Genomic DNA, 144179 nt, shown 5'->3' on the forward strand with positions numbered 1-144179 from the left:
CCCTCCGCACACATCCACTCCTTACCCCTATCCCCATACCCCCACCCTCCGCACACATCCACTCCTTACCCCTATCCCCATACCCCCACCCTCCAAACTTTCGTTTGATGTGCAATCTGTCTGCACGCACAAGAACGATAATGCGTGCGAGTCATAAAGTGTAGGGAGACATTACTAGTCTACTGTTTCACTGCGGGACCTTTGTTCCCCCCTCCCCTGCTCCCCCCCCCCCCACCCCCCTTTGTCTGTGCTGCCTCCTCACGTTACATTTGTCCGGTTGCTTAGCAACATGACTTCTTCCTTGGTTACCAGACCTGGAGAAGATGATGCTGGTTCGTCTGGTTTTGCCGCCAAGACAAAGGCAACGTGACACTGAATTTAATGGAAGCCTTGGTATACATGCGCGCGTGTTAGTACTTAACCTGTCTGTGTAGTTTGTTTAGTTTGTTTTTCCATTTTGAGTCTGTTGTTGGTGTGTGTGTTGGTATTAGGTATAATGACTAAGAGATTGATTGGGTGGGGGTGATTTGGTGTGCAATAAGAGTAGAAAGAAAGGTGGGTGGGGGTGGATATAATGTGGTTGTATGTGTGAGAGAGAGAATGGGAGAGAGAAATGGAGAGAGAGAGGATGTGTGTGTGTACGCGCGTGTGTGTGTGTGTGTGTGTGTTACTGTGTGTGTGTGTGTGTGTGTGTGTGTGTAACTTGGTTGTTTTGCAGTACATGAATGGGCTTTTCTACAATACAGAGACTAATGTACAGCCGTCAACAACCATTATCATCATTTTCATTTCTTCTTCTTCTTCTTCAGGCTTGCCCCACGTCATTTACTGTCGCCTGTGTCTGTCTGTCTGTCTGTCAGCAACCAATATCAATATTATTAGTGTGTCTGCGGGCAGGTCGCTGGACGGTCGTCTACAGGTGTCGCACCGAAAGGGCTTGCCCCACGTCATTTACTGTCGCCTGTGGCGGTGGTCCGATCTTCAGAACCATCAGGAGCTCCGCGCCACTGAGCGTTGCGAGTTCCCATTCCACCTCAAGCTGGATAGAGTGTGCGTCAACCCCTACCACTACACGCGTGTCGAGGCACCAGGTGTGTACCCGCTCTCACCTTTGGTTTAAATGTCAATACAATTAACGGCCTCATCACCAATACCTGCACTCAAACGCATCTGCTTAGTTCTTTTATGACAGGTAAGTATACAGTTGAAACCCCTGCTCCCGCCCCCCCCCCCCCCCCTTTATTTTTTTAGAGATCTTAAAAGATGTGAGATAATAAGGGAGGGAGTCTTAAAATGGAGGCAAATTGACAGGCATCATGAACAGAAAGTCTGATGAAACAGGATCTTAGTGGGTAGGAGTGTTACAACGGAGACAAATGTTGTTGCACATGTCTTGTGCAATCAGAGCGCTGACGTCCCTTTGTTGCTTCGATCTTAATATAGCGCTCTGCCTGATTTAATGAAGATTCTTTCATTCCTGAATAGGTGTTCCCATGTAGCCTCCATTTCCCTTGCCTGATGTTCAGAGAGTCCAGTGTTCCTCTAGCTTTATGTTCCCGCAAGCTGGTGTTTCTTAAGTGCTGTTCACATGGCAGACTTGGAAACAACTTCTCACCAACTTTTAAGCGATTTTAGTCGTCGGCAAGTCAAATCAAAATCGCTGCCCATGTGAACAGCGCAGACAAGTTTTAAGCGGCGATTCTTGCCAGACTTAGCCTTTTGGGATTGTCCGGTCGTCCTCAATATTTTCCGGAGAAAGGAAGGCTAGAGCCACAGAGATGTATATGTCTATATATATAACTCAGTTGCTAGAGCTAACCAATCCGTAAGCGCGATAAGAAAAGTCTGGTGTGAGTCGCTGGCGATTCATGGCCGAGTCGGACAGTGCTCAACTGGGTTTTGGAGTCTGGCGCGAGTCGCTGGGGAGTCTGGCGCGAGTCGCTGGGGCTGTTCACATGGCAGACTTTTCGCCGATTCGTCCTCAATGACTCAGGAGCGATTTTCAAACGACTGAAGTTGGTCACAAGATGGTTGCAAGTCTGCCATGTGTACAGCACTTTAGTGTGACAGGGAGAGGACTGCGTCACCCTTCACAGCAGACTGCAGTAGTCTGCCGGCGAAGAGTACGAGCTATTTATAGCTCGACGTTTCTTATATGCCGACGGCTAGACATCTGTCAATTGTAGAGTTCTGTTTGGGATGGGGTCTGGCTACTGCTGCCTCTGCTTGCTCTTGGTAACCCTTGTGGACCCATAGCAGTTTTTGTAGGGCTAGGAAATTAGCTCTAAAATCTCAATCCTGTTCGAGTGGCTTTGCCTCCAAAGGTGATTGTTGTGCTGTGGGCACTCAGTTACATTAGCCTGCTTTTCTCGTATGCCTCAGTCAGTGTTTCCCTTTCATATATATCAGTTAGAGGAAGTATGCCTCAGTCAGTGTTTCCCTTTCATATATCAGTTGGAGGAAGTATGCCTCAGTCAATCCTGTTCGAGTGGCTTTGCCTCCAAAGGTGATTGTTGTGCTGTGGGCACTCAGTTACATTAGCCTGCTTATCTCGTATGCCTCAGTCAGTGTTTCCCTTTCATATATCAGTTGGAGGAAGTTATGCCTCAGTCAGTGTTTCCCTTTCATATATCAGTTGAAGGAAGTAAAATTGCCTCAGTCAGTGTTTCCCTTTCATATATCAGTTGGAGGAAGTATGCCTCAGTCAGTGTTTCCCTTTCATATATCAGTTGGAGGAAGTTATGCCTCAGTCAGTGTTTCCCTTTCATATATCAGTTGGAGGAAGTATGCCTCAGTCTGTGTTTCCCTTTCATATATCAGTTGGAGGAAGTATGCCTCAGTCAGTGTTTCCCTTTCATATATCAGTTGGAGGAAGTTATGCCTCAGTCAGTGTTTCCCTTTCATATATCAGTTGGAGGAAGTTATGCCTCAGTCAGTGTTTCCCTTTCATATATCAGTTGGAGGAAGTATGCCTCAGTCAGTGTTTCCCTTTCATATATCAGTTGGAGGAAGTATGCCTCAGTCAGTGTTTTTCTTTCATATATCAGTTGGAGGAAGTATGCCTCAGTCAGTGTTTCCCTTTCATATATCAGTTGGAGGAAGTATGCCTCAGTCAGTGTTTCCCTTTCATATATCAGTTGGAGGAAGTATGCCTCAGTCAATCCTGTTGGTGTAGCTTTGCCTCCAAAGGTGATTGTTGTGCTGTGGGCACTCAGTTACATTAGCCTGCTTATCTCGTATGCCTCAGTCAGTGTTTCCCTTTCATATATCAGTTGGAGGAAGTATGCCTCAGTCAGTGTTTCCCTTTCATATATCAGTTGGAGGAAGTTATGCCTCAGTCAGTGTTTCCCTTTCATATATCAGTTGGAGGAAATTATGCCTCAGTCAGTGTTTCCCTTTTATATATCAGTTGGAGGAAGTTATGCCTCAGTCAGTGTTTCCCTTTCATATATCAGTTGGAGGAAGTTATGCCTCAGTCAGTGTTTCCCTTTCATATATCAGTTGGAGGAAATTATGCCTCAGTCAGTGTTTCCCTTTCATATATCAGTTGGAGGAAGTTATGCCTTAGTCAGTGTTTCCCTTTCATATATCAGTTGGAGGAAGTTATGCCTCAGTCAGTGTTTCCCCTTCATATATCAGTTGGTGGAAGTATGCCTCAGTCAGTGTTTCCCTTTCATATCAGTTGGAGGAAGTTATGCCTCAGTCAGTGTTTCCCTTTCATATATCAGTTAGAGGAAGTATGCCTCAGTCAGTGTTTCCCTTTCATATATCAGTTGGAGGAAGTTATGCCTCAGTCTGTGTTTCCCTTTCATATATATCAGTTGGAGGAAATTATGCCTCAGTCAGTGTTTCCCTTTCATATATCAGTTGGAGGAAATTATGCCTCAGTCAGTGTTTCCCTTTCATATATCAGTTGGAGGAAGTTATGCCTCAGTCAGTGTTTCTCTTTCATATATCAGTTGGAGGAAGTTATGCCTCAGTCAGTGTTTCCCTTTCATATATCAGTTGGAGGAAATTATGCCTCAGTCAGTGTTTCCCTTTCATATATCAGTTGGAGGAAGTATGCCTCAGTCAGTGTTTCCCTTTCATATATCAGTTGGAGGAAGTATGCCTCAGTCAGTGTTTCCCTTTCATATATCAGTTGGAGGAAGTTATGCCTCAACCCTTACAACTCACAACACACTTGTTCTACCCCCCCCCCCCCCCCCCCCCATCTCCAGTGGTTTTTAGACCTCAGCAAATCAGACAATCTGGTCTTAAGAAGGGGAAGTCTCACAATGGGGGTAAATTGGCAGAGGTTTTGAACAGAAAATCTGGTCTTAAGAAGGGGAAGTCTCACAATTAGGGTAAATTGGCAGAGGTTTTGAACAGAAAATCTGGTCTTAAGAAGGGGAAGTCTTACAATGGGGGTAAATTTGCAGAGGTTATGAACAGAAAATCTGGTCTTTAAAAGGGGAAGTCTTACAATGGGGGTAAATTTGCAGAGGTTATGAACAGAAAATCTGAGAAAGCTAGGGTCTTAGTTGGGAGGTCTTACAAGTGAGCTAGATTCCACCTACCAGAAATGGGGAACATGTGATGTGTTAGCTCCTAGTTCTGGGTTAGCCATTAACAACAACAAACAACAATAACAGCATTTTGTTCTCCCCCCCGCGGGTTAGGGGGAAGAATTTACCGGATGCTCCCCAGCATGTCGTAAGAGGCGACTAACGGATTCTGTTTCTCCTTTTACCCTTGTTAAGTGTTTCTTGTATAGAATGTGGGTCATTCCAAAAAACTGGGATCTTCAAGGGTTGTAAAAAAGAAATCTGTTTTTTTACTAACACATACACAAATCCTAAATCTCGTCAGTATAAACCAAATCTAAATTGATTGAAGAAATAATATAGACAGTTACCAGTCATAGATTTTTTTTTGTTTTGGAAAAAAATTGGTCGAAAATATCAGAATGTAGGTCAAAATTGAGTCCCGATTTGTGACATCAGTGATCGGGTTTTCCTTATCGATTGTTTTCATGAACAAAGATTGTGAAATATGATAAGAGACATGTTTTTATTATCTGTTAATAGAATATTAATTATGTTGTAAATTTAGAAAATGTATGTGTTTTATAATTTTTATAATATTAGCTGGACTTTGAAAACCAGTCTATCGTAACGTGTGGTTTCCAAATCTGCACTCAACGAACTATTCATTCAGCTCTTGCAACCTCGCGTAGGAATACATTGTTGTGACGTTATATCGTAAAGTGGGTATTTTTCCATCACAACACATGCACTGTTTTCTTGTTGTTTTTTCGGAAAGAGAAGTTTAGCAAGCATAAACTTTGTTTACACAAATCGCTTCCGGATTTGCTAGTTACGAAAGACTTGTAATCAAAGGCAAAATCTCACTGTAGAACGAGAAAAGACGAACTATTTTGTGTGTTTCACGTACACATTTTGATGCGGAAGGATACTAGAGTGTAGTTTGTAACTGCGAATGAGGAATTAGCCGCGTGTTTCAAGTGGTGGGCTTTCGGTTCTGGTTGTGTTCCTTTGTTACGAAAGACAACGCTTTCTGTTTAGCAGAACTTAACAGGCAAATACGGTAAGTTCTTTTGTGTTATGATTTCATTGATGCTTTATTTAGGATTACAGGCTAATTTTTAATGCCTTCAATGTCTAAATCTTCGCAAATTCACCATGTGAAGTTCTCCAATTGACTTCGAAAATGTCTCTTGTCCCGAGTCTTGGAATGTTGATTCACCCTTGACACTGATTTTCCTTTGAATTTGAACATGTAAACAACTTCTCTTGAAATTGCTTGCTACGAAATTATTGTTTGATGTTGAAATAAATTCGGAAAGCCATTTTTAGGATTGATGGGTGTCGTTTGCATTTTTTTTTAGCCGAAATTCTTTGCTCCTCCGTGTATCGTAACTGGAAACAAGGTCGCCATTTTAGTTTTTGACAACACGTTTTCTTGTTACGAAAGACTCCAGATTATGACCACTTTACGATTTTCTCACATTTAAAACGCTTAAGGAAAGGTCTGGCTGTTAAATGTGCAGTTTTGATGAAATAACTTGCATGGTTTTTTTAGCCCTGTCAATTGATATTCACTTGTTTTCAATGAGCGTTTCACCGGAAGTCTCGCGTAACTGGAAGACAATGTTTTCACTTCTTCTGTGCACTACTGGTTTCTGGTTACGATCATTTGACATTTCCTCAAAGTAACGTGCTGACTGTTTTAGCTAGTTGTATGACTTCTTCTTGTATTCACTAATTAATTTAAACATGCATATTTCCATTTCTAAATTTAAAAACATAATTTTTATTGAAAATATTGAACTGACTGTCTTGCCTAACTGGAAGACAATGTTTTCACTTCTGTGCACTACTGGGTCGTGGGCCAATGGACCACGAAAACTCTCAAACCAGCCAATGGCCGCATAATCAACCAGCAAGCACCTGACGACACTGATGAGCCCCACCCTGCCCACCCTGATGAGCCCCACCCTGATGAGCCCCACCCCGATGAGCCCCACCCTGATGAGCCCCACCCCGATGAGCCCCACCCTGATGAGCCCCACCCTGCCCACATTGATGAGCCCCACACTAAAGCCCCTCCATCCGTTGGAGATTTCTGCTTGGTGGCTGTTGGGGGGAGAAACCGCACAGTGCGTTTTTATGCGAAGGTGACCGAGGTTGACGGCGAAGAGCTGAAAGTGACTTACCTGGACAAGGAAAAGGGAAATGAGAAAAACTACACTTGGGCGGACTCTGCATGGATCACTGCTAATGACATTGTGAAGACAGTTCCAGCACCAACCTTGCTCCCAGGTCGTGGAATTTCATTTCGCTTTGACTAGTTTTCCAAATAAAATTCCACGGCCTTGGAGCAAGGGTGGTGCTGGTAAAGCTATACCAGATGCTTTCGGATCTGAATGTAAATGTAAAAAAAAACCCTATTGAATAGAAAGTATGCTAGTTTAAAATTGGAGTGTAACTTATCAGAAGGTAGCTGTTAGAGAATCGATTCTTTGTTTTTGGTTTCCATGTTACGATAGACATACTTTTTTTTAAAGACATAGTATAAAAGGCTATATTTGCTTCTCCCTCTTTTTTAATTGACCTGGGTTCTTCTATTCAAAGAATCATATTATTATGCAACATGATTGTGTTCTCTTGTGATTCATTATACTGAGAGAAAAACTTAAAGAAAAAAGTTTTCTATGTCAAATAAGTAAAGATTCAAGGTCATGATAATGTACTCAGATGTATATACATGTATGTTGTATTTTCACTTATTTCAGTTTGTTTGCTGTTATTTTGTCAATGTTAAAAAGAATAAAGTAATTTTGGCAATTTGAAACAGTCATTTTGTTGTTAATTCATTGTCATTTGGTTTCCATGTTACAATAGACATTTTGCTGACGACACAAATTCAACTGCCTCCCATGTGGGCATCAAGCTGTAACTTATCTTCAAACTAGAATTTTATTGTCACTCATACACTCCTCTTCCATATGCAATGCAAGAATTTTTTATTTACAACACTTTTTTTTTTTCTCTGTTGTCCCACATTTTGTGCCAGCTTTTTGGAATGACCCCTGTGCAGAAAAGATATTTTTGCAAGGCACAACAGGAAGCAACAGTTGTGATTAGAGCGAGTGTGCTGGTGTCAATTTTTGTTTATTTGGTGTTTAACGTCGTTTTCAAGTTCAACCACGAAGGTTATATCGCGACGGGGCTGGTGTCAATGAAGCTGACTCATGTATGCTGCAGTGACGTTTGATTTGATTTAATTATTGTTGCTTTTTGGGTCCAGGGGGCCACATCGGCCAAATCAGGATCCCACAAATTTAACATTTCACATATTTAAATTAAACCAATTTCAATAAACAAAATCAGGAATGTCACCCGAAGGCAACACAAAGGCTAAATCGAAACCCTACGTGTCAAGGATTTTAAAAATTCAAATCTTAAAATAAAGGCGAGACACTCTTGAAAGAAACCTTAAAAACTCGGTGGACAGTGAAAAGTGTGCTCCCTCGGTCATCAAATGCAACCACTGTAACCGAGAAGTTGAAGGCTCTGCGATAATCCGTTGCTTGGATTGTGGACTGCCGCATATCATTGCCAGACCTGTTTACCTAATTGGAACTGTTGGTGTATTTTCCATAGAGACTTAGTGTATTTTCAAAATATTGAGTGCATTTTCTTACCAGGTAGAGGTGCTCCTTAATCATGTGACCGATGTAAAACTGTTAGCAGTGAAATTCCAATACAACGTCTGTCGCACTGATGATAAAACTAAGAATAATGTCACTAGAAATCGTCGTACTTTCTTTATTTGATGTTTAACGTCGTTTTCAACCACGAAGGTTATATCGCGACGGGGTCGTACTTTCTTATCAACCAGCGTATTTATCGTATTCTTGGAAACTTAGCGTACAAAATACGGCGAAATCGTATGAGTAAACAGGTCTGCATTGCCTACAGCATTACGACCAACAGCATATTAGTGCCTACAGCATTACGACCAACAGCATATTAGTGCCTACAGCATTACAACCAACAGCATATTAGTGCCCACAGCATTACGACCAACAGCATATTATTTTTTTTGTTTGCTTGTTTGCTTAACGCCCAGCCGACCACGAAGGGCCATATCAGGGCGGTGCTGCTTTGACATAGAACGTGCGCCACACACAAGACAGAAGTCGCAGCACAGGCTTCATGTCTCACCCAGTCACATCATTCTGACACCGGACTAACCAGTCCTAGCACTAACCCCATAAAGCCCACTAGATTGCCAATTTTAAAGTCTTAGGTATGACCCGGCCGGGGTTCGAACCCACGACCTCCCGATCACGGGGCGGACGCCTTACCACTAGGCCAACCGTGCCGGTAACAGCATATTATTGTCGGCAGCATTACGACCAACAGCACAAGCATTCTCCTTTCCACTGCCCAGAAATATGGAATGCAAGTTTCAATTTTCATGTGATAACCAAGGATAACATTCTCATGGGTGAAACCTAGGAAAATCAAATTGACTGAATTTTTTTAGGCAGGGGTCCAAGGGCCGCCCTGGCCCTGGCGGGGTACGGGGCAGGGCCCCGTTAGGAAGTCCAGGGGGGCAACGAAAACGAATTTTTGCATAATACATTGTGATTTTGTGGCCTAGCATCACACTCCCCACAATCACATGGATACCTTTTCACTCCTGAATGCATTAACATGTGTCGCTTCAAATGACCAGACTGTGTGAACCTAGCATCACACTCCCCACATGGATACCTTTTCACTCCTGAATGCGTTAACATGTGTCGCTTCAAATGACCAGACTGTAAACCTAGCATCACACTTCCCACATGAATACCTTTTCACTCCTGAATGCGTTATTTTGTGTTGCTTCAAAGTACCAGATTGTGTGAACCGAGCATCACAGTCTGTGCATGAATACCTTTTCACTCCAGTGTGAATTAACAGGTGTTTCTTCAAACTGCTATCCCGTGTGAAGCTAGCATCACACTCCCTACATAAATACCTTTTCACTCCTGAATGCGTTAATATGTGTCGCTTCAAAGTACCACAGTCTGTGAACCTAGCATCCAGCGGACCATAATAGGCCAAATCAGGACCCCGTCGCTTCAAAGAACCAGAATGTGTGAACCTAGCATTACACTACCCATATGAATACCTTTTCACTCCTGAATGCGTTAACATGTGTCGCTTCAAAGAACCAGAATGTGTGAACCTAGCATCACACTCCCCACATGAATACCTTTTCACTCCTGAATGCGTTAATATGTGTCGCTTCAAAGAACCAGAACGTGTGAACCTAGCATCATACTCCCCACATGAATACCTTTTCACTCCTGAATGCATTAACATGTCGCTTCAAATTACCAGACTGTAAACCTAGCATCACACTTCCCACATGAATACCTTTTCACTCCTGAATGCGTTATTTTGAGTTGCTTCAAATGACCAGATTGTGTGAACCTAGCATCACAGTCTGTGCATGAATACCTTTTCACTCCAGTGTGAATTAACAGGTGTTTCTTTAAACTGCTATCCCGTGTGAAGCTAGCATCACACTCCCTACATAAATACCTTTTCACTCCTGAATGCGTTAACATGCGTCGCTTCAAAGAACCAGAATGTGTGAACCTAGCATTACACTACCCATATGAATACCCTGAATGCGTTAACATGTGTCGCTTCAAAGAACCAGAATGTGTGAACCTAGCATCACACTCCCCGCATGAATACCTTTTCACTCCTGAATGCGTTAACATGTGTCGCTTCAAATTACCAGACTGTGTGAACCTAGCATCACACTCCCCACATGGATACCTTTTCACTCCTGAATGCGTTAACATGTGTCGCTTCAAATGACCAGACTGTAAACCTAGCATCACACTTCCCACATGAATACCTTTTCACTCCTGAATGCGTTATTTTGTGTTGCTTCAAAGTACCAGATTGTGTGAACCTAGCATCACAGTCTGTGCATGAATACCTTTTCACTCCACTGTGAATTAACAGGTGTTTCTTCAAACTGCTATCCCCTGTGAAGCTAGCATCACACTCCCTACATAAATACCTTTTCACTCCTGAATGCGTTAACAAGTTACGCTTCAAAGTACCACAGTGTGTGAACCTAGCATCACACTCCCCACATGAATACCTTTTCACTCTTGAATGCGTTAACATGTGTCGCTTAAAAGTTAGTTAGCTGTTGCTTTTCGGGTCCAGCGGACCATAATAGGCCAAATCAGGACCCCGTCGCTTCAAAGAACCAGAACGTGTGAACCTAGCATTACACTACCCATATGAATACCTTTTCACTCCTGAATGCGTTAACATGTGTCGCTTCAAATTACCAGACTGTGTAATCCTAGCATCACACTTCCCACATGAATACCTTTTCACTCCTGAATGCGTTATTTTGTTTGTTTGTTTGCTTAACGCCCAGCCGACCACGAAGGGCCATATCAGGGCGGAACTGTGGAGAAACTGGAATGTGTCGGCCATATTCAAAAGAGGATGGGAAAGCGCCTACGAAATTTGAAGACAAAACTGAAAGGCACAAAGCTTTCAGATGGCAAGCCAATAGGGGGTCAGAGAAGACTTACTGATGCTGTGTGCGATAAGTTGCAGACGTACTATGGGAACGCGATAAGGGGCAACAAGGGGGATCTGACAGAGATGAGGAAAGCTGTGTGGGCAGTGTTTTTTCACAAGGGATCAAGTGATACCAAGCCTAATCACCACTTCTGCAGTGTCCAGTGGTGTCCCTACCTACAGGCACAGAGGGATGACGAGCTTGCTTCCTTCACCCACAAAGGAAATCTTGCACCAGCAATCATGGAGACCATCAAACCCATCTTCAAAGACCTGGCTGACACAAATCTCCTCAAAAAGTGTCTTCAGGGGTACACGCAGAACGCGAACGAGTCATTGAACGGCACAATTTGGAAGTATTGCCCCAAAACAAAAAACCATGGTGCAAACTCTGTGAAAACTGCCCTTGCCTTAGCCACCAGTGTGTTCAATGATGGTGCTACATGTTTTGGTGCCATTCTCGAGGAGATGGACATCCGCCCCGGTCCATTCGCTACAGCCTTCTTCGCTCGACGGGATACATCGCGGATTTTAAATGCACAGAGACAGACAAAAGCAGCTTCTTTGGAGGAGAGGAGGGCTAGAAGGCAGGAGAGACTGGCCCACAATGACAACTGTGCTGCTAAGGAGGGCCAGCCATACCTTGCAGGGGGTCATTAGTGTAATCAACAATTTCACAGGTAGGATAAGCCTTCATTTTCTTACGTAAACTTTAACGAAAATCGCCACTTTTGCATACTGGGTACATGATATCTCAAGAACTAATCAAGTTACAACATTGCCACTTTGCATGATTGTTTTGAATACTATTAGCTATTTCATGTTCTAGAGAATTGTCTGTCAGACACTTAGTTTTTTTTTTAATATTTTTTTAATTTGATTTTTTTTGTGAAAAAAAATATCAAAACTTGAGTCGCGATAACTCAAAATCAGTGAAGATGACATAGTAATCCCTAGAACATGCAATAGAGACACTTGTTTTCTTTACCTTTGCAAAATATGAGCCAGCATTTGGCATAGTATTGAATAGAGAATGTACCTACTAACGCCCCGATTTCCAATTTCGCAACATATCATATTTCATAAAATATACTGTTCAAAAAAAGAAACGCATAGCCTGTAATATTTGGTTAATTTAGTTATATGGCTACAAGGATATCCACCAAACTGCAGAAAATGTTTATCTGGTCGTCGACCTTACGTCCATTGCCACAAGTGAGCTCTGCACGTGACGCATGCGTTATCAGTGGCTACAATGTCAAAATTGCTCATTTGGCATGACCACTCGTCATGCTTCAGTGTAATCTCGTGAAACTCGGGGAATATTGAGCTCTCACCATGTCTTCCAAAACCCAAAAAAGCGGATTGTTCGCCACAAAGAAATCAGACGACAATTCAGCGACGAAAGATGGCCCGATTGAGCAGAGAAGACCGCCAAATTGCATCGGGTCGTTTACAAGCAGGCCAAAGTCAAAGTGCAATCGCCAGGCACTTCCACGTGTCCCAGAGCACCATCAGTAGACTGTGGGTCAGGTTTCAAGCCACTGGCTCCGTTGCTGACTTGCCACGAGCGGGAAGACCAAGGGCGACAACTGCTGCTCACGACCGCTTCATACGGCTCCGCCACCTCCGGAATCGTTTCCTGTCGGCCTCATCTTCTGTCCAGGCTCTCCCCGGGCCACACCGATTATCGGACCAGACCGTGCCGAACCGCCTGCATGAAGCTGGTTTGAGAGCTCGCAGACCTCACAGAGGAGCTGTCCTCACCCGCCGCCATCGCCAGAACCGAGTGCAGTGGGGCAACCAGCACCTTCGCTGGACCGTCCGGAATCACTGGAGACACGTGTGGTTCAGCGACGAGTCCTACTTCCTGCTCCAGCGACATGATGGTCGGAGGAGGGTCTACCGGAGAGTAAACGAACGTTACGCGCCCAACTGTGTGGATGAGGCACACGTTCATGGTGGTGGAGGCGTCATGGTGTGGGGGGCGATCAATACCGCTGGAAGGAGCACCCTGGTGCACGTCCAAGGGCGCATAACTGCCCAGCGATACGTGGAGGAAATTCTGCGCCCACACGCCCTTCCTCTTCTGGCTGACCAGGATGCCATATTCCAGCAGGACAACGCTCGCCCGCACACAGCACGACTCACCACCCAGTTCCTCACCGACCACCATGTCCAGGTGCTTCCCTGGCCAACCATGTCGCCAGACATGAACCCGATAGAACACCTCTGGGATGAATTGGACAGACGTGTGCGCAGGCGAGAAGAAGCGCCGGAAAATCACCGCGATCTATTGCAGGCACTTCAGGAGGAGTGGGACACCATCCCACAGCAAGATATCCGGCATCTGATCCAGTCCATGCCCAGAAGGTGCCGGGCAGTTGTTGCTGCTCAAGGAAGTCACACCCCCTACTGTTTGTTTGTTTATTTGTTGCTTAACGTCCAGCCGACTACACAGAGCCATATCAGGACGAGGAAGGGGGGGGATGAAGGGGGCCACTTGTCAAGCGATTCCTGTTTACAAATGCACTAACCCATTACTTGTGTCCCAGCAGGCTTTAGTAAAACTAAATTAATACCTACTGGAAGATTACCAGTTTCCAGTATGTTAAAATAGGCTTAACCTATCTACTGCTGGACTTACATCAGAACACTAACAGATTAAACTATACATGAATCGCGAGACAAGCGGCAAGAGAAGAGATTTTTGGAAAAAATACAGGTGAATGAGCAAGAAGGCAGAAAAAAGAAAAGAATTCATGAAGAAAAAGAGAGCATGACAGGAAAGAGGAACCAAAAATCTACCTAACAGCAAACTAGAAAGCTCCTGCGGTTCCAAAAACAGGAGGGGCCTTTAATTTCATAACCGCAGTGCCCCACCGCGGGAACCCCCTACTGACTTGACAGCCTCGGCACCCAATCGTATTGATTGACTGATTGATTTGAAGATGCAAATGAACTGTGTGTGCATTCAACTGTGTCCATACCAAATTTCAAACAAATAATGTAAATATTGGATTTTCTGTAAATTTTTTTCGAAAAATAAAACAAATTTGGCAAGTAGCAACTATGCGTTTTCTTTTTTTTTAACAGTATATGTAATAAATGCATTATTTTTTTTTTACAGTATCATGTTTTTGTTGATTTTTTACAAAACTAGAACCATTTTGACATATGCATGCCAAATGGTTTGCAATTATTCCTATTACTTTGGTATTTATGGCCATTAACAAAATGATACTCCCGTCTGACCGATGATGCCACCTTAAGCTATAACAAAGTGTCTTCCTACGCAAGTCAGTAAAAGGAACCGACTGCTCAGGGAGACGAGGAACCGTCAAATCTAGATCATCCTTTGATGAGCTAAGGGTGAGGTAACCCTGACAGAAACCTCGAGTGCTGAAGACGTATGTGTTGGGCCGCACGGCGCACTCCAACAAACCACAACACTACGCATCAACTGCCATTATGACACTTGGAGACCAGACTGTGTGAACCTAGCATCACACTCCCCACATGAATACCTTTTCACTCCTGAATGCATTAACATGTGTCGCTTCAAATGACCAGACTGTGTGAACCTAGCATCACACTCCCCACATGAATACCTTTTCACTCCTGAATGCGTTAACATGTGTCGCTTCAAATGACCAGACTGTGTGAACCTAGCATCACACTCCCCACAAGGATACCTTTTCACTCATGAATGCGTTAACATGTGTCGCTTCAAATGACCAGACTGTGTGAACCTAGCATTACATTCCCCACATGGATACCTTTTCACTTCTGAATGCGTGTTCTAGTGTTGCTTCAAATGACCAGACTGTATGAACCTAGCATCACAGTCTGTGCATGAATACTTTTTCACTCTAGTGTGAATTAACAGGTGTTTCTTGCGTTATGTGTCGCTTCAAATGACCAGACTGTGTGAACCCATAGTATCACACTCCCCACATGAATACCTTTTCACTCCTGAATGCGTTAACATGTGTCGCTTCAAATGACCAGACTGTGTGAACCCATAGTATCACACTCTCCACATGAATACCTTTTCACTCCTGAATGCATTAACATGTGTCGCTTCAAATGACAAAACGGGCAAAAGTGCTTCCGTCTCCGGGCAAACTGCAACCGGTTCACTATAGCAGTTCGGAAAACGCGTGCCGCAAGTTCTAGTTTTGATTAAAAAAAAAAAAATTTTAAATTGGTTTTTGTTATTTACAAAATTGCGGATTGACGGAATTTCCGTCAGACTTATTTTCAAATTGACGGATTTCAGTCAATTGACGGGCTACTTTCACCCATGCATTCTGATTTTCGAATTGATTGGAGTTGATTGTTGTTGCTTTTTTTTGGGTCCAGCTGACCATATCGGCCAAATCAGGACCCCACAAATTTAACATTTCACATATTTAAATTAAACCAATTTCAATAAACAAAATCAGGAATGTCACCCGAAGGGAACACAAAAGCTAAATCAAAACCCTACGTGTCAAGGATTTTTTAAAATTCAAATCTTAAAATAAAGGCGAGACACTCTTAAAAAAAACTCAGTGGACAGTGAAAAGTTTGCTCCCTCTGTCATCAAATGCAACCACTGTAACGGGGAAGTTGAAGGCTCTGCGATAATCCGTTGCTTGGATTGTGGACCTGCGGCATATTATTGCCTACAGCATTGGTTAGTTGTTATTTTATAACGTCTCTTCAGCTGATATTGCTATTCGAGACCGGCGTGTTATATGGTTGGTTGGTTGTTATTTTATAACGTCTCTTCAGCTGATATTGCTATTCGAGACCGGCGTGTTATATGGTTGGTTGTTGTTATTTTATAACGTCTCTTCAGCTGATATTGCTATTCGAGACCGGCGTGTTATATGGTTGGTTGGGCACGGTAGCAAACACTGTAAGGGCAGGGAAATGTGCAGAGACTGTACTGCAGAAAAGCATGACGGTGAGTGTAGAGGTCCCAAACAGTGTCACAACTGCAAGGGAGACCACTCCTCATCGTCAAAAGACTGTCCTCAGTTCAAGGTGGAAGAATCAATCCAGAAGGTTCGCACAGCGGAAAGGTGTTCTTTTGCAGAAGCAAAACAGAAAGTCATGTCACAGATGGTGCAGCCCTCGGTATCATCATATTCCAGGGTTGCTAGTACTCCTTCTGTGGCACAGACTGTCCCTCCGTCTTTTGACGGCTTTCTTAACATAGTTAGCTGTTGTATAACACAGTAACACCCACACAACTACTTTGTACTACTGTTCACCAGGAAAAATCACAGTCCGGTCTCACTAGATCACTTCAAGCATGACACTTGTTGTAGCAGTAGCAGTGGCTGACTTTGCCGTGGCAAGCAGATTGACTGTGGTAATGGTTTCATGGCATTGGCTTGCGTCACATCTTCTTCCGCTGGAAGGCGGCTGTCTTGTTTCTGGAAATGTTGGTTCACAGGCTTGAACCGTTTCGAACGAATCAATGATTGTTTATGTACCGCCGTTTCAAAATGCTGCTTCAAGTCGTAGTGACCAGAAGCAGCAACTTTCACTTTGATGTGCGAGCCACATGGCACGCACAAACTGTACTCCTTTCCCTTGTCCGATGATCGCACGACACCAAAGTACGTTTTCTCCCACTCCGACATGTGCTGACCATGTCCGGCTTTCTTTTCTTCGCTGGCCTCTCCATCTTCCGTTGTAGCACAAAAAGTGACGCGAATCGTTGTCTGTCGCTGAAGTAAGTTGTGAAAACAAAGACCAAATCTCGCGACACGGAAGTAGCGGATTGGGCCACAGCGCCCTCTATGATACCTTCTGCGCATGCGCACAAGCTCAGTTAGTCTTTTTCTGTTAGTTGTTGTCATCTACTAAACAGAAACGAATCTGATGATCGGTTTCGAATCTTTGTTCGGGCTTTGAATTTTCCCGTACTATTCCCGTACAATTTGGTTTACCCGTACAGCTAGGCGTTGTACGCCGTACACACCAAAATTTGAGTAAATCCCGTACAAAATACGGGAAAACCGTACAGGTTGACAGGTCTGGGTGTCACCGCCTTCCTTCCAACGTTAACACGGGCACGCAAGGTTAAGTAGATCGTTTTATTCTTTTTCTACATAACCCATGGTGTCGTAAAACTGAAACACAATGATAAAACCAAGTAAGAAATAGCCGATATAAAAATCAAGAAAAAAGTCCAATTCAAAACATTACACATGTCATGCGAGTTCCAGGTTCATCTCATAAAAACTGACACACAATAATAAGAAGGACTGAGCATGAAATAGCTAAAAGAATAAGCTAGGTCTGTATCGTCAACAAATGCAACATCAAGCCCGAGTACAAATCGCTGATGTCAGTATAAGGGAAATATCCCTTCTAATTCTATATGTTACGGTAATTAAAGATCATGAGGGTGATCTCCCTTGCTAGCGAGGTCAGACGATTGCGAGGCTGGGGTCACGCGTACGTGTCATCCATGTAAACAATGCATTTGTAGTAGGAAATATAAATGAGTCTGTAGTTTCGTCGATAATCAGAATGGTATGTCTAGAGAGAAGACATTTCGCTCTTTTCAATGATATCAAACACTTACTATAGTAGGTTTTAGAGACAATGGTGGAAGCCGACAAAAATATCATGTCACCGCAAATTTGCTCCGTGGCGAAGGTCGCCATTTTGGGTCCGAGAATGATGGTTACTTTTTCCTTCTGACTTTACTTATTTAATGATATTATAATTTATTCACACGTGATCTACACGTTACAGAAATGGCGTCTCAACATGATAGTATTTAGCATTTCTTGTATTTTTTTGTAAAAAAATAGTACTGTTAGAACGAAAATACGCTATTTTTAACACTACATATCTTTTCTCAATGACCGTGGGCAGCATAGGGCAACAATCAGGGTTTAGTTCATCCATTTTTCTACCGTTTGGAAGTAACAGTTGGCATTTACTTGGCGGCCTTCATTAGTTCTTGGGGGTTTCCCACACGAGGGGGGTTGGCTGCCATTTCAGATTGACAAAAGTTACGTCCCTTTCTACGATTATCGAGTTGCTCCCCTTGAATTTTTCTACTTTCGATTTCCAAACACATTATTTGCGCGCATTCTTTTCGGTTTTACATGTAACTATAGCACATTTTTTAAACGGTTATAGGAATGTTAAGTTTTAATCAGAGGCACACATTGGAAGAAGAAAAGCTTCAAAAGAGCCAAATTAGTTCTCCGGAATAATACTGTGCACTTTCAATTTTGAGCTCATTTCTTGAAGTTTCTTGAATCTTGAAATAGGTTGAGGTCAGCCGCCACAATTGACTATGATTGACCTAGTGTGCTTGGTTAGGGTTAGTGTTAGTGTGACATAAACCAGCAACCGTTCCCCCCAACCGTCGCCTCAGAGATCAGCCCTAAAGCAGCATGTTTAGACCCCAAACACCAAAAGTAGCTGTGGAGAAGGGGTGGGGACTCAAATAAATTAAATATTTTCATGATGTTGGTGAATTGAATTGTTGGTGCATTGAATTGTTTCAGAATCTGCGAGTGCTGCCGTAATTGTGAATTCCTCTCCTGCGAGTGCGAGTGGTGTGACGGCTGTCAGTTTGTCTCAAGAGTTTGTAATGCCGTAAGTGACATTTTTTATGAGATCTAGTATTTATTTATTTTGTAGTTATTCTTATTGCACTGCATTTTCAGGGGTGGATCTGTTTGTAAGTAGCGTAATACTGTTATCTGTCTCAAAATTTGTGTCTGATATTGTAAAGAATTTCACTGAATTCTCTCTTTATTTGGTGTTTAACGTCGTTTTTAACCACGAAGGTTATATCGCGACGAGGGAAAGAGGGGAGATGAGATAGGGGAAAGGGGGGGAGATGGGATAGAGCCACTTGTTAAGTGTTTCTTGTTCACAAAAGCACTAATCAAAAAATTGCTCCAGGGGCTTGCAACGTAGTACAATATATGACCTTACTGGGAGAATGCAAGTTTCCAGTACAAAGGACTAAACATTTCTTACATACTGCTTGACTAAAATCTTTACAAACATTGACTATATTCTATACAAGAACCACTTAACAAGGGTAAAAGGAGGAACAGAATCCGTTAGTCGCCTCTTACGACATGCGGGGTGCAGAGAAATAAGGATGTGGAAAAGAAGACTTTTGGTAAGTGAAATAAAGGTGATGGATCCAGTCAGGTAGAAATAAGACAAGAAAAGAATTGGAAAACTGCAGGGAATAGTAGGGAGAGTTTTCTTGGAAGGAAATATAGGTGAAAGGACTGGTAAGGCAGAAATAAGACAAAAGAAGAGAAGAAACAGAACCGTTAGTCGCCTCTTACGACATGCTGGGTAGCATCGGGTAAATTCTTTCTAGTCCCAACCAATATGGGACTCCCCCTAACCCGCGGGGGGTGACAGAACAGTTCTTTGTGGTGTAGATGAACTTTTCCTAAAGGTGAAGGCTTTGATACGGCATTCGTTTTCTCTTCCAATGACGGCTGCTCCTGAGGGCACACCCATCCTTGTTGGCAAGCATGTTCAACACAAGTTCCAAGGAGCTGACGACGAAGATGGACCTGGTATTTGGTACAAAGGAAAAGTCATCTCGCAGGTAATTTGTGTAAAAAAATATTTCTTGTACCACTACAAGCTACAAGAAGTGTAACTCCCTCTACAGCATGCTTAGAAAAACGAATTTGCTTGTTCCCTGTGTAATCCCATGTAATTATGCCCCTTTTCCGCATGTTATTTTATTGTGTTTCTTGCTCTAAGTTACACCTGTTCCTAATGTAGATTCTTTGGTAGTGGGTACATGAACATTCATTTACAATAAAAACAATAATAATTAAACAAAATGTGTGATTAAGTAAAAGTATATACTGTTAATCTATCTTTCACTAAATAAATCAGTTTAGAAAAAATAACGAGACGATATAAGTGGCACCATTAATCACCAATATTACCAAATATTATAATGTAATGTTAGTTGGAAACAAGTAAAGTATGTAGCCTACATGGCATTGCTTTAAATTTATATTTACTGGAAAGATCCATACATTAAATTTTGCGTCTTGAGACGGCTCTCCGTAGTCAGCTAGACGTTAAGCAATGATAATGATAATTGCAACCTTTTAATGATTTAAAAATGTAAAAATAATTGCATTATAATATAGAAAATAATTCTTCCCCCCTTTGATATCTTTTAACACTAGCATGCCTTTCAGGTACCTGGATACCCATCCTACTTCAATGCTGTGTATGATGTGGAAGAGCCAGAGGAACCTGCTGTCTACACGTACAAACTGCTGGAGGACAACGAGCAGGGCAACCTGAAGCTGTTGTTTTAGGTTAGTGTGATAATCACTTTTCTAAGGCCCCCCCCCCCCCCCCCCAAAGAAAAAATATGTCTGTTTAGTGTAGCCTGACCAACCCTACGTTTTTGGCACCAACCCTAAAAAAAATTAATTTAAAAAAAAAAAAAAACATAAAACAATGTAAAACAGCACAAAAGAAAAAGAAAACACATTTGAGGAAAAAAACAACTTTTTAGTCATGTTACCCTAAACAGATTTTTTTAGGGGGGGGCCTAACACATTTATTCTATTCTAATTTTGTGACATCAATTCTGGATCTTGTCGGACAGAATTTGACAGACTTCAACATAATATTAAAGCATGATTTACTTGTTTTTATTATGGATACACAATTGATTATTTGGTATCGGTGTGTTCATCTGGAAAAGATCTTTCAAAGGGCATATCACTTTAACCCCAATTGCTCTCTGAAGCAAGTTTATAGCGGTAGTTATTTTTTCCGAAATGTAGCGAAAAGTAGCAAAATGTAGCAAAAAGTAGCGAAATGGAACATGATAAAAACGAACTTTTCGAACATTTGGAGCTCCAACAATTTTCGTAGTTATTGATTCAGACTTTATCAAATTATAATACTGAACACTTGACTTTCATGCCCAGGTAAGTGAGTAAGGCTTAAATCCAAAGTGTAAAATATGGAGTTGACACATTGAAATCACAGAGAGACACTGAGAGACTGATACTGTTTATTGTGTAGTTCAAAAGGAAGTAAGTTGATTAGTCGTATATATACGATATATATCATATGTGACTCTGCATAAGACCATATAAGTATGGCTTACAACTTGTCCCTATCACCGTTCCAATATATAGTAATAATTGATCAGAGTACACAATACATGCAGAGAGAGAGAGACAGAGAGAGAGAAAGAGAGAGAGAGAGAGAGAGAGAGAGACAGAGAGAGAGACAGAGACAGAGAGAGACAGGGAAAGACAGAGAGAGACACAGACAGAGAGAGCGAAAGAGACAGAGAGACACAGACAGAGAGATTTAAACTCAGATTTAGAAGCACATTTTTTATTGACAAATCCAAAAATCACAAAAGGTAAGGATCATGATCCAAGAAATTACTGTGTGCTTGTGGTTTTGGCACATTGTTTCCCGGCGTTTAACTTGACCTGGCTTCTTGCCTTTATGTGTTGGTGCATGGGATGTTCTGCATCCGTCTGTGCTCCTGACTACTTGTTCGTCTGTCAGTACCAATGCAGACATGAACTTTTTGAAACGCTTGCTTCTTTTGCCCTGATCTTCAAACAACCAAATGTCCCGCGAGACCGTGAACAAATCTGTCAAACTGTGGAGTCAAAGAAAACTCCCTAACATTTATGAACGACCTTTTTACTTCGCGGTATTGTTGGCGAACAACCGCATGCAGGTTATTCACCAACTCAACAAGTTTGAGAGACTTCCAGCTAACAGCCTGTTTGAGCACATGGTTGATGCTCTCGCAGTTGTTTGTCCAGCGAACGTTTGCCAAGAGTAGGTTTTTCATTCCTGTGTTATGCAGCAACATTCTGCAAAAGCAGTGGTGTCATTTTGTCCACATACTTCTGAACACCCGAGTCTGAGGGAGAAACCATGCATAAACTGTCTTCAGGTTCGACCTGGTCATCAGCCGACGCCAGGATTCCATTGCGCCCGAAAATCAAATTTTCGAAGTGCTGCCTTTGTGACTTCGGCAACCCACTTTGTCTTTCAATGACGCAGAGAAGTTTTTCTGCAGGTGAAGCAGAGATCCGGGGAACGCCATCCCCATTGCTTTTCTCATCGCAGTTTCCTCATCACTGCCAAGAACAGGTAACTTTTTACAATCTGCTAAAAGGCCTGCCAGATGCTGGAAAAAGACACTGAATGTGGCAGTGTCACTATTCCCGTGTAAAAATAAAGGCCCGCAAAATAGAGGATGGTCTCCCGTCTTGCGGTTCATTAATGCCAGGTTTTTTGTACACAAGAACAGTGACGTGGACGCTCCCGAGATTAAAAGTTTTGTCCACACCCAAAACTGTCGCTTGTGCAGAGCAGGGTGGACAACAGAAGCGTCGTAGATCACTGATTTGTTCTTCTGTGTACAAAACTATGCACGGCACTTTGCCACGTTGGCGAACAACCAGTTTAATGAAAGGTAAGACATGTTGTAGTTCTTCGACACCAGCTACTTGGTCAGAGAAATTGTCGTTGTGTGCATGGGGTTGATTTTCTTTTCTCATCCTAGCCTTCGCGTTATATATCGCAGCGTTTATTTCTCGGTCCTTTAAAGACCTCCGTGTCACTTTTAGAATTGCCTGCATACACTTCAGATGGTCGTTTGCTCAAAAGACCAGTCTTTATTTTATGCATCTGTTTGGGGTGAATTCTAACGTAAGGGCCTTTGTACTCATGGACAGCTATTGTTGGTACATTACCTGACAGCCATGATACCCGCTTCTTGTATGTCTTGTGTTTTACGTGACGTAGTATCTGTGTAGTGTGACTACTGTTTCTTGTGCTGGTTGGGGTACAAGGGGGATATACTCTCTCTTCTTCTGCACTGTCTTTTCACTACAATACATGCCATTTTTGAAGCTCACGTGCTTTAAAGTACCATCAGTTTGCACACAAACACTTTTGCTGGTTGGGCCACTACCCCAAGCACCTCTGTCATCGACAAATTGAGAAGGTTTGTTTTGGGCCCTCCTGGTCACATTCTCTGCATTATCAACAATGAAGAAGACATTTTCTTTCGGACCAGGGGGGGACGTTTTCAACTCTGTCTGACATTGATGTGTTCTGGAGTACATGAATCAACTTTGCAATTTTAAGAAATTTGCCATTTGGCAAAACATTCATGTGATTGGGCATTACCGTGTTTTCATGGAAAACATCATCATCATCATCATCATCATCATCCTTTAGCACAACATTCATGGAATTGGGCATTACATTGTTTTCATGGAAATCATCATCATCATCATCATCATCATCATCATCATCCTCCTTTGGCACAACATTCATGGATTACAACTTGATAATCTGAATCGATAACTACGAAAATTGTTGGAGCTCCAAATGTTCCAAAAGTTCGTTTTTATCATGTTTCATTTCGCTACATTTCGCTACATTTCGCTACTTTTTGCTACATTTCGCTACATTTCGCAACATTTCGGAAAAAATCACTACCCGTTTATAGGACATTTCACATTATCAAACGAAAATTTGGAAACGCGTTTTCCGGGCCCCAACGATGCTTAAATAGGTGTTTGACACAATAAAGATACCCTCTTTTAATTGGTACCATTGTTTTTGTCTTTGAAAGACCTTTCCAATGATATATAATACAATATTAGCGTCTCCCAAAGGCAGGAGTTACATCCCCTGATATCCGATAGAGTTACCCCCTTGCCGGCCCTTGGCAAGCCTGTTTTCGTGGGGTGTTTTTGTGCTGTATAATACCCCCTTTTTCATTGGCTGATGATTCTGATATTGACCAATGAGGTTAGACGAAACATCAATGCTTTGGAGTCCACCGATTTTCGTCTGCTACGAGACCAATTTCGTGTGAAAAACATTGTCAGAAAAGTTCAGTTTCGCAAAAAAATAGGAAAGAAAGAGGACTCTCACTATTCTTGTGTTTTTCATCAATGGCAGATGCTTCATCTAAAGTTTGATAATGAAAAACACATCCAAAATACAGCAGAAGGGACCTGGCTTCCCTCGTTTTCCAACGAATTAAAATTATTTTCTGCGATTTGGGTATTTGGATATGTTGTCTCCCCTTTCCCGTTTTCGCGCCGATCGTCAGACAAAGGATTTATTTGGGTGATTTTGTTTTCCACATTCAACAGAAGAACAGAGCTGATAGTGATATCTAATGGATGCTGATGAGGTAATTATAATGTTGTCCAAACATCATTATCTTTCTTTTGCGATTCAGTAAACTTAAAGTGCCAAAAGCCGACAATAACGTAACTGATAAAATTTCTGATTTTCTCTGTGAAAATCTGATTTCTGATTTTCTCTGAATCTGATCACAACCAACTAACTACGCAGTTAAAATTGGCAAGCCTCAAGGTTTCATTGTTCGAGATAATTCGAAGTATTCACGTTTTTCCACGTGGTTTGGTCGCAAATTTAAGGCAAGTGGTCCATTTACATTGCTTCTCAAGTTAAATTTTGTGTGTGTTTGTTTTTTCCAGAGTGAATACTGGCAAGACTCACAAGTGCTGGTCTCTAGTGAATCTCAGCAATCTGACTCTTCAGTGCACCATGATGACCATCCTCATGATGTAGATGTAGATTCGGATGAGGTAAATTTGTATACAATATGTATTTGAGTATGACTTAAATGATGTGTAGACACAATTTTATTTGGTCAACTCAGTATTTTTACTATTTAAGAGCTAACGTGTACCTGAAGTTGGCAGAAGTCAGAAGACCCCTTGATACAATTTAATCCTTAAAAAAATCTTCTTCAGTTGTCAGTGTTGCGGTCAAGAATTCTTGAAATTAGTTTATTTAATGTAATGGTTTGTATTGTTTTTGGTTTTTTTTATTCTTCAGACTCAACCACCACCAGAAACGCAGAGAGAGGTGACAGCGGAGACTGACAGCTTACAGACACCTGCCTTTTTGAGGGAGGAAGGAGAGGAACGACCGCCTAGGTCTAAGAGGAGTCGGAGGGAGCCAGAGGCATGTGACAACTTAATAGTACTTGGATTTGGTAATCAAGAATCAACTGGACAAGATATCTATATTTGCCACTTTGGTTCTGTGACATCTTTGGGTTTATAATATCAATTATTTGTTATTTTTTATTTTAAGGAGTCACAAGCGTCACCAGCTCTTCCAGGAGCCCGCCACTCACCTCCATACAGCGAATACTCACCCTTTACACTGAGGGCTGAGGTATGTACCTTTTTCTTCTGAGTTCAGGTTATTGTTACTGTCTCTAGAGTATTGTTGCTAATACCTTTTTTGTTTTTGTTTTGTTTTTGTTTAGTTTTACTTGTTGCTTTTATAAGTGTAGATGTGAACATGTATACTTATTTCATAATTGTGTTCTTTATTTTGTCTTGATAATGGTCACAGAGATAGACTGGTCTCACGAACTTGATTTAAAATGACTTACAATGATGTAAGTTTCAACCTTCCTGAAGTTTCGTTTTTTGACAAATTCTACCCAAAATTGTTATTTCTATCACAGGGTGAAGCAGCCTGGGAGGAATACTTCCGGTCCAAGGGGAAAAAGTGTGCGCAAGTTGGGACGAGCATTCCGTCACATCCACGGTCGTATGAGGTGGGTTTCCTTTTATTTTTGTGCTTTGTTGTCTCTGTGATTATCGTTCTTTTTTTAAATAGTGGTTTTGCCACTGTTTCTTAAGATGCATAACTATGAATGCAACTTGTTGTTTTCCATCCAGGGATTTCTGTTCAGTTTTTCTTTGTTCTTGTTTACCTTCTTTACGTACAAGATGTTTTTATATATTTCAATTATTTTGTACAGGACGATGAAGCCTGGGACGATTATTACCACCGTCGTGGCCTTACCTCCAGATCAGTAAGTTTCAAAATTGCTTTTTAAACTAGTAACATTTAAAGTATTTTGATTGGTTAGAATGTAAGCCTGGTAGCACTTGACTGGTCTGCTTTATTTGATCAACACGTTGTCTTGTTTTTAATAGGTGCAAACTATCTGTGAGTGTGAGGTAAGTACCATTGTACAAGTTCCACAGTGCCAGGCTGAAAGCCAAACTGTGTTGACCCTAACTAACTCAGTTCTCTTGCCTGATATTGTGCCATAAGGAAGTTAGTAAGAGAGACAACATGGAGGCTGCCAGAGAAAAACTTTCTAGAGTTCTCAAGTTCAACTTCAACGAGCCAGTCACCAACGGCAAAATACTAGATATGGTAGATCTCATAAAGAAACACCAGGAATGCTCCATCAGTGACTTAGCACTTTCTCTGAATAGGCCCCTGAATCTTCTAACCAGACGCCTTTATTCTCTCAAAACGTCTTTAAAACCTCTTTCAAAGGAGAAGCGGCAAGACTGTTTGAAGACAATTTTTAACACAACGTTGCCAACAGCTACTGCCACTTCTAGTTCTACTTCCACCGTGTCCCAGTCGTTTTCTGAAATTGTTCAAGATGATTTGCATGTCTGATTCAACCAACATACTATCTGTGGAGGATCCATTGAGAGTATGAATTGCGTTTTATTTTATTTTTTGGTTCAGATCTGATTATATGGTTTTTTTTGTGTGTGTGTGTGTTTTTTTATTATTTACCCAATTTTTTTTTCGTTTTAAGAAATATAACGTGAGGAAAATACTCACCAAAACGTTGCTTCAGTTGAACAAAATGTTTACTTGATTTTACATATCATTTGGCATAGAATAATCTGGTATCAATTACATTTTTGCAAAAGTTCTAGAAGATTTAGAACTAAACAAAAATGTTAACCAGTCACAGCTATTATAGTTTTGATTTTGCAATTATTAATTATTTTGCAAGTCCGAAAAAGCATTAATCTTTATAAAAGCGACGTAGAGAGTTGATCTTGATTATTCTATGCTGAATAACAGTCACATATTTTTTTAACTTTTATAATTTTTTATTTATTTATAATTTTTTATCAATATCTGAATGCGATTCTTGTGAATTTTCATGATGTATTCTAAATACCTGTGTTTTTATTATAATTATCAATATAGAAGTAGTGCAAGCAGTTGTATTATGTGTAACATTTCAAATTCAATCTTCATCAGTTTGTATTATGAAAAAGCAATTTTTTTTTGAGGGGTTCCACTTAGGTACATGTGCTAACAGTGATATGTAGGGCCTAGTTATTACCTACCATTATTTGAAAGACAAGATGTTGTAACAATTAATGATTAAGCTACTTCTTATTCAAATACATGTAAAAAAAAAAATAATTAAAAATAAAAACCAACACACAAAATGTTTATCATTTTTTGTGTGAGGGAAGTGATGGTAGGGGCTCAAGGGACATAACTGCTTGCTGATGGTCTTTTTACCCAAATCAGATTATCCCCCTTCTTGAATCCTGGTAATTTACTTTGTTTTTTTGTTTCTTTGCAGATTCTGGAGAGCAGAGTGGTGCAAGTGAAACAGTGGAACCCCCCCAGAAGATTGCTAGAAGAAAATAAGGTAGAAATTATTTCTGGAGGAAGAGCTCAGTGAAACAGTGCAAAACGGATGAAGGACCACTCTGCCACCAAACATAAATTGCTGTTTATTTTAATTGTATCATTTGTAATGATGTTTATAGTAAAACCTTGAAAAGAAAACACTTAACTCAACATTGTTGTTTGGTTTTGAATTTGCTTGTCATGTCAGTGTGGTGGTGCCAGCGGAGGGACGCCCAAAATGGGAAAATTTCCAAAAATAGAATTTCTCACTTTTAGAAAAAATGCCCCTGCTGCTTTTCTCTTCAACAGAAATTGTTCAATGTTGTATATTATGATTTCTAACAGTGCACTGGATTTTTTGGTCAATTAAAATAATTTTTTTTTTAACATCTACAAAATCCTTGGGTGATGCTAACAATATTTGTTGTTTGTAAAGAAAAAATCGTCCGTTCTACTTACTATCCGTAATTTTCGTTACTCATACTTACACTAAAAAACAGACCAAACTAACTATGCCTCTGAGTTATGTGTCAGATAGGGTCCAGCCAAAAAAGACCTGGCACATCAGTGTCACGTGAAGCCCATGCCATGAACGAGCACGCAAAAATATTACGAAAATATCCTGTAAGTTCGCGTGTCCTGCAGGCATTACAACCACATTTGAGAGAGCGGTGAAAATATTCTACAACTTACAAGACTACATACTTCGTTGGCTTTAAAGGTTATCTCAGGAAAGTAGCGAAACATTCTACAAAGATCACATACCTCGTTGGCCTTTTTAGTTATCTGCGGAATTGGAAAGCAGCGAGGGTCAGTCTGTCTTGTTTGACGGCACCCAACACGCGCTAAAAGTTAGCTTGCATTCGGAAGTGCGCGTATCAATACATGTATCACAAGTAAGCTTAAAAAAGATGTTTCTGCATCAACATGGTAAATGCAACAAGGTTAAGACATGATCAAGTCATCGAATTAAAAAACACACTTCCAAGCCTTGCAAGTCTTTATGTAAAATCAATAAAAGCTGACGAACTATATTTGTATGCGGCGGACTACCAAAACGTCACGTTGAGATTTTAGTGACGCGGCACAGGCGCCCGATTTACGAACTGCGGCAGCAACACTGGGGTTAGGGGGAAGAATTTACCCGATGCTCCCCAGCATGTCGTAAGAGACGACTAACGGATTCTGTTTCTCCTTTTACCCTTGTTAAGTGTTTCTTGTATACAATATAGTCAATTTTTGTAAAGATTTTAGTCAAGCAGTATGTAAGAAATGTTAAAGGCACAGTAAGCCTCCCGTAAACCATCACAGAGCTCCCCGAGCGTCTACATATAGTACAAGCATACTTCCATTTGAACGCTCACCGAACGGAAACATCCTGGCTGCTTTCTGTCGCGCGTGAGACATTTTCAAAGAATTTATTTTCGTGGACTTGGTCCTGACAACAATGGCGCCTCGTTTTGGTGCTGGACGGCTGTTAATTATGACTATACCGGAATTCACGCCCGGACAGTAAGCCTCCCGTAAACCATCACAGATACTGTCAGGCTTTTACACACAGTACAAACACCCTTCCATTTGAACGCTCACCAAACGGGAACATCCTAGGTGCCTTACGTAAAGAGCGAGCAATTTTTAAAGAATTAATTTTGCAGATTGTCTCGAACACTTTTTGGACCCATCCTGAACTCAGGTCAAACATGAGTTACTTCCCTTCGGGTCTCATTCTATCGATGTAAACTGGCGATAGCCGTGAATCGATGATTATCAAAATGTTTTTGGACCGTGGTGCGTTTTTGCGCTAGACCAAACTTTTAAAATCTACATAATAAATTGACAGCTTGTTACACAAACATTCTTTAATCATAAAAGAATTCTTTTTTCATCAAGACAAGATCAGTACAATTCGAAGTTGTGAAAGTTTGAAAAAAGAAAAGCCCGGAAGCAGGGTCACGCAAGGGTCGTAGCAGACGACGGTTTATCAGTGCATATCGCCGTTCCTCTCAACAGTCAAAAGCCATCGCTAGAGTTCTTGTGAACCACAGCCGTTTGTTTCGTGCATAAAAACGTGCTGTTGTAAATAAGCTCACATCGAGTCGCATTCAAATGACTAACTGACGACTACATTGTGAAAAAGGGAAACTGGATCACACGGGTTCACGATGGCTCAGGGGTAAGATAAACCACGCAAAAATAAATTCTTTGAAAATTGTTCGCTCTTTACGGAGGGCACCTAGGATGTTCTCAATCGGTGAGTGTTTAAATGAAAGGGTGTTTGTACTGTGTGTAAAACCCTGACCGTATCTGTGATGGTTTACGGGAGGCTTACTGTGCCTTTAAGTCCTTTGTACTTGAAACTTGCATTCTCCTAGTAAGTAGAGGTTACATGCCGAGTCTCAGTGATTATTAAAAATAATGGTCGAAGTTAGCGGATCATGAAAAATGCGAGCTTTACTAGCTTTTTCATGACCGCGAACTGAGACCATTATTTTTTATAATCACTAAAACGAGGTGTGTAACCTCTTTATTCCTCCTTTCTTCAGTTATTCAAAGAAAAGAGGAGTTTTTTTGCGAAAGTTTGATCGAATCCTATTCACTCAACCAGTCAACCTGCGCAGGCGATCGATTAATGCGCGGTTGTATAGTTCTGTGCAAATCATTCCATTCTGTTAACACTTCTTGTCAGTTTTCCTATTTTGGACTAAAATCAAGTACACAGATATGCTGTTATTCTGCTGTGGCGGCAAAGGCAGATATTGTGTGTTCTGTATATGTTTTGGTATCGCTTAGGATAATGTTCTTTCGTCAAATGGGACTAGCAGACGAACTTTTGCACCCGTGTTCCAACGTTAAAAACTGTATGAAGTTCAGTTTTCTGGGGAAAATAGTGTATGAAACCGCTTTATGTTGTTTAAATTGATGAGATGTGTGCATTTGGTTGCGTGTGATCTGTTTATTAAATGAAATATTGTTGAAAACTGACCGTCGGATTGCAGTCTGTTGTCGAAGAAACTGAGTGAAAAGAAATTTGAAAGGGGAACTACTCTTGTCGCTAGACAAAGTATGAGAGTTACTTGCCTTGGGAATTTGCTTGTGATGAACGTTTGTGCACAGGAGACCTAGATTCAGAAAACAACCAAACTCATGGATTTTATATGGAGATTCATGTGTTCAAGCCTGTATTTGTTAATTTAAATGCGGTATGTTTGTATTGTTTGCTCCAGAGATGTATACTTCGTACATTAGAGCGTTCGGAACTTTTCAGTCGCAAAAGTAGTACCGACGCAGAACAGCTTCTCAACCCATTGCGCTATCGAGGATTCAGGCTGTTGCTGGGTCGTTATTTGTTTGGTTGCTGGGTGTTTATCGAAAAATAACTAGCTCTACAAGTTTACAGAGGTAAAGAAGCAGAGGGGGGAATAAGGTCATATATTGTACTAGGCTACGTTGCAAGCCGCTGGAGCAATTTTTTTGCAGATTAGTGCTTTTGTGAACAAGAAACAATTAACAAGTGGCTCAATCCCATCTCCCCCCTTTCCCCGTCGCGATATAACCTTCGTGGTTGAAAACGTTACGACGTTAAACACCAAATAAAGAAAGAAAGTCTTATCCCATGTAAAATTCTGGCCAGAACTAAGATAATGAGTCAGATCGTGACGGGCGCAGTGGCGTGGTGGTGACTTGGGACGTCGGCCTCCTAATCGGGAGGTCGTGAGTTCTTCTTCTTCTGCGTTCGTGGGAACTCCCACGTACAAACTGCATTATCTGTATGTGACTGAGTGTGTGTTTGTGTGTATGTGTTTGTGTGTGAGTGTGTACACACTTGCGTGTGTATGCGCTGGCCCCTTTGTGAAATGTTTCAGGTCACAGTGTTTTCATATTTGAAGAAAAATCAAGAAGAATATCAAATCCTTGGAATGTACCTGAACCCTAAGTTATGGTCACACACACACACCGGCACACACACACACACACACACACACACACACACACACACACACACACACACACTGACACACAGTTACGCGTTACCACACTCATACTCACGCTGGCGTGTATGAATATCAGTTTAGACAAACACATTCAAACAAATTTAAGCGGAAATCTTGATACAATTTTAATCAAGTTAACTGTAAACATCAAAATCCCAATTCGCATGATAACATCAAGCATTCTGTTCTCCGGAGAGAACATGGACAGAACAAAACCGTGCACAACAGTATTCAACTTCTTTAGACTTCATGTCACTTCTCCCAACCATTTACAGAAGATGACCGCTCCTGCGGCCATCAACAAGGTAAAGCTGATGTCACGTGGAGGCCCGAATAATTCGTTTGAAAGTATGGCCAGTTGGGTGTCGGCTCAGTGGGGAAGGATTGGTCTAGAACATGACCTAGTTAGATTGTCGGCTCAGTGGGGAAGGATTGGTCTAGAACATGACCTAGTTAGATTGTTGGCTCAATGGGGAAGGATTGGTCTAGAACATGACCTAGTTAGATTGTTGGCTCAATGGGGAAGGATTGGTCTAGAACATGACCTAGTTAGATTGTTGGCTCAATGGGGAAGGATTGGTCTAGAACATGACCTAGTTAGATTGTTGGCTCAGTGGGGAAGGATTGGTCTAGAACATGACCTAGTTAGATTGTTGGCTCAATGGGGAAGGATTGGTCTAGAACATGACCTAGTTAGATTGTTGGCTCAGTGGGGAAGGATTGGTCTAGAACATGACCTAGTTAGATTGTTGGCTCAGTGGGGAAGGATTGGTCTAGAACATGACCTAGTTAGAGTGTTGGCTCAATGGGGAAGGATTGGTCTAGAACATGACCTAGTTAGATTGTTGGCTCAGTGGGGAAGGATTGGTCTAGAACATGACCTAGTTAGATTGTTGGCTCAATGGGGAAGGATTGGTCTAGAACATGACCTAGTTAGATTGTCGGCTCAGTGGGGAAGGATTGGTCTAGAACATGACCTAGTTAGATTGTCGGCTCAGTGGGGAAGGATTGTTCTAGAACATGACCTAGTTAGATTGTCGGCTCAGTGGGGAAGGATTGGTCTAGAACATGACCTAGTTAGATTGTCGGCTCAGTGGGGAAGGATTGGTCTAGAACATGACCTAGTTAGATTGTCGGCTCAGTGGGGAAGGATTGGTCTAGAACATGACCTAGTTAGATTGTCGGCTCAGTGGGGAAGGATTGGTCTAGAACATGACCTAGTTAGATTGTTGGTGTGTGTTTCCGTTTCTGAGACTGATTCTAAATAATTATGGAACAGCCTACATATTGTTATGATTAACAACAACAGACAACTACAAGACAAACACACACATACATGTGTCTCTCTGACTAAAAAAGTTTGTATTGTTAATACTCCTATTGTCTGCAGCTTTTACAATATGCAACATTGTTGCTGGTCAGCCTGCATCCTGTAAAGAAAAGACAAAAAAATAAATGTAAGTACAGGATTTTGTAACACCAATAGGAGGGCTTTTTAATTAAAATCATAGAGTGAGGAATTTGACATTTTTTCCCTATAGATTTCAGATCATGATTCTGAGAACACAATTGTTAAAGGCATAGTCGGCTTCATATAAACCATCAGTTTCTGGTCCCAGACACTGTCATGCTTTTACACACAGTACAAACACCCTTTCGTTTAAGCACTCGATCACCGCTGGAGAACATCCTCAGTGCCCTCCGTAAAGAGCGAGTATTTTTCAAAGAATTTATTATTGCTTGGCCAGCCGGATTGTCTAGAATCACAATCAGACGCCTCTTTTTGGCGCTAGAACTTTTAAAATCTAAATAATAAATTGACAGCTTGTAACACAAATATTCTTAAAATCATAAAAGATTTATTTTTTCATCAAGACAAGAAGTTTTGAAAGTTTTAAAAAAGGAAGCCCGGAAAAGCTGGTCACTCAAGGTCGTGTTTCCCAGACGAATTTTCTGCCTATGGCTTGCTTCTTTGAGGCAAACCTCCGCCGATAAGTTTGTGTGACTCGCAGTCGTTTGTTGCATTTTAGATTCAGAGGCGGAAGGTGGTGGGTTCAAATCCCGGCCGCCCCTGGTGGGTGAAGGTGAAGATTTTTCTGATCTCCCAGGTCAACTTATGTGCAGACCTGCTAGTGCCTTATCCCCCGCAAGCACAAGACCAAGTGCGCACGGAACAGATCCTGTAATCCATTTTCATGTTTCTATAACCCACCAAACTCTGACAAGAATTACAGGATCTTTTCCGTGCGCACTTGGTCTTGTTAGGCACGAGCAGGTCTGCGCATAAGCTGACGTTGGAGATCGGAGAAATCATCTCCACCCTTAACCCACCAGGCGGCTGCAGCTAGGATTTGAACTCATGGCCTTCCGATTAGGAGGTCGATGTCTTATTCACCAGGCCACTGCGCCCGTCGAATCCATAAAAATAAAACTGAGGTGCACATTAATTTGTGAAGTGCCTGATGCGTGCGTGTACGTGGACAATATCTTTTGCCATCACTGAGTATGGTGACCACAGCCATACAGACACACTTTCATCAATTCTTACATGAGATTAGATTAGCCTAAGGACTGCCAATGAAAAGTACAGTGTAAAGTTTGTGTACCAAGGGGAAATTTACTGCTGTCAAGTGATTTGTACTTCGCCACAGTGTAGAGGGCCCCAAAGGGTTTAAAATCGTGATCGTGATTGGCGTTTGTTGACCTTTCTGTGACCGTGATTGCCGAAATTTCAATTTCTGTGATCGTGATGGGACTTTGCCCGTGATCCGTGATGACAAAAAAATCAAGTCTCGTGATCGTGATCGTCATTTGTTTTCGTGATCGTGATGGGCATTATTTCAAAGCAATTTATTTTCAACGTACATTTTTCACAGCTGTATCACTCTATGATCCTTTATTCGTCAAGGTGTTTGTGATCGTGAAAACAAAAATTAAGGTAACTGTGATCGTGAAAGCTAAAATTTCCCTTCCCGTGATCGTGATGATACCCCCCCTTTGGGGCCCTCAGTGTACTTACCACAATCCCTGCACTTTTTTGACACAGTCTGAAAAACAAGTCAGAAAAAATACTTAGTGCCATGACAAGATGTATTTCCCTCATGAGTGTACAGAGATAAGTTCATGCTTTTAGTTTAACCTTCGCGTCCGTATCGACTACACACGGAATTCATTGCGTGGGGCCGTGAGGACCCATGCTTCTCATTTTCTTCTTTGAGAAACATGGGTCCGCACGGCCCCACGATGTTTGTAGTCTAAATATGACCTTTTTCTTTTTACATTTAGTCAAGTTTTGACTAAATGTTTTAACATAGAGGGGGAATCGAGACGAGGGTCGTGGTGTGTGTGTGTGTGTGTGTGTGTGTGTGTGTGTGTGTGTGTGTGTGTGTGTCTGTGCGTGTGCGTGTGTAGAGCGATTCAGAGTAAACTACTAGACCGATCTTTTTGAAATTTTACATGAGAGTTCCTGGGTATGATATCCCCAGACGTTTTTTTCATTTTTTCGATAAATGTCTTTTATGACGTCATATCCGGCTTTTGTAAAAGTTGAGGCGTCACTGTCACACCCTCAATTTTAAATCAAATTGATTGAAATTTTGGCCAAGCAATCTTCGACGAAGGCCGGACTTCGGTATTGCATTTCAGCATGGAGACTTACAAATTAATTGATGACTTTGGTCATTAAAAATCTGAAAATTGTAATTAAAATTATTTTTTTATAAAACGATCCAAAATTATTTTTATTTTATTCTTCATCATGTTCTGATTCCAAAAACATAAACATATGTTATGTTCGGATTAAAAACAAGCTCTGAAAATTAAAAATATAAAAATTATGATTAAAATTACATTTCCGAAATCGTTTTAAAAACTATTTCATCTTATTCCTTGTCGGTTCCTGATTCCAAAAACATATAGATATGATATGTTTGGATTAAAAACACGCTCAGAAAGTTAAAACGAAGAGAGGTACAGTAAAGCGTGCTATGAAGCACAGCGCAACCGCTACCGCGCCAAACAGGCTCGTCACTTTCACTGCCTTTTGCACTAGCGGCGGACTACGTTCAGTTTCATTCTGTGAGTTCCACAGCTTGACTAAATGTAGTAATTTCGCCTTACGCGACTTGTTAATTACTTCTCACTGACATTTTAGGACACAAGAGCTTTGTAATGGAGAGAACATGGAAAGAACATGGACAGAACAAAACCGTGAACAACAGTATTCAACTTCTCTAGACTCCATGTCACCTTTCCCAACCATTTACAGAAGATGACCGCTCCTGCGGCCATCAACAAGGTAAAGCTGATTTGGTCAATCTGTCAAACTCACCAAATGAAATTGAAAGCACGGCACTTTTTCACTTAGGCTACACCCAACAGCATAATTGTCAATTACATACCCCGCGGCCTCGCCAACTCTTTCACTCACAGAAAGTGACAAGCCACTGTAGCGCAGTAGCGTATAGGCTTTTCTCTACTATGTTTTTGTAAGCCAACCATATCTACATGTATAAGGAATAAGATAAAATTAATTTTGCATTGATTACTGTGTAACAATGTTTCGACTTTTAATGACCAAACTCATTAATTTATTGTAAGCTTCCAAGCTGAAATGCAATTCAATAGTTCGGGCTTCGTTGACAATTTCTTGACTGAAATTTCAATCAATTTGATAGAAAAATGAGGAAGTGACAGTGCTGCCTCAATTTTCACAAAAAGACGGATATATGATGTCATCAAAGACATTTATTTAAACAAACTAGCGTGAGAGACCCGGCTTCGCCCGGGCTCTTCTGTCTGTCTATGGCTGTCTGTGTGCGTCTCTCAAACACACACACACACACACACACACGCACACACACACACACACACAAGTTCATTTCGCACATATATTGAAACACCTGGCTTTCACTCGTTTATATACTCTCTCAAAAGAATATTCGGGACGCAACTTCAAAGTAAGAAAGAGAGCTACCGGGAAAACCTCTACGTCACAAATGGAACGAATGGAAAATCTCAGAAGGCGTTCGAATGTAAACATCCTGTTTGTGTCTTTGGGCATGTTCACGTAATATTCCAGAGTATTCTTCCGATATCGCTACAATCTATTAAAATAGTCACAAATGGAACGAATGGAAAATCTTCGAAGGCGTTCGAATGTAAACATCCTGTTTGTGCCATTCGGCATGTTGACCTGAGTATTCTTCCGATATCGCTACAATAACTATAGTTATCTCGACTGTTCTTCGCTGTACAAATAAGTACATTTTAAAACGACTACTTTTATTCTAAAAATTTTTTTAAAAAAGAACAAAGCACGGTGCCGCCACATTTGCACACCAAGAGAATATTCTCGTGCATTCGTCGTTCAGATAAACACAGAATGAGTACGCACTTTGATTCTCATCACTGTTAGTGTCAGATGTGAACAAAAAACACGAATTCCCTCGGTTATACTGACAGAAGACAAGAATAAATGCACATGGATTTCCTCTCCCACTCAAAATATCTATCTATCTATACATATGATAAGAGAGAGAGAGAGAGAGAGAGAGAGAGAGAGAGAGAGAGAGAGAGAGAGAGAGAGAGAGAGAGAGAGAGAGAGAGAGAGAGAGAGAGAGAGAGAGAGAGAGAGAGAGAGAGAGAGAGAGAGAGAGAGAGAGAGAGAGAGAGAGAGAGAGAGAGAGAGAGAGAGAGAGAGAGAGAGAGAGAGAGAGAGAGAGAGAGAGAGAGACCCTTCAAAATTCCGGATAGCCGGTCAGAACCGTATAGAAACTCTTTTTTTGTCAGGACGCCGGCTGAATGGAACCGCCTACAAGACTCTGTGGTACGTTCAGCAACTGCCAACACATTTACATCAGGTGTTGGCAGGGCCCCACCACCATCGGCGCACCGCCAGGTGTTTTTATCCTGCTTTTAAACACTGCCCAAACTCGAGCAGTTGACACCTCCAACCTGGAAGGGCATGCATACATGTATAGAAAGTTTTTAAACTCCGTCACGCTGCGCTCTCTCGCCCATTGCGACGACAGCCATTATTGGCTACTGCAATGTACTACATCCAGATCCAGATCCAGATCCAGAGAGGGAGAGAGAGAGTGTGTGTAGGTGGTTGGGTTGGTGTTGATGATGTAGGGCTAGTGGGAGTGGTAGTTGTGGAGTCGGCGGTGGTGGTGGGAATGGGGGTGGTGGGGTGGTCGGATCTGGGGATTGAAAGGGGGGGGGGGGGGGGCAAGTTTACTTTTTTTTTAGAAGAGCCAAGCCACAACTAAAAGTTTCTCTCTTCGGGGGGGGGGGGGGGTGCACATCTTCACAGTCACAGGAGTGCACATGCACGACATCGTCTTCCTGCCCCCTCCCTTCTCGGAGCTTTGGCGACCACAGACAGACAGACACACACACACACACACACAGACAGACACTCTCTTTTATTTATATGTATAGATTGAGAGAAAAATAGTATTTCTTATAAATCTAAAGTTTCATAAAGATCGGTCCAGTAGTTTTCTCTGAATTGCACACACACACAGACAGACATACACCAATCTCGATTCCCTGGCTCTGTTAAAACATTTAGTCAAAACTTGACTAAAATAATGTAAAAATTGCAACTTTACCTTGTTTGGTGGTGGTGGTGAGTCTGTCATGTGGACACATTCATCCAGCAGCTCCTTAAGCTGGTCCACGTGGGCTTGGTTCAGTGCTAAATAGCCAACCTTTCTCTTTGAGCAGATCACGCCAGCCACCCCCTGGTTTTGCAGACTGGTCAGGCGTGATTTCAGCTGGGCAAAGATACCGAGCATGGCATCATCAGGAGCAGATGCAAGCTTCCCTATCAACGAAACATGACCTGCTAACCCTGTCGTGTAGCTCTCAAGGTTTGCCTTCGAAGTTCCTCTCTCTACAAGGAAGGCAGTCTTTCTTTGGGAGAGGTCAGCGTTGATTTTGTCACGTTTTACATCTAAAGCTTTCTGCAAATCATCAAAGACAGCCCGAACCTCGTCTTCCATGGCGCTGAACTTTTCTGTTGCAACTTTCACCTCCTCATCCAGTTCTCTGATCTGAAAACAAACACATGTAAACAAAAACCTAAAAACAATAAATAAATAACATAGACAGGTTGAATGAAAATAGTAAGCACAAACATGTACCGAGCACCTTCAATCCTTTTAAAAAGTTCAGAGCAAAAAAATCAGAAACAGAAACTAACCTTTCTTATTTTTTCAGTAGGAACTAGCTTATAATCATTCCTCAAACATTTATAATAATTAAGAGTTTAAAAACAAAACAAAGTATAAAAGAAAAGATAGCAGATAACTAATCCTCCCCCTTGCATCATTTGTACAACCTTTGCCACGGCCTGGTTCTTTTTGATCTTCATAACCACTGCCTGCTTCTTGAGATCTTCCCTTTTCTGTTTAGCGGCCTCTTCCACTGAGCCCACATCGGAACACGAGCGATGATTGCACGTAGCACACAGCAGACAGATCAGCTCCTCGTGTTTGGAGCAGTAGATCTCTACCACTTTATCCTTGTGGTTGCTGCAGAACGAGTGACGACTCTTAGCCAGTTGGTCTGCAGATAACGTGCCAAGATCTTCAAGCGTATGATTTTGAGTAAACGGGCTCTTTGAGTGCGACTTTGTACATGAGCTGCACAGTTTAATACTGCACTGGAAACAGAACAATTTCGCCTCAACGCTGGCATCACACACACAAACATTTGGGCTGCTCAGGAGACGCTGGCTTTCCACCACAGCGGCCGTCACAAAGTCAGTTGGAAAAGAATCAACTTTACTTCCATAGTCTGAAGGTTGTTTTTCATTCCTTGGAAAGATCGGGGCGCGACAAAGAGGACAGCCTTGGTTAGCCCCCTTCTGAAGCCAGGTGATGATACAGTCGCGGCAAACGAGGTGAGTGCACGGAAGAATTTTCGGTTCCTTGAAGTCCTCGTGGCAAACAGGACACTCATGGTGACTTATGGCTGCTGCCATATCTGAAAGCAAGAACATGCATATTAATGGAAGGGCGCTGGTTCTGCGCGACGCTTAGTTTTCGAGATAGGTGTGACCGACCAAGAACAGGACGTCACATTCCAAAATAAGCACGACTATGTTCCAGGTGGAAGCCGCTGAGATTGCATTTCTTCGGGAGGTTTCCGCAAACATAGATATTACACGATTTGCGCGAAACAGTTGAGAAGCAGACGATCTCTGAGATCTCTGTTCGTCTCGTGATAACGTTATTTTGTATGATAACGATTCACTTGCAAACTAAAGTATACAATTTGGTGTGTCGGTGGTAAATGTAAATAGAAATGTGTAATACAGACAAAGCAAACAAATAAACGTGTTTTTCTCGTGAAAATGTTGCGTTGTGCGGGTGTTGGGGTGGCCACGTGATGTACACAAAGCAAAGTGCGGGACGGACTCTGCTCTGTGCTGTAACACTGGCAAGTTCAAAACACGAGAAAAACGATTTCGTTATGCGGGCAGCCACAGGGGATGTATGTATTTTTCAAATGGTTGTAAAATAAGTCTTGTATTTTATCACCGTACTCAGGCCCGGTTCTTTTTTTTCGTCACACCTAAAACCGTTATTTCTGGTAAGCGACGCAGCATTATTAACAGCTATTGTGTTTTCAGCGTAGCAATAGGGTCCGATATTTAGACGAGGCAAGTATAATGCCGACGAGTCGAAGACGAGTTACTCTTGAAATTCTTCTCTGCTAACTTCCCGATGAAACAGGACTAAACCAACTATTTTCTGTCCCTAAACACCACAAAATGCCCAAAGTCAAAAGATGTAGTTCAAACAGGAGGGTAAAACGGAACAGCCGTTTTTGTGTGACTGTGTGAGCTCAATTGCCGACTGAGACTTTCGCATTCGGTTTTTCTTACCTCGTAACTTCACACTGAATACCCCACTTCCCCTCTGAAGTATTGATGATCGACCCATGGCACTAACATTCATGTAGTCGTTTAAAACTGAGGTTGACAAATTCGCTTCATGGCGAGACAAGTATAAATGCCATTCACCTAAAATGAAAACTTCGCTGCCGTCTGCTCGCGTTGTTCTCTTCTCCTCCCCTTGTTGCATCCTAGTTCTTCAGTTGTTTCTAGTTTTCCTTTGATTTTGTGTTTGGGTCTTCTTCATAAGTAGTCTTGTTCAAAATTTAAAAAACTCAAACTTCTTTTTGTTGCATACGAATGAACTTATAAAAAGCTGTTTAACAGCTGTGTTGTCAAAGGATGCGTATCGCTAGCGCTACGTGTCATTTGTCCAACGTGTCATTTGTGCTACGTGCCGCTATCGCTATGTTGCTTGACCTTGATTAGTGCTACAAATAATTTGTCTATGAGTCGCTATCATTCGTTCATTATCACTAGCGCCACGTGTCATTATCGCTACGTGTTAATACCACTACTTACTGAGGACTCTCTCTTTCTCATTTTTTCTCTCGCCGTCTCACTCCTTCTGGTGTGTGTGTGTGTGTGTGGTAGTAGTGTGTGTGTGGTAGTAGTGTGTGTGTAGTAGTAGTGTGTGTGTAGTAGTAGTGTGTGTGTAGTAGTAGTGTGTGTGTAGTAGTAGTGGTGTGTGTGGTAGTAGTAGTGTGTGTGCTCTCTCTCTCTCTCTCTCTCTCTCTCTCTCTCTCTCTCTCTCTCTCTCTCTCTCTCTCTCTCTCTCTCATGTTATGTTAGTTTGTATGTATGGTTTTGTTTGTTTGTTTAGTCTGTTAATCGTTTTTGTTCGATTGTTTGCTTTTTACATTTAGTCAAGTTTTGACTAAATGTTTTAACGTAGAGGGGGGAATCGAGACGAGGGTCGTGGTGTATGTGCGTGCGTGTGTGTGTCTGTCTGTGTGTGTGTGTACGCTTTTCTGTACCTCTCTTCGTTTTAACTTTCTGAGCGTGTTTTTAATCCAAACATATCATATCTATATGTTTTTGGAATCAGGAACCGACAAGGAATAAGATGAAAGTGTTTTTAAATTGATTTCGAAAATTTAATTTTGATAATAATTTTTATATATTTAATTTTCAGAGCTTGTTGTTAATCCAAATATAACATATTTATATGTTTTTGGAATCAGAAAATGATGGAGAATACGATGAACGTAAATTTGGATCGTTTTATAAAAAAAAATTTTTTTTTACAATTTTCAGATTTTTAATGACCAAAGTCATTAATTAATTTTTAAGCCACCACGCTGAAATGCAATACCGAAGTCCGGGCTTCGTCGAACATTACTTGACCAAAATTTCAACCAATTTGGTTGAAAAATGAGGGCGTGACAGTGCCGCCTCAACTTTCACGAAAAGCCGGATATGACGTCATCAAAGACATTTATCAAAAAAATGAAAAACACGTTCGGGGATATCATACCCAGGAACTTTCATGTCAAATTTCATAAAGATCGGTCCAGTAGTTTGGTCTGAATCGCTCTACACGCACGCACACACACACACACACACACACACACACACACACACACACACACACACACACACACACACACACACACACACACACACCACGACCCTCGTCTCGATTCCCCCCCTCGATGTTAAAACATTTAGTCATAACTTGACTAAATGTAACAAGTCGCGTAAGGCGAAAATACAACATTTAGTCAAGTAGCTGTCGAACTCACAGAATGAAACTGAACGCAATGCAACGCAGCAAGACCGTATACTCGTAGCATCGTCAGTCCACCGCGCACGGCAAAGGCAGTGACAAGAAGAGCGGGGTAGTACTTGCGCTGAGAAGGATAGCACGCTTTTCTGTACCTCTCTTCGTTTTAACTTTCTGAGCGTGTTTTTAATCGAAACATATCATATCTATATGTTTTTGGAATCAGGAACCGACAAGGAATAAGATGAAGGTGTTTTTAAATTGATTTGGACAACTTAATTTTGATAATAATTTTTATATTTTTAATTTTCAGAGCTTGTTTTTAATCCAAATATAACATATTTATATGTTTTTGGAATCAGAAAATGATAAAGAATAAGATGTACGTAAATTTGGATCGTTTTATAAAAAAAATATTTTTTTTTACAATTTTCAGATTTTTAATGACCAAACTCACTCATTAGTTTTTAAGCCACCAAGCTGAAATGCAATACCAAACCCCGGCCTTCGTCGAAGATTACTTGACCAAAATTTCAACCAATTTGGTTGAAAAATGAGAGCGTGACAGTGCCGCCTCAACTTTCACGAAAAGCCGGATATGACGTCATCAAAGACATTTATTGAAAAAATGAAAAAAACGTATGGGGATTTCATACCCAGGAACTCTCATGTCAAATTTCATAAAGATCGGTCCAGTAGTTTAGTCTGAATCGCTCTACACACACACACAGACAGACAGACAGACAGACACACACACACACACACACACACACACACACGCACATACACCACGACCCTCGTCTCGATTCCCCCCTCTACGTTTATAAAACATTTAGTCAAAACTTGACTAAATGTAAAAAGAATACAGAAAAGCGCGCTTCCCTGCAGTTCGCTATTTCGCTATATTCTTGCATGTCAGTTTCACTTGTGTTGCACGGGGACATTGAGCGACTTCCTTGCCGCGTGGATTGACGAAGCTGTTTTGTCTTGGTGAAAAAAATGCAGTGCGTTCAGTTTTATTCTGTGGGTTCGACAGATTGACTAAATGTTGTAATTTTGCCTTACGCGACTTGTTATTAAAATATATTAGATTTCAAGTTCAAATCATAAAATTGAGAAGAACAAATACACGCAAAACGACTGTGCACTTTTCTGCACTTTTCTGCAATTTTTGTTTTGATTTTGTTTTTGTTTTTTGTCGGCATATTCCAGAGACAATTTCCATGTGTGTACATAAATTTGAGTTTGCTGCAGTTTTCTTATTTCGTTGCTATTATAAGTGGATCAACCTAAATCCAATTACCCTTCACGAGAATATATTGACAAAGAAAAGTGTAATCAGTAATCTTATATCAAGAGTAAAAAAGCTAACAAACACCTGGATGTTGACCACATTCCTGGCGAACCGAAAGTAGAAATGAACATGAAATCCAAGTATTTTCGTTCCCTCTAATATTCTGTTTGCTACACGCAAATCTCTTCCTTGAAAGGTAGTAATGGTAAATTTTTGAAAGAGTCAAACTAACGACTATCTGCATACGAAATACCTTATGTTGAGAATGTGAAGATTGAACAGCTTTCGGAACTTTGAAAACAGATTCCAAGAGCAGACCAAAGCAATCAGAAAACTCCGTCCAACATGAGAGGCCACGTACGTGAATAAGTTTTACAAGACTTTTATAACAGCGAGTCGTCGAAGGGGAGTAACCGATTTTCGCCCGCGCGCGAGCGTATCTCGGTCTCAGAATCTTGGCTTGGTTTCCACGGGCTTTTCTTTACAATCTGCGAACAGAGAGAAAGAGGGGGGGGGGGAGCACGCATTGCACACGCAAAAAGCATAGACAAAAAAATTTTAAGACAAAAAAGATTCCAACTCAACTGTACGGGGAAAAAAATGAAAAGTGTCAATAGCGGCTGGCTGAGTAATGAATAAGTACGTGTGTGTGAGTGTATGTGCCGGGGTAGGTGTGTATGTGTGTGTGTGCCACGGTGTGTGTGCGCGCGCACGCGCCGTACCTCTGTCGGACCCGAGATTTTATTCGGTCTCGAATAGCAGCTAGCATCTGCTGAAGGGACATTAAAACCCAAAAACCAACTAACCAACCCGAGATTTTCATTAAAACTAGGCTGAAACCCTGATACATGTACCTAATCTAATGTTCTGTTTTGTTGTTGTTGGTTTCTTTCTCTCTTTCTTTGTTAATTTGTGTGTTTGTTTTGAAGCACAAAGCTCAAAACAACTCGTTCGATGAGGAGGTTCGCTTCTTTGCAAGTAAGCTTACTTGTTTCCTGTGTGACTTCCGGTTTCCGTCGGCGGCTTCGGTGATAATCGATTGTATTGATTGCCTGTACCCTACGCCTTGTTGTTCTCAGATTTGACCAAATTTTCCTTAGTTAGTGGTAAGTGAATGAAGCAGAGAACGAAAGTGAATCCACATTTGGCATGTAATGTTAGTTCAGTGCGCTAATTGTGTTGCTTTTTCCCCAGCTCAGACTTTCATTTGTCGTAAGAACAAGAAGGGCGTATTGGATTTTGAGAAGAAAAAAAATCGAAAACGAACACCAAAGTAGCTTTTGCTCCTGTTTCAGAGGTGTGGCGGTGTCGAAAAATGCGTCTCCTTCCAATGTGCGAGTGTTTGTGTTGCAATGCATGTTTCATATTATTCTGTTGTCTACTTGAATTTTTAACGTCTTTTGTTTTGTGTGTGTCGTTTTTGAGTGTGGCAAAAAGGAATTGAGGGAGATAAAAGCAGAATTTCGTTTCATTATATTTAGTCAAGTTTTGACTAAATATTTTAACATCGAGGGGGAATCGAAACGAGGGTCGTGGTGTATGTGTGTCTGTCTGTGCGTGTGTGTGTGTGTGTGTGTGTGTGTGTGTGTGTGTGTGTGTGTGTGTGTGTGTGTGTGTGTAGAGCGATTCAGACTAAACTACTGGACCGATCTTTATGAAATTTGACATGAGAGTTCCTGGGTATGAAATCCCCGAACGTTTTTTTCATTTTTTTGATAAATGTCTTTGATGACGTCATATCCGGCTTTTCGTGAAAGTTGAGGCGGCACTGTCACGCCCTCATTTTTCAACCAAATTGGTTGAAATTTTGGTCAAGTAATCTTCGACAAAGCCCCTTCTTCGTTAATGCATTTCAGCTTGGTGGCTTAAAAATTAATTGATGACTTTGGTCATTAAAAATCTGAAAATTTAAAAAAAATAAAAATTTATAAAACGATCCAAATTTACGTTTATCTTATTCTCCATCATTTGCTGATTCCAAAAACATATAAATATGTTATATTCGGATTAAAAACAAGCTCTGAAAATTAAATATATAAAAATTATTATCAAAATTAAATTGTCGAAATCAATTTAAAAACACTTTCATCTTATTCCTTGTCGGTTCCTGATTCCAAAAACATATAGATATGATATGTTTGGATTAAAAACACGCTCAGAAAGTTAAAACAAAGAGAGGTACAGAAACGCGTGCTATCCTTCTTAGCGCAACTACTACCCCGCTCTTCTTGTCAATTTCACTGCCTTTGCCATGAGCGGTGGACTGACGATGCTACGAGTATACGGTCTTGCTGAAAAATGGCATTGCGTTCAGTTTCATTCTGTGAGTTCGACAGCTACTTGACTAAATATTGTATTTTCGCCTTACGCGACTTGTTTTGAAGATGAGAAGGAGCATGAGACAGTGCAACCGCCAAATGAGACTAGCATCGTAGAAATTACCATATCGCATGGTCTATGTCAAAAATAAACATCCACAGGTTTCTTAATAGCTCGAGAAAAGGTCAGTGTAACAATATTTCTTTCTTTCTTTATTTGGTGTTTAACGTCGTTTTCAACCACGAAGGTTATATCGCGACGGGGAAAAGGGGGAGATGGGATAGAGCCACTTGTCAATTGTTTCTTGTTCACCAAAAGCACTAATCAAAAATTTGCTCCAGGGGCATTGTAGTCTATATATATATCTTTGGCATTTTTTTTTGTTTGTTTATTTTCTTCATGTGCAAAAGAGTACGTTATAATAAAAAAAAATTATTTTTTTAAATTTTTTTTAGGCTGGAATGGGTTGGTTTTTTTTTTAATCTTTGGTTAACATGATATTAGTTTATTGATAAAATTTGTTGACTTAAACATGTAAACATTTGATTAAAAAAATTAAATAAATAACCATGAAGAAGGATGCTTCCGGCTTAAAAAAAACAAAGGTGAGAGAGAAAAAAAAAAACCTAAAATGCGGTAGCAGCCTCCTGCATGCAACTGAGATTAAAAACACAAAAATAAAAAATAAATAAAAAGGGTCTCCCCGTGTTTTTATTTCCTTCAGTTTGTTTGGGTAGTTGCTATTGACTTTGAAACTGACACGCTGGCTAAAAAGCTGCAACATTGTGTCCTTCAAAGTCAAACTGTCGTTTAACTACCGCCCGGTATTTATTTTTACTGCCCAGTAATTATTTATGTTTCCCCGGTATTCATGTGTGTCTAGCGGAAGGTCGGCAGCTACCAGTTGGTTATTTTTAGAATTGAAGATTCCCGATGCTTGCTCTTCTCTGCGCACGCGTTACCGGCGTTTTCGCCGGCGTGTCAGTTTCAAAGTCAATAGCAACAACCCAAACAAACTGAATGAAATAAAAACACGGGGAGATTTTTTTTAATTTTTTTTTTTATAAACCTCATGATCAGTTGCATGCAGGTGTACATGGTATAGGCCCCTAGTACCTTGTAAACGCCCACACCCCAGTTTCGACCAGTGGACTAGTAGGGCAAGGAAAATAAATAAAGATTATTCAGTCTGCTGTTATTGTTGTTTTTCAATTGTTTCCTTTCCTTAGACATGCTTCTGGGATTGGACAGAAAAAGGTTTCTGGATCGAGTGGCTAGAGAATCGCAATACATTTTTGACTGGGAGGAAAAAGAAGAAACGAAAGCTTCATCTTTGGTTTAAACATAAGTTTATTTCAACAAATGTTACAATCATGACATGTATACAAAAGACACAGGTAACAGCAACAAGCTAGAAGCTTATAGTGGTGTTCCTGCATGGATATTATAACGTAAGGCGGTAACGGCTGAACAATTTGTCTAAATAAACCAAATTGGAAATCCAAAGCATCATCATTATAATCATCCTCATCTCATTAATCATCCAAAATTATCATAACATAATAAACTTTGCATAATCATTATAAAGAAAGACAGTAAGAGGAAGGAAGGAGGGCCGGGGAAGAAGAGGAATAAAATAAGAGGGATGGGTAGGAGTTGTGCAGAAATTAAAGTTGTTGTCCGGCTTGTGGAGCATTGATTCTGGTTTGCCCAAAGCGGCCTGAACGTTCAATGAACGAGTGTACTCTGGAAAAAATGTTCCTGTTCAAATCTAGAGAATACTGTCTGTCTCCATTTAGAAGGTGGGGGAGGTGAATACTGTGGTTAGGGAGAGTATGTATGGTTTCTTGACGTGCTTCGCGATAATTTGGACAATCTAATAGGAAGTGTTTTACGGTTTCGGACGGAAATCCGCAGTCACAAGATGCATCTGTAGCAACGTGTCGTCTCACTAGATCGTTATTAAGATCACTTATATATAGCCTGAGCTTACAGTGAATTGTTTGTGATATGCGATCTCCAGAATACCAATAACACGGCGGACTTAAATCGTTTTTTGACAAAAAGTGCTTGAGGGACTTACTAAGTTTTATGTAGTCTGGTAAAGAATTCCAGAGTTGTGTTGTAGATGGGAGAAATGAGTTTTTGTATAATTCAGTGTTAAACGATGGAACTTTCCTATCTAAAGGTCTGCGCTGGCGATATGGATTATTAGTTGATATTAATGGTGGCAATATCGCAAGTAAGTAGTTTGGCACCTTACGGTGTACAATCTTGTGAAATAATATCAATTTTTGACGTTTACGCCTCTCTTAAAGTGAAATAAAGCCTGACTCGTCGTACAGTTGTTGATGGCTTGTACCGCGGACTGCTCCATCTTCAAAGCTTCATCTTTGGCGGGAAGTGATGTCTGAAGAGGTTGATTTTGTGTGTTAGTGTTAGTGTGTGTGTGTGTGTGGTGTGTGTGTGTGTGTGTGTGTGAGAGAGAGAGAGAGAGAGAGAGAAAGAGAGAGAGAGGGGGGTTGTGCAAGTGTGTGTGTGTGTGTGTGTGTGTGTGTGTATGTGTGTGTGTGTGAGAGAGAGAGAGAGAGAGAGGGGGGGGGGGTTGTGCAAGAACGCATCCTTTGAACACTTCTATGAGGGCCCCAAAGGGTTTAAAATCGTGATCGTGATTGGCGTTTTTTTACCTTTCTGTGACCGTGATTGCCGAAATTTCCATTTCTGTGATCGTGATGAGACTTTGCCCGTGATGACAAAAACATCAAGTCTCGTGATCGTGATCGTCACTTGTTTTCGTGATCGTGATGGGCATTATTGCAAAGCATTTTATTTTCAACGTACATTTTTCACAGCTGTATCACTCTATGATCCTCTATTCGTCAAGGTGTTTGTGATCGTGAAAAGAAAAGTCAAGGTAACTGTGATCGTGAAAGCTAAAATTTCCCTTCCCGTGATCGTGATGATACCCCCCCTTTGGGGCCCTCTTCTATGACAAATGACCAAAATATCGTTTCTCTAGCTAAGGACCCGCTCCTGCCAAGGGTATAGTACCTTGTAAACGCCCACCCCCCCACTTTTGGACAAAACTGGTACATAGGGTGGGTGGGCGTATACAAGGTAGTTAACGGTAATATCATGTTAACCAATTTTAAAAAAACCTCAATCTCAACCACTTTTAAATCAATTTTGATATTACAACGTACTCTTTTGCACACGAAGAAAATAAACAATAACAAACAAAATTAATGACAAAGAGTAAAAAAAAATTTTTTTTTAAAAGTAAGGCCTGATGGCGATTCGTACTCGACTCAATCGCGCATCAGGCGAATTCGATAACCGTTCGGCTTCGGAATCAGACACCGACTACTCGCCACTGTAATGCATTAAACAAGACGCAAGCACGCCGTTATGATCGAGCATCGGTTGAAATCTTTCGCGAGCAGAAGCTCGTATTTGACCGCAATGCATCGGTGCTTAAATGACACCAATGTGTGTCCATGAGGGACATAAATCTGCGAACAATATTTGAACAAGATTTATTCGAACTTGACGGTTTTAATGGACAGTGTTGGTGAAGTTACTGACAGGTAGCGACTTTACAGGAGGGGGAGGGGTCCAGTCTAACTTTACAGCTCGGAGACAACCCGGTAAGGACTTACCGGTGTTTCATAAATAACACTTAGCAGTTGGCGGACTTATTGAGTTTTACAGGCCAGTATATGAGTTGCAGCTTTTTAAAGACTTGTTCAAAAGACTAAATCTTGTTCAAATATTGTTTGTAAAGAGGAGCAAGCATGAGGAATCTCCTATTCTAAAAATAACCAATTCTGGTAGCTGCCGTCACACATTAATACCGGGAGAAAATAAATAATTACTGGGCAGTAAAAATAAATACCGGGCGGTAGTTAAACGACAGTTTGACTTTAACTCGCACGTACATTCGTTTTTGGCAATTTTGCACGAGTGGATTTTTACGTGCATGACCGTTTTTACCCGGCCATTTCTGTCTCGAATAGCAGCTAGCATCTGCTGAAGGGACATTAAAACCCAAAAACCAAACCAAACCCCGCCATTTAGTCAGCCATACGCCGCTTTCGGAGGAAGCATGCTGGGTATTTTCGTGTTTCTATAACCCACCGAACTCTGACATGGATTACAGGATCTTTTCCGTGCGCACTTGGTCAGTCTCGTGCTTGCAAGTACACACGAAGGGGGATAAGGCACTAGCAGGTCTGCACACAAGTTGACCTGGGAGATTGGAAAAACCTCCACCGGCTTAACCCACCAGGCACGGCCGGGATTCGAACCCATGCCGGCCCCTTCCACTTTGGATGCCGGCGTCTTTCCATCAAGCCATCGCGCCCGTCTGGCTTCAAAAATATCAGAGAAAACCTCAAATTTAGGTTTCTTCTCCGACGAACACTTTGACTTTCTAATTACTCAGGGGAGTCACAAACGCCGGATTGCAAAATCACAGCTCTGTTGTTATTATTAACAACAGACAACTACAAGATAAGCACACACATACATGTACGAGGGTCAACTGAAAAGCACCGGGCCCGACTATGAGTAGGAAGGAGTGGACTCACGAGACTAAAACAAGTTTGCATTTCGAAATTGTCCAACCGAACCCCCCCCCCCCCCCCTCCCCCCCACACTTGTGTTATCTGTGTTTCAGAGCCCTATTGCTGTTGCTGCAGAAGCTTTTGCATTGCAACCGTAGGAAGTCTTCAAAGGCAGTCATGGCGTCATTGTCCCGCGTTTCGTAGTGCTCACCCCTGAGGTACTTCTTTATGTTTGTAAACATAATATGATAGTTTGGAACTTAGCCCAACAGGAAAATAACCCTCTGCGTCCAAAACAACTGATGCCATCACCTTTTTCAGGTGAGATGAGCCTTACCTTCTTTAGTGGGTAATAACCTTGGTGCCTCTTGTACGTAAACGGCTACTTAAATAATTGGTTTGTTTGTTTGTTTGTTTATTTGTTGCTTAACGTCCAGCCGACTACGCAGAGCCATATCAGGACGAGGAAGGGGGGGATGAAGGGGGCCACTTGTCAAGCGATTCCTCACGGTTTACAAATGCACTAACCCATTACTTGTGTCCCAGCAGGCTTTAGTAAAACTAAATTAATACCTACTGGAAGATTACCAGTTTCCAGTATGTTAAAATAGGCTTAACCTATCTACTGCTGGACTTACATCACGTCATCAGAACACTAACAGATTAAACTATACATGAATCGCGAGACAAGCGGCAAGAGAAGAGATTTTTGGAAAAAATACAGGTGAATGAGCAAGAAGGCAGAAAAAAGAAAAGAATTCATGAAGAAAAAGAGAGCATGACAGGAAAGAGGAACCAAAAATCTACCTAACAGCAAACTAGAAAGCTCCTGCGGTTCCAAAAACAGGAGGGGCCTTTAATTTCATAACCGCAGTGCCCCACTGCGGGAAAATAATTGGTTTCATGCTCAAAAAGATGTAGGCCTCCTACCCTAGTTACATCATCAGAAACAAATCGGGACATAAAATCCTCTGGATCTCCCTGAAATAAGCGTAAAGTGTCACCTTCCATGTTAAATCTTAAGTGCTTCTGTTCTGGTGTAGAAATTTGAGGGCCTACCTTGCTTAAAGGCACAGTAAGCCTCCCGAAAACCATCACAGAGCTCCCCGAGCGTCTACATACAGTACAAGCATACTTCCATTTGAACGCTCACCGAACGGGAACATCCTGGCTGCTTTCTGTCGAGCGTGAGAAATTTTCAAAGAATTTATTTTCGTGGACTTGGCCCTTTACAACAATGGCGCCTCGTTTTGGTGCTGGACGGCTGTTATGAATATCCCGGAAATAACGCCCGGACAGTAAGCCTCCCGTAAACCATCACAGATACTGACAGGCCTTTACACACAGTACAAACACCCTTCCATTTGAACGCTCACAAAACGGGAACATCCTAGGTGCCCTACGTAAAGAGCGAGCAATTTTTAAAGAATTAATTTTGCAGATTGTCTCCAACACTTTTTGGACCCATCCTGAACTCAGGTCAAAAATGAGTTACTTCCCTTAAACTGACGATAGTTGTGGATCGATGATTATCAGAATGTTTTTGGACCGTGGTGCGTTTTTGCGCTAGACCTAACTTTTAAAATCTAAATAATAAATTGACAGCTTGTTACACAAACATTCTTTAATCATGAAAGAATTCTTTTTTCATCAAGACAAGATCAGTGCAATTCGAAGTTGTGAAAGTTTGAAAAAAGAAAAGCCCGGAAGCAGGGTCACGCAAGGGTCGTAGCAGACGACGGTTTATGCGGCATATCGCCGTTCCTCGCAACAGTCAAAAGCCATCGCTAGAGTTCTTGTGAACCACAGCCGTTTGTTTCGTGCATAAAAACGTGCTATCAAAAATCTGCTGGACATACAAAAACTTATGACTGAGTCATTTTATTCATACGATAATTGATATCCAGTAAATACGACTCAGAGCATGTTAACTCTTACCAGTTCGGGGGTTTTAGGGCATATTTTACAGTGCTGTTGGTGCCTACTTGCCGAGTGGCTATCTGGGGTCATATTCTAAATGAAATATAGAAAGTTATATATCAAATGAAAGAAAAATGAATAAGCTTTTCATATTTGCAAAGAGAATTGTGCTATCTTTAAAGGTAAAAAAGGTTATGGGGGTGACAACATGATTTTTGTTGAAATTTGTACGCCCATTTTTTGGAACACGTGACAAACACAAAGAAGATTTTTTTTGTGTGTTCAGTTTATTTTAGATATGCTGCTAACTAGTCTGTTTTGGCATTCATTTTACATAACATAGCAAAGTTTTATTGAGTTTTGCTGATAAACAAAAAAGTTATTGTCACCTGAATACCCCCACCCAAATTTCAAAGTTGGACGTTTCATGACATATGCATGCCTAAGGCAAAAAAAAAAAAGAAATAGTCTGTTACGGTATCCCGACCGACCCTATTTTTTCGCGCGACCCCATACTTTTTTTTGGGCATTTGGGGAAGAAACAAAATCAAAACATCCTTTGTTTTTTGGCAAAATAACTTAAAAATGTTTTTTGGAAGAAGAAAAAAAAAAAAGTCCCGACCTATTGACCCTATTTTTTGGGCCTATATTACCGTTAACAGACTATTTTTTTGGCCTAATAATGCATTCCTATAACTAACTTATAACAAAAACCCAGCTTGTTTCTGTCATAAAGTGTGTCTAACATATATGAGTTTATCCACTGTCCGACCCATCCAATGTAAAATAACAATTTTTTTTTTTGATAATTAGATAATTGGTCAGTGGAAAACTACAGGGGGGAGGGGGCATCGTAAGCAAGGTAAGGGAGCGAACTGGTAAGAGTTAATATGATTGACCTGCAACAAATTAATAATGAGATGGGACGCGAAAAAAGCCGTGAGGCTTATAGATATCAATCCAGTCCCTAACCACCACTACAGTCTACTACTACTACTTATCCTTATTTGGATGGCGTGGGTCGTGTACAACCCATACTCTGCAAAGAGGCGGCAAAACGTTTGTCCCTATTCGGATGGCGTGGGTCGGGTATGACCCTTACTTTATACGTTGAATCCTTCTTTAGAAAGTATGGGTTGTACACGACCCACATCATCCGGCCTGTGTAGTCCAAAGGCTGATCCGGTGAAGGTTAAATGGTTATACGAATCTGTATCAAGACCTTGAAAACATAGCATTACGCTATGTGTATGCATGCTTTTCTCTCTCTTGTATGAGTTCGCATGTGTTGCTTCAAAAGATAAGGCGTTTTGAACCAAGCACAGCATTCTGTGCATGCGTAGTTCCTCTCCATTTTATGTTTTACTATTTGTTTATTCAAATATTCAGACCATGTAAATCTAGCATCACACTTTGAACACACATGTTTCTTCTCTCCTGTATGTGTTTACATATGTTGCTTCAAATTGCCAGACCTTGTAAATCTGGCATCACACTCTGTATGTGCGCGCCTTCGTGTTTGTTTGTTTGCTTAACGCCCAGCCGACCACGAAGGGCCATATCAGGGCGGTGCTGCTTTGACATATAACGTGCGCCACACACAAGACAGAAGTCGCAGCACAGGCTTCATGTCTCACCCAGTCACATTATTCTGACACCGGACCAACCAGTCCTAGCACTAACCCCATAATGCCAGACGCCAGGCGGAGCAGCCACTAGATTGCCAATTTTAAAGTCTTAGGTATGACCCGGCCGGGGTTCGAACCCACGACCTCCCGATCACGGGGCGGACGCCTTACCACTAGGCCAACCGTGCCGGTCCGCCTTCGTGTGCGAGGCTGGTACTACAAATTGTTCATACGAAATGACAAACACAGGTTACAAGCGATAACGCGCAAAAATACTGGTTTATTACTCTACATCTGATTAGTAATATCAGTAATGCATATTATGATACAGTATTGTATATTTGGATATTCAGTATTGCATATTGCGATACAGTATTGCGGTAAAAAAACTAAACAGAAAGAAAAAGAGAAAAGAAAACAAATTATTAGACATGGCAAAGGTATCAAAAATGCATGAACAAGACACGAGAAATAAAAACGGAAAATAAAAACGGGAAAAATAAACAATCACAAAACAGGCGAAGACAAACAGACAAGAAAGTTACAATACCAAACACTCGTTGATTAATCCTTTAACGGTAAGAAAGGATTACGTTCCTTACGTTAAACAATGCAATTGTAAACCTTGCCAATACTACAAGTAGTCGTATTGCCAAATTTTATTTAAACCTTGTCACTTCGCCGGAATGTATTAAGTGGACATAAGGTCGGGTTCGGGAAAAGAGATTTCTTAGAAAAAAGTCTACTCTACAAAGACTGAGTTTTACCTTTCACGACATCAACACTCAAACAACTTTCATTACTACTCAGTCGTCAAGGCAACACACTGTAATTTACTCTTAAACATTTATTACCTTTTCTTCACTTTCACTAAGGTCAATAACATGTCTTTTCTTATACACGACTTCGGTAAAAAACAATAACTATTAGCTAAACTAAAGACTTGAGGAAAAAACACATAAACTAAAACACTTAAAGCATGGCAGCTCTGAAGGGGAGGAAGGAAAAGTGCCCCTGAAAATACAATGCATAACACTCATAAACACACTATAACAAAACAAATGTAAATAGTAAACAGCCTGACAATAAGAACATAGGATTAGAATACAAATACAAAACGAGACAAACTCTTATGACTGATGACAAAACTTGAGCGCTTTAGAACTGAAAAGTATGTCATGTGACGCACGACATAGGAATCAACATTGACAAGAAAATGTTCAATCACCATCTATGATAACAACTTTCTTTTAAACATGAACAAGAAGTTGTGTTTTGAGTTGCATATGACTAAGTGCAACAAAGTCAAATCAAAACGTCACTACGTCCACTAGTGATGAATTAAAAATACACCACTCACAGAAGAACCAAAACACTTGATGCCTCAAGTTCTTCTTTGATATGACTAAAATACATTTCAGCCTTATCTTTCTCAGCCATACTGTACACAGTGTCACAAAAGAACTGTATCAGCATACACTAACACAAATGTGATTCCACTCGCATCAAACTGAACAGTCCTATAAGTCCCAACTCCATCAGTCAAAATCAGACTCCTCAACATGTATTTTCTCCCCTCATAAAGTGACAAATACAAATAGTAACCAACAGAGAAACAAATTACAAACATAACATTTCGAACCACAGAACTCTTTCCGATACCTCACACAGGTTTTTCCCAAACTCAAGACCACATGGCCACACAACAGACAATGACATATACCATTTTCTATCTACTGGAATCATCTTCAATATTATTCATCCATGATTTATCTTTGCATAGAAATACAAGTAAACAGTTTGTGTGATCATCTCCCACAGTATTTTCAGTCTCTTACCTGAATTAGGAGCACTTTAATCCCCATGTTCTAGCCACCCGAAGCCGGTGCCATCTCTCTCAGATCAACATGCCATCAAAAAGAGAGAAACCCCACTTCCAGACATGGGAACTCAAAAAGTTGGAAGGTGGTTTCATCATAAGTAATATATCTTCATAGTTAAAAATATAATTTCAACATCTAAATATTCCTTAAATGTAGCCAATGACTTTCAGATACTTCTGATAATTTTCTCATCACTACTTCTATTTTATAACTTGATAATTGCAATTACCAGAATCTGACGAAAAGTAGTTAATTTAAGTCAAGGGAAGTAACCAACTGAAATGCATGTCAAAATAATAAGTGCAGTTGTGTCCCTTTTACTTTAGTCACCTCTTAAATGGTAAGACAAATGCCACCACAGACAGTCTGTGTAAAATAAGAAATAATCCTTGTTAGGAATTATTTCACATGTTTACATACACCCCTCCAAAGAAAATGTTTCCTTATTACTAACACTAGTAATCATGTAAACATTTCAAAAACTAAAAAACATTGTCGTTGAATATCTCAACCCGACCTGGCTAACCTCTCGTGTGTCAACAAAAAGTGTCTCAAAAGACAACCGGTGCATGTCTACGACCCAAGTCTAACTAAAAGAATAGTGCTGAAAACAAATCCCATTAGCTGTTTAGTTATGAACTTCATATTCCAGAAACGCACATAGCCAACAAAACAATTTCCATCTCTCACTCCAACTAAAGCGACAGTCTAACCAATAAACCCAAGGTTTATCAACGAAATCGAAAAGGAAGACGATCAACACTTGGCATAAAAGACTAGAAAAAATTAAACCGGTACACATGACACACCTACTGTCAATCTTCTAAGTTAAACACAAGTTTCCAAAATTGACCAACACCCAAATTATCTCCCTTTCACCATGAATCAACAAAAACTTTTTCCAGTGCCTCATCTCAACACCCAATCAAGACAAAGTACTTTTAACAAGGTTAAAACATAATAATCATTATTTCAACAGTGAATATTTAGAAAATCAACATGCGTCCATGCGTCATAACCAATACCACACTCTTGTCACAAGACATACAAATCAATTAGAAATATAACTAAGTGCGCCGGCACAGCTTAGCTACATTCATTGACTCGACTCTCAAGATACACCCACACTACCTCTGCACTGCTTCAATGAATTTCACAATGACAAAAACACATTATACTGCACTCGGCAGTCCAAACCTTCTTGTTTGTTTTCCCCAGTTCCAAAGTCCATTGCAACTTGTTTGCAAATCCCTGTTTTCAAAATATCTGTCTCTTCCCCTTGTCACAAAGTCAAAGAAACACCATAGAACAAAACAAAAAGAACATAACACATAATACAACACAATACTAAAACAATGCAATGCTCTTGTGTAATGATTGAAGAATGGAATACAATAGGAATATCATATCATGTAATACATGATATATGGAATCCAACCCAACCAGAAATATTGTCTAAACCACAGCCCCACTTGTCTGTGATAACAAAATTCCTCAATAATGGACAAGAAGTTATGTTACGACTAATTCAGACACAGCTACAAGCAGAGTCAATCGAAACTATACTTCATCCATTTAGTGACTAGCTTTCAGCATAACCACCTTACAGAAAATCTAAGACATTCACGTGATGTCTCAAATTACTCTTGATGTAACCAGTAACCACTCGGAATTACATCTCTCAAAAGCTGACAGTTAACAAAGCAACTGTGCAGACTAATAATCTCAGTTCGCGTGGTGATTCCCCTTATCTCAATACAATTCCTATGTTCCATTTCTTTACAACCATCAACAATCCACATAAAACAAATACTTCAATCTTCTTCTACTCCACACAACAATCTCAAATTACTGACAAATCAACCTGAATTAACTGCAGAAATGAACAAGTTGTTAACACTTATCATTTCCATGCCTCAAAAAGCTAAACAATCAACATCTTGAAGCTTCCAGAGTTAACAAAAAAGAGTGGGAACGGTAGCAACGGAGTTAAACCCAAAAACCCGATGACCTTCAAGTACTGAACTATTTAGAGGCCCAGACAATTTTCTATAATGGAGTTCATATAGTGCAGTAACAGGCAAACATTTCCAAAAATCAAAAAATGTTCCTATTCACTCCGAACAACATTTTTTCAACATGACTCCAGTATGCCAACAGCTATTACAATAATAAGACACTCCTATTTGTCATACAATCACAAATTGACAAAACAAAAATCACTGCAACTCCTGTGACAAAAAATACTGTAGCACCCAATGACTGAAGTGTTCAAACATATAGTGAAACTCAAGGCAGGAATCGTCCTGACAAGAAAACTCGGTTCAGATCACAATGCCAAAACTGTGAGAACATGGAAAAATAGACAAAAAGTTTTGTTAGGATTATATCGCGACCAAGTACAACTAGGTCAAATCAAAACTATACTTTCGAGCGTCCATTTATGATGAAAGAATTATCACCACCCAAAATCAACCAAGCCACTAAATGTGGTAACTCTCCACAACATGACTAAAAAAGTCAGTCACATCTGGTCAAAAATCCACAGCACTCAAGGTCACTGAAATCCGTGACTTTCTTCCTGGCAACAGTGTCGTCTCAGCGGTGTCATCCAGCTCATCTCTCTTCGTCCTCTCTCCTCTGCATCGGCTGTCGCTCTCCAGCATCCTGTCACTCTCTCCTCGTCTCTCGCCTTTCCATCATGCTTAGTTATGTGTTTTCCTCTTACCCTTATCTTACAGTTAAAATTACAAAAAATAGTTGAAACAAAAACAATTGAGTCATTTATTTTCCACTATTCCAGTCTTTACTTTTTTCTCTCTCAATATCTCAGTCCCTTATTGGGCGCCAAAATGTAAACCTTGCCAATACTACAAGTAGTCGTATTGCCAAATTTTATTTAAACCTTGTCACTTCGCCGGAATGTATTAAGTGGACATAAGGTCGGGTTCGGGAAAAGAGATTTCTTAGAAAAAAGTCTACTCTACAAAGACTGAGTTTTACTCTTCACGACATCAACACTCAAACAACTTTCACTACTACACAGTCGTCAAGGCAACACACTGTAATTTACCTTTAAACATTTATTACCTTTTCTTCACTTTCACAAACACTAACACTTCTTTTCTTATACACACTTCGGTAAAAAACAATAACTATTAGCTAAACTAAAGACTTGAGGAAAAAACACATAAACTAAAACACTTAAAGCATGGCAGCTCTGAAGGGGAGGTAGGAAAAGTGCCCCTGAAAATACAATGCATAACACTCATAAACACACTATAACAAAACAAATGTAAATAGTAAACAAACTGACAATAAGAACATAGGATTAGAATACAAATACAAAACGAGACAAACTCTTATGACTGATGACAAAACTTGAGCGCTTTAGAACTGAAAAGTATGTCATGTGACGCACGACATAGGAATCAACATTGACAAGAAAATGTTCAATCACCATCTATGATAACAACTTTCTTTTAAACATGAACAAGAAGTTGTGTTTTGAGTTGCATATGACTAAGTGCAACAAAGTCAAATCAAAACGTCACTACGTCCACTAGTGATGAATTAAAAATACACCACTCACAGAAGAACCAAAACACTTGATGCCTCAAGTTCTTCTTTGATATGACTAAAATACATTTCAGCCCTATCTTTCTCAGCCATACTGTACACAGTGTCACAAAAGAACTGTATCAGCATACACTAACACAAATGTGATTCCACTCGCATCAAACTGAACAGTCCTATAAGTCCCAACTCCATCAGTCAAAATCAGACTCCTCAACATGTATTTTCTCCCCTCATAAAGTGACAAATACAAATAGTAACCAACAGAGAAACAAATTACAAACATAACATTTCGAACCACAGAACTCTTTCCGATACCTCACACAGGTTTTTCCCAAACTCAAGACCACATGGCCACACAACAGACAATGACATATATACCATTTTCAATCTACTGGAATCATCTTCAATATTATTCATCCATGATTTATCTTTGCAAAGAAATACAAGTAAACAGTTTGTGTGATCATCTCCCACAGTATTTTCAGTCTCTTACCTGAATTAGGAGCACTTTAATCCCCATGTTCTAGCCACCCGAAGCCGGTGCCATCTCTCTCAGATCATCATGCCATCAAAAAGAGAGAAACCCCACTTCCAGACATGGGAACTCAAAAAGTTGGAAGGTGGTTTCATCATAAGTAATATATCTTCATAGTTAAAAATATAATTTCAACATCTAAATATTCCTTAAATGTAGCCAATGACTTTCAGATACTTCTGATAATTTTCTCATCACTACTTCTATTTTATAACTTGATAATTGCAATTACCAGAATCTGACGAAAAGTAGTTAATTTAAGTCAAGGGAAGTAACCAACTGAAATGCATGTCAAAATAATAAGTGCAGTTGTGTCCCTTTTACTTTAGTCACCTCTTAAATGGTAAGACAAATGCCACCACAGACAGTCTGTGTAAAATAAGAAATAATCCTTGTTAGGAATTATTTCACATGTTTACACAATAAACACTAAGAATACTCAAGAAACTTAGCATAAATACGTTAAAATCCAAAATGGCTACTTTAAGGAAAATACAAAACGTTGACTCATCAGGCCAGGAATACTATAGCAAACTGTCATACTAAAATATCTCTAAACGACAACGTTCCTGCGTTAATCACAATTAAACAAGATATTTCCTCATCCAATTTCCCCCAATAGCGTAATTAAAAATAAGCTCGTTTACAAACGATCACCACAGACCGCAAGCTCCTTTGCCTAAATTCCTTTAACGTAAGGCTAGGATAAGTCAGAGAAAACGTTTCACTTTGAACTTCGTTAATCACAGAAAACACAAGTTATCATTATAAACATTAACGACTTTCTAGCGTCTACAAATCATTGCTGTACGTTTCACAAAACTAGAATAGTTGAACACACAATAAAGAAACACTACAACATGTCAGACTTTCAACTCACGTTATACATAAACAACTCACAAAGTCATTACAAAATGGCGACCAAAATACAACACAAACAAGTAACAACAAAATTACCTTATGCGCTGTGTGGGTTGACCAGAGTACCAAAACTGTAGCCTCTCAACGAAGGGCACAAAACAATTCACAACTTTCAATAAAACTGTATCCAAAACACGTTCACGTTGACAATATCCAAACTGTTCACGTTGACTTTAAGACATTACAAGAAGAACTCCATCAGCTCACTTGCTAACTTTGATACGTTACATAAAACATCCAAACTCTTCCATAAAAACCCTCAGATCGACTGATGAGAGGAAGTCAAACAGTAATATTTATAGAAAACAAAAACCTAAAATGGAATAGTTTGTTTGTTTGTTTGTTTATTTGTTGCTTAACGTCCAGCCGACTACGCAGAGCCATATCAGGACGAGGAAGGGGGGGATGAAGGGGGCCACTTGTCAAACGATTCCTGTTTACAAATGCACTAACCCATTACTTGTGTCCCAGCAGGCTTTAGTAAAACTAAATTAATACCTACTGGAAGATTACCAGTTTCCAGTATGTTAAAATAGGCTTAACCTATCTACTGCTGGACTTACATCAGAACACTAACAGATTAAACTATACATGAATCGCGAGACAAGCGGCAAGAGAAGAGATTTTTGGAAAAAATACAGGTGAATGAGCAAGAAGGCAGAAAAAAGAAAAGAATTCATGAAGAAAAAGAGAGCATGACAGGAAAGAGGAACCAAAAATCTACTTAACAGCAAACTAGAAAGCTCCTGCGGTTCCAAAAACAGGAGGGGCTTTTAATTTCATAACCGCAGTGCCCCACTGCGGGACATGGAATAGTTCATTTTAAAGGTAAAAGGTCACCATATTGACCAACCAACAACATTCCTAAAACAGGGTTGGGTGAGACTACTATTTACAACCTATCAGTAACTGATCACGCACTTCGTGCATGCCGCTCAATACTTGGAACGGTCTATTTTACAAAAAGAAGAACAAGGAACTATTTGACATTAAAAACTAAAAACACGTGAGTCACACGTAGCCTATTCTAAAACCTACTACGCAGTTATGCAGCGCTCACACCAAAACCAGGACACGGAAACTGAAGAGCACGCGAGTCTCACGCGTAAAGGTAGTTAAATAACGCTCCACAAAAAACAGGTCACAACAAGGTGCCATGATAAAAACACGGTTTACTTGCTTTACACCGGAAAAGGGCTGAAACAAAAAGTATTCACAACAAAAAATAGGTGAATGCATGCCGATGTGGCATGCACACTGTACATGGAGGCTTTTTTTTCTCCTGTATGACTTAACAAGTGTTGCTTCAAAGCGCTAGACCTTGTAAATGAAGCATCACATTCTGCACATGAATGTCTGTTCTCGCCTGTGTGTGTGTGTTGACATGTGATGCATCAAACTGCCAGCCTGTGAGAACCTAGCATCACATTCTGTACACGAATGTTTTTTCTCTCCCGTGTGTGTTACAATGTATGTGTCGCTTCTTCTACTTCTTCTGCGTTCGTGGGCTGAAACTCCCATGTACACTCGTGTTTTTTGCACGAGTGGAATTTTACGTGTATGACTTTTTTACCCCGCCATTTAGGCGGCCATACGCCGTTTTCGAAGGAAGCATGCTGGGTATTTTCGTGTTTCTATAACCCACCGAACTCTGACATGGATTACAGGATCTTTTTCGTGCGCACTTGGTCTTGTGCTTGCGTGTACACACGGGGGTGTTTGGACACCGAGGAGAGTCTGCACACAAAGTTGACTGAGAAATAAATCTCTCGCCGAACGTGGGGACGAACTCACGCTGACAGCGGCCAACTGGATACAAATCCAGCGCGCTACCGACTGAGCTACATCCCCGACCTTGTGTCACTTCAAATTGCCAGACCTTTTAAACCTAGCATCACACACTGCACCAGCATGTCTTTTCTCACCAGTGTGTGTTAACATGTGTTGCTTCAAACTACCCAACTGTGAGAACTTGGCATCACTGACATTTTGTACACGGATGTTTTTTCTCTGCTGTATTAGTTTACATGTGTTGCTTCAAACAATGTGGCGGGGATGTAGCTCAGTCGGTAGCGCGCTGGATTTGTATCCAGTTGGCCGCTGTCAGTGTGAGTTCGTCCCCACGTTCGGCGAGAGATTTATTTCTCAGTTAACTTTGTGTGCAGACTCTCCTCGGTGTCCGAACACCGCAAGCACAAGACCAAGTGCGCACGAAAAAGATCCTGTAATCCATGTCAGAGTTTGGTGGGTTATAGAAACACGAACATACCCAGCATGCTTCCTCCGAAAACGGCGTATGGCCGCCTAAATGGCGGGGTAAAAAACGGTCATACACGTAAAATTCCACTCGTGCAAAAAACACGAGTGTACGTGGGAGTTTCAGCCCACGAACGCAGAAGAAGAAGAAGAAGAAGCTTCAAACAATATGACGTTTTGAACCTAGCAGAGCTTTCTGTGCATGCATAGTTCTCTGTTTCATGTGTTACCATGTGTACCTTTACATTTTTAGACCTCGTGAACTTAGTATCACACTTTGTACATGTATGAGTCTTCTCTCCTGTATGTGTTAACATGTGTCGTTTCAAATCTGTAGTTTTGACTGCATTCTGTGTTTCTGGTATCTGTATTTCTCGTTTGAGCCAGGTATCACTGTGAGTGTTGACTGCAGTCTGTCTTTCTAGTGACTACATGTACATGTATCTCCTTTTTCAGCCAGGTATCACTGTGAGTGCTGACTGCAGTCTCAGTTGTCTGTATCTCTTGTTTCAGCCAGGTATCACTGTGAGTGCTGACTGCAGTCTCAGTTGTCTGTATCTCTTGTTTCAGCCAGGTATCACTGTGAGTGCTGACTGCAGTCTCAGTTGTCTGTATCTCTTGTTTCAGCCAGGTATCACTGTGAGTGCTGACTGCAGTCTCAGTTGTCTGTATCTCTTGTTTCAGCCAGGTATTACTGTGAGTGCTGACTGCAGTCTCAGTTGTCTGTATCTCTTGTTTCAGCCAGGTATCACTGTGAGTGCTGACTGCAGTCTCAGTTGTCTGTATCTCTTGTTTCAGCCAGGTATCACTGTGAGTGCTGACTGCAGTCTCAGTTGTCTGTATCTCTTGTTTCAGCCAGGTATCACTGTGATACCGGCCCGGTAGCTCAGTTGGTAGAGCACTGGACTTGTGATCGGAAGGTCGCAGGATCGAATTCGGGCCGGGACGGACACGGGTCAACTTTATGTGCAGACCCAGAGACGGAAGCCATGTCCCACCCCCGTGTCATCACAATGGCACGTAAAAGACCTTGGTCATTCTGCCATAAGTGCAGGTGGCTGAATACACCTAAACACGCAGACACCTGGGTAGCGCGACTCCGTTGCTGCTAGCTTTCCACTGGGAGAAAGCGACCCGAATTTCCCAGCGATGGGACAATAAAGTAATGAAAATGAAATGAAAAAAAATGAAAATGAAAATGAGTGTTGACTGCAGTCTGTGTTTCTGGTGCCTGTATCTACTTTTTCAGACATGTATCACTGTGGGTATTGACTGCAGTCTCTGTTGTCTGTATCTCTTGTTTCAGCCAGGTATCACTGTGAGTGTTGACTGCAGTCTCTGTTGTCCCTATCTCTTGTTTCAGCCAGGTATCACTGAGTGCTGACTGCAGTCTGTGTTTCTGGTGCCTGTATCTCTTGTTTCAGCAAGGTATCACTGTGAGTGTTGACTGCAGTCTCTGTTTCTGGTGTTTGTATCTCACGTTTCAGCCAGGTATCACCGAGTGCTGACTGCAGTCTGTGTTTCTGGTGTCTGGATCTCTTGTTTCAGCCAGGTATCACTGTGAGTGTTGACTGCAGTCTGTGTTTCTGGTGTCTTGATCTCTTGTTTCAGCCAGGTATCACTTTGAGTGCTGACTGCAGTCTCTGTTGTCTGTATCTCTTGTTTCAGCCATGTATCACTGTGAGTGTTGACTGCAGTCTCTGTTGTCCCTATCTCTTGTTTCAGCCAGGTATCACTGAGTGCTCACTGCAGTCTGTGTTTCTGGTGCTTGAATCTCTTGTTTCAGCAAGGTATCACTGTGAGTGTTGACTGCAGTCTCTGTTTCTGGTGTTTGTATCTCTCGTTTCAGCCAGGTATCACTGTGAGTGCTGACAGCAGTCTCTGTTTCTGGTGTTTGTATCTCTTGTTTCAGCCAGGTATCACGGTGAGTGCTGACTGCAGTCTGTGTTTCTGGTGTCTGTATCTCTCGATTCAGTCAGGTATCCCTGTAAGTGCTGACTGCAGACTAATGCTGCATTAAAGTATACTCCATGAGTAAATACATGTACATGTATGTACAGTCGAACCTGCCCTTGCGACCACCTCTCAAAGGTGACCACCTGCCCACAACAACCACTCCAAAGGATCCCAGATTAGTTTTTCTTCTATATTATTTCATAGTGACCACCTGTCTATAACCACCACTTTCGGTCGGTCCCTTTGGGTGGTCATAATAGATAGTTTTGAATGTATTTTCAAAATGAAAGGGCATCATATCAAGCGGAGACTGCAAACCATGCAAATCAGTGCTCTTTATGGGACATTATTACTACAGTCAACATAATCATCAGTGATTGGCCGCGCATTGTTTTTAAAGGGCGCATGCAGCTCATCCAGAACCAACAAAAACCTGGCGGAGTTATTTTTCAAACATCGTCTATTTCATATCAATTTCAGAAATAAAGATATGTTCATGGTATTCCATGATGCTCGTTACTCCTTGTTGTGAAGAAAGGTTGAGTCGCATCAGGCTTGCTGCAGGTCATACCTGTCGCTATCTCCCATCCGATAGTCTTTGCTCTTAGTTCCACAGTCCCAGGTAACTGTAACAGCGTATCCCTTTTTCAAATTTGATCCACAACTAACCACAGTGCCGACTCCTGGAGGCGAGCCATCCTGCAAGTAAAAGAAATATATATATATATATACAACTGTATGTACATATATATTGTGCACTAAAAACAGGTGGCAGCTAAAAATGTGTTGATGTTTACACATGTATTATTTTTTTTTTCTTCTTTGTTTTTGTTGTTGTAGTAGTGGTTGTAGCAGTAGTAGTAGTAGAAGTAGTAGTAATAGCATTAGTCGTAGTCGTAGTAGTACAATGCTGTAAAATCTCATTGTGTAAAAATGAAAAAATAAAGATACATGTGGGTTTTTTAAAACTCCATTATACCCGCTTTCTTCTGCACTGTCGATGTCACAAAAATTAATAAGGAAAGTAACAAGACAAAGAAATGCAATTCATAATTTAAAACCATTCACAGTCCCCCCACATAACACACACACAAACACACACACTGATTATGTATACCTCATTTGTATAACGGTAAATGTCCCAGTCTCTGCCACGTCTGACCCTGTCTCCAACCTTTATAACAGCCGCAAACTCAGGTCCGTCCAGCCCTGGCCGAGTTTTACCTGTCTTGGGACAAACAAGCATCCATTTAAGTTCAGTTTGAAATCTTCAGAGATCATAGGCCTGGCTTTGCAGTATTGCATCCAGTGTTCTTAAAGGCACAGTAAGCCTCCTGTAAACCATCACAGATACTGTCAGGCTTTTACACACAGTACAAACACCCTTCCATTTGAACGCTGACCGAACGGGAACATCCTGGCTGCTTTCCGTCGAGAGTGAGAAATTTTCAAAGAATTTATTTTCGTGGACCATCTGTTCTACAATCAGGCTCCTCGTTTTGGCGCTAGGACTTACTTTTAAAATCTAAATAATAAATTGACAGCTTGTAACACAAACATTCTTAAATCATCAAAGATTTCTTTTTTCATCAAGACAAGATTAGTACAATTCAAAGTTTCGAAAGTAGGTCGTGTCTCAAAGCAGACGATTATTCTGCATAGCGCTCGCTTTCTTTGAAAGTTTGTGTGACTCCTTGCAGCCGTTTGTTGCGTTATAGAATTAGAGGCACACAATAACGTGCTATTGCAGATACAGCCAGTCGCATTGAAATCACAAACTGACTACTAAATTGTGAAAAAAAGGAAAGTGGATCACACGGGTTCACGATGGCTCAGGGATTAGATCAACCACGAAATCTGGTGTGTGGTTTACGCGAGCTAAATACCAATTCAAACAAACTGTTTCATTTAATGCTATTAAATGCTATTGCAAGTGTGTTCCAGAAGGTTAAAACTGCTTTCTTCATTGGAAGATGTAAATCGTTTTGTAAACCATTTGAGACATACTGAGGCTTTAAACAAAAACAGAGATGAGAACAACATCAACATCAACAAGAAATTCCTTCGAGGTAGGAAAAATACCCCCGTCCTTACCATTCTCACTGCCACCAACTGAGAAGGTTATTTCCCTTTCACCATTAATATGTCCCTCTATAAGTCCTTGTAGAATCTTAATCCAGCAATAACTCCCTAACCGTGTGTTTGACTGGTCCCAATTTTTGTAAGGACCGTCTCAGGAATGTATAGAACCTGTTCACCAAGTTTGGTGACGATCGGTCCGTTCATTCTTGAGATCTATATGCGAACACAAACACACAAACAAACAAACAAACACATCGACCGAATCCTATACACACCCCTATACCGGGGGTGTAAATACATGCATGCACTCACTCAGACACACACACACACACACACACCACACTGTCTAAACCATTCAGATGTCCATGCATGGTGTACTAACCGCATATTGGGCATTTGCAAGTTTGACCAGGTTCCTGCAAAAAACAAAGAAAAGAGATCCGTTGACATACATGTACTGCAATTACAAACAAGGAAAAGAGAAAGAAGATTCGAATCTCATCAGGGTCATGTGGGTTTTTCTGGCTACGGCTGGCTCCTACCCAGAGTGGAAGTGCTATGGTTCCTATGGGAAGGCTGGGATCAGGGACGGGGCGGTGTGAGAGCACAACGGGACAAGGAACAGGTGCAAGGACGAAAAAGAAAAGAAAAATTAAAAGAAGAAAGAAAAAAAATCATTTTGTTCAGCTCATCATCTGGCCAGGCTTTGACAAGGAATAAGACTATCCTTGCACTTGGTCACATACCAAAGATGAACAGCCAGGGTTCTGTGCACTACGATATTTTTTTTTTTTAAAGAATTAAGTTTCTAAAGAGGGAATGGTGTATTTTTTGAAAATTCATTCATAAAAAAAATGCCAACTCGATCACCACAGCAAGCAGTCAGGGTGGATCTGGATCTGGTTAAGGGTACGTTGCAGGAGCCAGTATTGGCTATCGTCGCAACAGAAACTGGGTGTTCATGTTTGGTATGTGACTAAGTGGAGAGATGGTCTTATCCCATGTAACAGCCTGGCCAGATCGGAGACAGTTACTTTTCACAAGACCGAGTGGGCCTTTAATCCCATATACCGTACTTTCCGGGTTACAAGGCGCTACAGCGCATAAGGCGCACCCCCTTCTTTTTAAACAAAATTGTAATCCAGTCACCCATTGGGCGCAGGGGGCCGATAGGGCGCACCAAAATTAAAAAAGTATACCGGTAACAAACGGTCGAAGAATGAAAATAAGCCGCACATCAAAGGAAGAATACAGAGTGGAAATATGTGTGCTCTGTGTGTGCGGCGAGATCAAAGGCAGGTCCATTGTGATGCCTTGACACTGACCTTCTTCCCAGGGGTCAATGACCCAGTTTTTGCTATGAGAGGTGGTTCCCCTGTCATAGATCTGAGAGAGGAAACACTTCCTGCACCGGGGTCAGTGACCGAGTTTAACCTATGGGGCGGTCTCTTTGATGTCTTGAGAGGAAACTTGGCCAGGGTAGTACCTAGTAGCTGAAACATGCATTATCACAAGTTGTTTGACTGGTACTCAGGCGGTCTCTTTGATTTTTTTCGTATTTCATACACGGATTAGGCGCTTCGTTATACAAGACGCAGGGGTCAAACTCGAGGAAAAAAGTCGCGCCTTATGACCCGGAAAGTACGGTAGTCCTTTATAAGCAGCAACCACTAGAATGTCATTCAACTTTGTTCACATTTGTTGCAGCAACAGCAAAGAGAAACGTGCCTGTTTGTTTAAATCAAGCCACAGTCCTTCCTGTGTAAACAATCTGACTCTTCTTCTTCTTTTTCATCAGCGTTCCAGAATTGTCTGGTTACGTCTGAGCTCGTTTGCCCATTTGGGTTCCACAAACCATACTCTGAGAGCATAGTCAGCTTCACTCCGCTTTCGTTGAGTAGGCATGCTGGGTATTTTCGTGTTTCCATAACCCACCGAACTCTGACATGGATTACAGGATCTTTTCCGTGCGCACTTGGTCTTGTGCTTGCATGTACCCACGAAGGGGGATAAGTCACTAGCAGGTCTGCACATAAGTTAACCTTGGAGATCGGAAAAATCTCCACTCTTAACCCACCAGGCGGCAGCGACCGGGATTCGAACTCACGACCAGGGCGGGGATGTAGCTCAGTCGGTAGCGCGCTGGATTTGTATCCAGTTGGCCGCTGTCAGCGTGAGTGGGGACAACCCCACGTTCGGCGAGAGATTTATTTCTCAGAGTCAACTTTGTGTGCAGACTCTCCCCGGTGTCCGAACACCCCTGTGTGTACACGCAAGCACAAGATTTACGTCGCCGATTTCTCCACGCTAGCGATCGGAGGTCGCCGACTTGAGATTAAACAAGTGAGTCACTGAATCACAAGTGTGTCAGTGAATTTGATTCATTGGCTTTGCAGAGAGGAACCAATCAGAAAGCGTCTTTCATTTCCGCTTGTGTTTCAAAAACTGACGAACAATTTCGCTATGCCGCCTCCTCCTGTGAAGAAGCTGAAGGCAAAGCTAACTGGAGTCAGTGGACTTGTACAGACCAAACTCACTTTCAAGCTTCCTGTAGCTGTCAGTGAGTCTGACGAAGGTAAATATTTTCTGTTTTTACTGAACCCGTGGGAGAAGGGGAAAATGGGTGAGGGTGTGCAGTGCACATGGGTTTGACATCACATCTTTTCTGTTTGTCTTCCGATTTAATTGGAGACAGATTCTCCGACTTCTGAGATTACTCAAATTTACTGTTGCTGCTGTTTGGAGCGACTCTCTCAGTCTCTTATACACCCCACCCCCCCCCCCCCCCCCCCCCCCACCCCCCAAAATAAAAAAAAATTTTTTGTTTGTTTTTGCTGCTCGATTATCTCCTGTATGGCGCGCTTTCAGTTTTTATTGACCCCTCATTTTCAGTGGTCAGGGGTCATTTGACCCCTCATGCTCTAAAACAAAATGAAGCACTGCAACAGCCTGGCTGCTTTCTATGCAGAGCAGGACTGGGTGGCCGAGTGGTAACGACTGGGTGGCCGAGTGGTAACGACTGGGTGTCTGAGTGGTAACGACTGGGTGGCCGAGTGGTAACGACTGGGGGGCCGAGTGGTAACGACTGGGTGTCCGAGTGGTAACGACTGGGTGGCCGAGTGGTAACGACTGGGTGTCTGAGTGGTAACGACTGGGTGGCCGAGTGGTAACGACTGAGGGGGCCGAGTGGTAACGACTGGGTGGCCCAAGTGGTAACGACTGGGTGGCCGAGTGGTAACGACTAGGGGGCCCAGTGGTAACGACTGGGGGGCCGAGTGGTAACGACTGGGTGGCCGAGTGGTAACGACTGGGTGGCCGAGTGGTAACGACTGGGTGGCCGAGTGGTAACGACTGGGAGGCCGAGTGGTAACGACAGGGGGGCCGAGTGGTAACGACTGGGTGGCCGAGTGGTAACGACTGGGTGGCCGAGTGGTAACGACTGGGTGGCCGAGTGGTAACGACTGGGTGGCCGAGTGGTAACGACTGGGTGGCCGAGTGGTAACGACTGGGGGGGCCGAGTGGTAACGACTGGGGGGGCCGAGTGGTAACGACAGGGGGGGGGGGGGGGGGGCCGAGTGGTAACGACTGGGGGGCCGAGTGGTAACGACTGGTTGGCCGAGTGGTAACGACTGGGTGGCCGAGTGGTAACAACTGTGGTAACAACTGGGTGGCTGAGTGGTAACGACTGGCGGGCCGAGTGGTAACGACTGGGTGGCCGAGTGGTAACGACTGGGTGGCCGAGTGGTAACGACTGGGTGGCCGAGTGGTAACGACTAGGGGGCCGAGTGGTAACGACTGGGGGGGCCGAGTGGTAACGACTGGGTGGCCGAGTGGTAACGACTGGGTGGCCGAGTGGTAACGACTGGGTGGCCAAGTGGTAACGACTGGGGGGCCGAGTGGTAACGACAGGGGGGCCGAGTGGTAACAACTGGGTGGCCGAGTGGTAACGACTGGGTGGCCGAGTGGTAACGACTGGGTGGCCGAGTGGTAACGACTAGGTGGCCGAGTGGTAACGACTGGGTGGCCGAGTGGTAACGACTGGGTGGCCGAGTGGTAACGACTGGGGGGGCCGAGTGGTAACGACTGGGGGGGCCGAGTGGTAACGACGGGGGGGGGCGAGTGGTAACGACTGGGGGGCCGAGTGGTAACGACTGGTTGGCCGAGTGGTAACGACTGGGTGGCCGAGTGGTAACGACTGGGTGGCCGAGTGGTAACGACTGGGTGGCCGAGTGGTAACGACTGGGTGGCCGAGTGGTAACGACTGGGGGGCCGAGTGGTAACGCACTTGCGCTCGGAAGCGAGAGGTTGCGAGTTCGACCCTGGGTCAGGGCGTTAGCAATTTTCTCCCCCCTTTCCTAACCTAGGTGGTGGGTTCAAGTGCTAGTCTTTCGGATGAGACGAAAAACCGAGGTCCCTTCGTGTACACTGCATTGGGGTGTGCACGTTAAAGATCCCACGATTGACAAAAGGGTCTTTCCTGGCAAAATTGTATAGGCATAGATAAAAATGTCCACCAAAATACCCGTGTGACTTGGAATATTTTAGGCCGTGAAAAGTAGGATAAGCGCCGAAATGCCTGCGATCTGCTGGCCGATGTGAATGCGTGATGCAGTGATGTTCCTAGGACTGGAGGGCAACAGGACAAAATGTCCTGAATCAAAAAACTAATAGGACATCATGTCCTGACTACAAAAACACAATAGGACATTCAGATCAAGCGAACCAATCATGGCACCTAACCTTTTTAGATGACTGAGAATATATGAATAGGCCCTAAAGGCAAATAAAAACTGAACAGTTCCAAATTTATTTTAATATTTTAAATGCAACAGTGTTCAGTAGGGTTACTTTCACACACACAGACACATGCTTCAGAATGTCATAAGTGATCTTTCACACACACTGACACACACTGACACACACACACACACACACACACACACAGACACACACACACACACACTATGCTTCAGAATTAATGTCACAAGTGACAAGTGATCTTTCACACACTTCAGAATGTCACACGTGATCATTTTCAGTGAGCTTGAACAGCTTTCTATCCTTCTTTAACTTCCATCTGCAAACAATGTCAAAAAGGTATTGATCATCCCTCTCCTTCTCCCCCTCTATCTTCTGCTTCAACAACATGTTCTGTGTCTCAGTGAGCAGGCGGTTTCTCTTCGCGGTCAAGATATTGTTCTGGGCACTGAAGCCTCTTTCCACATCAGCTGTATGGACTGGCAAGACGAGTGCGATTTCTGGTCGCCCCTACTTTCGTTTCTTGCGCCTCTTCCTGCGTCTCTTCCTGAGGTTGTAGATCTATTGGCTCACCTTCTGAGGCTTCAGTCTCCGACGGGGCCGAAGGCCCTGCAACTTGACTGTCCGTGTCGTCCTTTTTTTTAACAAAGCCACTCAAAAGTGTCTGCCCTTTTCCCACGCAAACCTTTTCTTCGGCGGCATCTTTGCAGAAATGTGGCGGCGGAAGTAAAGTGTCGCTGTCAAAAGTAGCGAGAGTTGTGGCTCTTGTAATATTGTTCGGTCGAGAGTTGCGTCCCTTGTGTTATTGTTCGACCGAGAGTGAAAATTGAAGTTCAAGTAGGCCCCGATTCGAACTCGTTTTAACGGGGTTTGATACTTCAGTTTGTACAGATTCTTCTTGCAGTGACCGCTCTAGACGTAATACTATCGGACAATGACCGCTGACTTCGCGATCGGATCGGACATTTGACGGGACAGAGGTGTTTGCAATCGGTCATTTTACAACCTAAATCGGTCTATGATCGATGACCGATGCCTCGGAACATCACTGGTGATGTATTGTGAAAAAAATTCCATCTCACACGGCATAAATAAATCCCTGCGCCTTCAATATGTGCGCGATATAAATTGCATAACAAAAAAAATAAAAAAATAAATCTGTACCCACGGAATACGCGCGATATAAGCCTCATATTGATTGATCGATGCATTTATCATTTCTAAATGTACGCTAGCCTAGTGTCAACTTGCAAAATGAATTCATTAAAAAATCCCCACTTTGCAAATGAAGCGGTCCGGATATTTTGATTTTTGGTGTGTGTCAAATGGTCTGATCCCATGTATCGCAAACGTCTGACCACGAGTCCCCCATTTCTTTGACGCTAGAATTGGCGAGTGAATCCAATGGGGCGAGGAAGTAGCGTTTCTTGGGTAATTCTTGCCGCAAGGAATGCTAGGATTTGGCGAGAGGATTTCAAGCATATCTTGGAGGTGCTCACTACATGAGAACAAAATGGTGGCTGCACTGATGCCAATCCGATTGGCTGATTGACTGTGCAGAGGACCTTTTCGGTATCAGCCAATGGTTTTTAATTCTTGCGTAGCTAGCCATCAAACAGTTTCATACACAGCATAGCGAGAGGCTAGCCGCAAGCAACGCTTGCATGAAAGAAATGAGAGATTGAACCGAGAGAAGGGAGCCAAACTGTTATCAAGAGAAGGACTGTGCCTCTAAACATTCACAAACCTGTTGTGTTGTGTCTGAGATACTGCCACAATCATCCAGTGACTTCTTCAGTCCTGTCAGAGACTTTGCATCAAAAGAAATGCTTCCCACTTTGGCGCTTTTCTTCTGTGGCCTGTCACAGCCGCAGAGCTTTTCAGAATCCAAGTCATCCAGGCGAGCTTTCAGCTTGCTCAGGGTTCCCAACAGAACCTCATCAGGAGCTGTAACGAGTCGACCCATGATGCCAGCATGAGCAGACGACTTGCCTCGAAATTTGTCTAGGTCCGTTTTGCTCGTTGTGTTCTCAAGCACATAGGCGTCCTCTCTCTGCTGAACGTCAGTAAGGAGCTTGTGGCGTCTGGCATCCAAATGTTTCTGCAAGTCGTCAAATGTGGTGTTGACCTCTTCCCGTATGGCCTTGAACTTCACTTTGCCGTCTGTCAACTCTTGATCAAGTTCTGCCATCTGAAAAAAAAAGTTACAACAGTGATGCACTTTTGAACAAATGTATAAACCAAATAAGTATTAAGAAGAAAATTGGGGATTTGCATTGTTTACATGTTTTATGACCAATTTGTTTGTTTGTTTTTGTTTAACGCCCAGCCGACCACGAAGGGCCATATCAGGGCGGTGCTGCTTTGACATAATACGTGCGCCACACACAAGACAGAAGTCGCAGCACAGGCTTCATGTCTCACCCAGTCACATTATTCTGACACCGGACCAACCAGTCCTAGCACTAACCCCATAATGCCAGACGCCAGGCGGAGCAGCCACTAGATTGCCAATTTTAAAGTCTTAGGTATGACCCGGCCGGGGTTCGAACCCACGACCTCCCGATCACGGGGCGGACGCCTTACCACTAGGCCAATCGTGCCGGTTTTTATGACCAAACGAGGCAAGCAAAGTTCACTGTTCGAACTACATTGTACACTCTATATCAGTCACATAAAAACTGCAAACATCAAAAACTTTGAAAGAACACATTGATACTACATGAACTAACCTGCCCTGCTTTAAGACTTTTTTGTCAGAATTCTCTGTAATGTGTTACTTGAAATCTGTTTCAAGGAATAAAATAAACACTCCAGTAGCAGAAAGCATGCAAGGCTCTCTTTAAATGTGGTACCGGTGGGAAGAACAAACTTAAATCTTAATTTAGGTACTACCTTTCAACAAAAGTATAGGAACAGTCATGCACATACGCACACCCTCACACACACACGCAAGCACAAGCACACACTGACACAGGTAAAGTGGTACCACCCTCGTAAGATCTTCAAAAATCTTGGCAAATTGGGTCTTGACAAAAATTAAAGAGAGGGACTTAAAATGGGGTTTCTTCTTCTGCGTTCAATATTCATGGCCGTCATATCGTCAGGTCGGTTGCTGCAATGAAGTCCGCAGTCTTCAGCAGGTTGGCAGCAGGTCCCCAGGAAAAGGGGCATAAATCAAAACATTATGAACAAAAAACAACAAAAAGCAGGGCCTAAAAAGGGAGACAACCTTAAATTTGGGGCTCTTGAAAGAGGGGTTACACCATAGAACAGCATTCACATATACACTACCTTGACTACAGCAGCAGTTTCCTTCTGCTTCAGTCTCTCTGCCTGTTTTTTCAGTTCTTCCCTCCTGGTCTGGGCGGCCTCACCAATTCCCCCGACATCAGGACACTTGCGATGACTGGACGATGCACACAGCAAGCAGATGACCACTTCATGGTCCGAACAGTACAGCTCGGCCATCTTGTCGCTATGACTACCGCATGGGGTGCTGCGACTTCGGGCCAGTTTCTCCGCCGTGATCTTATTCAGCTGTTCCAGTGTGTGGTTTCGTGAGAAAGGAATCTTGGCATGGGCGGCACAGCAGTTTTCACACAGCTTCACACTGCACTCGAGGCAGAAAGCAGTCGCCTCAGTGCTGTCGTTACACACACAAACATGAGGACCAGTCAGCGCTTTCCGACTTTCAATGACTCCAGCCGTCACCAAGTCAGTCGGCAAGGCATCAACCTGGCTGAAAAAATCGCCCTGGCCTTTCGTCGCGGAAGTCAAAATGGGCGAGCGACAGAGCGGGCAGCCTCCTTGGTTACCTCCCTTGTTCAGCCAATCGACGAGACACTGGCGACAAACCAGATGTGTACAGGGAAGGATTTTGGGTTGTGTGTAGTCCTCGTGACACACGGGACACTCATACTCGCTTGGTGCTGCTGCCATGTCTGAAAGCGAAGAACAAAGAAAGGATACTTGTCTGGTTTATGAGAAATATTGATATCATTTATTCTGTATGCATAAAGATTCAAATGTGTTGTGCTTTTAAAGTCAAAATGAAGCTGTTTGTAAATGTAACTACAGTGGAATCCCCCTTATGAGACTTCCTCCTTTGTAAGACCCTCCTTTCTCAAATGTTCTCTTCATAACCTCTGTAAATTTACCCCCATTTTAAGACTCCCTCCCTTTTAAGACCTGTTTTTCTTCTATTTTTGAAGGTCCTTAAAGGGGGGGGGGGGGTCCACTGTATTTCTTTCTGATACACTTTCAGCAAGAATGCCCTATAATTGAAGCGAAGACTTCTTAAAACAAGGTGATCTGTGTGCATTTTCAAAGTCCTCTAATCTAGTCTTTGTTACGACCAGTACAAGACCAGAGGCTTATATGCATTTTCTTCTGTCTGGCCCTTGTGGAAAACTGCAACACAAAATGAATTGAAGCAAATGCTGCCAGACTGCCGTACCCAAGGGCTCAGTAAGGGCTAACAACAACAAGAAGAGCAAACGCTCGATCGAGTCACTTTCGCAGTTCTGAATATTATATGAGGCATCAGATGGACAGGAAGAAATTGCTATTCACAACACAATGAGTCACGTTCACATAAAATTTGAGCCCGGTCACTTTTATAGTTTCCGAGAAAAGCCCAACGTTAAGTTGTGTGTTGCCGAACAGAAAAGGCTAGTTATCTCCCTTGTTTTTCTGATAACATTCGTAAAAGGCTACAGATGTAAATACTTTGATGTAAAGAATAATCCTACAAAGTTTCAATCACATCCGATGAACTTTGTCAAAGATATAAAATGTCTAATTTTTCCTTTGACGCTGACCTGTGACCTTGAAAAAGGTCAAAGGTCAACGAAACCATCGTTAAAGTGTAGAGGTCATTGGAGGTCATGACTAAACAAAATATGAGCCCGATCGCTTTGATAGTTTCCGAGAAAAGTCCAACGTTAAGGTGGTGTCTACGGACGGCCGGCCGGACAGACTAACACTGACCGATTACATAGAGTCACTTTTTCTCAAGTGACTCAAAAAGGTAATCTTGAACTTTAGCGTGTTAAATTCATAGCTCAGAATCCAGTGACATTCTTTACTTATTTTCGATACAAGTCCATGTAAGCAAGCCAAAGAACATTTGTCGTGAAATTAATTGACGGATTGAGCTTCAAACTTAAGCATAATTAATTAATTTGGTTGTTCAATCGACGAAAATGCACCGAAAATGGCGTACGTTGTCAACCATGGGACATCATTTACACGAAAGAGTTGTTTCCCTTGTCCGATCATTCTTTGACCCATGTAAACAAAATGCATTCGTACAGTTCATCGGAGTTCATTCCGTAACTTCAAAGGGATCTAAAAATGACTTATGATTACAAATGCAGGTTCTACAAATTTGGAGACTAAATGCCTCTGAATTCTGAGCTATGAATTTAACAAGCGAAAGTTCAAGATTACCAAAAAAGGTCAAAGGTCAACGAAACCATCGTTAAAGTGTAGAGGTCATTGGAGGTCACGACTAAACAAAATATGAGCCCGATCGCTTTGATAGTTTCCGAGAAAAGTCCAACGTTAAGGTGGTGTCTACGGACGGCCGGCCGGCCGGCCGGCCGGACAGACTAACACTGACCGATTACATAGAGTCACTTTTTCTCAAGTGACTCAAAAATTTAAAAGGACAAATCATAATTTTTAAGACTTTACATTCATCATATTGGAAAGCGACACATGCACAATTAAAGGCACAGTCAGCTTCCCGTAAACCATCACAGACACTGTCAGGCTTTTACACACAGTATCTATGATGGTTTACGGGAGGCTTAGTGTGCCTTTAATCTAGCAGTGATCCTAAGAACAATGTCCACTGCGGATATGACTAAGTCAACTTGTCAAACTTTATTCTTAAATTTACTTTGTCATTTTCCCTGGGAGACATACATCTTCTTCTTCACGTTTATGAGGAAATCCCTTTACAGGGCAACAATCCTCATTTTGGTTGGTGCGCCTTATTTCCCTGGAGTGAAAGATAAAGTGGATAGTGTACCTACGAAAATCAAAACAGCGGTGGGTTGGTAGGCAAGCTATTGCTTTTCTCTATTTGCCGTGGCGCCCGATTTCAGGCCCTGGGCTGAGGGGCTACCTAGCGCAGCAACTGGGCCCCAACGAAACAACACAAACAGGAGAGGGGAGGGGGGGATCTAATACTTACAGGGGTGGGACTTTTCCGCGAATCCGCGGATTTCAGCGGACAGCTGGAGTAATCTATTTTTCCGCGTCCCATTTCATCACAGTATCTATAACTTGTTGACTGAATGATATGGAGAGAAGTGAAGATGGAACAGAACATTGGAGGCTTGAGAGTTAAATTGTGCTGACTGAAAACTCCTGATAACTATTAATCATTTTGGATTATGGATACATGGTTCATTACTTAAGCATGCACCATTACAATGTTACCATTGTTGTGTGAATTTTTTTTAATGGGGGGAGGGGAGGGGGGTTAGGAGAATGTCTTTTTTTACCTAATCCAAACGAGTTGAATTTTTAATAGTCTCAGAATGCACCAGATTGTACAGATTCTTATGTACCATTTACAATTTTTTCGAACCCCCCTGGAAAAAAGGGATTTCCTCTTTTTTCATCACAAGAGAGTCCCACCCCTGTACATAAGAAGTGACAAAACTTTTGGTTTTGGAAAAATGACTTCGGAAGAGGACCATGAACAGACAGCTTGGTTTGTCCTGTGGTTGTCATATTTCATCAAGATCATGAATGTGTGATGCCGTCAGATTTTCTTAATTACAGTCAAATAAACACATCCCGGAACGAATCTTGTGTGAAAACTAATGTTTCAAGAGTGTAACGTTTTTATTCAGGTTTTGACCCCAAACGAAACACATAATTACAAAACACAATCATCACACGATAGGTTCAGAATTCATCTTCACATGCGAAAACAAAACCCTGGTTTTCAAAATGAGACAGTCCTCACAGAAACCAAGTAAAGCAGGCTGTTCACCCTCAATAATGCTTTTACTGTATTAGTACTGTCACAGTATGTTTGCATGCATAATATTAGTAAGCTTGAAATATTGAATATATATCCATTTCACAGCACTAGGATGGGATGTCTGGCACTTTGAATCACCAACAGTAGCACTGCCTCTTCCATTCCCATCTCCTTTTTGAAAAGAGTATACGTATGGACCAGTGGCAGTGGATGGTTAATGGATCATATGGGTTGCTCTGATTTCATTCATGATCAGGTACATTTGTTTTTTTAACCACACAAACACTTAGACAACAATTATCAGAGTATGAGTTTTTCCGCGTTTTGATTTTCATTTAAATCCAAGTCACAGCTTCTGTTTTATGATGAGTGATGTAGTTTGAAACACTTGGACAACAATTATCAGAGTATGAGTTTTTCCACTTTTTGATTTTCATTTAAATCCAAGTCACAGCTTGTTTTATGATGAGTGATGTAGTTTGAAGTGTTGGTATTAAATGTTCACTGACAATCATTCTGTGCTGGTATTCCCATTTTCACCTGCATGGTTATGAAATATATGGGGAGAAACTTGGTCAGTAAAATCATCTTCAAGCCTGAACTGAAAATTGTCTCTGTTTAAAATTACAATGTATTTCGTGAACACACCTGGAGAATGACCCTTGCGTGATTTAAAACTGCCTGACTGTTGTGATACTATATTTCTTTTGAGAAAAACAAAAGAATGAAAAGCTTTTAACTAGCTTGTGAATGAGCCTCTTACTTCCATGTGGGGCTAGCTGCTTTGAACTATTTTTAATGCCTGAAAAGGATAGTGATGGAAATTACTAGTTTAATGTCAGGTGTGACATATATATACTATTGATTGAACTATTTTTTTTTTTATTAATCTGCAATTTTGTTACAACCTACTTTGTTTATTTGGTGACAAGCTAGTGGGAGGCACTTTTTAGTGCTTGAATAGTACTGTGATGCACATTATTTATCATTTCTAGTCTAGTCGTGATTATCCGCACCGAATATGCCTACCAGCGCTCATTGGTCTAAAACATATGTAAATATTGTGCAGCAAAGGGAAGCTACCCACGGGAAAATAATATCCTGTTATTAACCAATGAGCGCTGGTATGCATATTCGGTGCGGATATATGATTTGTCCCCAAAGTGGATTAGCGGCTCGCAAACGAAGATTCGTCCAAATGATGGTTAATAACAACCTGCAGCGGACGGAAGCTGAAAACGAAAGGCACCTAATAGTTCAAACAATCATTCAACTGTATTTATTTGACCTTACACAGACTGTAGGAAGAGGCAAACCGTCTTGAACAATATTTTTCCCCAGGAAGCGACTCCAAGAACACAGAAGACTCGAAGGTGAGTGACAGACCTTGTAGTCTTTCTGTGATAGTAGTAGTCCAGTGGACGATACCTTCCGCCTGTGCATACATAAAGTGACCCTTCCCACGTGCCTCAAAAAACAAAAGTAAAGCATTCCTGGGAAACTTCACTGCTTTGGACAACAAATTAGGACATACAGGTCGACACCTGTCACAATGAACATGAAATGTACAGGGGCCATGCCCCGGACACTGCCACGGCCCAGGACGGCCCCCCCCCCGTCTGCGACCAGCCCACCTGTCAAAGCAGACTCACCCTCTGTAACTCGATCAAAATAAATGAAAACAGAATGCTGCAGCTATACGCCGGTGTAACACGAAATTTATACTCCACAAAAAATTTACTCCGGAGTAAATATTTCGTACGAAATTCTTACTCCGAGTACACTTTTCGTACGAGAAAACTCCCCAAGGTACGAAAAAATTACTCCCTCCACGAAATTTGTACTCCCCATTAGGCAAAAAAAAAAAATAGGTCTGTTTACGGTAACCCGACCGACCCTAGTTTTTTCACGCGACCCTAGACTTTTTTTTGGCATTTGGGGGAGAAAAAAAAAAATATATTGTTTTTTTGGCAAAATAACGTAAAAATATGGTTTTTTGGAAAAAAAAAAAAATAATAAAAAATAAAAAATCCCGACCTACCGACCCTATTTTTTTGGCCTATGTTACCGTAAACAGACCTATTTTTTTTTTTGGCCTTACTTTTTATTTCCAGTAAAAATCTCGTACGCAAAAATGGGATGCAGGCGAAGGGATAATGCCAATAAGTGATCTCACGCACACGCTACCCTCCTTCCACCCCTTCCGCCACCAAGACTAACAGGGGACAAGGGAGTAAAAATTTCGTACAACTGGCATGGGAAGTTAAATTGCTCGTGTTGGGGTGAAGTAATTTATTCGTTATTTATTCGTCAGGGGAGTAACATTTTTGTACGAAATGTTTAAATTCGGAACTCACCTGTCTTGGGGAGTAATTTTCTCGTGTAATGGGGGAGTGCTTTTTTCGTAAAGGGAGTAACTTTTTCGTACGAAATGTTTACTCCGGAGTAACCATCTCGTGGCAGTAATTTTCTCGTGTTACACCGGCGCAGATTTGAAAAACGAACTTCTGACACCAATGTAGTAAATGCCGAGCTGTAAACATACAAGACGAGACATTTCACGCATGCACTCTATCGCTCCGACGAACATGAAAACACACGTGGTAAAAGGCAGTACTCATGCCCAGCTTGAATGTCCTGCTAGTTAAAAGGCGTAAACGCCGCTCGGGGCTCGTAAGGCCCAGCCTTATCCTAAGCCCGAGCAGCAAAACGTCACGACTACATATTCGAGTCACATAAAGGAAGCGAGCCCTAACAGGTCGACTTACCAAAGTCTCTTGTTATGGCGCGCTCTTTGGTGCGTACGTCTGGTCTTGTTGATTCCTTGGTAAACACTAAACAATAAGCCCGCCGAAGCGTGGCTTATTGGTTCCGGTCACGGGAGGGGAAAAGGGAGTTGTTTCTCTTACTCCATCCACAAACACTACAGATTTCTAAATTGCTGAAGTCGCCTTTGTGACATGCGTTGTCTAAATACTATTAAAAATAGAGCCTCAAACTCTCCTGGCGAACCGAAAGTAGGAATGTCCAACCTAATTTTGTTAGTGCAGTCATCTTTGCTTCAGACAAACGATAAAGTCACATTTACAGTGCATTGAAAGACGTAAACAATAATACCACGATCAGATAAATGTGTTTCAATACAATGTTACCATTACCTTAATCTCAAAACTTGGAAATGTCGTACCCAGACTACAGCAGCGGGGACACCCTCATGAGGTGGTCACGTGACGGACTCCGATAGCAACGAGTGTTGAAAGGGAAGTAAGTAGAGGTTACATGCCGAGTCTCAGTGATTATTAAAAACTTATGCCTAATGGTCGAACTGGTTAGCGGATCATGAAAAATGCGAGCTTCAGCGAGCTTTTTCATGACCGCGAACTGAGACCATTATTTTTAATAATCACTGAGACAAGATGTGTAGACTAACCTCTTTATTCCTCCTTTCTTCAGTTATTCAAAGAAAAGAGGAGTTTTTGTGCGAAAGTTTGGTCGAATCGATTAATGCGCGGTTATATAGTTCCGTGCAAATCATTCCATTCTGTTAACACTTCTTGTCAGTTTCCCTGTTTTGGACTAAAATTAAGTATGTACACAGATATGCTGTTATTCTGCTGTGGCGGTAAAGGCAGATATTGTGTGTTCTCTTTATGTTTTGGTATCGCTTTGGATAATAAGATGTTTGGTGGCTTGTTGACAGACCAGCTTTTTATATTTAGTCAAGTTTTGACTAAATATTTTAACATCGAGGGGGAATCGAAACGAGGGTCGTGGTGTATGTGCGTGTGTGTGTGTGTGTGTGTGTGTGTGTGTGTGTGTGTGTGTGTAGAGCGATTCAGACTAAACTACTGGACCGATCTTTATGAAATTTGACATGAGAGTTCCTGGGTATGAAATCCCCGAACGTTTTTTTCATTTTTTTTATAAATGTCTTTGATGACGTCATATCCGGCTTTTCGTTAAAGTTGAGGCGGCACTGTCACGCCCTCATTTTTCAACCAAATTGGTTGAAATTTTGGTCAAGTAATCTTCGACGAAGCCCGGGGTTCGGTATTGCATTTCAGCTTGGTGGCTTAAAAATTAATTAATGACTTTGGTCATTAAAAATCGGAAAATTGTAAAAACAAATAAAAATTTATAAAACGATCCAAATTTACGTTTATCTTATTCTCCATCATTTGCTGATTCCAAAAACATATAAATATGTTATATTCGGATTAAAAACAAGCTCTGAAAATTAAAAATATAAAAATTATTATCAAAATTAAATTGTCCAAATCAATTTAAAAACACTTTCATCTTATTCCTTGTCGGTTCCTGATTCCAAAAACATATAGATATGATATGTTTGGATTAAAAACACGCTCAGAAAGTTAAAACGATGTTAAAATATTTAGTCAAAACTTGACTAAATATAACAAAGAGAGGTACAGAAAAGCGTGCTATCCTTCTTAGCGCAACTACTACCCCGCTCTTCTTGTCAATTTCACTGCCTTTGCCATGAGCGGTGGCCTGACGATGCTACGAGTAAAATGGCATTGCGTTTCATTCTGTGAGTTCGACAGCTACTTGACTAAATATTGTATTTTCGCCTTACGCGACTTGTTTGTTGGTCCAAGGGGACCATATCGTCTTTTGTTTCATCTTTATCGACCAAGGCCGAAGGCCGCGGTTGATAAATATGAGACAAAAGGCGATATGCTCCCCGAGGACCAACAACAAAATGCTGGTCTGACAACAAGCCACCAAACATCGTTTTTGTCATCATTTTGGTTGTGCAACAAAATGCACAATAACCCACAGGGAGACGAATTTTTAGAATCCAACTCCGGGCCACAAAGTATCGTCACAGTAGCACGAGATAACACGTCAAACTTGTATGTGACCGTCACACGTAGCTTGTCACGTTGACGCTTTTCTTCCAGTCTGAAAATGTACAGACCCAGCCAGCACCCCGATATCGGACCGATATCGGGTCGATATCGGATTCCGATATCGGACCGATATCGGACCGATATCGGATTGCAAATCGGGTCGATATCGGTCCGATATCGGATTGCGACATTGGGCCCAATATACGGAGAATCGGTATCGGGCTCATATCGGATCCCGATATCGGAGCGATATCAAATCCCGATATCAGATTGCAAATCGGGTTGATATCGGGTCCATACCATGCAGACACACATCTTCTTCATCATCAAGACCTGCTTTTTCCACCTACGACGCATCGCCTCCATCCGTCGCTACCTCACCCACGACGCCTGTGTCAAGCTGGTTGTCTCCCTCATCTTCAGTCGTCTGGACTACTGCAACTCCCTTCTGGCTGGCGGCCTCCCCGCCTCATCCATTCATGGCCTACAACGAGTCCAGAACGCTGCTGCCAGGCTGACGTTGAGGAAGACGAAGCGAGACCACATCATCCCCCTACTTCGCTCCTTGCACTGGCTCCCTGTCAACACCCGAATCTCCTACAAACTGTCCACTCTGGTCAACAAGTGTCTCAACGACTCTGCCGCTCCCGAGTACCTGGCAATCCTCCCTGGACCTGTACACGCGTTCAAGAGTAGGTTGAAGACTCAGTTCTTCCCGTAGCTGGCTGCGACTTTCATGTTCGACGTGATGTGTTGTGCCCCAAAAGACATTCTTGTGCTGTGCTCTGTGAGAGGAGTTTTCTTTGTGTTTAATATTATTTTGTTTGGACCTAGCTATTGATGTGTACATTGTTGTTAAACAGTTGTTTGTTGTATGTTTATCAAGGTTTGCTAGTGTGTGATAGGGTTCGTGTCCGTCTGTAGATGTTAGTTTCTTTGTTAGTCCTGTGTTGACAATTACTCTTCGACAAGCGCTTAGAACTGTACCCACGGAATACGCGCTATATAAGCTTCATATTGATTGATTGATTGATTGATACCGCATATGGACACAGAACAGCTTCTCAACTCATTGCGCTATCGAGGATTCAGGGTGTTGCTGGCTCGTTATTTGTTTGGTTGCTGGGTGTTTATCGAAAAATAACTAGTAGTGGGGCTCGTATGTTGCAGACGCACTCATAAATCATTCACATCTTGCAACAAACATCATACTTTGTGGTATTGTTCCTTATAATTATTTAAGGGATTTCAGATACAGAGCCACTTCAGAAATCGTTTTTTTTTGTCTTTGATAGGGAATAAAAGGCTGCATTTACAGCAGACGAAATTCGTACCAAAAGCGCTCAGCAGTAAATATTCCCAACTCAGCAAATGTAAAATTCAATGGTTTACCATGCACCAGAAGTTGTCTGCTGATAACACATGCATGACATAAATACTCTTATGGGTATTTTTGTGTTCTGGTATTTAATTTGATCGTTTTTAGAATTTTATATATCCGCAGCATGAAAATTCAAGATGGCGGCCTCCGCAACATTGCGTGTTTTGATTTGAGCGAAAACAACGTTTCTGAAGGTAAGTTTTCAAGAATACGCATCCATTCACCAATGTCACATCATTTTACTGTTTAATTCTCCCCTGGGGTCTGTTATTCATCGGGTGAAGCGCTGAAATGCAGAGTAATCTTGCAATAGCTCATCAAGCTGGATTGTGATGCTGATAGATCTAGATCTATCTGTTGATTACAAGTAAGGAAATCATGATCGCCACGCTGGTGATTTTAAACAGATTAAACGAACTTTGAATAAAAGGCGAGGAGAAAGAGATTGTTCATGGTATGATAAATGATTAGTCCTGCCTACGTTAAGGACTTCCATAAGGTGGGGAGGGGTAGAGTCAAAAACTGAGTGAGGGTAGGCCAGATAGTAGGATGACCAGCTGGAGATAAAAACACTCCACTCCCCATGTCTTTACAGTGTTGTGATCAAACTTTCAAAGACGGTAGGTAACAGACAAAAGCATACAGTGTATGCTAATCAAATGAGATAAGTGGTTTTGAAAAATGAAGAGGTACCGCTCTTTGAGTTTTACAATTTTGGTTTGTTGCTTGTTTCTCATCCTTTTGCTTATTTTAAGTTGACCGTGCATTGGTGTGAATTTTATTTTTACAGGATATATACAACTTACAAGAGTTACACCACATGCCGGTTCCTGGGAACAAGCGTTCTGCATTTATTCCGGTGCCACAGAAGGGAGCCGATTTCACTAGTACTACTGTATCAAGGTTTGTTACCTAATACATCTTAACAGTAAGATTTTTTTATTTGTATTAATTGGAACATGTTTGCACATCATTTGTAAGCGACCTCTGTGAATTTGATGGGTTTAACGTACGAACCCTCACTATGGTCAACATTCTGTTAGCGACTGTTTGAAGCGAATAAATGTAGCGGTCAGAAAGATTCCAGAATCAGTTGGGTCACTGGAAACTGTGTTTGTTTGTTTTTTAACCTGAAACAGTAAGAATTATACGAATTCATGAAATATAATTTTCTTTCATTTTGGTCTGTTGTGTGAAGACTTGCTAACCCGGCTTTGACCGACTCTCTGAGATAGTAAACATTATTCAAATACATTCAAATAAAAATGTCACTTTTCATCTTTTGTGTGAAGGGTACCACAGGCTGATTTCCTGCACCATGGATGTAGAGGAGGCCAGACAGTCTGCTTCTCATTCCAGCTGTGTTGCGTTTTTTTCTGCTCGTGAAGTGTATCGCCACATTGCCAAAGCCATTGGCCAAGAGAAGTCACCCTGTCTGCCCATTTTGCATAGCCTTACAGGCTGTGACACTATGTCGTTCTTCAATGGTATTGGGGAATCAGAAGGCTTGGGAAGTATGGCAAGCATTTGAAGACGTCACTCAAACTTTCTTCAGGTTGTTTGCTCCTCTTTGTAAGCTGAGTACCACTGACAGGGCAGCACAAGAGCTTTTTGGTGTACATTTGTAGGACAAAACCAGCAACGTACTGGGTGTAAACAGTGCTAGACGGTACCTCTTCAGTAAAAAGAGCTGCCAAATTGACCATAATCCCCTTACAAGTGAGGTGCTGCTGCAGGACATGAGATTGAGAAGAGCCATCTACCTATTAGACTTCCAAACTCTGTGGGCTGGCAGTTCAAGGCTGGAAAGTGGGAGTCATTCTGGACGAGCTTTCAAGAGGTATCCAGCGTGTGCCGAGAACTCATGAGGTGTGCCTGCAAGAAGAGCTGTACAACAAAACGCTGCAAATGCTGCTAAGAAGGACTGCAGAGCACAGCTCTCTGCAAATGTGCTTGCATGCCTGTGAAAACTGTCAGCATCTAAACTGTGCAAAAATATTATTGCACCCATTTTCATACCCCAACTCAAACTTTTATTCCTGTGTCATTTTATTCAAACTGTCTATGCCATTAAAGGCTCGCATCTTCGCTATCTGGCACATTTTTTTTTAACATCATCATTTACGCCGTCAAAATAAGGATACCCTTGACGTGACAAAGAGATGTGACAAAAACTTCGGGTACCTTTTAAAAAGCCGACGACAATTCCTGAGGCACAACTGGGTCACTGTTGTATACGAAGAGAAAGTCAACTTGATTATCCATCCAGAACAGGTTGTTTTATTTCGCCATCTTGCATATTTCTAGTGTTGTGCCATTGTACCTACTGATGTATTGTCGATCTCACGGATGAGATGTTTATGTGTCAAATTTGAGGGATACCCAAGTCAATTAAAATCCATGTATTTTAGCAATGACCAAGTGGGTTGCGTTGAAACTTTCAGGAATGTGTGTCTACGCACGAGGCGTAGTTCAACCGTTTGAGTACACTTTCAAATCTTCACGAAATAATATTTTAAAAACTGCCACAGGTTTGTTGACTTACATCCCACATATTTTTGACTTCGCATGTATATATGACAGATGGTTGTTTCAAGTACTGCCAAAGTTTCTTTTGAGTATAGACACTTGCCGGAATGTGCTAGTTGTGTAAACACATGAGAACAAACAACGTTTTCGAAATACAGCGATTATGAATTTTAGTCGACTTTTGAGTTGATACATTACATTTTTATCAGTTTTATTTTGGGGGTACCCTTATTTGGGCGGCGGTCAAATAACCCATGTAAAGGCCACCTTTTATCTTAAAAGTGTTCCAGTTAGCCAAGTTGAGTGCCCTCAATAGCATACATTGAATATAACAGCACAGGAATGAATGTTTTCGTTTTGGTATGAAAATTGGTGCAATATATTTATTTTTGCACAGTTTAGGTAATCCACAAATTCTTCAACCCTGCCACCCACACCGTCCAATCATTCTCTGCACCAACAATACATGTATTGTTTTGTTTAAAAATGTGTTTGTGTTAGTTTCTATTGCAAGAGAATGTCTTGTAGCATCAAAAATGCCTAAATACCCTTTTATTGGCGGCCATTTTGAAAATTGTAAAAAAACTACTGATTTCTTAATTTTTTCACGGTGGCTCTGTATCAGGTTTTGTTAAGCAAAAGCAAATGTCCATTTACGCCAAATTTGCTGTTAATCACATGAAGTGAAATATGCCTAAAATACCCAACCGTTTACACTGGCGGCCATTTTGAAAAATTGTTTAAAAACTACCCATTTTTTATTTTTCGCGATGGCTCTGTATCAGGTTTTGTTAAGCACATAAAACTCTTCATATTTGCTTAATTTGGTGTTTGTTGCATGATTTGAATGATTTTGCAACATAGGAGCCCCACTATAGCTCTACAAGTTTACAGCCGAGGTAAAGAAGCAGAGAGGATTCCATTCTTACGGCTGCGGTGCGGCTCTGGCGACGGCCACGGCATCCGGCTCTGGCGAGAAAAACGCATCGTCGTGAACCGTATATAACGGCGACGTCGTCCGGATATGTTCTCTTCCCGCCAATGCCGCCAACAGGGGCGGATCAGTTGCTTTGTAAGGGGGGGTGCACTTTGAATCGAAAGTGAATGTGATGGGCGCGAAGCGCCCGAATTTGCTAGGGGGGTCCGGGGGCATGCTCCCCCGGAAAAAAATTTGGCCCAAAGAAGCAAAATGGTGCCATCTGGTGCCATTTGAACTTAGAAATGGTCATAGAATCAGCTTTCCAAATTTTTAAAAAAAAATTTTTGCTGGAGGGGGTGCACGTGCACGCTCCACATTGGTCTCGTCTCATACAAAATACCAGACGGCGTCCGGCGACGGCAGTCCAGAAAGCTACATGGAGCTTTCTTGAAAAAACGCACGCACGCCGGGCCGTCGCCGTCGCCGTACCGCACCCGTGTGAATGGGGTCATCCCTTCTTTCATCAATGTTTTTCAAATTGCCGTCGCCGGAGCCGCACCGCAGCCGTAAGAATGGAATCCTTAATTATCTGCCTCGTCGGGCCGCGTCGACTCACGAACATTTATAACATAACATAAACAAACACGAACACTCACACACAAAAATGCACACAGACACACACACACACACACACACACACACACACACACACACACACACAGTGACATACACATAAACTGACGCACGCACACACACACACAAACTGACGCACGCACACACACACACACACACACACACACACACACACACACACACACACACACACAGAGTCTTCAATTTCTGTGCCGCTTAGAACAATCAACTTTGTTTCTTATAATTTTGATTTACTGTGCGTATAACTTGAACGGGTGTGCAGGTACTCTCCATTCACAGACTGGGGGGGGGGGGGGGGGGGGGGAGGGGGGCAGACTCCGGTCTGTGAATACCATATAACAAGTAGTCGCGTAAGGCGAAAATACAACATTAATATTTAGTCAAGCTCAGTCGAACTCACAGAATCAAACTGAACGCATTGCATTTTTTTCCGCAAGACCGTACACTCGTACCATCGTCTGTCCACCGCTCGTGGCAAAGGCAGTGAAATTAAAGGGCAGCTGTCGGGTTGTGGCTCTCAAAATCTGTTCCTTAGAATGAGTTATCATGTAACTGAAACTATACTTAAAAGTTACTTGGTGATTTTGACAGCTTGATAACACAAGTCCGAAGACTTTAGACATGCTACAATGTCTTTAATCGAAGAAAGTTTGCATTCTTGGCTGAGTCGATGTAGCCCGCTCGAAAATTACTTCCCTTGGACGCGTGACGTCAGCCGCGGAATCGGTCGGGTTGAACGGTGCTCTCTTTATGCCGTGTAATGGGCGCAATCGGGTTGTCTAGTCAAGCCCTCAAGCATACTTCACGGGTAGGTGAAGAGAAACTTAGGATGGGGTGACTTCTCCCAAGCCAAAATGTCGCAGTAAAAAACGGAGTTCATAACATGTCGTCCGTCCCCCTCCTGCTTTTGTTCCACTTGAACCCTGTTTTTGTTCAACTTATTGGCAGATATTGTCACGCGTCGAGGAACACAAACACACACACACACAAACACACTCACACACAGACACACACACACACACACACACACACACACACACGTGTTATCACGGCATATACACACACACACACACACATACGTGTTATCACACACACACACACACACACACACACACACAGTGACACACACACACACGATAACCATCACAAACACAGTTTGACAAATTCATCTTTGATTTTTTGCGGCCGAACCCCCCTCCCCCATTTTCCACACTAGATCCACTGTTTCATCTTTGTCTCCGTCTCTCTTCCCTTTATCTTATCTCGTCTATCTACTTGAGTGAGTAACTGAAGATGTATTATCATCATCTCTTTCCTAGATTTTCCCACCGACAGAGTTGGCTTTTGTCTTGAATTCAGTACCTCACACGTACACGGTAATTGGTGTGACACCTCAAGCGGACCTTCTTCATAAGTGTACAGTGTCTGCTGACAAGGGACACGAGGGTCTGTGGTTGAGCAACTTTATGGTTCAACCGGGTGGACTGGAGGAGTAGCAACAGCATGTGAACCACTTTAGAAATGACTTGTAAAGGTTGCAGTCGGTCAGATCAAAGAAGAGAAAATGTGAACGTGGGTATTACCATCCTAATACTTTACTTTGTGCAAGAATCAATCACGCGTACAGCATTACAGATGTCCAGCTGTAGTCTACATTGTACTGTAAACCAAACGTAGTTTCTTTGTGTAAACTTCACAGCGGCCTTATCGGCTTCCTCGAGTGACGTCACAGCAAGGCTAACGCTGCGGCGTCTTTCTTGTGCTGACAGAGTTGTCGGTCGCGGATTTTGAGTCGTTTCGGCCTGCCAACTGCTTCGTTTTTTTGCGGATTGTGAGAACTAGCAGAAAGTTTCACGCATTTTAATGGTTTCAAACTAATGATGAAAGTGTCTTCTTCTGGACCAAATCAACAGTCTTTAGTTGAATCAACTCGGAAAACTCTTAAACGCGTTTTTGCACGCGACTCCGCGCATTTTTGAGACCAGGCAACCCGACAGCTGCCCTTTAACAATCCAGAAAAGCGCGGTAGCGGTTGCGCTGAGGAAGATATCACGCTTTTCTATATCTCTATTCTTTTTAACTCTCTGAACGTGTTTTTAATGCAAACATGAAAATCCGCGGCGACTTCCATTAGGTGAATGCTATTCAAGTTTAGGTAACGTTTTAGCCGCATCTTTTTATAAACCGGCACGGTTGGCCCAGTGATCGGGAGGTCGTGGGTTCGAACCCCGGCCGGATCATACCTAAGACTTTAAAATTGGCAATCAGTGGCTGCTCCGCCTGGCGTCTGGCATTATGGGGTTAGTGCTAAGACTGGTTGGTCCGGTGTCAGAATAATGTGACTGGGTGAGACATGAACTGAAGCCTGTGCTGCGACTTCTGTCTTGTGTGTGGCGCACGTTAAATGTCAAAGCAGCACCGCCCTGATATGGCCCTTCGTGGTCGGCTGGGCGTTAAGCAAACAAACAAATCTTTTTATAAGCCGCAATGCGATTTTTTTTTTTAAGTCGTGGCGGCTTGTAGTCCGTCAAATACGGTACTTCAAAATAACATAGGGGAAGGGCTCCTAATATGGACCGGCTCCTAATATGGACCACCTCCTGTTCTGACAAACTAAAGGGGCTAGAGCACTCAAAACAAGTTCATTGGCTGTATTCACCCTCTCTGGATAACTTGCACATGTCAAAACAGTTGCAGAAACACAAACCTCAAAACCGTTAGGCTTTTTCTCTTTTTTTCAATTTTGGCAGGGTTCACTCTAAATTTGCCGCCTAAATCGGACTCGTTTCTGTCCACAGCCAAACCTTTTTTCACACAAAAATGGCTATATATGACAGCTAAGACTGTATTTGTTACATTTGAGCAGTTTTGACCCCGAGTTTCTACTGCAAACAAAAAATAATAGCAAAATCTCAAAGTACGTGTGAGTCCCCTAATATGGACCACCTTCTACAAATCGAAGAAAATGAAAGCTGAAGGCTATTTTCATTAATTCAGTAAGAAGCTTGCTGGAAATAACCTATAATTAAGTAGATGTGCAACGCCAAGGCACTGCATACCCCAGCGAAAGACAAACCTCTCTCTCTCTCTCTCTCTCTCTCTCTCTCTCTCTCTCTCTCAAACACACACGCACACACACACACACACACCCCAAGTCACACACGCACACATACACACACTCACTCACACGCACTCACTCACTTTCTCACAAAAACTTCATACACACAAAACACACACCCATACGCACATATGGACAGACGGACATACACACCTTTACAAACACACATACACGCACACACTTACACTTATACACACACCACACACACACACTCACACACACACACACGAGTACATACTCATGCACGCGTGCGCGCACACACACACACACACACGCCCCACACACACTCACACACACACAAGTACAGACTCATGCACGCGTGCGCACACACACACACACACACACACACACACACTCACACACACACACACACGAGTACAGACTCATGCACGCGTGCACACACACACACACACACACACACACACACACACACATAGGCCTACACACACAAATACACACACACACACACCACACACACGAGTACAGACTCATGCACGCGTGCGCACACACACACACATACACACACACACACACACACACACACACACACACACACACACACAAACAGTAACACTAACACATGTGCACAAAATGAACACAAACACACACACCGCGCGAGAGAGAAAGACTACAGGGAGGCATGACGTCATGATGCATTAATTGACGTCAAAGACTTTCGACCGTGACGTATTCTTCTTACGCGAGCTTTATCCATAGACTTGGAAACTACGGAATTTCTACCCGTCCAAAGCGGCCTTGGGTGGCGTTTGCTCAAAAAATGGGGGCGCCAATTTTACCCACCGTATTTTTGTTAGTATGGTCCCAATTTTTGGTGAACTTCCATCTCCAACTGTGGCCCATTTTCGGGCACAAAGAATCCTTCTTTATCATGTATTATTCGGTATGCACATTTCTCAAATCGATTACAGTATAGCGTTCGTGGGATACCTCCAGCTTCGCTGGGACTAGCCCTCGTGCTTTCAACAAATACAACAAATAGTCTTCTTTTCGTGGAAGTTGATAATTTCACTTATTATCACTCTGTTTTTGATAAGCTTCTTTAGTTTCCGGGTGTGCTTCAAATAATGCTCTTATCGACCCAAAACAGATAAATCTAAAGCATATGTTAATTAGTCTTACTTGCACACTAAATTGTTTCATGTTATTTTGAAGTATAGGAGGCATTTTACAGTGATTCGTGAAGGCCGTTTCACTGGTCCATATACAAACTATAAAGCAGAAGCAGAAGCTCTCATGCAGGCCGCCTCCTTCGTTCAGGACTCCGCAGACCCTTGCTACCAAGTTGTCTTCCTCTCGGACGCCCTTTCAGTCCTTCAGGCCCTAGAGAACGACAAACTCCCACAGCTGGCCAAAGCATTACAGATGGTCAGACAAACCAGAAGAGTTGTCCTCCAGTGGATACCAGCACACTGTGGAATACCAGGAAATGAAAGGGCAGATGAGCTGGCAAAAGAAGGAGCCGTGGAAGACCAACCTGAAAACAGTGTCAGCTTTAGTGAGCAGAAGACAATCATCAAGGCATTGATGAGGCCAAGGACAAACAGAGATGACTACCACACAATGTCCAGAGAGCAGCAAGTCAACCTCATCAGGCTGCGTACTGGCCACAACAGGCTCAATGCTCACATGAACCGAAAGTTCAAGCTGGCGCCATCACCAACCTGTGCCTGCGGTCAAGAGGACCAAACAGCGGAACACATCTTACAGCGATGTCCCTTACTAGATGAGGAACGAAAAGAAGTGTGGCCGTCACCAACTCCCTTGCAGACCAAACTATACGGCAGTCGACAGGAGTTGGAGAAAACGACAACATTTATCACCAGTGCTGGACTGATTGTGTAACCTCTGCGAACGCCAAGAAGAAGAAGAAGACTGGTCCATATTAGGCACCCAGGCTCCTAATATGGACCATTTGTGATTTTTTCTGTATTTAATTTTTGCCGAATGTCTATCAAAGCTATTTCACTCTAATTAGGCCTAACGGTTAACCTAAGAGAGGACTACCAAACACAAAATGAAACTTCTTCGCAAGAAAACAAGCTAGTTATCAGCATGAAACAAAAAGTGGTCCATATTAGGAGCCCTTCCCCTAATACATCTCAGTGTGCGAGTAAGACTAATTCAACTATGCATCAGATTTGTTTGTTTGGCTTTGGTGAGAACATTATTTGAAGCACAGCAAAAAACTAAAGAATCAGAGAGAAAATGAATTATAAAATGATCCACTACACAAGTATATTATTTACAAGTTAGTATCCCCCTTCATTGGCTCTGTCGACCCCCGTTTTCAACTGCTTGCTTCCCTTTATATAATGAACCACCCATAGAGCGTCGTTGTCCCGAACAAAATCCTCCAAATCTTATCAACACAACTGTGCACGTCCGCGATTCTGGGTGACAGTTACAAAATCAGTGAGTGACTAACTTTGCTGGTCTATAAACTTGCTCCCACAAAGCCTTGGACTCAGTTGATGATTTCATGTAAGTAATAAAACTAATTTTAAATTTTTAACTGATTTACGCTAGTTGTTATTGTTGAAAGTAAAACTGAAAACGGTGTCCCGTGAAATTATTCAACAGGGCCGAAAAGTTTCAAAGTCCGATGTGCAAAAGTTGCATTTTGTGACAAGAAAAATACATAAAAAGAAGCATTTGATTTTAAAGCTGCCCTGTGTGTGTTGTAATTTGTTTATGATAGTAATGCATGGCGGCGAACTTTTTAAACATGAAGTCCACGATTTATACTAAAAAGTCTCCTCAAGTCTCAGAATTAAAATGTTTTCAGCAGGGAAGCCTCGAAAATGCGTCTTTTTTTGCTAATTTCCAAAAGTTTTGCAATCAATATCTTCAACAGAAAAATTTAGAAAAAATGTAATGGTGTTAATGATTATGTTTTTGAAAGCAAGGTGCATCCATGGTTCCTTTCTTTTTCTTACTTTAATTAAATCGTTGCATTAAAGTTGGGATATTTGGACATATTTGCAGATAACAGAATTTCAGTCCTAGTCTAAGAGCTATTGCTGCATGACTCTACCGACAATCAAAGAGTCAAATAAATCATAAAATATGTCATGTATGAAAAGAAAGGGTTTTTCCTGCACAATTCATCTGTACATGTGTCATATCTGTATTGCTGTTTATCTGACTTTAATTTCATATATAATAATGATAATTTAACAGATTTACAGTTACCTTAAAGTCAAAGCGTATACATTTTTTTTAAATGTTGTTAGTGGTGAGCTGTTAATTTTATACTTATAATAATAATTATTGTTTGCAAAGAGTGTTGCAACAAGGAATCAGAAACACATTTAATTGGTTGTTTATGTAGGGGCATATGTAATATGTTTATGTTGTCATTATTTTAATGATTTTCCAGATGGGGCGGCGGAAAACTTGTTGGAATGCCTCGGAAAGGATCGAGATTTAAACATGATGCAGCATGCAGAAAGAATGCTGAAGAAAGGAATATGAAGACTGAGGAAGACAAGTTGTTGCAGTTTTGTACTCAGATCCAGTAAGTATTTTTCATAATTTAAATTTAAAATAATACACTATAATGTAGAAGGGATGACCGAATTTAGGTATGTCAAGTACTCTAGCCTGGATTTATGAAGGGAAATGCAAGAAGGAGGGACTAACTACATATTTCTCCTGTTCCCAACTGTGAGACAGAGTTAAAAGCAAAGCCATACATAATAACATAACACAATGACAACAACAACACCCCACAGATCATGCAAATTGTGTGTGTCTTTTATTTTCACGGGGCCAAAGAAGTTGTCACTAGGCAGAGCCTTTTTCAGTTTTTGCCTCGAAAGGACCTACTAGTCTTTCTATCAACACATTTCCATGGCTACTTCTGTACTTGTTGTTGGAAATATCAAGTTGATTAAATTACTATATATTTCCTTTTTATTTTTCAAGCTTGACGAGGGTGCTCCAGCAGAACCTAGGGAGTGGGGGTGATTTTCTGATTGAGGACTGCCCTGGACTGCTGTGTGCCTAACTGTTGATCCCGATTCATCAGGAACCGAAGATATTAAAGATTAACTTAGAACTGATGACAGGTGTTGTGTTTAATAAAAATTACTCAGAAAACTTTTGATTCTTTGCTTTGTTCTTATTTATTGTGTATGCAACAAAACAAAAAAACACTAAAATAGGGAGAGGTGATAGAAAAGAAAGCACGCATCATCACTTTCATACCAAAACTTGATGACACTGTATGACAGGAAACTAATTTATTCACACACACAAAACCAAAGAGCAGGCAGATGAATGCAGTCACAATGAATGAAGTATACGTCACTATGCATATGAGCACAGTTTAAAATTCACACAAGCATCAGAATATTTGCAGTACCAAATAATGCACATGACAATGGAAAAGAAAACCATTATTCTGCTTCTGGACTTTTCACAGAGTTTGACAGGACAACATAACCAGTTCAGTTCCCAAATATAAATGCTTGCACTCCACACATCAGTTCACCTGTACCCATACACTGAAAGTACTGAGGAAAGAGATCAGTATGGACTGCCAAATATGTCCAAAACATGCTAGCTATCTGAATACTGATTCAAGCTATGTCTACCAGATGCACATGCTGCATAAAGTGACTGAACATGAATACCTTCAGTCCTGAACCTAAGGAATATCATTCATAAGTTCATGGTACCTTGTCCACATCTGTGCACCCTGCATCTTTATTATTGACGCATGAGTGAAGCTTATAAAGTCTTAAATGTTTCATCATCTCACATCCACATTGCCATCTCTTGAGACGATACTTGCCGCTATGGCAGTAAGAGATGATTTCTCTGAAGATATATTAATATAGGCATCCTCTTCAATCCTTTTAATAGGCTTTAGCGTTGATGAGCAGGTCTCAGGTTGCATTGCTTAGGCGGGTGTTCCTCTCAGCGTCACAGCAGTCTCACTCAACCAGTACGTCTAAAACTGCAACCGTGCATCAGACTGGGCGTCACCGTTGTCAATTCAATGCTCACTGGCTGAAACAGAGAATGATAACATACAACTTAATGAATGCTGTCAGGTAAATTTCAACATCAGGATACACAGCACAATTCATGTTTACTGCTCATCATGTAAAAACTAAAATGAACATGTTTTGTAAGTATGCAGGTTCCCAAACAGATGTCTACTATAACAGAAATCCCCATTCACAAATTCCTACTTCACTGCTTTCAGGAGATGCATTAATCTGTTGGGCTTCAAGGTCCACTGATAACACGGTTTTACTGTGATTGGTATGTTGGTATTCCATGTAATAACTTACATTTTTATTTTATTAGGGTAGATATCCTAGATAGCCTAGATATTATTATGATAATAATTATGAACCACACACGCACACGCGCAGATATATATATATGGAGTCTTACCTTTCAAATGTGGCTTGTTGTGCTTCTTGGTGACATGTCTTCTGAAACCGCTGATAGAGGCATAACTATTAACTGTTGGTGCAATCGGGACACTTGAAATTCTTTGCAGACGAACGTTGACGCTTTGCAGGAGGCGGAAGAACCGTTTCGCTTGCGATTTCGTCACTTTCAGGTTCGGAACCGCTTTCACATCATCCTCCGTAAATTCTCCAAAAATGTACTCCAGTGGCAAGTCGTCCCACTTCAGAAAATCCTCTTTTGTCGACATCCTTTATCCCACAACAAGCACTACAAGAAAAATGTTCATTCAAAATGAACAGCGTCGATGCAATGTCCACCAAAGATGTATTTTGGGAAGTGTTAAAGGTTAGGGTCAAAAGTTAATGAATTGCATGTTGTGCTGGATATATAAATTGTCCCCGAGTACGCAGTACTAGGGTCCAGCAGACTTTAATTGTGTGTCTGTGTGTGTATCTGTCTGTCTGTCTGTCTGGACTTAACAGCTTATTGCTGGGAAACTACTGGGCGCAGTTCGTTCAAAAGTTGATACACTAACTTGATAATAGGTCCGATTGATCGTATTAAAACTTCATAATGTTACCTGGGACCTAAATGCCCCAAAAAACACAAAAGTTCTTGACGGTTGGACGAATTCAATCGGAGCGATAGCCAGCCATTGAGCTGATAGAACAGCCGAACGCGTGCGTCATGAAAAGCATGCGTATCGCATGCGAGACAATTTGCGAGCCAGCCAGCGGGTGGGGATTAATTTTGTCTCGGCAAAGAAACTACAGTGCAGGTTTGGTCTCGGTGAGACTGAAAGAAAGACAGAGAGCACGAGAGAGAGCGACAGGGACACTGTGTCAGTGATTCAAGGTGGTGGCTTGGTGGCCAAAGGGATCCGGGTTCGATTCCCGGCATGGGCGGTCTATTTTTTTTTTCAGTTTAATTCTTGTTTACTATTGTTTATTATGAACGTTTTAATGTTTTATTTTACTCAAATTATTTTTTTAATTGTGTAAAATAAATATTTTTTTTTTTAAATCCACGTGCACAAGACAAAAACTTTCATACTGGGGGAGCGAGCCAGTCTGAAGAGTACTCGGGTCCAGCGCCAGCGTTTTTTATTTATTTCAGTCAATGCTTGCTATGAATTGATCAAACAGCCACAAGAAAAAAACCTTTTTAATTAAAAAATAGAGCTTGTTTGAAACAGTTAGAAAGGAAGAGTTGATATTGCAATATCTGTACGTGGGAATGTGGTGAAAAAGAGTGCTAAAAGTAATAAGTCAGTATCAGATCCATTTCAAATATTTATTGCAGAAAAACAAAATTCAAATTACAAAAAAACAGAACCATTACCAGGTGTCATTGGAATGTTTCAAAACAATAGTTTTAATTTTACACTGTAAATACAGGAATCAGAATTAAACACCTCAAATTGGCACATGAATAATGAATCACCTGGAATTGCAACAGGGAGATACTGAAGTAATTGGAAACAAACATCTGAAATTGACAGAGAAACAATTGAAAATATAGTACCAGTTGACATGAGCGTACAATATTTTAATGGAAGTGCATTTTTAGCACGAAGCATCCGCAGGAGGATGCACTAACAATTACATAGTGCCACAAAATGTGTACGGACATTTCACAACCGTGCATTATTAGCACAGAACACATACATGGGGGGCGCACAAAACATTATTGTGACAATAATTTACACGAAACATTTCACATAAGTACATTTTTCAGCATGGTGCATCTACAGGAGGGTGCTCCAACAATGATGCATAGTGCCAACATTTAGCGCAAACTTTTCACAACAGTGAAAAAAATGACAGTTCGTCAAGTCACAGTGACGGTTACAAAACGGAATTTACGAAAGTGCAGATGGATACAAACAGTGGCTGGTCCAGTTTAGTGAAATGACAGGACCAGCAAACATTACCGATAATCTGACTGCGTAGCAAATGCTTGACTTGCTTGTCGAAGAGAGCGTAGAAACTGACTCAAATTCAGTGCAAAGCAAGCCAGTGTCAAAACTGGCAGTGACAAGACGTAAAAAGTTTGCGTGTTCGGAAATGGCGACCTGTGGATCTAGTCATGGAAAATGTTATTGAGGCTCATGGAAAGTCATGGAAAAGTCATGGAATTTTGTTTCTAAAAACCAGTGGGGACCCTGCATCACAGAGCTCCCCGAGCGTCTACATACAGTACAAGCATACTTCCATTTGAACGCTCACCGAACGGGAACATCCTGGCTGCTTTCTGTCGAGCGTGAGAAATTTTCAAAGAATTTATTTTCGTGGACTTGTTCCTCTACAACAATGGCGCCTCGTTTTGGTGCTGGACGGCTGCTATGAATATTCAATACCGGAAATCACGCCCGGACAGTAAGCCTCCCGTAAACCATCACAGATACTGTCACTGGCTTTTACACACAGTACAAACACCCTTCCATTTGAACGCTCACCAAACGGGAACATCCTAGGTGCCTTACGTAAAGAGCGAGCAATTTTTAAAGAATTAATTTGGCAGATTGTCTCGAACACTTTTTGGACCCATTCTGAACTCAGGTCAAAAATGAGTTACTTCCCTTCGGGTCTCATTCTATCGATGTAAACTGGCAATAGCCGTGGATCGATGATTATCAGAATGTTTTTTGACCGTGGTGCGTTTTTGCGCTAGACCTAACTTTTAAAATCTAAATAATAAATTTACAGCTTGTTACACAAACATTCTTACAAAAGATATCTTTTTTCATCAAGACAAGATCAGTACAATTCGAAGTTGTGAAAGTTTGAAAAAAGAAAAGCCCGGAAGCAGGGTCACGCAAGGGTCGTAGCAGACGACGGTTTATGCATATCGCCGTTCCTCTCAACAGTCAAAAGCCATGTGCTATTGTAGATAAGCTCACACATCGAGTCGCATTCAAATGACTAACTGACGACTACATTGTGAAAAAGGGAAACTGGATCACACGGGTTCACAATGGCTCAGGGGTAAGATAAACCACGCAAAAATAAATTCATTGAAAATTGTTCGCTCTTTACGGAGGGCACCAAGGATGTTCTCAATCGGTGAGTGTTTAAATGAATGGGTCTTTGTACTGTGTGTAAAAGCCTGACCGTATCTGTGATGGTTTACGGGAGGCTTACTGTGCAGTAAGCCTCCCGTAAACCATCACAGATCTACGGTCAGGCTTTTACACACAGTACAAACACCCTTCCATTTGAACGCTCACCGAACAGGAACACCCTGGCTGCTTTCCCTCGAGAGGAAGACATTTTCAAAGAATTTATTTTCGTGGACCGTCTGATCTACAGTCTTGGCACTAGAACTAACTTTTAAAATCTAAATATTAAATTGACAGCTTGTAACACAAACATTCTTAATCATAAAATATTTCTTTTTTCATCAAGACAAGATCAGTACAATTCGAACTTTTGAAAGTTTAAAAAAAAGATAGCCCGGAAGCAGGGTCACAAAAGGTCATGTCTCAAAGCAGACGATTTTTCTGCATAGCGCTCGCTTTCTTTGAAGCCAACTCCGCCGACAAGTTCCTGTGACTCGCAGCCGTTTGTTGGGTTTTAGAATCAGAGGTACATGTACACAATAACGTGCTATTGCAGATGCAGCCAGTCGCATTGAAATCACAAACTGACGACTAAATTGTGAAAAAAAGAAAAGTGGATCACACGGGTTCACGATGGCTCAGGGGTTAGATAAACCACGAAATCTGGTGTGTGGTTTACGCGAGCTAAATAGCAATTCAAACGAACTGTTTCATTTAATGCTATTGCAAGTGTGTTCCATAAGGTTAGAACTGATTTTTTCATAAGAAGATTTAAATCGTTTTGTAAATCATTTCAAACATACTGGGGTTTTAATTTATTGAGCAATAGATCTTTTAAAAATAACAATGATCGGCGAAGAATGCAGACAATTTTCCAATTTCACTTGGTTTCGTTTCCTTCTGTAATGTACGCAAAGCACACTAATTAAATGACTTCACTCAGTTGACCCCACCCAATTGTCAATGTGTTGTGATGAAATAGATGCTCGAGGACCTTCCATTTTTTGTCTATGGAATATCTGATTGAAAACAGGTATTTTGTATGTGGACAAGCCTGTTAAAGGTCCTTGTCTACATTTTTATACCGAAATCGCCATTTGACCATTAAAATGCAGAGTCTATTATCTACAAATATCAACAATACACACCCTTTCGATCAGGAAAGACGAAGCCAGTGTAGCCGTTTGAAAATTCATTGTAGTATTCCAGCGTAGTACTCATAGTAGGATATCCTTATTTGGAAAATGCCAAGCGCAAAACTCCTCTCAAATCCCGTGCATTTCGTGCGTTTAAAAAAAAGCGTGGACAGCGCTCCAGTGTCAAACTCTTGCTGCACTTGTTTGGGCGTGGCTATAAGCATAGTGACATGAATTTGATTGGTCAGTATTTTTAGGCAAAGCACATGTTCTCAGCAAACACAAAACAAAATAGTGGAAGCGTGAGTCACGCTACCCAAAAATAAAATCTTTTTTTACATATAATTTTTTTCTATCACTTTTTTCCCCATGGTTCATTCATCATCTGACATAACTTTTTAGCAAAATCTAACCATAAGATTAAGATTATTGAAAAAAAGCAAAAATGTAGACGACCACCTTTAAAGTTTGATTATTGACACTTTTTGTGAAAGTGCTCATGTCCCATAACTCTTACCCAGTATCGTGGATGTGCAAAATTGAATTTTTGGTTGGGAAATGGTCATGGCTCAGAAAAGGTGTCGAATTTGTGGGACACTTGAGTCACAAATACAAACTCTTGGATTACTTTCCATTTCGGGGTCCAGCAAAACTGTTTATGTGTTTAGTTGTGTGTGGGCAGTAGCAATGTATTTTCATCAATTACTGCGGAATGAATTGCATTTTAAATTTTAACTGGAGTGTGTTAAGGCTGTTCTTAACCAGACGAACCATTGGTTCGCCGAACTAAGGTTCGCGAACCATGGTTTGTGTCTTAACTGGGTGAACTTGTTCGGCAAACTCAAGGACTAGTTCGTCCAGTTAAGACACGAAACCTGGATCGCCGACAAACGAGGGGAGCTCACTCCGAGTCGACAATAAAAGCAAGTAAGTTATTCCCCTTCCAAAAATGGCTGCCTCCAAGACGAAATCACCGATTGAGTGGTAACTCCGTGCTGGTTGTCGATTTGGGTCTCTCCTTCCCACTTGATCATGGTGCACGAAGCCTGGTAATCTTGAACTTTAGTGTGTTAAATTCATAGCTCAGAATCGAGTGGCATACTTTACTTATTTTAGATCCAAGTACCTGTAATCAAGCCCAAGAACATTTATCATGAAATTAATTGACGGATTAAGCTCCAAACCTAAGCATAATTAATTAATTTGGTTGTTTGATCGGCGAAAATGGCGTAGGTTGTCAACCAAGGGACTTCAATTACACGACAAAGTTGCCTCCCCTGTCCGCTGACACGGATAATTCCTTCTTTGACGCATGTAATTTGTAAACAAAATGCATTCGTACCAGAGTACGCTATGATTCGTACAGTTCATCGGAGTTCATTCCGTGACTTTAAAGGGATCTAAAAGACTTGTTATGATTACAAGTGCAGGTTCTCCAAATTTGGAGGCTTGAATGCCCCTGAATTATGAGCTATGAATTTCACACATTAAAGTTCAAGAGTACCCGAAGCCTTCTATGTCATTTACCCTCCTGGGTTAAAGGTTATAAATTGATTCGAGAAAATAACATGACTGGTATGGACTGATCATTGTGTCTACCGTGGAGCCATCGGGGTTCTATGGGAAATGCTACACAAAAAAACTTGCCTGTGAAAAGGGAAAGACGGTGACCAAAAATAAATGATGATAGCGATATTTCTAATTGTGGATCAGCAGAGTCGAGAAGCATACATGATGTTTACCAAAGTGTGTGTGCGTGTCTGTCTGTCCACGTGTGTGTTTGAGCTCTTTTCAGTACAGAATATGAGTTTGGGGATTGAGTGAAGAGGGAGACCTAAAAAAAAAACTACTCGGGATTTTGGTTCTTTTTATCACAATTCAGTCTGTTTTAATTTTCAAGTTATATCAGAAATTTTCTATTTGCACTGATACACTGGAATCCCTTGTGGATGTATTGCTTTAAGGGTCTACAAATAGTACTACTGAACCAAAATCATCCTGTTTCTTTACGTTTTGAGCAATTCAATTGGTCTTGGTTTTTGTTTTTTAAAAATTTGATTCCTCTTCATTCTTCTAAAAAAAAAGCTTTCATTGCGATAAACAAAACATTACTGGATAGACGTTTTCTTGGAGAACGTCTGTATTAGCAAGCATTTAAAGTAGGAGGACGATATGGAACGTACGATAAAAGGATGTGCTTTAGCTTTCTGTCTCATCATTTATAAATGTTGCCCTTCAATCACACACACACACACACACACACACACACTTTTGATCCAGCTCCAACCATATTTCATAAGGCTTTATTCAGGGTTGTCTCTTGTTCTTAAACATCCGATTTCTAAGCACACGTCTGTGCTGAGAATATGAACATGAACCGATATGAACATCAATGTCAGCCGCCTTTTTATTATGAAATAATGTTCATTTGTGTTCCAAACACTTCCGAAGAATACTTGTTGGTGTGTCTTCAGTCGCCCTGACATCATCACAACTCGACCCTGTCCTGCAAAAATACAAATATATACAGGGTGACACCCAAACATTCAACCCAAACAAATGCTTATTTCTTTTACATCTGTTGACCGAATTAGTTATCTTTCTTTTTTTCTTTCTTTTTTTTGTGGTCCCTGTTGGTCCCTGTCCTGTCCTGTCTTGTCTTGTCATGCCTTGTCTTGTCTTGTCATCCCTCTATTGGCCTACTGGCAACCTTTTCCTAACTTGTCTTGTCTTGCCATGTCTTGTCTTGTCTTGTATTGTATATACATTTAGCATACATTTGGGTAAAGGTTTGCGAACAGGTAAGGGGTGTAAGAGAGAGAGAGAGAGACAGAGATAGAGATGGTGGTGGTCTATGTTACATTACACAGGTCAACACAGTTGCAAATTCATAGGTTAAAGGCTGCCCTTTTCGTAGCGTTCATTAATTAATTCCTATTGTTTACATGTGCCAATAATGTTATAAAACTGTACCTAAGGGGATATAATAACGATTGGCTGTAGCTTTCGAAAACAGAAAAAATTATTTCAGTATTGCAAAGTGGTGTTGATAGTGTCGAATGTAAACAGAACAGTCTCAAAGTGAAAGTGGATGTTTTCCGGAAATTGCGAAGTTAACAAGAATACAGAAAAGCGCGCTTTCCTGCTTAGCACAATCCGCTACCGCGCTAATCTGGCGTGTCAATATCACTACGTTTTGCACGTGGAAGGTGAGCGATTTCCTTCACGCGGGGATTGACGAAGCTGTACTGTCTGTGTTGACGGTCTAAAAATAGGCCAAGCCCTGGAGAATTGTTTCTAAAGATAGCAATAAACTTTATTAAGAATTGATTATTTCTTGTAATTGGTAGGGACTTCAAACCTAAAACTTTGCAGGAAGCTTAATTTATACATCCCCGCAACGATGGGAAAAGCCCTGGAAGTAAGTAAACTAATTAAATAGGACTTTGTCAGCCTTTAAATGAGGGGTTATTGTGTATAGTGAGGAAATAATTTTCTAATGTATTTTTGAGTCACTTGAGAAAATGTGACTCTATGTAATCGGTCAGTGTTAGTCTGTCCGGCCGGCCGGCCGGCCGGCCGGCCGTCCGTAGACACCACCTTAACGTTGGACTTTTCTCGGAAACTATCAAAGCGATCGGGCTCATATTTTGTTTAGTCGTGACCTCCAATGACCTCTACACTTTAACTCTCTTCATGCCACCGGCGGTAGCGTCCGCCAGCCTTTGTGTCTATACCACTGCACCACCGTCGGTAGCTACCGCCGAGAAAAATGTATGTCGTCAACTGTCGTAAACGGGCTCATTTGCATACTGACCTCTAGTACAACGCATGCGTACTGAATAAGAACGTTTTAACTTCCGCCATCTTCCTTCAAATTGCGGGAGCGTGCTTGTTTTCGATGTGAAAACTACAAAAGAAGATTCGTTTGTGGCGATTTGTGGTGTAGAGATGTAATGGGCGCTTTTTGGGCAAAGTTGTTAGGCAATAATGACAGCGACGACGATGCTTTTGAAGGATTTTCTTTGGAAGAGGTCGCCGAATCGATGAGGAAACTGCACATGCGATCCGAGTGTTGCAAGCACCAGAGCCAGAGTCTGATTCCGATGAAGAATACGACGAAGTGATCGGAGATTCGAAAATCAGTGTTTACGATTGTGACAGGTTACGAGTTCTGTGAGTTTCAACCTTTTTATTTTCGCTGTGTGACCGTGTCGTCTTCTGCTACACAAGTTTGAGCATCAATGTCTTGTACATTCATTTTGTCATTCTCACAAAAAATTTCAGGGCAATGCAATGAAAACTTTTTTTTTAATGATTTTTTTAATTCGGTAGGTGGTTAAATTACCAATTTCCCCCAAAATGCTTGGTTTACAGGTATAGGAAGAGTGTAAAATTACATGGCGTGAGAAGAGTTAACGATGGTTTCTTTGACCTTTTTCAAGGTCACAGGTCAGCGTCAAAGGAAAAATTAGACATTTTATATCTTTGACAAAGTTCATCGGAAAAACAAGGGAGATAACTAGCCTTTTCTGTTCGGCAACACACAACTTAACGTTGGGCTTTTCTCGGAAACTATAAAAGTGACCGGGCTCAAATTTTATGTGAACGTGACTCATTGTGTTGTGAATAGCAATTTCTTCCTGTCCATCTGATGCCTCATATAATATTCAGAACTGCGAAAGTGACTCGATCGAGCGTTTGCTCTTCTTGTTAATTCATTATTGGTGTTTTATGCAAAACGTACGGTCAATATTGAAAGTTTAAAAAAAAGTACTGCCCTCACATTAATACGAAGGCGGGATCACAGCTGGATAAGACAAGGTACGGCAATTTCGACCCGGAGGTCTCTTTCAGGGCGCACAGAGGATGAGACAACACAGGAGAAAAAAAACAAAACACAGATAATAGCACACGGAAGGAACGATTACAGCAGTTATAATTAAATTACTTTGTGGGTCAGGGTTTTTTAGGAGTACAGGAAGGGGTCTAAAAATGGGGGTAATTTACAGAGGTTATGAACAGAACATCTTCTTCTTCTTCAGCGTTCCAGAAATTCTGGTGACGTGTGAGCTTGTTTGCCCATCTGGGTTCCCCACACTATACTCTGAGAGCATAGTCAGCTTCACTCCGCTTTCGTTGAGTAGGCATGCTGGGTATTTTCGTGTTTCCATAACCCACCGAACTCCGACATGGTTTACAGGATCTTTTCCGTGCGCACTTGGTCTTGTGCTTGCGTGTACACACGAAGGGGATTAAGGATTTGTGTGTGTGCATGTGAGACTGTGGTTCATTAGAGTGTAATAGATTTGTCCCCTTTTGCTATTTTTGATGAGAGTAGGATACTGTTTTTGCTTTTCGTTCTCAGCTTAGGCCTAAAAAAAAATATAGGTGTGGTTACGGTAACTCGACCTACCCTAATTTTAGGGGCCAACCCTATAACTTTTTATTACATTTGTCAACAAAAAAAAAAACAAAAAAAAACCGAGTGCAAAAAAGGACTGGGTGGCCGAGTGGTAACGCACTTGCGCTCGGAATCGAGAGGTTGCGTGTTCGACCCTGGGTCGGGCCGCTATTTTCTCCCCCCTTTCCTAACCTAGATGGTGGGTTCAAGTGCTAGTCTTTCGGATGAGACGAAAAACCGAGGTCCCTTCGTGTACACTATATTGGGGTGTGCACGTTAAAGATCCCACGATTGACAAAAGGGTCTTTCCTGGCAAAATTGTATAGGCATAGATAAAAATGTCCATCAAATACCCGTGTGACTTGGAATAAAGGCCGCGAAAGGTGAACATTCGCCTAACAGGCTTGAGGTTTGCTGGTCGATGTGAATGCGTGATATATTGTGTAAAAAATTCCATCTCACACGGCATAAAGCGCTTTGAACTTCGGATAAGGCGCTATATAAATAAAGAGAATAAAGAGAATAAAAAAGTCACTAAGCAGGTCTGCACATAAGTTGACCTGGGAGATCGGAAAAATCTCCACTCTTAACCCACCAGGCGGCAGCGACCGGGATTCGAACTCACGACCTCCCGATTAGGAGGCCGACGTCTTACCACTGCGCGCCACTTCACCCGTCACAGAACATCTAAAGAAGCAAGATCTTAAAAAGGAGGAAGTCTGAAATGAATGGGTCTGAAAGGGGGGTTCCACTGTGGAAAAGTACCTGTCAGTTTACCTGTATGTATTAGAACTGGGTGGCCGAGTGGTAACGCACTTGCGCTCGGAAGCGAGAGGTTGCGAGTTCGACCCTGGGTCAGGGCGTTAGCAATTTTCTCCCCCCTTTCCTAACCTAGGTGGTGGGTTCAAGTGCTAGTCTTTCGGATGAGACGAAAAACCGAGGTCCCTTCCGTGTACACTACATTGGGGTGTGCACGTTAAAGATCCCACGATTGACAAAAGGGTCTTTCCTGGCAAAATTGTATAGGCATAGATAAAAATGTCCACCAAAATACCCGTGTGACTTGGAATAATAGGCCGTGAAAAGTAGGATATGCGCCGAAATGGCTGCGATCTGCTGGCCGATGTGAATGCGTGATGTATTGTGTAAAAAAATTCCATCTCACACGGCATAAATAAATCCCTGCGCCTTGAATATGTGCGCGATATAAATTGCATAAAAATAAAAAAAAAATAAAAAAAATTAAAATCCCTGCGCTTAGAACTGTACCCACGGAATACGCGCGATATAAGCCTCATATTGATTGATTGAATAAGACCACCCCTGACATGCGGCACATACCAAATATCTACAAGTGCTTTGTGTGAACAGTAAAAAAAATTGTTTTCCTTTTTGCAAATTCATTTCATTAAACACAATAACAAAATTCATCAAATTCCAGCTGAGCAGAACGGCTATCACAATTATGACTGGGCCTTTAAAGGCATGTTCCTCACCATATTACCCAGCATATCAGACACCACATGTTTGACTAGGTTTTTACATGGGAACAACAAGACTATACAGGATGGTAAAAAAACCTCCCTATTTTCTTTTTAATCACATTTTTGACTGCGAAAAAAAAAAGAGATCAAAAAGGAAATAGGGCGCTTTTTTTTAAGACACCCCTTTTTACGTCCAGCTTCTTTTGGTAGAGATTCAAGTTACAGACACATGTGAAATTCATTAAGCAAAAAGGTTCCCACTATGCACTGCCACAGAACACAACCAGGTTATTAATGTGCGGTACAGTGTATAATTATGTTTAAGTAAAAGGATGCCCTTCTTTTGTTTAATTGGAGCATCTATGATGTCTGACATTTTGGTTCTAAAGGTAAGGAACGTATGTTTAGGCTCTAATAAGGACAGTTTGTCTTGTCAAAAGCCTCATGCATATTCCTTCCTCCCCATGCAAGACTTTCTTTTATTTAAATATCTGCCTTTATAGTACAAAAATCAAAAAAAAAGGTCGCACTCTGCGCATAGCGACAAAAATCGCAATTTTACCAAGAAAACCTCACACTCTTTATGTGGAGAAAGACCCTGACTGTTGCAGTATGTTATGCATTTGAAAACATCTGAAATTGTGTACTTGAATTCTACAGTTTGATCAGTTCTGTGTGTTTAAAAAGTTACCTTGATCATTCTGACATGCTCTTGCTCAAATCACATCCCAGACAATATTGTAGACTCCATTGATAGACGCTGTGGTGCATGGGAGAACTGCATTCTGAGGAAACGAAAAAAATATACACTGAGGAAGAACAGTCACAACAACATTTGCAGCAGCAACAGGCTATATAATTTTATTCAAAGAACACTTAAATAAGGTAAAATGAAAATCAGTGTTGTGTCAGTAAATTTTATTTGGGGGAGATGGAAGGATTGGGGTGGGGGTTTAGAGGCGGGGATAGAAGGATAGCTGGGAACCGGGGAAGGTGGGGTGGCTAACACAGTTTGATCATGTAATGACTGGTACAATGTTTAATATATCTAAAAAGGCAGCAACTCTGTAATGCATTATGTGAACCAACTTCTCCATGAACTAAATAAAGATCAGTAAAAGTTACCTCTTTCATTCTGGAATATTTTTGGTCCCATCACAGCTCAGACGCAGACTCAATGGACAGATACTGTAATGATGAAAAAAACACCAGCATTTTAAGGGAGAACAAGAATTATGCAGAGAGAAAAAACAGTAATGAGTAAGAACAACAGCAGCAGCAGCAGCAGACTCAATACTCTTACTCTACATAACACTCTCACTGAATGTCTGATTCAGTAACTAAATCCCAGTGAAGTGCAAGTGATCAAAATTACTGATGTAAAAACAGAGAGAGAGAGAGAGAGAGAGACAGACAGACAGACAGACAGACAGAGACAGACAGAGAGAGAGACAGACAGACACAGACAGACAGACAGGCAGAGACAATGCGAATGTATGTGTGTGTGTGTGTGTGTGTGTGTGTGTGTGTGTGTGTGTGTGTGTACATGGGAAATGCAGTGCCATTGAAAACAAACACTTGCTTCATTTAAATATCAACAGTTATACAACATAAGAGGCACTAGAAAAGTTGTACATGAAAATAAATGTTGCTCTTGCTGATGGAAAAAGAGCAGGGGGAGAGGGTCGATGTTGCTTGCACTTGCAGATAATTATGCACTAACATCCAGCTGTTTTTCTGGGTGTACTGTAACCCTGTAATGTTTAAGCAGAAATGTTTGTGGATCACGTTATGCTTCTGCTTTTAGATCAGTTTGAGTATTTGCAATATTACCTGGATCATTGCGGCATCCTCTTGATCACATCACATTTGAGACTTTGACCTATATATAGACTCCATGGGCAGACGCTGAAGTTATTACAAGGGCATTCTGAAAAATGACAATACAAATGCAGAGATGTAGAACTTTACATTACACTTACAGAAGCAACAACCAGAGAGCTGATTTATACAGGTAGAGAGAGAGAGAGAAAGAGAAGAAGAAGTAAAAGAAAAAAGAGAGCATAGAAAGAGAGAGGGGGTGGGGGATGGGGCAAAGGGAGTGTGTAATGTGACGTGAGGAAGGGGAAGAGCAATGGAAAATGAAACTCTCAGTACTTTTAATTTATATTAACAGTTATGGAACTATTTGAGCACTCCCCATAACCACAAACAAGGTACAGACGGCAACATATGTTGCACGGAAGGGTGGGGGTAGTTGGACTGGAGAGTGTTGTTATGGGTTTAGGGTGGTGCTGGGGCGGAGTGTGTATGTAACTTGATAATAATAAGCATGATCAGTTAGAGCTAACAACTATCTTGATCTTCACAGACATAAATTGCACAATGATTTCACCAGCATGTACCTTTATTTTTGCCCTTGCGTTAGGTGGAAGACAATGTTGAGTGGTGAACGCAAGTTGTATTGATCACTGGGTCATCCTGCGGTCCGGGCCATTGATCTGCACATTGCACCAGCACAAACAAACACAATGTTATGATCTCAATCAGCCTGCATGGTCAATCATGAATCTAAGAACACAAACACTGTCCAGATCTAATTGAAAACGAGATCATCATTACTTGGGAAATTCAATGAAAATCTAGCAGTCAACGAAGCAGATAGATCTGTCCTTGCGATTGTTGTTGCAAGCAGATAAATGTGTGAACTTCCTTATCTCAACGTTATCATTCAACATATTGATATTTTGCCTGATGGATGTTGTGCCGATGAGATAAACAAACAACCAAAATCAAAGTCATAAACTTTTGAAGAAAAAAATTAAACAAATTGAGCAGAAAGAATCTAGCTTACTGCTGTGCTGATTTCGACAAAATCAATGCGTTTACATGCCGAAGTCATTCCTGCTTTTATTCATATCATACTAGATGATCCTAATGCACAACAATACGAAAACGAGCTCAGCGAAATGAGTAACACTGCCTCACCTGCACAAACACAATGCTGCAGAAGCGAAGGTCGTCTACGACTGGAAATTTCGAAGTCGAACAGCGGCGTTTTTTCACTCTCAGCGGTTGTCTTGCTCGGAAAAGTGAAAAGCTTAACTTGAAATCGAACGGAAGTCACCATTCTACCTTTTCGTTCAAGCGTTGTTTTTATAAAATCTCAGAAAATGTAATTTTGACTTGGGTGATTTCGTCCGCCATTGAGATTCAGTTTTTCAATAATTTGTCTTCCTCCTTGGCAGAAGAGTCAAAGGTTCGGCCCGATCTTCAAGGTTCCCAAGACATGACTTGCAAACCCCGAACCTAGTTCGCCGAACCTCCCAAACCTAGTTCGAAAACTCAGGTTCGTCTGGTTAAGAACCAAGACAAGTTCGCCGAACCAGTCTTGAGGTTCGCCGAACCCCACGAACCTAGTTCGCGAACCAAAGGTTCGTCTGGTTAAGAACAGCCTTTACATAACACCGTGTCACACATTGTTTTCTAATATACAGTTAACAGTAAACCTATTACACAATAAAAGTTAACTGCATTATTTAGTATCTACCTTGATCTTTATTTGTGAAAAAAGGCATTCCCCGACAGCAATAATCTGCATATCTAGGTACCCTAGGAATGTGTGTGTGTTACATGAACACCAATAAACAAAACAACGATCAAACAAGTACTCAAAGAACTGAAAAGATTACTGTTTCAGCAGTCAATCTATTCTTAGTTCCACACACTTCATACGGACAGTCTGCAAAAAAAATCAAATCAGAACAAGATGTCAAAATGTATTCAAACAAAAATCAACTTTCTGTGTCTCACAACACAGACATTCAAAACTGCGAAATTCCTATTTATTTTACACACAAAACCTTAGAAATACATGTAATGGGAAGGGACACAAGTACATAATAGTAAAGAGTTGAAATGCAGCAATAATACCGGACCAGTTATTCCCATTATCAGTTATCTGTCAAGTCATTCCTAAAAGTTTCCAATGAGTGTGTTACATTTCACCAAAAAAATCAAACTTTAGGACACTGTCAAGATATTCACATGAAAAATGCATGCAAAAGAATGAAAAATGAAAGAGCAAAACCATAACAACCTAACAATGATGTCTTATGACTTCTACCATGCTCCAATTCACAATATAGAGAAGATTTTCTCACTTTTGACACTGAGTGTGTTACATTTCACCAAAAAAGTCTTACTACACATTATTTTGTAAGGTATAAACCATATATCCATCCACTTGGTAATGAAAACAATACACTGTACAAAAAAACTTGATAAACCCAACAAAAAATCTTCAGGTTGAAGGCAGATTTTGAAGTTATCAAGAAAAATGCTGTTTATTCGCCAATGAGTGTGTTACAAAACACTGTCATAACATGAACAAAACGTTGTTCATATTCAGTGCATTCAGTTAATTGTGAAATTAATCGTAAGAATGAGTCCATGGTTGCTACACAACTATTGAAACTATTGTTGACACATTCCCCGACAGCAATAATCTGCATATCTAGGTACCCTAGGAAAGTGTGTGTGTTACAGGAACACCAATAAACAAAACAACGATCAAACAAGTTCTCAAAGAAGTGAAAAGATTACTGTTTCAGCAGTCAATCTATTCTTAGTTCCACACACTTCATACGGACAGTCTGCAAAAAAAATCAAATCAGAACAAGATGTCAAAATGTATTCAAACAAAAATCAACTTTCTGTGTCTCACAACACAGACATTCAAAACTGCGAAATTCCTATTTATTTTACACACAAAACCTTAGAAATACATGTAATGGGAAGGGACACAAGTACATAATAGTAAAGAGTTGAAATGCAGCAATAATACCGGACCCGTTATTCCCATTATCAGTTATCTGTCTGTTTGTTTGTTTATTTGTTGCTTAACGTCCAGCCGACTACGCAGAGCCATATCAGGACGAGGAAGGGGGGGATGAAGGGGGCCACATGTCAAGCGATTCCTGTTTACAAATGCACTAACCCATTACTTGTGTCCCAGCAGGCTTTAGTAAAACTAAATTAATACCTACTGGAAGATTACCAGTTTCCAGTATGTTAAAATAGGCTTAACCTATCTACTGCTGGACTTACATCAGAACACTAACAGATTAAACTATACATGAATCGCGAGACAAGCGGCAAGAGAAGAGATTTTTGGAAAAAATACAGGTGAATGAGCAAGAAGGCAGAAAAAAGAAAAGAATTCATGAAGAAAAAGAGAGCATGACAGGAAAGAGGAACCAAAAATCTACCTAACAGCAAACTAGAAAGCTCCTGCGGTTCCAAAAACAGGAGGGGCTTTTAATTTCATAACCGCAGTGCCCCACTGCGGGAAGTTATCTGTCTCCGTTATTCCCATTATCAGTTATCTGTCAAGTCATTCCTAAAAGTTTCCAATGAGTGTGTTACATTTCACCAAAAAAATCAAACTTTAGGACACTGTCAAGATATTCACATGAAAAATGCATGCAAAAGAATGAAAAATAAAAGAGCAAAACCATAACAACCTAACAATGATGTCTTATGACTTCTACCATGCTCCAATTCACAATACAGAGAAGATTTTCTCACTTTTAACACTGAGTGTGTTACATTTCACCAAAAAAGTCTTACTTCACATTATTTTGTAAGGTATAAAGCATATATATATCCATCCACTTGGTAATGAAAACAATACACTGTACAAAAAAACTTGATAACCCCAACAAAAAAATCATAGGTTGAAGGCGGATTTTGAAGTTATCAAGAAAAATGCTGTTTATTCGCCAATGAGTGTGTTACAAAACACTGTCATAACATGAACAAAACGTTGTTCATATTCAGTGCATTCAGTTAATTGTGAAATTAATCGTAAGAATGACAGTCCATGGTTGCTACACAACTATTGAAACTATTGTTGACACATTCCCCGACAGCAATAATCTGCATATCTAGGTACCCTAGGAAAGTGTGTGTGTTACAGGAACACCAATAAACAAAACAACGATCAAACAAGTTCTCAAAGAACTGAAAAGATTACTGTTTCAGCAGTCAATCTATTCTTAGTTCCACACACTTCATACGTAGTCTGCAAAAAAATCAAATCAGAACAAGATAACTGTACAAACCATTGGAGTGTGTTACCTCTCACGATGTGCGAGTGGTGTGAGTAACACACTCAACACTGTTCCTAAAAAAAAAACTCTAATTCAAAACAATAAACACAGACATCATTTTCTGTTTACTTGATTCATTCCTTGCTTTGTTCCAGCAAGATTTAAATAATTTTCAAGATAACTGTACAAACTATTGGAGTGTGTTACCTCTCACGATGTGCGAGTGGTGTGAGTAACACACTCAACACTGTTCCTAAAAAAAAACCTAATTCAAAACAATAAACGCAGACATCATTTTCTGTTTACTTGATTCATTCCTTACTTTGTTCCAGCAAGATTTAAATAATTTTCAAGATAACTGTACAAACTATTGGAGTGTGTTACCTCTTACGATGTGCGAGTGGTGTAACACACTCAACACTGTTCCTAAAAAAAAAAACTCTAATTCAAAACAATAAACGCAGACATCATTTTCTGTTTACTTGATTCATTCCTTACTTTGTTCCAGCAAGATTTAAATAATTTTCAAGATAACTGTACAAAGTATTGGAGTGTGTTACCTCTCACGATGTGCGAGTGGTGTGAGTAACACACACAACGTAAAAAAACATATATTTCTTTTTCCTGTCATTTATTTCATTAAAATGGCATGAAAACAAAGCACAAGGTGAACTGTATGGAAAGACTATAGAAAAGGCCAGAAAAAACACATGCAATGACATGAAAGCTGAATAACTTGGGAAATTGGTTGAATCGTCTCAAACAGATGTCTTTAAAAATCAAAATAAAGAAAAATCTTTGTCCTAAAAAATGCAAATTTTATCAAAACAAATCACAATAACACTTCTAACTTTCAGATGAAAAAAAAAGAAAGTAAGTTGTTATTTAGTGAAAATAACAGTGTTTCAAACTGCAGGTGAGTGTGTTACAGACAACGAAAAACCAGTGGTTCTTACTTTGGCCGTTATCTTCGATGTCCTCCATGCCACACTGAGTTCTCAGTTCGAGACAGTGAATGTAACACCAAAGTACACAACAACGAACTTAAGACTTATTTTCATTGCTTTGTCTTCTGTGTTTGTGCATAAAAAAAATTTTGGTAGTAGATTGTTCTTTCTTGTCCAAGTTTATCGCTTAGTTCAACGTCTGTCATCATTATTAAAAGCGCGGCAAAAGCCAAAACTGCCTACGTGACTCCGAACACGAAAAGTAACACACTCGCCGTTGGATCTAAACTTGATCTCAGCCGACTGTTGGGGTGAGGTACTGGTTATCGTGCAGTATGTAAACAATAACTAACACCTCTTTCCATCTTCATCAAGTTCTTATCCAAGCAGTGTGTGTAGGACGCACAAATACGACGTTTCGACACCAAGTAAAAAAGTGTCCCAACTTCCGGCCCAAAAATCGACTTAAATTCACTCTACTATTGCGCCTTGCTCGAAAACAAAGTCATCAAACCTTTCGGTTTCCACCAGAATAGTAACTTTATTCATATCTGCACCCCGTGTCAGTACTTTCAAAGGTAGAATAAACCACAACTGAACGTGTGGGGCGTTTGAATGGGGTAAGGGTGGAGTTCGACGCCATTTCTGAGCCGTGACCAAATCCTTTCGTGAAATGATGTCAGCATGTTTTTGCGATTGGTCAATGCATTTCAGAGCGCCGGACTACAAGTACAACATAATGTCGGTCACATTTGAAATTAACGCTACTTGAGATTGCTTTCCATACGAAGTAAAAGGGAGCATAGGATTAGTTATCAACTTAGCTCGAGTGTGATCGACAGAACATACATAACATTACACAAATACAAACGGAGAAACTCGGAAACAGAGGAGTCGACACATGCTCGAGAACTCACATGTAACGTTAGAAGTTCAAATGTATTTTTTTTACCCCGGCAGTCACGAGTCCAGGTCATGAGTTCGAATCGCTTAACTGACAAGGACATTTTGTTTTTACATATCTATTTTTTCAACTTTTTTCAATTTTCTGAACTCGTTATTCTTGTAATTTAATCATTTCAATTACTTCCAAAGGTTTGACTGATGTATTGAAGATCGAATTTATCAAATGCAGGGTACAGCAGGAGAGAGAGAGAGAGAGAGAGAGAGAGAGAGAGAGAGAGAGAGAGAGAGAGAGAGAGAGAGAGAGAGAGAGACTGGGAAGACAGACAAAAGGAGATGCAAATCATGAGTCACCAAAGCACAAAAAAGAAACAGAGCTACATCCGACACCATCTGTGTATTATTTTAATGAATAAAGTGCAACTTTACCATCTGTTGTTGTCGTCGTGGTTGTGAGTCTAACACACAGACACATTCACCCAGCAGCTGCTTCAGTTGGTTCACTGAGGCTTGATTCAGAGCTAAATGCCCAACCTTTCTATTTGAGCTGATGAAGCCAGACACTCCCTGGTTTTGCAAACTGGTTAGGCCTGATTTCAGCTTGGTCAAGATACCGAGCATGGCATCATCAGGAGCAGATGCAAGCTTCCCCATCAGCGAAACATGACCTGCTAACCCTGTCTTGTAACTCTCAAGGTTTGCCTTCGAAGTTCCTCTCTCTACAAGGAAGGCTTTCTTTCTCATACAGAGGTCAGCGTTGATTTTGTCACGTTTCACATCTAAAGCTTTCTGCAAATCCTCAAAGACAGCCCGAACCACGTCTTCCATGGCGCTGAACTTTTCTGTTGCAGCTTTAACCTCCTCATCCAGTTCTCTGATCTGAAAACAAACACATGTAAAAAAAACAATAAATAAATAATATAGACAGGTTGAATAAAAATGGTAAGCAGAAACTTGTACCTGTGGGAGCACCTTCAATCTTTTTAAAAAGTTCAGAGCAAAAAAATCAGAAACAGTAACTAACTTTACTAAGCTTTCTTATTAGGAACTAGATTATAAATATTCCTCAAACATTTATAATTAAGAGTTTAAAAACAAATCAAAACAAGTCGCGTAAGGCAAAATAACAACATTTAGTCAAGCTGTCGACCTCACAGAATGAAACTGAACCCACTGCTTTTTTCACCAAGACCACATACTCGTAGTTTCGTCAGTCCACCGCTCGTGGCAAACGCAGTGAAATCGACAAGCCATGCAGAATAGTCCGGTAGAGTAGTGGTCGCACTAAGCAGGATAACACGCTTTTCTGTATGTCCATTCTTTTTAGCTTACTGAGTTTGTTTTTAATCCAAACATATATCTATATGTTTTTGGAATCAGGGACCGACAAGGAATAAGATGAAATTGGTTTTAAATCGATTTCGGAAAATTATTTGTATTCATAATTTTCATATTTTTAATTTTCAAAGCTTGTTTGTAATCCAAATATATGTATATGTTTTTGGAATCAGGAAATGATGAAGAATAAAATGAAATTATTTTTCAATCGTTTAATAAAAAAATAATTTCAATTACAAGTTTCCGATTTTTAATGACCAATCTCATTCATTAGTTTTTAAGCCACCAAGCTGGAATGCAATACCAAAGTCCGGTCTTCGTCGAAGATTGCTTTGCCAAAATTTCAAGCAATTTGATTGAAAAATGAGGGTGTGACAGTGCCGCCATAACTTTAACAAAAAGCCGGATATGACGTCATCAAAGGTATTTATCGAAAAAAGGAAAAAAAAACGTCCGGGGATATATATCATTCCCAAGAACTCTCATGTCAAATTTCATAAAGATTGGTCCAGTAGTTTAGTCTGAATCGCTCTTCACACACACACACACACACAGACAAACACACACACACCACGACCCTCGTCTCGATTCCCCCTCTATGTTAAAACATTTAGTCAAAACTTGACTAAATGTAAAGAGGAAAAGTATAAAAGATAGCAGATAACTAATCTTCCTTCAAACCCCCCCCCCCCCCCCCCCCCACCCGTCTTTTGTACAACCTTTGCCACGGCTGTGTCCTCTTTCGTCTTCATTACCACTGCCTGTTTCTTGAGATCTTCCCTCTTCTTTTTAGCGGCCTCTTCCACTGAGCCCACATCGGAACACGAGCGATGATTGCACGTAGCACACATCAGACAGATCAGCTCCTCGTGTTTGGAGCAGTAGATCTCCGCCACTTTATCCTTGTGGTTGCTGCAGAACGAGTGACGACTCTTAACCAGTTGGTCTGCAGATAACGTGCCAAGATCTTCAAGCGTATGACTTTGAGTAAACGGGCTCTTTGAGTGCGACTTCGTACATGAGCTGCACAGTTTAATACTGCACTGGAAACAGAACAATTTCGCCTCAACGCTGGCATCACACACACAAACATTTGGGCTGCTTAGGAGACGCTGGCTTTCCACCACAGCGGCTGTCACAAAGTCAGTTGGAAAAGAATCAACTTTACTTCCATAGTCTGAAGGTTGTTTCTCATTCCTTGGAAAGATCGGCGCGCGGCAAAGAGGACAGCCTTGGTTAGCCCCCTTCTGAAGCCAGGTGATGATACAGTCGCGGCAAACGAGGTGAGTGCACCGAAGAATTTTCGGTTCCTTGAAGTCCTCGTGACAAACAGAACATTCCAGGTGACTTATGGCTGCTGCCATATCTGAAAGCAAGAACATGCATATTGTCTTTACGTTTTTCGTAAGTTTAAATTAAGTGGAACTTTCTGAATTCCTTGATTTACATAATTCATACAAAATATATTAGATTCCATACTTTCTTACAATCCTGACGAAGGCAGTTCATCTACCGAAATATTGATAAAAACGTACATAATCTGGTTACTGGCGTGTCTGCTTTTTATTAAAATATACATGTATACATAGATTTCAAGTTCAAATCAGTCATAAAATTGAAAAGAACACATACATGCAAAACGACAGTGCACTTTTCTGCATTTTTCTGCACTTTTGGTTTAGGTTTTGTTTTTGTTTTTTGTCGGCATATTCCAGAGACAATTTCCATGTGTGTACATAAATTTGAGTTTGCTGCAGTTTTCTTATTTCGTTGCTATTATGAGTGGATCAACCTAAATCCAATTACCCTTCACGAGAATATATTGACAAAGAAAAGTGTAATCAGTAATCTGATATCAAAGGGAAAAAAGCTAACAAACACCTGGATGTTGTAAGAAACATAAAACTGCGAATATCTACCACATTCCTGGGGAACCGAAAGTAGAAATGAACATGAAATTGATGAATTCCCAGGGTTTTCGTTCCCTCTAATATTCTGTTTGCTACAAGCAAATCTCAACCTTGAAAGGTAGTAATGGTATATTTGAAATCAAACTAACGACTATCTGCATACGAAATACCTTATGTTTAGAATGTGAAGATTGAACAGCTTTCGGAACTTTGAAAACAGATTCCAAGAGCAGACCAAAGCAATCGGGGAAACTCCGTCATGAGAGTCCACGTGACTACTTGACTTTCCCGCGAGTCGTCGAAGGGGAGTAACCGATTTTCACTCGCGAGTGTATCTCAGTCTTGGCTTGGTTTCCACTGGCTTTTCTTTACGAACAAAGAGAGAGAGGGGATGGGATGCACGCACTGCACACGCAAAAAGCATAGACATTTTTTTTTAAAGAAGAAAAAGATGCCAACTCAACTGTACGGGGTTAATTTTAAGATGCAGGATATAATATTTGGCTATCAAGACACAAGTTGTTGTAAAAAGATGAGAAATTTTGTAAATCACGTAATATTAATTGGGAAAATGTGTATTAGTATTTTTAGAAAGACAACTTGTCAGGGATCAGTGTTCGTAATTTTCGAGTTTCAAATATTAAGTAGAAAATTTGATTTGTAAATATAAGGAATTAAAAAAAAATAAAAATAAAAAAAATTAAAAAAAAACTGTACGGGGAAAAAAATGAAAAGTGTCTGAGTAATGACAGAGACATAGATAGATGTATGTCTCTGGTAATGAATAATTACGTGTGTGTGGGTACGTGTATGTGTGTGGTCGTGTGTGTCAGTGTGTATGTGTGCCACGGTGTGTGTGCGCGCGCGCGCGCGCGCCGTACCTCTAGCCATAGATGTGTATTCGACATTTTATTAAAATTCTGAAACCCTGATACATGTACCTAATTTTCTGTTTTGTTGTTGTTGGTTTCTTTCTCTCTTTCTTTGTTAATTTGTGTGTTAGTTTTGAAGCGCAAAGCTAAAACCAACTCGTTTGATGAGGGGGTTTGCTTCTTTGCAAGTAAAGCTTACTTGTTTCCTGCGATTTTGGTGTTTCGACGTCTGTGTGACTTCCGGTTTCCGTCGGCTTCGGTGATCATCGATTGTATTGATTGCCTGTACCCTACGCCTTGAAAAGAGATGTTGTTCTCAGATTTCACCAAATTTCCTTAGTTAGTGGTAAGTGAGTGAAGCAGAGAACGAAAGTGAATCCACATTTGGCACACATATGTAATGTTTCAGTGCGCTAATTGTGTTGCTTTTCCCCCAGATCTTTCATTTGTCGTAAGAACAAGAACTTAGAGTTAGACTAGAGAAGGGCGTATTGGATTTTGAGAAGAAGAAACAAATCAAAAACGAACACCAAAGTAGAGCTTTTGCTCCTGTTTCAGAGGTGTGGTGGTGTCGAAAAAATGCGTCTCCTTCCAATGAGATTTATGATCTGCATTTTATAGTTTGCATGCATACCATGCGAAGGTGTCCATTTAAAACTCAAGACACCAGCGATAATGTTGACAAGATTTCTGTTGACCATGCTCATGAAAGTTGAAACTGTCAAAGTAACACTAACAAACAACCATAAAAATGTTTCCATCAACAGTGTTGTTGCCAGCCTAAGAAGACAATAGGTCATTTGGACCTCCCTAAAAGAAAACAAAAGGTCCAAATGTCCTGGCTTTAAAAAAACTATAGGTCCAAATTGTATGGCCATACCTTTGATACATGCAATGCAAAATAACTTACAGTCCGGAGTTAAATCTATCTTTTTACGCAAAAATGACAATAAAGCAATTGAACAATGATAACACTTTGCTTTGATGTCGCTTCCTAGTTTTAATTGTTCATAAACTTTGCGAGGAGAAAGAGCCTGACATTCCTGGCCTACCCTTTCCAATACAGTGCCCGGTGTGCGAAGGTAGGGATCCTGCCTGATCTTCGCATTACCATGCTGTAGTATTATATTGATGAACTTTGTGCCGTTTTCGGTAAATATGTACACCGGCTGGATAGGGTATTTCCGTAAACGCAGCCTCGAGTGTCAATGACGACAAACACAGACTCGGCACCGAGTGCATTTTTACTTGTAGCGAACATGAGCATTTCGATCGGGGTTTGTTTTCCGACTTTGCAACTCCCATTCCATTCATTGCAGACCTTGTCCGCCTTGTACGAATATATGTATCGGTCAGTTGACCACCAAAACGTAACAACTATCGGTCCATCGACCGGACAAGGCTAGGTCCAATGTGTCAAATCAGAAAGGAATGCGTCAGAGACCGAAGACCAAGGCCTGCTTCAACACAAAAGCACCACGCTCGAATTGTCTTGCACCTACCATTAATGAGACACTGACTTTGAGCGCTTTCAAAAATGTCTAAGAAGATGTCAACATTTTAGAATTAAACTAAGTATGATGCATTGATGTACAAGGGGGCGGGGATGTAGCTCAGTCGGTAGCGCGCTGGATTTGTATCCAGTTGGCCGCTGTCAGCGTGAGTTCGTCCCCACGTTCGGCGAGAGATTTATTTCTCAGAGTCAACTTTGTGTGCAGACTCTCCTCGGTGTCCGAACACCCCCGTGTGTACACGCAAGCACAAGACCAAGTGCGCACGAAAAAGATCCTGTAATCCATGTCAGAGTTCGGTGGGTTATAGAAACACGAAAATACCCAGCATGCTTCCTCCGAAAACGGCGTATGGCTGCCTAAATGGCGGGGTAAAAAACGGTCATACACGTAAAATTCCACTCATGCAAAAAACACGAGTGTACGTGGGAGTTTCAGCCCACGAACGCAGAAGAAGAAGATGTACAAGGGCGTTACGGCCTATCTAATTTTTCTGGTCACTACAATAGACCCTATCGGTATTCCAAGTTCTCGTAAACTTAGGCATGTGGTTCAGCAATCTTGCGCGAGCTGCGAAAGCCAAGGTTTGAAGTTAAAAGCATTACAAAGAGAGCGTGGCTCGGGAATATTTTGCGAGAGATGCTCACATATCAAAAAGGTCTATTACAAACATTCATGCTGATAAAGTGTGTGTGTACATATTACCATCAGTCAGGTTCGTTGTGTCAAAATATAAGACCCAATCATCACACTTTAAAATATAATACTAATAGCTATTAATAATAATAATAATTCATTCTCACGGAAATGTATAGTCAGGTGTGTTTTTTCTCTTTTGTTTTAACTGCGGAAGGCCTTTTTTTTTTGCTGAGTATATTATAATTTCTGCACAGATTTTGATTGGGAGGGCAAAGTTGATGCTTAACTTTGGTGTTTACGTGCACCCGTTCAATTTTGTCACATGCATGACAGATCTTCCATACCTTGATGTTTAAATAGTGATCTGAGAAAAAAAGTTGAATAATGTTGACAGTAAATGAGTAAACTTAAAATGCAAAATACTTGTTTTTCCAGTAGGATCAGTTTGAGGAGTAGCGTTTTTACTGTGGACCCCCACTAGGCCCCCTTTTGAAATCTACGAAAATCTGAGAAAATCAGATCTTAACAAATAAAAAGTCTTAAAATGGATGTAAATTGACAGAAGTTCTGTACAGAAAATCTGAATAAGCAAGGTCTTTGATTTAAAAGACAGAGTCTTAGATTGGGAGGGTTCTATTGTAGTTCAGATGTAGCTCAGTCGGTAGCGCGCTGGATTTGTATCCAGTTGGCCGCTGTCGGCGTGAGTTCGTCCCCACGTTCGGCGTGAGATTTATTTCTCTGAGTCAACTTTGTGTGCAGACTCTCCTCGGTGTCCGAACACCCCCATGTGTACACGCAAGCACAGGACCAAGTGCGCACGAAAAAGATCCTGTAATCCATGTCAGAGTTGGGTGGGTTATAGAAACACGAAAATACCCAGCATGCTTCCTCCGAAAGCGGCGTATGGCTGCCTAAATGGCGGGGTAAAAATGGTCATACACGTAAAAGCCGTGGGAGTTTCAGCCCATGAACGAACAAACAAACAAACAAACAAACTTATTGATAGCAAATCTGTCCAGACTTGTGTCATTAGCAAGCATTGTTAGTCTTTACTTTTAACTTCATGCTTTCTATTTCAGAACCACAAGAGCTGTGCTTAATCCAGTCATGCGCATGATCCAGCACACGTCAGTCGGTTTTCTGCCAGTGTGAGCAGGTACTGAAGGTAAGGAACAATTATTATTGGTTATTCAAGATAAGCCCGCTACTAACTACAGCCGAACCAAGCCAAACTAGGTTCGGCGAACGTTGCACTATGTCATCAAATCAGGGGATTCCCCTGTTTTGGGGTTGCTGCTGCAACGTTCGAGGTTCACAGATTCACTCCTGCAAACCTTGCAGCGTGTCACTGTAACCTTAGATGAACTGACTTTTCATTGGTTGAATATTTGTGTATCTTCACCCTTGAAGAGTGACAATAATGGCGGCTATAACGCCATCAACTGATCACGAGTCTTCTCACGTGATATTTCTTGTTCATGTGACCGGTGTCACCGAAATATTTGCCGCTAGTTAGTATACCAAACAAGGCACGGTGTAACATACTAACATTCGCCTACCATTCACAGAACCTAGTTCGGCTTGGATCAGCTGTAGTTAGTAGTGGCCTTTAGAGGCACACTCCTTCTCATAAAGACAGTTCGGCTGACCTCCTCAGAATTGGCCAGGTTTTTGGCTCACGTAAGTGTAGCCTATGCGATGCTAACTTTTGTCTGTCTGTGCGTGCGTGCGTGCGTATGTATGTATGTCTGTGGTAGAAACTTTAACATTTGAAGACGTCACAACATTTGAAGACGTCACATTATGACGTAAGAGGGTTAGACGTCACGCGAAGGAATTACTGAAAGTCTCGGTCATTGTTAGTTTTGAGCGGGCAGAGACTAGTTTTTTCTTCGAAATCGGCCATTCAGATCTAGATCTAGTGTCTCGCTTTCTTGCACAGTGTCACCTATGCCGCTTACTGTGTGTGTGTATGCAGGGCCGGATCTGGGGGGGGGGGGGGGTCCTGGGGTTCCGGAACCCCCCCCCCCCCCCCTGGCCATCCAATGTACCTCTCGGAGAAAAAAAAATGTGGACTTTGGACCCCTGCCTTCAGTTGGAACCCCCCCCCCCCTCAAACGAACTTGGTCCAGCCCTGGTATGTGTGACGAAGTGATTGAGTTTGTGTTACTGTTTGTCGATTTCTTACGTGAGCCTTGAAGGCTTCGCCTCTTGTTTTTATATGGGGAAAAGACCCTCCATCCTGATCATCTAAGATGGTGAGTCCAACTCCTTTCACGAGAAGGAGTGTTCCTTTAAACTAGCCTGTCTGTGTCTTGATGACATTCTAGTATACATGTGTGTGTGTGTTGGGCTGGAGGAGGAGAGAGAGGGTGTATGCATGTGAGTGTGTTAAAAAGAGATGGAGCCTTAAAATGGAGGTACATTTGCTGATGTATTATCTTGCGAAGCAAAAATGTGACAATGTATTGTCTTCTTCTTCTTCTTCTGCGTTCGTGGGCTGAAACTCCCATGTACACGTGTTTTTTGCTCGAGTGGAATTTTACGTGTATGACCGTTTTTTACCCCGCCATTTAGGCAGCCATACGCCGCTTTTGGAGGAAGCATGCTGGGTATTTTCGTGTTTCTATAACCCACCGAACTCTGACATGGATTACAGGATCTTTTTCGTGCGCACTTGGTCTTGTGCTTGCGTGTACACACGGGGGTGTTCGGACACCGAGGAGAGTCTGCACACAAAGTTGACTCTGACTCTGAGAAATAAATCTCTCGCCGAACGTGGGGACGAACTCACGCTGACAGCGGCCAACTGGACACAAATCCAGCGCGCTACCGACTGAGCTACGTCCCCGCCCCAATGTAGTGTCTTATTAGAGAGAAGTCTCAAGTCAAATGAGAGACTGGGGTAGGGTGAGATTTATTGCATGAACTTTGATTAAGGCAATGAGCGGCACTAGAACGACCAAAATGAAACATGGAAAATACATGGAGTAACTCAGTTTTCTGCGTAGTTATTGAAGTGACTTATATAAAGAAATGAAAAAATTGCGAAAACTAAAGGACATTGATTGCCGTCGCTATGGAAACTGGCATACACAGCGCCATATTGGATTTCTAGGAAACGGTTTTACAGCAACATCATACAAAATGCTTAATATTTGGCACAAAGATACACAAGACTTTTATCTACAATCATATAGAACGATATTGTGACAAAAAACTACAGTTGAATTTAAATTAATTTTAGAAATAAAGATTTATGGATATGCAGAAATTCATTAATCCTTATTACAAAAATTAATTTAAATTCAACTGTAGTCTGTAGTCAAAATATTGTTATTATTATGCATGTCTGATGTATGATGTTGCTGTAAAACCGTTTCCTAGAAATCTAATATGGCGGCTGTTTCCATAGCAACGGCAGTCTGTGTCCATTAGTATTTAAATTTGTTCCATTTATTTGTATAAGTCTCTTCAATAACTACCCAGAAAACTAGGTTATTTCATGTATTCTCCAAGTTTAATTTTACTGCCGCTCATTGCCTGAATATGAAAGGTAGCAAAAGTGCAGTGTTGGTTAGTTTCTTTAATTCTTTAGTGATTTTCTTTTTTTCAGGCTTGACAGGTTCATCCCCAAGCTTCAATCCACCCGTCTGGACCTGGGAGAGGACACTTCAGTTTGCATCAGACCAACACTTGACAGCCTAGACTTTTTCAGTGAAGGAATTGACAATGCAAATACTGTATTGATTTCATCATCAGATCAACATTGGAGAGGAAAACTGGCCTAGCAAAACTGTTTCACAGCGTCAAAGACAGTTTTAATGCATCACACGCATGTGACAGTGACAGCAATCAGAAGTAGAACAAATATATATATAGGCTGTGCTTAACGGACATAAAGCATGTGAACAAACCTTTTTTCAGAGACACACTGAGATATGAGCCAACAGTTCAACCCTTGGAGCTTATAGAGATCAATATCAACATTGTTTTGAAGTGTGACTGAAAGGCACTTTGAACACACACACACAGTGACGGAATCATTGACATTCATCAGAATGGAAATCCCAGAGCATTCTAATCACGATGCGACTATGAAAACAGAAACGATAGACACTTCAGAAGAAGAAGAAGAGGACTTGCCAATGCAATTTGAGAAACAAACAGTTGCAGCAATGGCAAAGGAATCCTCACACTCACAGTTCAGAGTTGACAGAGTTGATGCAGAAATTCAGAGTAAGAATTGTGAAGCACTGGCAACTAATGTAGCACATACTTATTCTTCAGATAGAGAGAAAGAGGACTTACCAATGCAATTTGAGAACAGGACAGTTGCAGCAATGGCAAAGGAAACCTCACAGTTCAAAATTCGCAGAATTGATGCAGAAATTCAGAGTAAGAATTGTAAAGAATTGATCACTAATGTAGAAAGAGAAGGAGAAGACTTGCCAATGCAATTTGAGAAAAAAACAGTTTCAGCAATGGCAAAGGAAACCCCACAGTTCAAAGATGACAGAGTTGATTCAGAACTTCAGAGTAAGAATTGTGAAGAACTGGCGACTAATGAAGAAAATCCTTATTCTTCAGATAGAGAGGAAGAGGCGTTGCCACTGCAGTTTGAGAAACAGTCAGAAGCAGAGAGGAACACGGATCCGCCGTCCGATACTAATAGAGACAAAACAGACGAGATCCATGTTGGAAAAGTTGAAAGCCCCAAGAAGGTTGATAAAGATGTTAAAACAGAAACCACAAAACGTTCAGGTGAAACAAGCAGGCGCTTTTCCCTGAAGCTTGCCTTAAACAAAACTGCCTGCAAAAGGAAAGCTAGCGGAAAATCTGCAACAAAAAATGCTGAAGAGACAACACACAATGAAGGAGAAAGTACAGAGGACTTCAATGAAGTGGTCGTGAAAATAGAGAGAAGGGACTCATCAGATGAAGAAGAGCTGCCTTTGCAATTTCAAACAAATCTCCACGGAGAGAAACAGAGCGTTGACAAAGATAAGCAAACAATTTTGCCAACTTCTATTGCGATAGCAAACATATACATGTGTGGGTTTTGTACGGACGCGTTCGATAACCCCAGCCTGTTGCTTCAGCATCTGGATGAGCACCCGAGCACGGAGCGCTTTCCAGCGTGTAGAATCTGCAGGAAAATATTTGATGACTTTTCATCGCTCCTCAGACATGCTGTGGATATACACAATGCAAAGAGACCCGAGGGTATGACCCTCGCTCCCAGTCCTGGACAGTCGCAGGAGTCGGAAGGCTCTAAGTTGGACGATGAAATTTCTGGAAAGGCAGAACGCTTCAAGTGTCCCATTTGTTTCTTAGTCTGCCAATACAAAAGCGCTCTGCATGTGCACATGAGAACTCACACTGGTGAAAAGCCGTATAAGTGCGAGTTTTGCTCTTCTGTGTACTCTCAGTTGACCTCGTTGAACTATCACCTGTTTCGTAGCCACAGTGAACTGCTGCCTTTCAGGTGCCAGCAGTGTTCGGCACGCTTTCCAAACTCCTGTGAGCTGAAAGAACACTGCAAGGAGGCTCACCCCGTGGAGAAAACACATCAATGCAAATACTGTGACTATACCCCGAAGCAGTCGGGTAACTTGAGGAAACACATGATTCGAGTCCACAAGAACGAGTTCAAGGGGGAGTTTCAGTGTGACCTTTGCCCCGACACCTTCACGAGTGCCTCGGACATGAGTCGGCATCGTACGCGAGTGCACCTCAGCGAGAAAAAGTTCAAATGCGAGATATGCTCTGCTTTTTTCACGGGCAAGATTCTCCTCAAACAACACTGGACCAAAGACCATAAGTTGAAACCGTACAAATGCGACCAATGCCACGCAGCCTTCGGTGAAAAGACCAGTTTAAAATCTCACCTCTTGATACACACGGGGTTGAAACCTTTCAAATGCGAGGAATGCCCTGCAGCGTTCAGGCAGGCTTCCAACCTGACCAACCACATGAAGATTCACTCAGACACAAGGACCTATCAGTGCGAAGTCTGTGATGCTGCCTTCAAGCAAGTCGGCGGGTTGATTAGTCACAGAAAGATACACGAAGTGGAAAGGCCGTACCAGTGTGACCTGTGCACAGCCAACTACAAACACTCCTCCGCATTGAGTCAGCATCGCAGCAAGGTGCATTTCAGTGGAAACAAATCGTACAGCTGTGACATCTGCTTGGCAGAATTCACTGGACCGAATCATGTAAAACGCCACAAATCCATAGACCATGTTGAACTTAAAGTTAAAGATTCGTCCAAGTAGTCCGGACCAAAACATTTGAAAAAACACAGATGAAGGTGCATTTCAGTGGTAACAAACCACACCGGTGAGACATCTGCTTGGCAGAATTCACTGGACCGAATCACTTGAAACGCCACACAGACATCGTCCAAGTAGTCTGGACCAAATGATACGAAACACTACAAATCAAGGTGCAATTTAGTGGTAACGAATCGTACAGTTATGACATCTGCTTGGCAAAATTCACTGGACCGAACCATGTGAAACGCCACAAATTTATAGACTCAAACTAAAGAATCGTCCTACTAGTTTGGACCAAATCATGTGAAACGCCACAAATTGAAAGACCATGTTTAATTGAAAGATTCATCAAACTAGTTTGGACCAAATCATGTGATACGCCACAAATTGAAAGACCATGTTGAACTGAAAGATTCATCTAACTAGTTTGGACCAAATCATGTGAAACCCCAAAAATTGAAAGACCATGTTGAACTGTAAGATTCGTCCAACTGGTTTGGACCTTCTTCTTCTTCTTCTGCGTTCGATGCGGTTTGGACCAAATCATCTGATACGCCACAAATCCAAAGACCAATTGTTGAACCTAAAGTCTCGACCGAATATGTAGTTCACACAAAGATTTTGTCCCCCAAATAAAAACATAACCCCCCCAAGAAAACAAATTTGTTTGTTTACATGGGGGCCTAACTTTTGAGTTAAACAAAGAGAGGTGCTGCATTTATGAAGCCAACTTCAGCTTGAACTTTTTATACCACTAGTCAAGAAATTACATGTGCAGAGGAACCTCCCAAAACCTGGGCCAAAATCTGGCCTTAAAAAGGATGGAGTCTTAAAATCGGGGTAAATTTACAGATGTTATGAACAGAAAATGTTAACACTCAAGATCTTAAAAAGGAAGGGAGTCTTAAAATCGGGATAAATTTACAGATGTTATGAACAGAAAATGTTAACAATCAAGATCTTAAAAAGGAAGGGAGTCTTAAAATCGGGATAAATTTACAGATGTTATGAACAGAAAATGTTAACAATCAAGATCTTAAAAAGGAAGGGAGTCTTAAATTGGGGATGGCTTAAAGGAGAGGTTCCACTGTATTTCGTTTTCCACACAAATCATGTTCACTTCCTCAAATGAGATGGGAATGGGTTTTTATTCTGCATGGAGGAATGCAAATTATATATAATTTATTTTATTCACAGATTTTCAATTGTAAATAGAAATACACTGTATCTGTATTAGTAGATCTCTCTCTCTCTCTCTCTCTCTCTCTCTCTCTCTCTCTCTCTCTCTCTCTCTCTCTCTCTCTCTCTCTCTCTCTCTCTCTCTCTCTCTCTCTCTCTCTCTGCATGGAGGAATGCAAATTATATATATGTTATTCACAGATTTTCAATTGTAAATAGAAATATACTGTATCTGTATTAGTAGATCTCTCTCTCTCTCTCTCTCTCTCTCTCTCTCTCTCTCTCTCTCTCTCTCTCTCTCTCTCTCTCTCTCTCTCTCTCTCTCTCTCTCTCAGATGCTTTCTTATTCTATCACCCACAACATATGAAAGTGAAATATTCTCTTGCTTGTCTTTATTTTTGTCTCTTTTTATTACATTCTTAAAATAGATTAGATCATGTAATTGATATGAAGTAATGTGATATGGTTGTGTTTTTTTCTGGTGGATAAAACTAAAAGAAATATGTTTATTTAATTTTGACCATAATATGACATTTTACACAGATATTGCTAGCAGGCAAGCAAAAAATGACTGTGATCTGTTTCAAATGTCATATTGATATTAATACTGTACAAATAACATTTATGTTTCCATCCGTTTTAGTTCAAAGTCATTTTATGTCTTACTAAGAAACTCACACAAACATGGACTGTTTTGTATTCTCGGTGAGCCACCTATATAGCGTTGCTGTAATGCACAAACCTCGAATCTCAATTTTTGAGGTTTTGTTACAAAAACAAAAGTAAACTCCCTTTATTTTTTGCCCATTTGGTGAGAGAAGCTTGTATCTCTAGCTGCTTTTTTAAAGTAAGAAAAAGTAATTGAGACGAAAACTTGTATCTTCATTTGTTGTAAAGGAGCGCAAAAAAAGCCTGCTTAAAGGTAAACTTACGAGGTTTTTGTGCCACACTTGGACGGAAACTAACTCATAACATGGAAGATACGATGTTGCTGCCGTTGTATTTTTACCTTACACATATTTTTTTTCTCAGAAATATGAAATTTGGCCACTGAAGGTTAGGTGACAACGGGAGAAAAACTCATATAATTCTGGATGATACCTTCAGATAAAAAGCTTAGTTATCTCGATATTTTACTGAATATCATTAACAACTGACATTGACACACATTTAAACTGCTATTGCACTGTTCTAAAGAAAATATCAACCCATGAATAGAAGTTATATATTTGATGCAGTAAATTTAAAAAATAAAGTTTTTCTCAAGACAGCACAAATTTAGATATTTTGTGAAGTACAGCAAGGATATATAGTCAGCATCTAATGTCACAATCAATATTGTAATTTTGGAAAGGGAGTTGTTGGTTTGTTTGTCAGTTGGTGTCTTTGTCATATCATATGTGATCTGCCCTGAAAGTGGCGAGTATTTTACTCGCCATGGCGAATAGAAACAGGTAACTGGCGAGTACACATTTTCATCTAGTCGCCATGCAAATGTAGTAACGTTGCTGAACCAAATGCTGAAATGGTTGGTTTGGCCAGTCAATTTTGCTCTCTGGCTGGTACATTTTGAGAAGCATTTTGCACCATTTTTGGACTTTCTGGGCTGGTGATGCTCTTATTTTATCAATAAGAAAGTTAATAAGAAAGCTGACCGTTTGATATGATTTAATTTGTATGATTTTAGGTGATATTGTCTTGCATATTTGTTTGTATTGCCGTCGTACATGGATGTGTTTACTTCAGTGTATCTCAGTAAAAAATTTAATGAACCAGGTGTACGTGTGCCTTTGTTTGTTTGTTAGTCTCTCTCTCTCTCTCTCTCTCTCTCTCTCTCTCTCTCTCTCTCTCTCTCTCTCAGAGTTTTTTGTTATAGACATAGATAGGGCTTATTGTAACAAAACAAAACAATTGCTAAAATCATTGCCGGCATTGGAAAAAAAGGTTATGTTATCCTCTCTCTCTCTCTCTCTCTCTCTCTCTCTCTCTCTCTCTCTCTCTCTCTCTCTCTCTCTCTCTCTCTCTCTCTCTCTCTCTCTGGTGTGTGTGTGTGTGTGTGATTGTTTTTGTTTGTTTAGTTATTTGCGTTTTTCAATGACCCACATGCTGTGCAAAATATAAGTGAATGGCCGTGTACATTCAATCACAAACCTTTAACAATTTTTGGGTTTAATCTAATTAAATGACACCTCAAAACACTCCCAAATAAACAATCAATAACCAACAGTGCAGAAAGGCAAAGCCCGCAGGCGCACATACACACACACACACACACACACACACACACACACACACACACACACACGCACACACACACACGCACACACACACACACACAATCTCTCTCTCACACACATACAAAACACACACACACACACATACACACACACACACACACACACACACATACACACACACATACACATACACACACACTATCTCTCTCTCACACACATACAAAACACACACACACAATTCCACATACACACACACACACACACACTATCTCTCTCTCACACACATACAAAACACACACACAATCCCACATACACACACACACACAGACACACACACAGAAGTCAAATCAAGTAGCACTGAAAATAACGGAAGTATTCCTTCCTATCAGTTAACAAGTTACACCACCCCTGTTACATAATGCATGGACACGTCGCCTGAAGCGATATATTAGTCAATTGGTGTCAAACTAAAAGATCAACACACACAAAAAAACAGTCATCGCCGAGATTACGTTTAGAAAGTCACCCCCCGCGGGTTAGGGGGAAGAATTTATCCGATGCTCCCCAGCATGTCGTAAGAGGCGACTGACGGATTCTGTTTCTCCTTTTACCCTTGTTAAGTGTTTCTTGTATAGAATATAGTCAATGTTTGTAAAGATTTTAGTCAAGCCGTATGTAAGAAATGTTAAGTCCTTTGTACTGGAAACTTGCATTCTCCCAGTAAGGTCATATATTGTACTACCGTTGCAAGCGGCCCTGGAGCAATTTTTTGATTAGTGCTTTTGTGAACAAGAAACAATTAACAAGAGGCTCTATCCCATCTCCCCCCCCTTTCCCCGTCGCGATATAACCTTCGTGGTTGAAAACGACGTTAAACACCAAATAAAGAAAGAAAGTTTAGAAAGTCTCGGCAAAACATACCCGAACACCGAAACGGGTTTCGCTCGTCTCCACAAAGCAAGCAAAGTACTCACTGAACCAATTTCTTTCATTCTGAGCACATTTTTAGAGTTAACATGATATATCTATTTTTATTTATTTTATTTAGAAGAAGATGAGGAATACAATGCAATAATTTTGTAATCTGTTTCTGACAAGTCGATGTTAAATGACAACGTTAATGATCAAACTAGTAATTCGCTAGTTTTTAAAGGCTGACATATAGTCCTATTTAATTAGTTTAATTACTTCCAGGGCTTTTCCCATCGTTGCGGGGATGTATAAATTAAGCTTCCTGCAAAGTTTTAGGTTTGAAGTCCTTACCAATTACGAGAAATAATTAATTCTTTATTGCATTGTTTAGCAACAGTTCTCCAGGACTTGGGCTATTTTTAGACCGTGACGTCACTTAGTGACGTTTCGTAAACCAAACGGATGGAGTCGGAGACAGTCAAAGCGCAATTTTGCAATACTGAAATAATTTTTTCTGTGTTCGAAAGCTACAGCCAATCGTTATTATATCCCCTTAGGTACAGTTTTATAACATTATTGGCCCATGTAAACAATATGAATTAATTGATGAACGCTACGAATATGGCAGCCTGCTTCCGAGCTGAAACTGCAATCCCACAGTCATCAAGACTTTGTCAAACGGATTGCGTGACCAACATTTCTTGGTTGTGAATTGGGTGTGATTGTGCCCCCTCGCCTTTCACTGAAAGCCGGATATGCTATTCTCTGATTCAGTCTCATTTGCAACATAATGTGAACAAATTTATCACCAGAATTACAAAATCAATATACTCTTTCAGCCGTGTTGTTACAAGACACTTATAACAATAGGACTGTTGGACCTGGATCCAAAATATGTATCGGTTAAAATCAGTGTTTTGGTCACAAACAATAATAATATGGTCAGTGTGTTCAGTGCACATGTGTGTGTGTGTGTGTGTGTCGGTGCCAGTGTGTGTTTGCCAGTGTGTGTGTGTGCCAGTGTGTGCCGGTGTGCCAGTATATGTGTGTGCCAGTCCGCCAGTGTGTGGGTGTCAGTGTCAGTGTGTGTGTGCCAGTGTGTGTGTGTGTGTGTGTGCCGGTGTCAGTGTGTGCCGGTGCAGTGTGTGTGTGTGTGTGTGACTGGGTACTCGTCATAATCCCTCGCCCTAGAATAATATGCCGCGGCTGAAACGTGACTGCGCAGGTATATTTTAACGTTAACCAGCTTTCGAGCGCGAAAGGTGTGTATATATATATACCAAACTCTTTAATTCTGCGTCGTATTTATTGAAGCCAATGCGGAAGATTCTAGGGGCTCTGGGGATTCAAAATTGCATGGGGATGATTATACAGGTAGCCGTTTGATTTTGGAGTCTTCTGGTTTTGATTTCTCACAGGTTTTTATGTGTAAATAGTGTGCAACTGATTTTGGGATGTTATCACAAATTGCGTATACAAGAGGCTTTAAGCAACATCATGATTTTTTTTAAATGTTATAGAAATCGGGCAGGTGATTCAGGAAATATTTAATTCAATTCAATAAAACTGTATTAGTCTGAATGCAACAAACAGACATGTATCCGGCTTTTGGCTCGTGTACGAAATAACATCACAGTAAAAAACCCAGCCTCAAAACGTATGGAAACATAAAAGTACACATCAACAAGTGTTGACCTTATCGGGGTCAAGAAGCCGCCCTTGGTAATATGGGGATGGGACACGGAGACAGACAGACAGACAGACAGACAGACAGACAGACAGAGGGAGGGAGATTTTTTTTTAAATTAATAAATTATTAAAAAAAAATTAAGTAAATAAATAAATGTTAGAAAGAATTAATGTTTAAAAAATTAAATGAATAAATTAATAAAAAAAAATTTTTTTGACCGAGCTCTTTACACGTGGTGACATGGTAGACAAACAAACACCTCGTGAAACCCGGACAAACAGGCAGAGCAAATCCAGTAAGCACCCTTTACAAGGCGGCTTAATAATCCAACGCATGTTCGCATGCTGCCGGGATAGAACGAGACCCGAAGGGAAGTAACTCATTACCGCCTCTTTCCTAAGTAAATGACGTACACACTTTTGCGTCACTTAACCTTCACAGTACCAATGATATTACTCATGAACGGCCCATACTTTCTAGGTCAACACTTGTTTTTGTCCGAAGTTCTAATCCAACGCATGCTGTCAGAGAACGAGACTCGAAGGGAAGTAACTCGGAGTTCTGAGTGCGGGAATTCCCGCAAACGTAAGAGTCTGTCAGTGGGTTTCGTCCCCTGGCTCGGTTTGTAAAAGCGTTAAAAGCTAATATCTTCCGTTTGACTACCGTTAGGAATGTAATTTTTTTTCCATACACCCGTCTAACCCTACTCCTAACAATTTCACGAAATTTGAGCTTAATTGACCCAGAGATACAAGTCTTACCCGACAAACACCGACCGACCGCCCGCCCGCCTCAAACAAACAAACAAGACAGAGCAAATCCAGTAAGCCCCATTACACTAATGACGGCTTAATAAACACATAACCCAAACCACACATATCCATACCCGCACCCTCACATACATCCTCGTACATACTCTTGTTTATAACTTGAAATACTTTATAATCACAACTGAATACATTATGGTTAATATCATTGCTAATGCTAGTCAACTTACATTAAAACTCCAAATAGCATATGTATTGAATTGAATTGAATTGAATTGAAATTTACACCACTTACATAATAAGCCCTGTGATTGTCACAATTGATCGGTCGCGGGATAGGCCTAATACGGCCACACCCTATTACCAAACCATCGTTAAAATGATTCTTGGCATGTCGTCACATTCAAAACGGTCTGTGTCATAAAGTTTGTCCTGTAGATTTCTCTAATTTAATCACATACATCATTACATGTGTTCCAAAACACTTTGAATCGGCACAGGCAAAATATCAACGAAATCCGGAACCCTTCAGTTTTGTACTCAGTCAATCGCGGCGGGTGTCCGGCTATGTCTTGAATTAGGTTTTGAATCCAAAATGTTTATATCTCTTAATATTTGTTTTCTGAAAACGGGCAAAAAAATAAAGAAAATCAGTTTTGATGCAAATTAAAGTTGCACACGGTTTCTCTGTTTTTACCAAGATCAGTCCTTGCCTTGCGGCCGTACGGGTCGAAACTGACTCCGGAGATTGTCAGATTGAGTCGCCAGTCTTGGCCTGAGAACTAAAAATCCAATGTGTTGAATATGATCGACCGATTGACTTCATGTTTTGATATCGCTTTACGCGACACGCCTTTTTTTCTTTGCGTGAAACGATCTACAGTGTTGGTGAAGTTCGGAACTGCAGCTACAAGCTGATCTGCCCGTACAGTAAAAACGCAGATGTCGGGAAATCCCCCCGAAAGATCGCGATAAATTGTGTGCTCTGATTGGTGGATATTTTAAGTTTCGCCTGGGTCAAGGGAATCCTCGTCTCCATTCGCGAGGTCACTGGAGGTTCAAAACAACTGACGATATTATCCGATTTTATTTGCGGCATCCTGGTTCAGTTTGTCTGGTAAGTCAAATTTTCATGCGTATAAGACATTTGGTGATATACATCGGTGCATATTTGAGATCGATGGTGAGTGTTTTAGGCTCTAACGCTAAAAACAGTCAGTTGATTTTGCGACGATTTTCAACTATTGCTATCGCTGGCAGACGCAGACGATCAAACTACAGGCTCCTAGCCCACAATAAAGCTCATTTTTAGCAATAAAATATGAAACTACAGTATTGCTGAACGGACTTTCTGTTTTAACTAACAAGTCTGGCAGTTAAGTGCATTTATTCGCCGTGAAATGCACTGTACACCATGGTTTTTCGCCGTTGGAGAGGAGTGTGTTGTTTGGATTTACTACACGGCTGGTGTGTAGGAAGGGAAAGAGATTCAATTTGCAAAACACTCGATTTACCGGGATAAGCGTGTGTCTTAATGATAATTCTACTGGCTGTAGTCATCAAGATCTCATATTTTATAGCTCAGATGGTAATATTTGTTTTTCTTTTGCCGCGAGAGCTTTGTTTTTCAAACATCTTTCCGAAAAATCCGATCAATGTTTGGTGTGTTCATGTACGAGTACGAGACGTAGTGACTTATTTTCTGTAACCCGAAGATGCTTCAATGAAGCTCGTTTTTCGTAAGGAAACTCGAAAATTGTGTTTTATTTCGTTCAAACTTGCCACTGCTACGGTATTTCTGTGCCTTTGTGTCAGCAGAGCCCTTGTATTTTGCTAAATGCTTCGAAGCGGGAACCCATACTCCGTTTCTACCTCGGAAGAGTCGATCTTTGTGGATTTTATAGATTTTAACCGACTGATTTTTGTTTCTGTTCGATCTCTTTACCTAGAAACTACCCGGAAATAAGAAACGTAATGAGCGTAGTAGGCTTAAAATGTTATTATGTGGTACCGTTTGGTAATTTGACGAAGAGGTGTGCCCTCTTTAGCGGAACTGTTGACGGGGGTGGGCAGGTTGCCGGGCGAGTCTATTTAGCGTTGTCCGCCAAGCTTTTGTAGCGGAAATATGGACGGGTTGTGTCCGAAGTAACACCGAAGGCCTGTACTCCTGAGTTGTGTGTTGTCACGTGGATACACAGACGTGTGTTTCTGGGAGTTGTGTCGTTTAGTAGACAAACGATTTCAGTGTGTGGCTTGTTCTGTGCTGTAACACACGACGGTGCACATTTTGAGTAAAGTGAATGAGGCTTTTAGCAACTACAGATGTGCTGATGACGTAATGTTTTGAGCACACTTCGACGGCGTTCCTGTGTACTGGTGCTGTTATTCATAACACTGCTTCTGAGAAGGAGCTTTGTGTTGATATTTGATTCTATTAACTTTGTGTTTTCAAACTCAACAGTACCACTTTGGACTGCTGTATTTTTCAACCTTGAACAGTGTGCTTGTAAGTTGTATCTTGTGTGTTGACACAGAGATAGCCTGAACACACACATTAAACATTCAGATTGTTGTTGGTATTCAGAGGGTAGAAGAAATGGGGGGGGGGGGGGGGTTATAAATACAAGTTATAGATGCTTGGAGAGTTTTTGCCTTTAGTTTTCTTGGAGCATGAAGTCATTGATAGAAAATGGAATGAACCATTCCACCTTGTGAATAGGGGGAGGGGGGGGTACCCCCCCCCCCCCCCCCCTGGGATGTATTTTTTATGGTTTGAGTGAAGCCCACTGCCTGGTTACATGGAGGAGCTAATTAAGTGATTTAGTTGATCCAGGGATTGGCTTGGGCGTAGGTCATCGGTCTTTTGCCATGAGGCACATGGGTCTCAATCGGTCAACTGACCAATAGACATGCAGCAGTCAGTCAGCTTGTCTTATTTTTGTCTGCTGTCTTGTTCTTTCTTTTTTTCTTCCCTTCCTTACTAATTTGAAATACATATATATGGTTATTGTGTCCTCAGACCTTTTATTCCTCTTCCTGCAAGACCATTTGAAAATAAACAAGAAAATGAAGAAATGAATTGAATTTTCCTCTCATTTGTACATTGTTAAGAACTTTCAGAAGTTTCTCCTCACTGGTGGAAGGAAAGGTTTTTTCTTGACTGATTGGTTTGCAAAATGACTGATTGGTTTGCAAAATGACTGATTGATTCATGGCCGAATCAGTCAATGGACCTCTAGTGGACAAAACCCAAGCCAATCCCTGTTGATCAGGTTGGAATGTGAAAAATCACAGGTAGTGAGGTACTGTAGTCGGGTGGCCGAGTGGTAACGCACTTGCGCTCGGAAGCGAGAGGTTGCGAGTTCGACCCTGGGTCAGGGCGTTAGCTATTTTCTCCCCCCTTTCCTAACCTAGGTGGTGGGTTCAAGTGCTAGTCTTTCGGATGAGACGAAAAACCGAGGTCCCTTCGTGTACACTACATTGGGGTGTGCACGTTAAAGATCCCACGATTGACAAAAGGGTCTTTCCTGGCAAAATTGTATAGGCATAGATAAAAATGTCCACCAAAATACCCGTGTGACTTGGAATAATAGGCCGTGAAAAGTAGGATATGCGCTGAAATGGCTGCGATCTGCTGGCCGATGTGAATGCGTGATGTATTGTGTAAAAAAAATTCCATCTCACACGGCATAAATAAATCCCTGCGCCTTGAATATGTGCGCGATATAAATTGCATAAAAATTTAAAAAATCTCTGCGCTTGGAACTGTACCCACGGAATACGCGCGATATAAGCCTCATATTGATTGATTGATTGATTCCATTGATTGCTGTATTTTGTTAGGCCCAGTTCACCTTTACTTCCTGGCTCCTGCAAAGGCTAACTTGAACTGACTTTTCAAGTTTAACGTCCTCTTCAGACCAATTGGCTTAGATTGGGACTTGTAGTTGTTCACTGTAATATGCTCAGGATATGTTCTGACTTTTTGTGTGTTTTGTTACTCAGAGTGAGTCAAAACAAACATTTGGCTGTCTTTTTGACTTCCTGCCATTTCATTGACATGTCTCATCAAAGTATAATATTTATGGTGATGAGGAAAGATACATGCCTGCCTTTGTGTTTTCAAAGTCGTCAGGCTGTCAGTCTCACTGTGACCTGTGGTTCTTAATCTTATCGGGTGCATGTTAGGGTGGGGGGTAGGGTGGCAGTGTTAATGAGCAAAAAGCTCCTTGCTGAACCCAGATTCAAACCTACCCTGAAAGTGACAAAGGTTATTGAGACTGAGCTTCGAACTCGCCCTCCTTCTAGGTTCTATTTGTACAAGAAGGGGTAGTGCAGGTTAACGTCACAAGGTGACATGGTTGCACTTGCACACCACCTCACCCTTGCACAGACTCCCTCCAGGTGTCTGGAAATGCCCATGTTTCACTCAGTAATGTGGGGTTTTTTTCCAATTCCATAGCGTAGATCAAGATGAGTTACATCTACTGACTTGGATTGTGGACCCAGAACTTGAATATTGCCATTTTTGTCATTGCTGAATTTAGTCCCATTTTACAAGTACATGTACTCATTTTATTGGGTTTTTTTCACAATTTTTTTATTCAGAAAAGGTTACATGCATGTATTGGTAGGTTCACAGTATGGGAAAGGCAATTCAGAACATTGTGACATTAACAAAAACACCTTATGTATACAATGGCAGAAAATAAAGTGTTTTTAGGTGTACAAAAGCAGGAAAGTGTGTGCAGTTATTCTTGTATCATTTTGTTACATTTATCTTTTTCTTGGTTCCAGGTGTGAGCTGAATCATGCAGCCACGCAGACACGACGATCAGCAGCCGGTAAGTTGGCAGATAATAGTATTAATAACATTCTCACTCACAAGCACATAAACAAGTCAAACATTTCATCTGTTGCGATTGTGTTTTTGTGTACAGTGTCAGTCTGATTTTTATGCACCACGCTCTGAGAATCTGACGGCTGATAAGGCCCCCCCCAAAAATAGTCTGTTTACGGTAATCCGACCAACCCTATTTTTTTCGCGCTACCCTAGACTTTTTTTTGGCATTTGGGAAAAAAAAATAAAATAAAAAAATAACGTAAAAATATGTTTTTTGGGGAAAAAAAAAAAATCCCGACCTACCCACCCTATTTTTTTTGGCCTATGTTACCGTAAACAGACTTTTTTTTGTTGGCCTAAGTATAGTCGGACTTGCAACCACCGAGTTACAGACTGAAAGTGGTAATTCTGGGCAGGTTGTCGATATGGAAAGGTGGATTCTACAAAAAGAAGCTTCATCGGGGATCCTCTGAGTGGGTTGTAATTTAGCGTTGGTTGCTAGGGCAGGTTCGCCTGTACTTTCCTTCTCATATGAGCCACCTTGTCATCTGTATTTTCCTTCTCATATGAGCCACCTTGTCATCTGTACTTTCCTTCTCATATGAGCCACCTTGTCATCTGTATTTTCCTTCTCATATGAGCCACCTTGTCATCTGTACTTTCCTTCTCATATGAGCCACCTTGTCATCTGTATTTTCCTTCTCATATGAGCCACCTTGTCATCTGTACTTTCATTCTCATATGAGCCACCATGTCATCTGTACTTTCATTCTCATATGAGCCACCTTGTCATCTGTATTTTCCTGTCAGAAGAGTTCTTAGTCTTATGCCAACAATGAATTTGTTGTGCCCAAAAATTAGGGTCGGTGGGTTTGTTACTTTGATTTAAAAAAAAAAGTGGTTGCACTTCGGTTTTTCATTTGCATATGTGGCTTTTTATTGGCCGGTGATCGTGCAAACTGTGCCCCCTGGATGTCGGAGAAGAGTGACTTTCATTACAAAGTCTGCAAAATCAAGTTTTATCAAGTTTTGGAAGGATAGAAGTTAAAAAAAAAAAAAAGGTTTTAAGGTTGAAAAGAAAAGATAGGGTTGGCCGGGCAATCTGTAAACAAGGAACCTTTTTGTGTGTGTACCTTATTCAAAGGCAAGTGGGTATGATCATCAAAACAGCAGTAACTGAGTAAGGTTAACAAACAAAAATCAATAAGCTTTTCAGTCTGTTAGTAAGTCACTGTTAAAAAGGTGTGTAAGTTGAGTGGCCTGTGATTGTAAGTCTGGAGACAGTCTGTTAGTAAGTCACTGTTAAAAACATGTGTAAGTTCGGTGGCCTATGATTGTGAGTCTGGAGACAAGCTGTTAGAGTAAGTCGCTGTTAAAAACGTGTGTAAGTTCAGTGGCCTGTGATTGTCAGTCTGGACAGTCTGTTAGTAAGTCACTGTTAGTGTTAGAAAGGTGTGTAAGTTGAGTGGCCTGTGATTGTCAGTCTGAAGACAGTCTGTTAGTAAGTCACTGTTAGTGTTAGAAAGGTGTGTAAGTTCAGTGGCCTGTGATTGTCAGTCTGAAGACAGTCTGTTAGTAAGTCACTGTTAGTGTTAGAAAGGTGTGTAAGTTCAGTGGCCTGTGATTGTGAGCCTGGAGACAGTCTGTTAGTAAGTCACTGTTAGTGTTAGAATGTTGTGTAAGTTCAGTGGCCTGTGATTGTGAGTCTGGAGACAGCTGGCACCATGCCAGCAGAACTTCCCACCCCCCTACCCTGGCCTTGTGCCAAGTCAAGTTTTGGGGGCTGTCTCATAAGCACTGCTTGTTTATCTTGGTTCAACTGGAATCTCTCTCTCTGTCTGTCTCTCCCTCCCCCCTTTCTTGCTCTCTCTCTCTCTCTCTCACCCTCTCTCCTCTCTCTCGTCATCTCTCTACCTCTCTCTCTCTCACACCCTCTCTCTCCAAGGACAGATAGTAAGAAAAGGCCCAGCCTTATGTCTTCATCCTTGTAAGATACGGTTCAGTTCTCTCTCTCTGTCTCTCTCTCTCCCCCCCCCCCCCCTTCTCTCAGACTTTGTCTCAAAGTGATTGTCACATTCAGGATAGACAAATATGGTAGTGATAAAAACTGTGCAACCTTCAGTATTTATTACTGTAGCATAATAGTTTGTTGAAGCGCTCAAATCTAATGATATGGATTTGAGGCTTGATATAATAATAAAGTTCAAACCTGTAGCTGCATCCAATTTTACTCATGGTATGACTACGTGTTATTCATCCTTATCTTTCTTTTAGGGGCAACGGCGAGTGATGCCATCGGAGCAGTTTTCTCGCGTGATCGCTCCTGGCGTACCTCAGCGATTTGACAACAATGACAATGCCATTCCTACCAACCTGGCCTACCCCATCACTGGTTATGGACAGTAAGTTGAAATCACAAAACAGTCCAAAGGTGTGTCATGTGTCCAGAAGCAAATTCTTCTTCTTCTGCGTTCCAGAATATTCTGGTTACGTGTGAGCTCGTTTGCCCATTTGGGTTCCCCAAACTATGCTCTGAGAGCATAGTCAGCTTCACTCCGCTTTCATTGAATAGGCACGCTGGGTATTTTCGTGTTTTCATAACCCACCGAACTCCGACATGGATTACAGGATCTTTTCCGTGCGCACTTGGTCTTGTGCTTGCGTGTACACACGAAGGGGGTTAAGTCACTAGCAGGTCTGCACATAAGTTGATCTGGGAGATCGGAAATATCTCCACCCACCAGGCGGCAGTGACCGGGATTCGAACTCACGACCTCCCGATTAGGAGGCCGACAACTTGCCACTGCGCCCGTCCAGAGCCAAATAAAAGTCAGAATGAGTGTCAGATGTGGCTTTGCATGGATGTTATTTGGCGATTGCAAAATGTAGCAACTTCTTTCCATCGGCCATAAACATTGCTGTTGTTTTAGCAGAGCTACCTGGCTTTTTTCACAGTAGAGGTGACTCCAAGAACTGCCCTTGAACTTTCAACATTTGTCACATTCTCGAACCTTTATTGCTATTTTGGAAAATTTGTCGAAGAAGATGAATTCAAGCAACATCGCAGTTATTGAGTTATTGCAAAA

At 41.3% G+C, this 144179-nt stretch overlaps 6 protein-coding genes and 4 long non-coding RNA genes across 17 annotated transcripts in view; 4 read left to right on the top strand and 6 right to left on the bottom strand.

Annotated features, from left to right (window-relative positions):
- Positions 1 to 8976: 8976 nt before the first annotated feature.
- LOC138951519 (uncharacterized) lies at positions 8977 to 10630 on the bottom strand. 3 transcript variants are annotated; one of them, XR_011451133.1, is made up of 5 exons: positions 10323 to 10630; positions 9912 to 10163; positions 9691 to 9831; positions 9261 to 9537; positions 8977 to 9170 (listed from the first exon to the last, which is right to left on the bottom strand). It is a non-coding gene; the product is annotated as an uncharacterized lncRNA (long non-coding RNA). The 3 variants fall into 3 exon arrangements; XR_011451132.1 differs by lacking the exon at positions 10323 to 10630 and having other exon boundaries at positions 9912 to 10179; XR_011451134.1 differs by lacking the exon at positions 10323 to 10630 and having other exon boundaries at positions 9261 to 9525; positions 9679 to 9831; positions 9912 to 10179.
- Positions 10631 to 23808: 13178 nt separating this feature from the next.
- On the top strand, positions 23809 to 27968 carry LOC138951512 (uncharacterized). The gene is made up of 7 exons (XM_070323121.1): positions 23809 to 24348; positions 24659 to 24769; positions 25023 to 25151; positions 25284 to 25367; positions 25666 to 25758; positions 25966 to 26019; positions 27562 to 27968. Exons 1-7 carry the CDS (start codon positions 24334 to 24336, stop codon positions 27661 to 27663), a joined length of 588 nt encoding a protein of 195 aa, XP_070179222.1. The 5' UTR covers positions 23809 to 24333; the 3' UTR covers positions 27664 to 27968.
- A 3741-nt stretch (positions 27969 to 31709) lies between these two features.
- LOC138951500 (E3 ubiquitin-protein ligase TRIM56-like) lies at positions 31710 to 44008 on the bottom strand. Of its 3 annotated transcripts, XR_011451128.1 has the most exons (6): positions 43785 to 44008; positions 38952 to 39598; positions 38221 to 38664; positions 34623 to 34650; positions 32821 to 33033; positions 31710 to 32004 (listed from the first exon to the last, which is right to left on the bottom strand). XR_011451128.1 is itself a non-coding variant. In XM_070323105.1 (5 exons), exons 2-5 carry the CDS (start codon positions 39594 to 39596, stop codon positions 32981 to 32983), a joined length of 1170 nt encoding a protein of 389 aa, XP_070179206.1. In that variant the 5' UTR covers positions 39597 to 39598; positions 43785 to 44008; the 3' UTR covers positions 31710 to 32980. The 3 variants fall into 3 exon arrangements, 2 of the variants coding, with proteins under 2 accessions (XP_070179206.1, XP_070179207.1); XM_070323105.1 differs by having other exon boundaries at positions 31710 to 33033; XM_070323106.1 differs by lacking the exon at positions 34623 to 34650 and having other exon boundaries at positions 31710 to 33033.
- Positions 44009 to 55912: 11904 nt separating this feature from the next.
- On the bottom strand, positions 55913 to 61698 carry LOC138951538 (uncharacterized). Its single transcript, XR_011451156.1, has 2 exons — positions 59919 to 61698; positions 55913 to 59092 (listed from the first exon to the last, which is right to left on the bottom strand). It is a non-coding gene; the product is annotated as an uncharacterized lncRNA (long non-coding RNA).
- Positions 61699 to 72399: 10701 nt separating this feature from the next.
- Positions 72400 to 75488, bottom strand: LOC138949908 (E3 ubiquitin-protein ligase TRIM39-like). The gene is made up of 3 exons (XM_070321692.1): positions 75228 to 75488; positions 73681 to 74124; positions 72400 to 72567 (listed from the first exon to the last, which is right to left on the bottom strand). Exons 1-3 carry the CDS (start codon positions 75402 to 75404, stop codon positions 72400 to 72402), a joined length of 789 nt encoding a protein of 262 aa, XP_070177793.1. The 5' UTR covers positions 75405 to 75488.
- Positions 75489 to 94532: 19044 nt separating this feature from the next.
- Positions 94533 to 96838, top strand: LOC138951528 (uncharacterized). Its single transcript, XR_011451147.1, has 2 exons — positions 94533 to 95952; positions 96363 to 96838. It is a non-coding gene; the product is annotated as an uncharacterized lncRNA (long non-coding RNA).
- Positions 96839 to 102807: 5969 nt separating this feature from the next.
- On the bottom strand, positions 102808 to 112412 carry LOC138951525 (uncharacterized). Its single transcript, XR_011451143.1, has 6 exons — positions 111939 to 112412; positions 111356 to 111451; positions 110784 to 110880; positions 110076 to 110138; positions 109642 to 109735; positions 102808 to 104568 (listed from the first exon to the last, which is right to left on the bottom strand). It is a non-coding gene; the product is annotated as an uncharacterized lncRNA (long non-coding RNA).
- Positions 112413 to 117213: 4801 nt separating this feature from the next.
- LOC138951502 (E3 ubiquitin/ISG15 ligase TRIM25-like) lies at positions 117214 to 120437 on the bottom strand. Its single transcript, XM_070323109.1, has 3 exons — positions 120332 to 120437; positions 118971 to 119617; positions 117214 to 117792 (listed from the first exon to the last, which is right to left on the bottom strand). Exons 2-3 carry the CDS (start codon positions 119613 to 119615, stop codon positions 117319 to 117321), a joined length of 1119 nt encoding a protein of 372 aa, XP_070179210.1. The 5' UTR covers positions 119616 to 119617; positions 120332 to 120437; the 3' UTR covers positions 117214 to 117318.
- An 833-nt stretch (positions 120438 to 121270) lies between these two features.
- On the top strand, positions 121271 to 132419 carry LOC138951482 (zinc finger protein 90-like). Its single transcript, XM_070323084.1, has 3 exons — positions 121271 to 121379; positions 124263 to 124348; positions 126800 to 132419. The coding sequence occupies exon 3, from the start codon at positions 127245 to 127247 to the stop codon at positions 129462 to 129464; it is 2220 nt and encodes a 739-aa protein (XP_070179185.1). The 5' UTR covers positions 121271 to 121379; positions 124263 to 124348; positions 126800 to 127244; the 3' UTR covers positions 129465 to 132419.
- Positions 132420 to 137243: 4824 nt separating this feature from the next.
- LOC138951464 (paired amphipathic helix protein Sin3a-like) overlaps positions 137244 to 144179 on the top strand; it is a 76670-nt gene continuing 69734 nt past the window's right edge. For all 4 annotated transcript variants that reach the window (XM_070323059.1, XM_070323062.1, XM_070323060.1 and 1 more), the window contains exons 1-3: positions 137244 to 137367; positions 141048 to 141094; positions 143368 to 143495. In XM_070323059.1, the coding sequence (XP_070179160.1) occupies positions 141062 to 141094; positions 143368 to 143495 (161 nt within the window). In that variant the 5' untranslated portion in view covers positions 137244 to 137367; positions 141048 to 141061. The remainder of the gene's footprint in view (positions 137368 to 141047; positions 141095 to 143367; positions 143496 to 144179) is intronic.

The sequence above is a fragment of the Littorina saxatilis genome, linkage group LG16 (assembly GCF_037325665.1).
Source record: "Littorina saxatilis isolate snail1 linkage group LG16, US_GU_Lsax_2.0, whole genome shotgun sequence".
Lineage (NCBI taxonomy): Eukaryota > Metazoa > Mollusca > Gastropoda > Littorinimorpha > Littorinidae > Littorina > Littorina saxatilis.

Excerpts from the sequence above, each read along its gene's own strand:
- LOC138951512 (XM_070323121.1), top strand. Across the intron at positions 25,152-25,283 it reads GGAGTCGGAGGGAGCCAGAG|GAGTCACAAGCGTCACCAGC; the intron begins GCATGTGACAAC and ends TTTTATTTTAAG. Across the intron at positions 25,368-25,665 it reads CCTTTACACTGAGGGCTGAG|GGTGAAGCAGCCTGGGAGGA; the intron begins GTATGTACCTTT and ends TTTCTATCACAG.
- LOC138951500 (XM_070323105.1), bottom strand. The coding sequence starts at position 39,596 with ATGGCAGCAGCCATAAGTCACCATGAGTGTCCTGTTTGCCACGAGGAC. Across the intron at positions 34,651-38,220 it reads CACCACCACCACCAAACAAG|ACTGTGTCAAAAAAGTGCAG; the intron begins GTAAAGTTGCAA and ends CTTGTTTTTCAG. Across the intron at positions 33,034-34,622 it reads AAAAAAGTGCAGGGATTGTG|GATGCAGGCTGACCAGCAAC; the intron begins GTAAGTACACTG and ends TTTTCTTTACAG.
- LOC138949908 (XM_070321692.1), bottom strand. The coding sequence starts at position 75,404 with ATGGCCGAGCTGTACTGTTCGGACCATGAAGTGGTCATCTGCTTGCTG. Across the intron at positions 74,125-75,227 it reads AAACTGCTGCTGTAGTCAAG|ATGGCAGAACTTGATCAAGA; the intron begins GTAGTGTATATG and ends TTTTTTTTTCAG. Across the intron at positions 72,568-73,680 it reads TCTCAGACACAACACAACAG|GACGACACGGACAGTCAAGT; the intron begins GTTTGTGAATGT and ends GTTAAAAAAAAG.
- LOC138951502 (XM_070323109.1), bottom strand. The coding sequence starts at position 119,615 with ATGGCAGCAGCCATAAGTCACCTGGAATGTTCTGTTTGTCACGAGGAC. Across the intron at positions 117,793-118,970 it reads AGGACACAGCCGTGGCAAAG|ATCAGAGAACTGGATGAGGA; the intron begins GTTGTACAAAAG and ends GTTTGTTTTCAG.
- LOC138951482 (XM_070323084.1), top strand. The coding sequence starts at position 127,245 with ATGGAAATCCCAGAGCATTCTAATCACGATGCGACTATGAAAACAGAA.